Raw genomic sequence first — 143,257 nt, 5'->3', positions numbered from 1 at the left:
AAATTTGGTGCATGTCAGTATAAAAAATATAAGCAAGAAAGTTCTGGTCCTATTGAACTTTATTATATCTGATAAACCGATGGAGAAGACTGACTATCATCACACATTTGCAGGAGACATCTTTATAGTGAAATGGTCTTGTTGGAACCTTTCCTGTTTGTCACGATTCTGCCTCCTGAATGAAAGGACCATTTAAAAGTGCTTCAAGAAAAGTCAGTATCTAAGGAGAGAAAAAGAAGGACAAAAACTTAGCATTAGATGTCAGTTGAAATGTTTCCTGCTTAGGTAGTGACCTTGAGTCATCTCCACCGAGCATGGGAAACTGGCAGCAGCTCAAGAGCTGTAGATACCAGTGTAGCCAAGGGCACATGCTGGACTCCATGCCCAAGGGGTGATGAGCAAAGCCTTGCTGTTGCCTGACACACACCTTTTAGGAGAATGTAAAGAAGCATTTAGCCTCCCTTCATTGAATCCAAGTAGCTTAAGGTGTGAGATGGGTGAAACACGAAATTTGTGTTGTATTTTCTTAAACACGGGGACCAGATGATGGGAAACTCTGCTGGATACTAATGAAATCCTCTTGCTTTGCCCACCTTGCGGGGAACTGATGAGCAAGGGTGGGAGTGCAGGAACAGGCTGTGCGAAGCCTTCTCTCGCAGCTCATTAGGGTGCTGCCATCTATTGACTGCTTTGGGTAGAGCCTGGTTCAGTTCGCTGAAGTCCAAAGTGCCAAAGAACTTGAGCAAAAGAGCTCGACAAATGCATCAGATCGGGAAACCAGAATGATCTCTTGCTGTTAGCCTGCCCTGTGCCAGGAGCTCCTTCCAAACTGAGTGAATTAATTTAACGTGTAGCCTCAACATTTTTTCATGGACTGGAAAAGGCTTTGCCTTTCCTACAGAGCTGTGTCTGATTAAGCAGCTATCTGCTCTCTCTTACCTCAAAATGCTAGATAGAGTTCAGGACTTTTTCCAGGCCATTCATCCTCACCTCTAGTATCAATTATTTAGTTCCCAGGATCTCAGAAAACACTTCTTTCCTTCTGGTTGAAGCCACAATGGCTGCAAAAAAACCCCAACAAAACTAAACCAAAGCGCACTGCAGCTGTAAGCTACATGATCAGGCTGTCCATCCATGCAGTTTTGTCCATTGGAAGGGAAAGAACTCTCAGAGAAGCTTTAAAGACCAAGCTCAGTGGTATGAACACACTCCACAGCATCTCACTGTCAGGCATGAAGATGGCTATCATGTTTTCTCGTGTCCCTTCACCCTCTGCTTGGTGCCTGTTGTTCAGCACTTTGAGTGTGATGTCTTGGAGCAGGAGCTGTCTTTTCTGTTTCATTTGTCATTGTTCTGCCTTTTAGACTCTTTAATAACAAGGCACTTGTAGTTCCAGAGAAATAGAAAGTCTTTTTTAGGTTTCAGATCCTCTTCTGCTGTAACGTTAACTTGTTTCCAGCAGTTTGTCCGCCTCTTGGGGCTGGATACACAGCTGAATGTGTAGTGATAGATTAAAGTTGCTCTTATGGCATTCCTCAATCTATCCTGGTTTTAATCCTTGATAAATGAAGTATTAAATGCTAATGGCATCCCAGTAAATGGAAACTCCTGGAGAGATGAAAGTGAGTAACCCTTCTACCATTCCTCTTCACTGAACATAATCCTTAATAATGGGATCCAGGTTCAAGCTGCTGTGGGTGAGGTATTGAAGGATTCTCCCCAAGTTTTTGCCTGTGCACAGTATAACACCACTTCCCATTTTGGTTTAATTATTTTTTCCCCTCCCAAAAGCAGTGATGTAAATTATATTATAATGGTTTGACTTTGGAGAATTTATCTTCCTCTATTATGCAAAGAGCTGAATGGTGCTTCCCTCAACATGATCACCCTGTCTTTAATTGAAATGTAATTGTTTACTAAACCATTCCATCTAGAAGGGAAAATTACTATCATTTTGGTCTGTGGCTGCATATATTATAGTACCCCTTTTACAGGGACTGAATTTAAAGAGAATAGGAACATTATCACAGATGATATATAAACAGAAAGCTATTATCATTAAACTGTCAACTGCAATTGAATTTGGATAACCAGGGTTAGTGGCAGCAAGAAATATTCAAATTACTTTGAGAATGTATCTGTCAATTCAGTTGCTGCTTCTGGAACAGGACATGCTTGGAAGCTTTGGGTTTCTGAGCATTCTAGGGATTGAAAGAAAAACAAGGTTGTTTTGAGCATTTGCAGGTATTTCTAGTTTCACTGGTACTGTTTTGCAAAAATCTGAGGTGCTAACCTGGCTGCCAGATTATGTTTTGTCAGGTACAAGAGCATGCAGACTTTGTACTCTTAAAGCATCTTTTGTTGCTGGATATCCAGGTTCTCCTAGCACCCTCATTTTACAGCAGGGAAAACTGAGGTGGGAAAAAGTTAGCTGACTTAAATGTGATCATGCAGCAAAGCCAGGAAGTATGTCCTGAGCTGAGTTTCTTCACTTCTAATTCCCATTCCTGGTGTTAACCACTAGCTAAGATACTCCTAATTACTACTCTAAAATCCTCCTTTGGTTTCAAGAGAATTAAATACTCTTCTCAAACTTAATGCTGTCATGTGAAAATGAGTAAGCATTTTTCTGCTCTCCCAAATCATTGCTCCCAGGTCAGACATCTCTGGATTTCTTGCTTTCTCTGCCAGCACCCTAGGCTGGCAGATTTCCAATTGTTTGTTATTAAAATAAGAGCCCTCTGTCTTATTTTTCTAAGTCAGCTGTTAACATAAATCTCCAGATACTTTTGCTCTTCAGTTTCTGGGTGTACTTTATGAGACATGGGATAAATTCTAGGTAAGGCATGAAAGATTTTTGTTTTAAAAAGGTGGGTTTTTTCCTATGCTCAGTGCTACCTAGCACAGGAACTGGGAAATGAAGCTGATTGTAAATATAAGATGTTTAAGTATTCCCTTTCAATGGGCTAAGAGAGTTGGGATTGTTCAGCCTGGAGAAGAGAAGGCTCCAGGGTGACCTTATTGTGGTCTTTCAGTACTTAATGAGGCTTAGAAGAAAGATGGGGACAATCTTTTTAGCAGGGCCTGTTGTGACAGGACAAAGGGTGATGTTTTGAAGCTAAAAGAGGGAGATTTATACTAGAAGCAAGGAAGATTTTATTTTTACACTGGGGATGGTGACACACTGGTCCAGGTTGCCCAGAGAGGTGGTAGATGCCACATCCCAGACCAACCTGATCTAGTTGAAGATGATCCTTCTCATCTTCAGGGGGTTGGACTAGATGCCCTTTAAAAGTCCCTTCCAACCTTAAGTATTCTGTGATTTGTGTTTGACCTTGTATATCAAACATTTTCTAAGTAAAGTTGGAATTTTCAGCTGGGGAACTACTGGGAGGCAGCGCAGTTAAAGGTACGTGGGATTGTCAGATTTCAGCACAGAGCTGCAGTTCAAACCACTGTGGATTTATTATGTGCATCAACCAGGAGACAGGAATGACAGGGTAAAAGACATGGTGCTGCGACCTGCTTCACTGAAAAGGACTCAGCAAGGCAGAGTATGGATTTTTTTTCCTGTTTGAACTAAGTATGTTCCAGGGAGGTCTCTTTTTCAGAGCCTGCAGCTGTCTAAAGGACAATTTTACAGAAAGGAAGAGGCATGAGGTCTCATCAGCAGCTTAATTCACACCAAGGCCACTTTTCTTTAAAGTATTAGTAATCCTGTTTAGTCTTTGTGGGGTGGAGCATGGTTTTAGACTGCTTTTGATTGCTGTCAAACTGACATGGTCAGACAGCAAAGCCTCTGTTCCACAGGGTTTGTGTGGTCAGCAGCGAGGCTGGCTCTGGTGCGTGGCAGTAAGGAGAGAATGGAAGATGACCTGGTACTGTTAGCATCTGTTACATGCTTTGTGTGAGAAGGATTAATAGAGCTCCTAAAGAGTAAGCATCCACACAGTGCACAGTCAGACCCTTATTTAATCTGCAGTGATGGCAGCTTCTACCAAGAGGGAAACAGCCATGAGTGACTAAATTGCTGTCCCCAGCCACCGCTGAAATACATTCAGGACTAGGGGAGAAACTCACATTTTTGTTTCCTGTGTTAGGCCTGGACAGTGGATTAGGAGGGGAGCTAGGGAAAATAAAGTCAAGCACTGTGTAGTTCCCAGGTGGGAAAGAGGAAAACAAATATTTCAGCACCTTGTCTGGCTCTGCAGTGGGTGTAAATTAGCACAGTTCCATCAATTTCATTTAGCTATTCCCAAGGTTTACTGTTGCTTGCTCTCCAAGGACAGCAAGACTCACTCTGGGGTATGGCTTTCAGAGAACTGTTGTTCAGGAGCCAAAGGAGGCCAATGACAGAAAATCCTTGGGGCTGTGAGAAGATCACATCCTTCTGCCAGGAGGGAGATTGGAGACAGGGAAGGAGTGAGAATGAGGAAGCAGCTCCAAACTCTTCCCAGAAAGCCTGATCAAGCTTTTGTGGGAGAAACCAGTGTTGTTCTCATGATTTTTTGACTCTTCTCTTTAGATCCTTCCATTCCTCCACTCCTGTAGAAGCAGTGTTGTAGCCATAGGAGAAATACCAACAGTTCCTGTGTGTTTTCATGGAGAGAGCTCATGGGAGGAATATTTAAAATTTAGGCTGTAAGTAGGGCTAATAGGAAATGCTAATTCCCATTTCATTCTTTTGATCAGTGTATATTGAATGATAATTACAGTGATAGTACTTGGCACTTCTGTGGCACCTTTCATCTGAGGCTGTTAAAGTGTTCTGCCAATCTGCAGGAATTCAAGCTTGCAGTCACTGTGGGGTTGCAATTTATCATAACGCCTTAAAATAAATGGGGAAAGTAAGGCATGGAAAGATGGTACAACATTCTCCATCTTCTATAAACCTTAGAGAAGAGCTGGGACTGCAAGGTAGTGCTGCTGCTCATCTTATGAGGAACAAAACCATCTCAAGCCACTATTACAAATGATGAAAATTATTAAACCTGTCCAGATGAGTGGCCTTTACTCTCTAAAACTTGTTTGCTTCGCAATTTTCCTGGCAGTTTCACAATTTAATATATGCTCAGATGCTCTGTTGTGTTTTTTATCTGTTACAACTCGAATTCCCTCCACAAAGGCAGACAAACAATCTCAAATCTCACTGGAGTTTTCAGCAAAGTGGATTCCTATCATTTCTTTAGAGTCTTCCATTTCCAAAGGATGATTTGAACCAAAGAGGCCACTTCTTGCTCATTTCAGAACAACTGCAAGAAAAAAAATTGGTACTACTTCAGACTCTTTCCTGCCAGTCCAAATGCAAACAACCTGTACTAATTAGTAGGCTGTAGGGAGACAGAGGAATCTGACCAGTTTCATTCCTGTGAAATGACTGAAAGGAAAAAAAAATAAACAAAACAAAAGCTTTAATTTGTTTAAACCTCTAGGCACTAAAAAAAAGTCTCAGATTGCTGATAGCACAGAGAAAAGATGACCATTAAAATATACAACTTGACAGCGTCCCTTTAATTTGTTTCTGGGTCACAGATAAAGAATTGTACTGCAGATATAAAAGGTAGGATAATAAGCACATTCTGTTCTCCCATGTTCAATAGCACTGATATTGTGCTTTCAGAAAACAAGTCAAAGAGTGGAAGGTATTATTTGAATCTCTTCAAGAGCTCCAGTAGAACATGAGTGTCCATTTAATCAGGACCTTCATCTCTGAACTTTTTCCATTTGGGAGTTTGTATTTCTTTAGCTCCTGGATATTGGGTATTAACTTAGAAATTAAATTGATTGCAGGGGAATTAATAGAAATGTGTTTCATTGCCACAGTTAACACTGGGTGGTTATCAATAAAGTTCTTCTAATTTTTAACTTAATTTCTGAGACAGATTTATTTCTCACTTAGACTAAACACTTCTCTTTAATAGCCATGACTATGCCATATTTTGAGCTGTAATTTCTTGAGCCATAATTTCTTGGACTTTCATGGTGATGGATGGTTCATGTGTCATCTGCAGACGCTGGTCAGAATTTAGGGTGCTGTGACAGGAAATCATGTCAGAGATTCTCCATCCCATTTGGAAGTGATCTTGTCTGCGTTGTTGCCTCTTTGGAAGCACCTGACTTTGGCCTTTAACAAGCATGGAAGAGCTTATGACACTTTCTGTTGAGTAGGGCTGCTAAGTTAGGTCAGCTGAAAGTTATTTTGGAGGTTTCTTTTTCCTGCCCAAATGCCAGAGTGGTGCTGCCTCATGTGAGAATGTTTCTCCAGGTGGTGACACTGTTGTTCCAAACCAAGTGCAGCTCCTGGAAACAGCAGATCTGATTCAGATGGTCTCAGGATGATTACATGGTCTCATGACACTTGCAGCTGGAGAACTTCCCACTGCTGTGGGTCTGTATGTGACCATACCTGTTAGGATAACATTGATTCCTATATACTTTTCCCAATGTTTAGTTACCATGGAAACAGGATTCACTTTGTAAGGTCGCTTTTCCTCAGCACTGCACTCAGATAAGAAATAGATTGAGTTTGACCTCCCCACTCTCTTTTTTTTCCTAGTGAACAGTGCTAGCCATGGCTCAGGCATCACGGATCATTTGAGAGAGCAATGGTACCAGCTGTAATGCCTTTCCTGTGGTATTCAGGTGTTCCTGGGCATGGCACTGTGCCAGCAGCTTTCCTGTCTTTATCTTCCTCCGTAATTACCATGGATCATATCATAGCTGCAACAGTCTTCAAAGCACCAAGGAAATTAGCTCCAGAAGTAATCATGTCTTGATTTCCTGAGTCCCTCTGTGCTGTTATGGACACTGTTCCACACAGTGGGATTCACAGTGATCAGCATAACCTGCCTGCCCTTGGCCCCTCCTTTCGTTCTGCCACTTGCAAGGTTATATCCACATATTTCCCATGATGTGGCAGCCTGGCCTGATTACAGCAAATGATCAGGTTCCCCTGCCTCCTTTGCCACTGGTGGGAGAGCTGCCCAAGTGTGTGTTGCAGGCTGTGACGTGCAGAGCTGTGTTGATTCGTGTCATGTTCAGAGAGCAGCTGGGAGGCCTGAGGGGCTGCGCCATGCTTCTGCCTCCTTGCCATGACCAGGAGAATTTCTGCAGCCTGCTGTCCCGAGGTATGCAGGTAGCATGAGGAAAGGTGGAGTCCAGGTCTGTGTTCATCTCTTTTATGCAGAGGTTGCAGGAGTGGGTGGAACCTAGGATTGGTTTTCTTTCTGTACTGATCTTACTTAGCAGTTGATTATCCAATACTGAGAGTAGAGGTGACCATGTCTTTAGACACACTTGGGAAATAGGGATGTGGTATGGAGCAAGGTGGGAACTCAGCTGTCCCAGTGATGCTGCCCCATATCCCTATATCTATTAGCTTCTGACCTGTCAGAAGAACAGGGTCAAAAGGCATCCATATACCTTGCTTGGTGTTTTGTAGTTCCCTGTCAAGTCTAGATTTGAAAAAAGATTTACAAGCTTTGCTAATATGAGGAGGTAGAGGATGATACCTTCATGGGGAACAGGGACTCAGAAGGTTGCACAACTGATGTGGCAGCTGGCTAGAGCTGAGGGACAGCATGCAGGCCAGTCCTGCCTCCTGGCTTCAGACCTGCTCTGAATTATGCCTTCTTTGGTAATTAGCAAGTGAGTCAAAAACAGTTAAGGAATAAATGAATGAAACTTAAATCTTCCTGATAGAATTGAAATTTCCTGCTGGGTGAGAAAATTCTGCTTTAAAGATGGTAAATCCACTGCTAATAATTAGGCAAGAAATAATCACTGCTGAGACCCAGAAATGGGATCTGCCACTTACAATGTCTGTCTTATTATTTTGAGGGATAAACCAGCAATGAAAATTTTTTTGCCTCCAATTCTTGAAGGATGTTCTGTTGGGATTATTATCTTTGACAAACTTTCAATCTGAGTGTCCTAGGAAATGTAATTGTCAGCTGTGTAGTTTATTGCTGCCTCACATCACATTTTTCACCCCCTTAACCCAAGGTACGAGCTTAGGAGGAAAAGGAGAGGAGTAAAGGTGGAGAAAATTAGCAGGCAGTACTCTTGTCTTGTTTTTTATTTCAGTTTAAATTGGTGATTGAGTGATTTCATCTGAAAAGGAAAAGCTGTTGGGCCCTTTTTCAGTTTTCTTTTGCATAGAGGGGTCAGGTAGAGACCTCACTTTCAGCCTCTAAATAGAACTGTCTGCATTTCTAGCCTTCAGTTTCTGTTTTATGTAGGAGTGGACTTTGAGATTTTTGAGGACTGTTTTAGAGATCTATAAAACCACCTGAACTCTTGATTTTTCTGGTGGTGCAGTTTCAAATAGAAAGATTTCTCCTAGCCCATCCTAGGGATTATTGCCTGCTACAGTCCTAAGCTTTCTTAATCAAGAAAATGTCTGATCTGTGTCATGAAGGATGAAAAAACTGCTGAAAGCAAGGCTGCTCTACTCCTGTAAGTGTCATGTGTGTGTTATATTTATCCCTTCATTGTAATTTTTCTCCTTTTTTCCAAGCTGTCAGTAGAAAGTGAATCAAACTGAAACACTCATTTTCATAAATTTTGAAGTTAGGACGAATGAGCTTCATCTTGAGTATTTTCACAATTTCTGGAAGTTAAGGTGTCTAGAAGGGTAGGTAGGGAAATAGGCAAGACCAAGGGATTATCTGGATTACAGCAGGTATTCACTGTACCTTTACAAAAGTTAACATTTTTGTTTGATTTCAGATGTAATTATTGCTGAATACAAATGCTCCAATTTGAGCTTCAGAACTGTGGTGAAAGTCTTTGGAGCCAAGAGCATCTGCCTGAAACATGAGTTTCATATTGGAATGAGTAACTTTTACTGCAAAATTACACCATGAATCCCCACATTCAAAGGATAATAATATTTTTTTATTCTAAACATATCATCTACCAACTGCTTTGGAATATTTATTGGCCTGGCAGCTGCTTTTGTAGAAAATGTGTTATTAAAAGCACAGAAAATTTGTCAATGGAAGTGCAGCGACTTGATGTTGATAACTTCCTGTAGACTTAGAGTTGGTCATCAATATTGTGGGAAATGGGCTTATCTCTTTCAGTATTTGCTCTGCTCTGAAGATTTCAGATGGAAGTGAGTAGGAAGATGCCTGATGACTAGATACAACATGACATCCGTGTGCTGCTCCAAGGCCATAAATCAAAGTAGGGCAGGCATGTATAAAATACACCCTTGAAACAGTTCACTCTGCATCATATAGCAAAAGTGGACTTTAAAAGAGAACATTAACGTAAACAGATTTATGGAGATGCCTTTCTTATCTCCCCCATGTGTTTATTGCTCAGCTTGGAGAGCTTTGATACCTGTTTTAACACAGGGCAATGTATTTGGATGGTTAGACTGCTGACACAGGAATGAAGTGTTCTTGGGAAGTAATACTGGCTTTGCAGCTTCTCTGCTGCTTAGTCAGTGTAGCAAATCAATTAGACACTTCTACCTTCAAACTCATGGCCCCTGCAACCTGCCAAAAGAATCTATTTTGACAGTATTTCCTACCTGCTATCCCACTCCTACCTGTGCTGCCTCGTTTCTCCTCTTCTGAGACAGTTGAAGCATGGATCTTCCTATGGGCTGGCTTTCAAAAGGCATATTCTCATTTCTAATAGTGTAAAAGAATCAAGTTAATATTGTTTTATGTGAAAAAACACCACCTTTTTTTCCTGACCTCAAAGGGCATATTGGTTCATCCCCACTATTTGTTTGTGAGTGATGTACCTCATATAAATGTACTGAGCCCAATGGTCTTCTACGCACTGGAGCTGAAGTTCTGCCGCACAGTGACAGTCCCAAAGTGCAGCTCTGGAAAGCTCTTGGGCTTCTTAGACCATAGCAGAAACACCAAAGGGCTGTGGATCAGGAAGTCTATGGCCATCTGCCTTGCACTGAATAACTTATCACAGCAAGCAGGACACTTTATATAGCTCTGTGCCAGAACCTTGTGCACAGGCTTGAAGCCTGAAGAACCTGCAGGTGTTTTCACTTGGATGCCTTCTGTAAAAAGTCTGAGTGATAGAAACCATCGATCCTTGCAGAGTTTGGTTGGTTTTCATGCCTGAATGGGATCACCAAGCATCCAAATATACATTGCTACCATGTCCTATAAACACTTTATTTTATCCTCAGTTAGATCACAAGTACATTTTAAAAGCAGGATGAGGGCAATGATTCACAGCTGATATCAAGTGTTTAAGCCATTATCATGCTACCAAAAGCATGGTGGAAGTTTTGATTTATAGGAGTGTGGATAATTTTCTGTCAGATGGGGATTATCCCTTTTAATCTAAGAGGCACTCGTTGTCTCCATATCTGAGGCTTCAAAAATATTTGCCTGATTGGAATCTGTTGCTCTCCACTGTAAAATAAATCTCCTGCAGGTACAGTGCGTAGGAGACTGCAAATGCAAAACTTGTACTTACTTACTGCATTTATTGGAAGTCAAATACTTAAAACTATACCATAAACAACTGAAGTCCCTGACCTCACAGGATATATTTTCAAAGTGCTGAGAAATGTTTTTGCTGCATTTCGCCTGGATTTGGAGGTTTTGTTTCAAGTCTCTTGAACTCTCAGGAGTCTAGTCCCAGGAGGGTGGTTCTTTAACAGAAAAACAAAACCAACCAAAGAAAAAGGCACAGAAAAGTGTTATGGGATTTCTTAGGAGGCTAGGAATTGCTTTCCTACCTATGGCCTTCAATCTGGAATTAGGTGCTTGCAGAAAAGCTGGGTGTTTCCCCCCAGCATTACCAGGGATGGCAGACCTGTGGTAGCTGTGCTTTCTGAGAGGCTGTCTGCAATAACTGCAGGTGTGTCGTGTGCCTGCCATTCCACAGGTGAGAATGGGCACCTTTAGAATGCAAACAAGGTGTTGGCACAGCTCACACAAGCTCACACGTCAGGTCTTAGACATGCATACTGCCTGCAGGCTTCCTTTCAGAGGTCCATGATCTGCACCACACAAAGAAGAGTGTACAGCAGAACAAAGCCACTAAAATACTGTCTGGGAACTAACTTGTCTTGGAACTAACTTGAATAGAGCAAGGCACATACGTGACATCCATCCTGGCTGCCTTCCCAGGGTCCAGATTCAGATGGTTTAACATGCAGGCAATTATCTGCAGTAAAACAAATTGTAATAAGCATCTAAACTTTGATCTTTTAGGGAAAAAAAAAATCACTCTCTAAACCTAAACTGAGGGAGGGAGCATGTTTTAGTAGTGATCTTTGGAGCATGGACCATGATTTGGTAGCGATCTTTGGAGGATGGACAGTCTCTACCAAAAGGATTTGGGGCTTCCTTACATCACATGATAAAGTAAAGTGGAGTCTTACCAACCCCTGGCATATTCTTAAATGGTTTTGGTATTCCCCTCTCCTTCCTACCTGTATGAAACTCCATTTCCAAAGGTCCAAATAAGACCAATTTGCTTTATTCATTAAGGTTAAATGCCTTACTTTTCTCTTTTCTAGAGGAAACAGATGTTGAGAGAGTCTCTCAAATTTTTCCTGATCATCCTTCCTGTGGCTGGATTAGTTTGTTAAAACCTTACCTGCTTCTGTCATGAGGATTCTCACTAAAGACAAAGTTTTGTCCTCTGGGATGGTTGACTGCATTGTGCCAGCCAAATAAGAAAACTGTTTCACCCCATTGAAATTCTTTCTCAGGTGGCATGTTTGCTTGGTTTCATCTAGGCAGGGTTTTTCTAGTCATTCCTCTCTTTGGGTAAATAACTGTTTTTGTTCTTCAAGGTTACTTGCATTCTACCTGTATCTCTGTTTCTGCATCATTCATCCTTGATTGCTCAATTACCCTTCTCCTGCCTTCCTAAGGAATATTTATCTGTCTTGTTCGGATATGAAACGTTGACAGTATGATAATTACAGAACTGTGAACAAATAATCCAGAGTAGTGTGGTTTGGTTTTAATAGGAGCACAAAAGAATCCAAATTGAGGAATCAGGCAGTCCCTGAATAACAATGGCTGTTGTACTGCAGGTGGCTTCTAGATTCTTCCTGGCAGTTGCATTCCTTCATCTGGACTCTGTGAATGTCCTGCCCAGGCCATGTGCATGTTCCATGCAAGTCATGAGTGAGAGCTGGAGAGTGCAGACAAGCAGTTTCCAACTTTTCTGTTACTATTCTGGAAGACTTTGGCTTATGTCCTAGTACAGCCAGGACAGCTTGCCTGAAGTTTTTTGGTGGTTCTCGTGGTCAGGAACCAAGGGTATGTGCTGGCTGAGGGTGACTATTTCAGAGGCTGGGAGAGGAGGCTTTCCCTGGTGAAAAAGAGTAGAAAGAGAGAGTGAAATTCTGCAAAGAAACATTTAGCTGAATATCAGGAAAAATGTCCTGGAGATATGTGGCACTGAGAGCTGCCACTCTGTCATTCTTTCTGCAGGGCAGTGGACAAAGATCTTGTGACTGAGACATTTTCAACATGATAGGTAGAATCTTTATGAAAATAGAGCATAAGCAGCAGTCCTTTAATGGCCAAGGATGGAAAAGGATGAGAAGTTACGTGTTGAAGCTAATGCTTTCTCTATCTGTGATTTGCTGATAGTTGCATGTGTTAGATTTGCCACATTCACAATTAACCCTCGGCGCCTCTCATTTGATGTAATTCCAGTTTTCATGACCTGGACAGACCCACTCTGTCCCTTTGCTGACCTGTGGGACTTCTGTGAATCTTCATCTGATTTTTCAAATGGACTGAACTGAGTGTTTCCAATGACACTGCAAATTTGATTAATCTCTTGCCATAGAAGGGCAGTGTTGCTAAGCAGCACTTACCAACATGAGCTGTTTCTCACATTCCAGGACTGCTTTATGGCCTGGCTCACAGACAGAGCCACTCGTGTGCTGAAGTACTCTATCTCCCTGTTTATTCTCTCACTCTGGATGCCAGACTCTAAGTCTGACCACAGTGTGCAGAGTGGCAGGATTTGAGTTTTTATTGCCATCTATCACTGGACACACACTGTTTTTGCAGCTATTTATTCATTCTTTTGGGGTTTATCCTAATTCCAAGAGACTTGTGTCTCAGAGGGGCTTTCCTTACCCTACAGAATAATATTTTAAGGTAACATGATTCAGAGCAAGTTGATGGTTTGTGGATGGATGTTACTTGCTCTTCAGATGTTCCTTACCTGTTTCTTAAGGGGCTTACAGGACAACTGAGAAGGGCCCCATGATTTATGAGATAAAACTGAGAATGAGAAATGGAGACAGTGGTCACCCATGTGAACAAAGTCATGCATTCAGCCTCCTCTAAACAGGAGTAATACATGTCAATCTGTGTGTGCATTTCCAGGTCCAGAGACAGTAAAGTGTTAAGTTCACATCTCTTGTGCTCTGTGGCTATTGCTTTCCTTTGACCTTTCCCTGGACTTCCATATTAGGCAAGTCTTTATATTGGAGCAAGCTGGGCTTTGTCATGTAAACAGATCTCGGGTTTGTTGGTTGATAAAGTTGCAAGAATATAACTTCTCAAGGTTAATTCAGCAAAGATTCTCATAAACTTGAGGATGTCTTCAACTTCACATGGCACTCTGGATGACCGTCACCTGCCTAACATCTGCTCAAGTCCAAAACAGATCCTATGGAAGCACTGCACATGCCAGAAACACAGGGACTCCACAGGGGCTGTCCATTCAGCCATCTCATGAACAGATCCCTTCATCACATCTGACAGGAGGAGAACTAGATGATAGGAAAACAACTTACAAGTTCGAATCAAAAGAGCTGACAGTAATAAATTATATATGAAGTGTTTGAAAGGGTATATGTACACTTACAGACACCTGCCTCTGTTCACTGAACAAACAAAGTATTTGATCCATAAAGGCTATACATGAAATTCCATTCCTTTCTTGTGGCAATGCCTGGAAACCTCTCAGTGGATTGCTTCTGTTCTTTGGCTTCTGATGCCTAACTCACCTTCAGTGCCTGTGCACTTCTTGTAGCTTAATGCAGTCCTGATCTATAAGGAGAGTAGTAGAGATGTGCACTTAGGTGTCTTTACCTGGTAACAAACAGCAATAAGTACCGCACAAAAAAGGTTTCTATTTTATTTTGAAAGCTAAGGCTGACATAGGTAATTATAGAAATGGGTAGACTCTCTTGGTTTGGGTATGTTTATGGCTACAATAGAATCTTTAATGTTGGCGAGGCTCTACTTGGTTCACAAATACAAATGTTAATTATCCATTCAGTGGAGCCTCAGTAAAAGAGTATTTCCATGTGCTGTGGAAGAGCAGCATAGATGCTGTGCAAGAACAGAGAAAAAGCTGATTCCAGAATTAAAGAAGTTTAATATTAAAAAAAAAAAAACACACCACCAAACCAACTATAAGATTCTAAACCCCAGAATAAGGACAGGTCTGGTAGAAAAGATTTTTTCCCATTTTTATCCCTGATATACCTGAAAAACTGGACATCTGATATGCAATCACACAGAATCACAGAATCAACCAGGTTGGAAAAGATCTCAGAGATCATCAAGTGGAACCTATTACCAAATACCTAACACCTCCTGACAACTAAACCATGGCTCCAAGTGCCACATCCAATCTTTTCTTGAACCCCTCCAGGGACAGTGACTCCACCACCTCCCTGAATGCTGCATTACACATTTAAACTCATGGCAAGTATTTATTTATGGCAGTTCTGTTATTAGGGGTAGTGAAGAAATTTCTGACGTCCTCTCAAGTCCTCAGTTGCTTGGACTGAAACAAAAAGATATGGAAGAACTATAAAAATAACCCCATCGTTCTCCAGCTCCTGTGGTATGTGTTTATTCTGCATGGTCTTTGGATAAGAGCACAAAGCAGGACTTCAGCCTTCTGCAGCCTTCCTGTCAGACCAGTGCCCCCAGTTCCAACCCTCACACTTTGCCCAGCCCCTTACCCTGTTTTCCTTGCTCATTATGCTTGAAAAATACTGCAAGCTGCCAGCACTGTTCTGAAGAAAGCTTCTTGTGATGCATCCAGCTTGATTTATTGACATATTGTTTTAAAATTTTATATCTATTGTGTTTCCATGGTGCTGACTTTTTACCTTTAAAACTTGATCGTAGCGAATGAACGTTAACAGCGTGGGAGTCAGTTCCAGATACGAGATTTGCATCATTGCTTTATGTTTAATAAAACAGGAGCTCAAATTTTTGCTGGCTTTAATACTCTACCCAGTTTTGCAGCCCTCCCTCTTTCCAGTTTTCTTATTGTTGGCTGAGGGTGTATGGAAGTACACAGTTCCTGCCTCTTAAGGGCATATGGTTCTGATGGGTTTACACAAATGCTTTACAAGTGCTATAATATTACAGTGTTTTAGATATTCATATGTCATAATATATGGTAATTTCCAGGTCTAGAGTAATGTGAAATACCAAATTGAGAAGCAGGAAAAACTAAAATCAGAGCCCTACTTTCCTCCATCTGCAGCAAGATGATGGCATCAGATTTTGGGTTTGCCCAAATCTGTAAGCAAATTCAGCCCAAATCACAGCAGAGTTAATTGTCCTGTTTTGAGTTGTGCCCATTCTGGTTTAGCTTATGTAGCAGTGGTTGTGATTAAGCCATTCCTCAAAAGGATTTGTTTGGTTTTTTCTCTGCTTTAGTTCTTTGTGTCTTACTATAACTTCAGTCAGCTCTTCTGATTAGAGCAATTGTACTCCAGACTTGAGGATGACAGAGTCAAAACTGCAAAAACAAAACAAGCAAGGCGTTTGAGCTTAGGGAAAGTGAAATCAGTGCACAGTGTGAGCTCTGTATGTCTTTCCCTTGCTAGGCAAGGGCAGTTCTGTGCCACATTGCTGTAGGCTTTCATGGATGGCAAATTGCCATACAACTGTGTAGGTTTGCATTGTACTGTATTCTTGACCAGAGTGGGTGTCTCTACACCAGTGACCTTAAAATATCACCTCTTGCTCAGTAGAAGGTAGACTGTGTAATGGGTTAATTTATCTAATCAGTACCTCTGCTTACATTTGGGAAGGTTATTCTATGATTTGCTTTTTGTCCATTGCCTAAACTTAGCCCAAGTTTTCATAGAATCATGGAATTGTTTCAGTTGGAAAAGACCTCTGAGATCATTGAGTCCAACTGTGAACCCAACACCTGCATGGCCATTCAACCATGTCCCAGAGTATCATTTCTGAACACCTCCAGGGACAGTGACTCCACCACCTCCCTGGGCAGCCTGTTCCAATGTCAGACTAATCTTTCAGTAAAGACATTTTTCTTAATATCCAATCTAAACCTCCACTGGTGCAATTTGAGACCAAATTGGTACTACCACCACTTGATACTAGGGAGAAGAGACCAACTCCCACCTCACTACAACCTCCTTTCAGGAAGTTGTAGAGAGTAATAAGGTCTCCTCTCCTGACAAAATAATCTTATTTCCCTCAGCTGCTCCTCACAAGACTTTTCTCCAGACCTTCATTGCTCATTTTGCTTCATTGTTCTGCAGCAGAAAAACCATTTGGGTTAAACAAAGACAAATCTGTACTAAACGAAGCAGAAGTGTTGCTCTCATTTGTGCAAGTTTAGAACTAGTTCTGTGAATGAACTGAAGTGTCTACACCTCACAGTGGGGCACAGTAGAAGTGCATCACATTGTGGAGTTGATGCAGCCACCCTACAGCCTGGGTAAGAGCTCTGAGAGTGCCCCTACCCACACCTGGACAGGGAGGCTTTTTGTGGGCTGAGCTCAGGCACACACAAGGAGCCTCAGCACCACAGGTTGTGGCTCCTCATGGGTTTCTGTTGGAGCAGATTCTGAAGGGATTCTTTGGCTCTACAGATTTCTATTTATTGTTGTTTCATACAGTCTATTAACTTTTGAATGAAATCTTCCTTAGTAGTTCCATTTTTCCTGAGTTATTTTTGTTGGTGGTAAACACTGCCCACACACAGGAAGACACGATTCTGCCCTAGACAGCTCTCAATAATATAAACTTAAAAGCATATAAAGAATATGTAATATAAAGGGCGATACTTTAATTACCAGCACTCACAAGAATGCAGCTAGGCTAGAGGAGCAGGCAGTGTTCATAGGGTAGGATTAGCCTCATTTGTCTGGAGATCAGAACCAAATGTTGTTTAAAGTGATAAATGAAGAAGAAATGGATGGTGTTCTTATGATCTCACCGGGAAGGCATGGCAGTCACACCCCAGGTCAGAGCCTCTCTCTCTCATATTTGTGGAGACCATCTCCCCTCTTTTTTCCTTACCCCATCTAAAAATTACAGAAGGTAGTAATTCACACATTAGACTTTCTGATCTCTGGCACACACTATGGAGGTGCAAAGGATTGCTGTAGCAGCGTGATTTATCTGTGTTAAAATCTCTGGCATACCATTCTCCCGAGGAAGCTAGCAATGAAAACTGAAAATGGCACCGTGTCATCTCCTTCTGGTAACAATGAATGTAAAAACAATGGGAAACAGAAGGAAAGTAATGCCTTGCTGCAGCCCTACATCCTAATTTCCAAGTCCTGCACAAATCATTTCACAGTTGTTGAGAGGTGAAATATAAGGTGCTGAAAGAAAGCAGCGATCGTTTGCTGCAGGAAGTATTTTGGGGGTTCCTTATCAATCCCCTGCCCAGAGTTCAAAGCTATTACTGGATTTGAAGAAGTGGCTCGATAATGTGATGACATACTTGTGACTAGACTGGCAGTGATGATGGAAGTCCAGTTTCTTGCTTCTGGGCAAAACCTGCTCACCAGTGGTGTTTAGGGAGATACTGCATGATTGGACAGCTACGTGTTTGTGATCTTTTCCTTTAGAGCAAATATTGGCCAGTCTCCATAGCAGACAACCAGTGGCCTGATCTAGCCAAAGAATCAAGGCCATGAAGAGTTGATATCATGAGTATGAGGCTGATACCACACTGATACCATGAGTATGGGGCTGATACAAAGCTGATAACATAAGTATGGGTCTGGCTAAAGTCTGAATACTGAGGAAAGCATCTTAGCAATGTTCTAGATAATGCAAACTCTGAAATGTTCTATTTCATAGTCATGTTTCTGTATACTATCAAAATTCTCAAAAGGTATTTCTCATGGTCAAAACACTTTTTGACAAGACCTTTGTTACCTTCTGTGTTGGCTTTGTGTATAAGCTGGTGGCCTGTGTTACCTGCATGATGCTATTTCAATCACACAAATAGCTCCTGGAGAACCATTCAGTTCACATGAATGCATGTTACGTACCTTGTTTGTAAGTGAAGTGGCACTTAATAAATGTGAAACAGCTTTGGTTATCTGGATGTTTCAAATTCCTGATGCACTTACAAACAGGAAAGTCACTTCCATAACAAGTACAGCACACAGAGCCCCAGGAAATTTTGCAACCTGTAAAAACATAATGTGACCCATGAATATCCGAGGTGGGGAAGAAGTGTTTAAACAGCAGGGACAAATGACAGGCTAGATAGGGGTTAGGCTGTGATTATCTTCCTGCAAGACACATAAAGGATTTTCATTTATGAAAGGGATCTGCTGAAGGCTACATGACCTATATCCATTCCTTAAGGTTGACTGGAGTAGCTACTGAGGCTCATGCCTGGAGTGGAGACATGCTCTGTGGGTATGACTGGGATGCTGGTGTAGTACCCAGGAAGAGATACTCGTTCTTTTTACACTCCTTTCCTTATGCAAGTCAAACTCCGTGCTTGGATATGCAGTAGATATCTTACCCCCTTTCCTGGGAATGGGGAAAGGAAGCTGTGTGTGCAAAACCTCAGGCTGTGCAGGGATTTGCCAAGTTGTTTATATCCAGTTAACTGATTTCTTTGGTATGATGGTGCACAAAAGGAACACTTCTTTGGATTTCACCCTAAAATCCTGTTTTCTCTTCAAAATGCTATCCCACATCCTCCAGCTAGTGCTTGACCCACTAAGACTGTTCTCCTATGCTGTAAATGCTGGACACCACAGTAGTTTTATACTTTTATTACCTTATTTAGCCAAGAGATTAAATGTAATGTTCAGATTATGTAGAACATTAACTCCTAACAATAAGCAAATAACACATTAGAAGCTTTGCTATTAGAACGTTTAGTGCTGGCTTTACTGTGGAGCACTACAGGAGCCGTGACTTATGCTCCATGAGGGAGGAGGCTTGGCAGAGAAGAAGGCACCGTATGTTCAGAGCAAGGGTCTGTCCCTTCTGCAAAGGTAGTGCCTGTAGCTGCTGTGTTTATCCGTGCTCTGTGGGACATTTGAACATGTAGCTAAAACACCTGAGTCCAATTCTGCCAGCCATGGCTGAAAATCTGGGGGTTTTCAATCAGGTAATGAAGTTCTTGCCATCTCCTGGTCGCTGGTGAGTGGGTGGCAGCTCATACCTGTGCCTGTGAGATGGGGCAGCCAGCGTGGCCAGCCGGAGCCCCGCATCGCAGCCTCTCCTCCCGTCTAGGAGTTGCAATGTGCTAGTCTTGTCTTTCAGACAGTATTTTTATGTGAGCTGATGGTTGCCAGGGTAACGGAGGCTTCGGGGAGTCTCGCGCCGACGCAGCGCCCTGGCCTCGCTGGGAGCAGATGTTGGCTGCGAGCTGGGGAGCTGGGCTGGCGGCGAGGAGCAGAGCTGCCAGCAGCTGCACATGAAGGGAGCTGGAGAGGACAATTTGCCTGGCTGCACTCAGTGCAAGAGAGCAGGTTCAGGGCTCGCGTTCTTCTTCTCCCTTTTTTGTTGTAATTTAGTATTCTTGTCTCACCCCACAGGGGTTCCTCAGCCGTCGGCTTAAAGGCTCCATCAAAAGGACAAAGAGCCAACCGAAGCTTGATAGGAACAGCAGCTTCCGACACATTTTACCTGGCTTCAGGAGTGTGGACAATGAAAGGTAAGGGGATGCTTCTCGGAAGGTGGGGAGGAGGGTGTGTGTGAGAGGAGGATATTGATTTTTCCAGGTCTTGTTAATATCTTGCTTATCTTATTCAGAGCAAGAGGCACATCTGTGATAGAAGTAGACTTGCTTAATTGCAAGTGGAGTGATTTTAATTTGTTGGCTAGTATACAGAGCAAGCCCTCCCTTTTTAGGTTAAATAATGTGTCTGGAGAAGCCTGACTGCTCTGCTTTCTTTCCCCCAATAAACCCTAAGTTAATGCACCAGCACATAAATAGCACGTAGATGCAGCAGCCAAAAAGCAACTGATGCAGGTGAGGGAGGGAGGGAAGAGATGCTCACACACTGGACTACATTGAACATTAGTGGGTTACACACTGTATGAACAATAACACAGAACAATAATCTCCCCAAATCCCTCTCTCCCCCTTCCACACACACATCTTCAGCATAGCCACTGCCTGCCGTCATTACACTGAGATGGATTCTCGGCATGTGGCCGAAGCTGCTTTCTCTGTCTGAGCCATGACAGGATCTTTCAGTCCAGGAGGGATGCGGTGTAGAGGATGTGCAGATGGATCAGATGAAGCATTTGAGATGGGATGGCCAGTAGCAGAGCAAATTGCAAGATAAAGGAGAAATGAGACCTGAGGTTTATTCTTCAGTTCGGTTTGAAAGTGCTGCAGCTCTTGGTGGATGTGTGTGCATTTATCTGTGTATAGATTTCTGCCAGTGTGTGCATGAGACAGGCACGCATTCTAGGTAAATTTATGTGTAAATTCACGTGCAGATCAAGGTCATGGTTGGGTAAGACAGACTCCATTACCAACCACAGAAACAAACCAGAGGCTTGCTTCCAAAAGGAAGATCTTTTAACCTTATCTGAATCATTCTGGGGAATGACACAGAAATATTGAAGTGCCAAGAAAAGTCTGTGTCTGAGAAATACACCAAATCAGACATATGCTGATGTAACTGTTTTGTAGCAATGTCATTTTCCAATATCAAGACAGTACATTAGAATCCATTGAGTAAATTCTTCACTTTTAGAAGCAATGACAACTTTAACTTTGGTTTAGCTTTACTCACTCATTGGTGGGACTGTGAATTTCTGAAGCCTGCAAACAACGTTTATCAGTCTGGATTTTTCCTTACCTGACCTGTTACAGGTTTTTCCTTCTGCATTCTGCAGGTAAAAGGATTGTGCTGGTCAGTGCAGAGTAATATTTCAGGGGTTACTAGCTGGGAAAGCAGAGTTGATTTGATTCCTGTGCTGCAGTTTTCACAAATGCTCGAAGTAGGGCACTGTGTTCCGTCAGGAAGCCAGTGCAGCCAGGTGGCCAGGGATCTTTCTGCTTCCCTCAAAGAACAGGCAAGACGGACAATGTTTCCTTTCTACCTAGATGAGTTTTGTTCCTTTCTGTGAGGTAGCAGTACAAGACATGGGAATTAACTGTTTCAACCAGCCCTGCAGCTGAAATAGTTTTCCCAAATTAAGCCTTGTCATTTCCCTGCCCTCCCAGCACGAGAGCCCTGGACCTTGCTGGGCAGTGTCTTTTCAGGTAGAGCCGGATTACTGCAACTTTTCTTTGAAGAGACTCAGTGAATGGCTGCAGTGTATTTTCAGTGTAGAGCTTAAAGAGTGAGTGCGAGGAGAGGTAGCATTTGGCAGCCTTGAGTAAAACCCAAGGATTTGCTTATATGAGCATTTAGAAACTGCAAACGAAAGGCTTCCATTCGTCAGGTATCCCTCTCAGATACACTTCATCCATGATACACAGCCATGCCCTGGTCTGGGGGAAGCTGTCTGACACTAGGGAGCTTTTGACAGCAGGCTGTTAGTCCTCCAGCTTTCATTGTAGTGTCAGATCTGTAATGTAAGCAGGCTGGATGTGGCTCTGGGCAACCTGATCTAATTGTGAGGTATCCCTGCCCATGGCAGGGGGGTTGGAACCAGATGATCCTTGAGGTCCCTTCAAACCCTAACAATTCTATGATTCTATGATCCTTCTGCTGAAGATCTTGACCTTAGGTACTGTCGCTTTGAGAGAGGTGAAAGAAAAGCAGCACCTGGGCTTCTCAGTCATGTATGGAAGATAATTTTATCTTCCTGAACACTCCCATCCACGTCTGCTAAAATGCACAATGTTCTCACTTCTCTGTAGGAAAGGGCTTTAGACTACTCTTGTACATTTTCTGCTGTGCTTCCCTGCCTGTCTTGAAATCCAAGAACTGTTTCAAAGAAGCATCTGGTATTGGAATATTTGCCTCTTAAATATTTGATTCTTGACTCCATCTTGTATCCAAGCTGATTTTTCACCAACCACTCCTTTGCTCGTGGAGGCAACCATCCTAACAGCGTCTGCTCTGGAGCATTGTGGAATTTTTGCAGGGGATGCCATAGCAAAAACAAAGAGTACAATAAATACAGTCAAAACAGTGCAGGCTGAAATATTGACCTCCAGCAGATCATAAACGATTCTGTTACTTGGCTGCTGTGTGTATACATTGGTACTGTGTCATGCCTCTTAGTTTCTTTATTTTTCCTTTTTTTTGCATGTCATATTTCTCCTGCTGTGTACAGCAGATGTGTTTGAATATACGAAATGGGCACATACCTGTACAGACAGCTAACTAGGTGGAGGTGCTGTGTGTGTAGAGAATACAAACAAACATATCTATGCTTTTTATCCTGCTTTTGATTAACACATGCATTTAAATGCATCATGTACATTTTAAATGGAAAGTTATTACCTCTTGTGAGAGTGAGAAATTTGTGCAGTGTGAGTTTTATGACAAAGGGGGGGGAAGGAAATAACATTAACCATTGGAGAAGTCACAGAATGTCTCACTGGCATCAGTTCAGCATCACCTTGTTCCTCCTGTGTCAGCAGAGCCTGGGTTTCATAGCTTGTATTGGCACAAAGGGAACAGCCACGTTTCCAGTGGGGTCTTTACGAGCTGCTCTTACAGAGCCTGGTGGCTGCATCCTGGGGAGGAGTGACAGCTCTGAAATGTGTGTGGGGTTCTTTGTCAAGATGACATCCCATCTACCTGGCTCCCATGGCCATTGCCAGGCAGCTGTTGGCAGTTCTGCCATGCTCTGTCTGTGTATGTTCAGAACAACTATAGAAATGTAGAGAATTCTGGTTTAGTACAATCTTGGCTAACTGTTTTTAATCTATAAACAACATCTGAGGAATTGCTCTAAGGAGTGTGTTAGAAAAACACACTGATGACAGTCAAGCAGAGCTTATGTTTATAGGAAAAACATGGTTGTTTCTCATACTATTGGATTTTACCTTGACTGAGAAGAGACCTTTTGTTTGAAAACGGGTGAAATAAGTAAATTTCTGTGGGGTTCACAATGATGTAATTAGCCAAATTTTGCCAATCTTTTGCATACTAATTTTTTTCTAGGAGTCCTGTTACAGTAATAAAATTATTGTCTGTGATTAAGAGAAGCAAAATCAGACCAAGTATCTCCAGTAGTCTGTATGAGAAGTGCACTGATCTGGTACAATCAGTTTATATAAATGTGAGATTAAAAGAAGGATTGTGGAATGAGTGCTTCTCTCAGTTTGTTGGCTGGTCACATTGCTTGTTAGAGCTAAAAAGGGGTCTGTTAAAGTGCCTTTTTGCTAACAATGTCTCTTGCATCCTGATTTATTATGGCAGCTAACAAAGTTTTTATCATGGAGCGCTGAATGTTTCTCTTTGTAGCAGCCTGTCTAGAACCAGTCACAAATCAAGCATTTGGCAGATGGATTTTTCTTTTAATTGGACCCACATTTCTCCTACAAAAATTGTGATGGAGAAAGTTTCTGGGCTGGGGTTTGGGCACAGGGAACAGAGCTAGAGAACAGAGAGAAGGTTGTTCTGCTGCAGTTGTTAATTATTGTTAGTGCATTTCTGATTGTTTTCTTGTTGTGTGACCTTTTCTGTCACTGCCATCACGTCATCACAGTAATCTTTTAAAAATCACTTCTGACTGCGTGTCAGGAATTTAGAAAGTCAATTTATATGAGTGTTGTGTTTTAGAAATCTAACTACATGGACTACATTGGTCTAATCTCTTCTGAAACTGGCAGAGGCTGCTTTGATTTTACATGAGCAGTGAGAGGACAGGGATACAGTGTCACATTGTGGGACAGATACCTTCAGATGGTCTTGGTTTGCTGCAAAATGGGTGTTTTGTGTAAATCAGTATTCTGGTATAATCCCTGAACTGTCATTTCTAGGGACACTTTTCCTCAGTGCACCTAGAATTGATTTAATGCTGAGAGACTCTCAATTGCTAACATTTGTGATTATTTTGCAAGTTGTTTTTTTTTTCTTCCCCATAATTGCAGAAGATAACATTCTATTTAAGCTCTTTCTTGGCACTACAAAAGTCTGAGCATATGGTTGATTGTTAAATGAGCCTCAGCCTTGGAAGGGATACAGCCGTGCATTAGTAACACCAACGACTTGTACTACTGCTGCTTCCTCTTTAAACTACCTCTTTCTTTTCAATCCCATTAAATATTTTTGCTTATAACCCACAGAGGGAGGAGGAAGTGTACAAGTCATGTACTGCAGTGCATTTGATTCCTTATCTAGTGCTAATGCAGTCTGCTGTGTGGGTTTTCAAATGTTCATAAAGCTTATTTGGATGCGATAGGAGAGCATCAATAACTTATGAATGTCTGCACTCATACAGTAAACGTAGTTTGTGAGTTCTTTTTAGATCAAATTAACATTTGTTTATTCCCAACAAACTTGATATGCCACATATTTTTAGGCATGATGAAATTGGCTAAGTTTGATGAGACTATGGTGCGTGCTGCTTTACAAAGGCTGAAGAAGTCACTGTTGCCTTTGGAAAGAGCAATGACTCATCCAACAGAAGTAGGGCACTGGCAGACCCCAGAACGTGTGAAGGGCTTTCAGGCCTGTGTGAACAAGGGCTGGAGAGCTTGATTTCTCTCCTGCCTCCTTACTTAAATGACATCAGCCAGTGGAGCTTTCTAAATAGGAAGAGTTATAATAGTAGGTGCACAGTGAAGGGTGATACTGTGATACAGCATCTGAAGTACAGCATGGGGGCCTCTGGTTCTCATGATAATGACAATATTTTGAGGAAACATTCCTGAGTTTGTACAGGGACACTATTTGGCACTGTCAACACTAACTGAAATGCAAAATAAAACATCTTGCAAAGTCAGGGAGCATCCAGCAGGTCTCAGTGTCTGCTTTCTGGTGCAGGGTCAGCATCTGTTCCCACTCCCCCTACAGTCGGGGAATAAGTGGAGGTGGCTTAAAGATTCAAGGACAGTCTCAGGATTGAGACTGGCTTCCTGTACTACCTGCATTTATAGCAAGGATGCTTTGTCCTGGAATATGCAAATCAGACTTTTAATGGGGTTCCTTTGCAAAATATTTCTTGAACCAGAAAGTTAATTACTGATCTCTAATTAATGGCTGTGTTAGGAGGCTAGAGTAAAATCAGAGAGAACTGCTTTGAAGGAGAGATGCAAGAGGAAACTGTTATGTGCCTTGTCTTCTTCTCATGGTATTAGGAAGTTTAGAAACTGGTATTCAGATATTTTTAAATTATAATGCTCTTAGTGGAAAGAGGGGATTTTAGAGGGGGGCTTGGGGGAGACATTGAAACAACAAAAATAATCCTGTATAAGGAAGAAAGACTAATACTTTGTAAAAGCAACATCCAGTTCCCCGATACGTGTGGTTCGGATTCCATTGCATTAGGAGTGGCATTTAGTCCCCTTTGCAGTTCTGCTGCAGTTAATGGCTGATGATGGGGCAGTTAGAGCAGCAGAGTCTGTAAAGCTAGGGATGAAATCAGCAGTTTCTGCCCTCCAGAGCACAGCAGCCCCGGCAGTGACAGCAGAGGCTCGGCAAAGCTCCAGCCCTTCCCAGGTCTGTGCTCTTTGCATTGCATTTTCCTTATTAAGGGAAGTAGATCTCCTGGTAAATCTGGAAGGCTGCAGATTAATTGCACCAGCCTGTGCATATAGAAATATTTGTTCTAAAGCCCAGTTCAGCAATATGCTGCTACTCCTCATGCCTATAGCATTTCATAACCTCATGAGGGGCAGGGATGAACTGAAAATGTGGTGCCTTTCAGCTTCTCCCAAGGCATCAGCAAGGTCTCAGCACTCTCTACTATTAAACTGAGGTTTGTTACACACACACACACACACACACACACACATATATATAGAGAGAGAGAGATTTGCTCAGGCTGAGGCTACCTGAGGTAAGCATGTTCAATATTCTGAAAGCAATGCACAAACACGTCCCCTTATCCACCTAACATTCCACCTAACTTCCTAATAGAATGGGGAGGTGGTGTGCCTAATATCTTTCAGGAGAAGACTATATTAACTCCTAAACATTTTTCAAGCCACAGTAAGATGTCAAGGGAAGGGCTAAGAGGCTAGAATTATTTTAATAGCCTTCTTCACATTTCTCCCTTTCCTAGATTCTAACAGTCCAAACAAGCAGCACCGTGCCCCATGGGGTACAACTTGTGCATTGACTCGACTTGGAGTCATGTAGCAAAATTACAGAATCCTTCCTGCTTAGGCATATGCAGCGCTACCAGGATAATTGGCTTCATGCATCTTACAATTAGCTTGCAAAAATATGTTTTGCATTCCTGACCTTTTCTCTATAAGCAAGGCCATTGTTTCACTGTCCTGCTTAATTACAAAATATAGTGTTGTGTGAGGATAGAGATGACATCGTGGTAGCGTTGGCTCTAATTTGATGAGACATCATAATGGGGAGCTTTCATACCGAGGGCACTGAATTAGTGTAGCGTGAAGCCACATTTCTCTAAACCTACTAAATAAGGAGAAGTTAATTTTATGCTCTATCTTTTTGACGTTTGTAATCAAAGCTTTGTATTACAGCTGCAGATGGTTAGCCTTTGAAGAATGTCTGGTAAATGCTGACAGTCGGAAGGCATTGTCTCTGCAGCGGAAGATCAGGTTGATTAATGGATAGAAGGCTGCTTGCTTTCATTTGACTCTTCTCACAGTCTGAATAAGTATTATTGACTCATTTGGCCATCGCCTGGCAGACTTGATCTTGTGGTGCATCAGTGTACACCTCAGGGTAACAAGCAGATAGTTCTGTTTGTATCCTTCCAGCAAAGACTCTGAGCGAGGGTGACGGTTAAGTAGCATTGTGGCTGATGTTGTCTGGATACCCTTCAGACTGAGGGCTGCTACTCCACTGCATTAACGTTTTGTTTCCAAACAGACCATTTATTCTGGCTTCGCCCTGGTGAGACTTTCATGTGCATGAATTTCAGTGCAATTACATTAGCATTACTCTTCATGTCAATAGACTCAACGCACACAAAAAAAAAAAGAGAAAAATTGCCATCACTCCAGCTTCTATACCAGTTTTACCGTTCTAGACCCTTCTGTTTGCTTTTTTAATTCTTAATTGTTTACAATACAAGCCAAGATACTTCTATCCCAGGCTTAAACATCCTGCCACACAACGAAAACCACTCATGATGTAAACTTTACTTTCAAACAAAGAAGACCAATCTTGCTTTTCCCAGCCTGCTGTCTCCTGACCACACATTCTCCTTGCAGCAGATCCACTCATCACAGTCTTAGAGAGGTCAGCAAGTTGATTCAATTGGAAATTATTATTTAGGGTGGGGAGGTGATTTTTGATTTGGTTAAGGCACTGAACCAACTCCTGTAACTGCAGAGTAATGGGAAGATGGCAGAAAGGGACTTTTCCTTTCTCTGGCAGTGTGCAGTTGCATTTAATGAGATATAATGCCAATCTGTGCTCCTGATGCTGTGTACACAGCAGCGAGGGATTTCCACCTGGCACCTGCCTCAGTTTTCCATCTTTCACAATGGAATTTTCCATCTCCTCAGAGAGGTACATTGCTTGCTGGATCCAATTTTTCTGTCCCCTTCTCTGTCATTTCTATTGGCAATTAGCATTGACAATAAGCATCTTTCTCTCTTGGAAGGACAAAATGTTTAAACCCAAGTTTCTCTCAGTTCTTTATTGAAACTCTGCAAAATCTTGATTGGAAAATCTGTGTGAGGGACAAAGAGTTGGAAGTGAACATAGAATAGCTGAGGTGGGCAAGGTTTCTCAGCCTTTGTTCAGAGAGCTGGGAGACACAGATGTTTGACATGTAGATCTTGTTATCCATTTCGTATTGCAGTGGTTGTGCACAGAAATCCGTTGATTGTAGCTGGAGGCAGCCTGTGTGCTGAGCTCACTGCTGGCAGTTAGTTGTACAGAGCACGGGTATAATGATGTTCAGGACTTGTGAATATGAAATAACTATGTCAAGTTCATCCATCAGCTGGGAGGGAAGAGAAAAACAGACTGAGGAGAAATATGCTTCTCTGTCCTTCCTCCTTACCATGCTCTTTAATAATAGCTTATGATATGGAGCCTCTTCTGCAGTGATTCTTAGGGAGGTTTTGAGTAGGTTGTTCATGTATGAATGTCTTCTTATGATGCTGGTGTTACAATGTTTATCTGGTTGGCAGTGTTTATAATTCTCAGTACGACCACAGAATGGCTCACTTAGGTTCTCTTCAGCAAAATTCAGGTCAGGTGTGATGAAAAGAAGCAAGAACCAATTTTAATTGAATTAAACCAGTGCATTTTAGCTGGAATTAAAATATAATTTGTATAAAAATGCTTAACTGATTTGAATTAAAGCCAGAAATATGAATTTAGCTTTAATCCACATGTTATGTAAGTAATGATATGAGAAAGGGATGTGGCATGCATTGTACATGGTTGATAGTGTGCAGAAGGGTGGCATTCATTCCCCAGATGATCTAAATGTATTGGTAATTATAAAGCCATCGGTATTATATCAGACTGTGCCCTTTGCTCACATTTACTAATGTGCCTGGGATGATGCTGGGCCTGTTCAATAGCCCCCACACTCCATTGCTGGTCCATGAGAGATTGCCAGCATCTCCAGTCTGAACCATTCAATGCTCCTTCCCCACAGGAGTCCCTCTGCAGAGCAGTCCTGCAGTAGCTACCAAGTGATTTACATAACTCTGTTGTATGTACCTTGAATAATTAATATTTTGCTGTCCTTGCTGTGTGGGGAGATTTGTTCCATTATGGATGTGTTTACTGCTATATAGGAATGCTTAAGATGACATGTATGTATGCAGGCAGAGAAAGAGAGGAGGATTTATATATTCTTTGTGTGTGTGTGTGTGTGTGAGAGAGAGAGAGAGAGCGAGCAACATTTTTTACAAATGCATTGCTTCTGAGAATTAAACCCAAGAGCTGAGGGCTGCTATCAGCTCATCCTGGAGTATGTTGTTTACCCTCTGTCAAGGTGTAATCCTCCTGGGCTCTAAGGAGGGCCAAGTGCCATCCTGGCAGGATGTGAATCCAGGCTGCAGGGCAGGTTCTTGGTGAGCCAGGATGTGACATTTCCTTGACAAGGGGTAACATGCTCTGTGCTTCTCCCTGATCAGCCATCACCCTGTGTGCTGCACATCCCTCCAGGCACAGGAGGACCGCTGCTGCAAAGAGTGCAGGGTGAAACACAGGTGCTTTCCTCAGTTATCCAGTTGTCTTGAATCTGTAATTTGAAGAGTCTGGAGTGTGTGTGAGAGATGTTTGACATCTTCATAATAAAAAATCTTTACTGCTACCTTGTGACATATGAACAATTTTAGTCCTGGCTCTTGCTAAAAAACAATAAGATCATTTGAATTCTGGTTGTCAGTTGCTTGAATTCAGTGGTACTTGAATCAAGAGACTTGATTCTGGACTGTTGCAAAGGGAAGACACCTTTACAGTGTATCACAGCTCCTACATACATCACTGGAGGAGGCTGAGCTATAAAACATGGCTATTTATGAGCTCTTTTAACTTTTGTGCTTTCAGAGGATGAGGTTTTCATGGTTTTAAAACCGCATTACAGCATTTTTTATTTCATTCGATAGATGCTGAAATTGTTTGCTTTAATGCTGTACCTTCAGTGTTCATCATTAGCCTACACTGTGGCATTTTCACTCCACCTTTTACTAACTCTGTAAGGAAACATGGAAAAATGTGTTTTCTGTTGTGCAGGGTCTGTGTTGGTGATCACTGAGGGGTTGACCTGCAAAGTGTGATTAGCAGAGTGACACCAGTCTGCAGGTGTGGGCATGTCCTGGTGGGTTCTGGGTACCCTCAGGTACCATCAGGGAAGAGCTTGATGCATGCCATGTACCTCCTGAACTGGATAATGCATCTGCAGAGGCTCCCTGCAGGAAATCTCTCCAGCTCACCCAGAATTAATTATTCACTGATCATCACTCAGACCTTATGGATTAGGGAGCAGGGAGGCGGGTTGGCAGGGGTTGGAGGGAAGATGGAGCAATTTGGATTGCAATTAGTATTTAATTTCTTTCCTTACTCCCTGTTTGCTTAAATTGGAGATTGCAAGTTAGAACCAAGCAAGGGTTTATAACCCAGCAGTGGAAGTTCCCTGTGCACCAGAAACTAGCAAATCCACTACAATCTTTAAGCTTCCCAAAGAGATGAAACATTTCAGTCAGTTTAAGGAGTTGAAACATCAAGGGAGCAAGTTTTGCTTAGAAAATGCTCTAAGGGAACAGCAGTGCCCAGACTGCCCAAGCATGAGCACTTCACTAGCTGTGTCCTGCCTTTGTGATAACAGCATGAAGATGTTGTCTCTCTCCATCCATTATCTATCTTCTCCCCTTTCTAACTCCTTGAGCATGTTCCTTGCTGGGAGGCTTCTCTGGGAATTAGGGCTGTGGCTGATCCATACTGGATCCCAAAAGCTGTCCGGGTCCTGCAGCAGAGAGGGGTAAACCCCACACACTGGGTGCATTGCCCAGGCACAGAGAAGATAATTTTAAGTATAGTCATTACAAAAATGCTAGCCAGCAGTTGAAAGTCTGCTTCACTGGTGAGATTGTGTCTCCTGCTGAAACCTCAAGGGCTTTTCTTGATTATAGCAGTAACCACAGTCTGGGTCACACTTTGCAATAATTATCCTGATGTCTGAAAGGTTCTTAGAAAGTCCCTAGAGGAAGGGGCCCAGTTGCACTGCAGAAGAATTTAGAGGCTGGCAAACCTTCAGCACTTAGAGATTTATTTAAGTTAGTTCTTTTAATTGCTTTCTTGCATCCCTATTCTATTCTAAGCTCTGTGAGCCATCTAGGGAAGTAACTCTAGCTAATATTAATCTCCTCAATCCTTGCTCCTTTAACTAGATACTCCTGGCTTCATTCACACAGAGCCCTACAAAGTGGGTAATAATTCTGATTCTGTTTTAACATGTTCTAACACAAGATGTAACTTAGGAAAAATCATCAGCTGTCTGCTGCATTTGAGTTTTTTTTTTTCTCTCTTAAATCCAGCTTGTGGTCTTTGTATAACATTGCTGCTTCCCAAGACTGTTGGCAGCTTCTGTGATATGTATTCATAAAGCGATTCCAGGTCCTTGATTGAAACCTGCAAGAAAAGGGCAAGGAGTTATTTGTCTTCTTTTCATTATCATGGCCCTCTTGTACCCATTCTGACATGCACTTGAGAAAAGTTTTCCTACTTGATGCCTTTATATCTAAAGCTCTCTCTTTGTATAAAGCAAGGCAGGGTGTCTTGCCCTCCTTAGATAAAGTCACTCATGTTGAAGCTATCACTCCCTTTATTAGCCTTAGTTCCAGCCCTCTCACACACAGGCAGAGCCTCCATGTGCCTCTCAGTCACAGCAAATGAGTGAGGAAACGGAATGACAGGAGCACATCAGAGTGATGGCCCAAGGAGCCCAGTGCCTGGTGCCAGTTTGTGGTTGGTTTACTCCCTGACTCAAGAGCTTGGCCACCTCTTCTGCATGTTATAAAGGGCTGCATTGTCTTAAAAATTCACATTGCTGTTTGAGTCATGTGAAGTTTTTGTTCTCAATTACATCTGGTATTAATGAGTTCCACAGATACAGGGAAATGTTGATAGAGAATTTATATCACTAACATTTTTTAATCTACTGTTAGTTATCTTTCATCTTTATTATCTATTGCTTGGCCATTTGAGTAAAGACAGTAAACAGAAAGAGGCAGTTTATTTCTTATTTTGCCACACATTACTTGCTGAGGGGATATTTGTTGTGGTCTCTCCTTGTCTTTCCCAGCTTTCCTCTTAGGGTTTATATCACTTCTTGAGGCTTTCTCTAATAAATGTGTAGGCCAATGTACACTAGTGCACCATTGGAAGAAACACCCTTTCTACACCTTCTGTTCTTGAAAGCACCAGCATAGGTGCTCTGTGCATCTGCAAGAGGTGCCTTAGGGGAGCTGGGAGCTGCAGCTGCAAAAGGCTGAACCACAAGAAACATGAAGATGATTGTTTGGTAGCACCCAGGTTCTGCACAAAGAGCAATTCTGGGGTGAAGGAGGAGGGAGATGGCAGGGGCTGGCTGGTTACAGGAACGCTTTTCAGCAGGAACTGTTACTAAATAAGTGGGATGAGGATGCCTGGTCCAAGCAATGCGCAGCAGCACAAAGGCTGTGAACTGTCAGCACCTCTTCCCTCTCCAGGGTGGTCCAGTCCTTAGTATGAATGGTGCTGGTGGCTGAGAGCAAGAGTGTTGGGGACCTTAGTGCCATGACTAAGAGTCTGACAAGTGTCCCAGCTCTCTGGCATTTCAGACAGCTTGAAATAGTGTGGCCAAAGCAAACCCCACACCTCTGGCAGATGCACAGTGTGCTGCATCTCAGCACAGTGCTCCCAGTTAGCATCCAGGAGGGTGCAGGCTGCTGACCTCCTGCTTCCTTCTCACTTCCACTCCCTTGGGAGCACCTTTCCAGGACACAGCTCTCTAAGGGACCCTCCAGAGCAGCAAGAGCAGCAGCAGCAGTAGGGGCAGAGTTCCAGGGCTCCCATGGGGATAGAGGCTTCAGGGCTCCCATGGGACAGAAGCTCCAGGGCGTTCATGGAGGACAGAGGCCTCAGGGCTCCCATGGGACAGAGGCTCCAGGGCTCCTGCACTGCCAACACTTTCTCAGCCTGGGCACAACATGACCTGCTGCCTTTTCTCCACCCTCCTTTTCCATCTCAGAGGCTCCTCATCCCTTCTTGTCTCAGAGGAACCTATCCTTTTGTTCAAATGAAGTGATATGGAGTCAGCATTACACAGAGGAATGAGCTATAAAATAATGGGGCTAATAAGCATGTAAAATAACCTGACTGTTCAAGAGTGCAGTCTATGGAACAGCAGCTGCAGCAAATATATTCAGGTTATCAGTGTGTGGCTATTTTGTGCTGAGAGGGCTTAGGTGTAATGAGAGTTACTTCATCATGGGAACTCTTGGCAATGAATAGTGACATTTTCCAATAACAACTCTTAGAAATGAAAAAAAACCTCTGTATGAATGTAGCAGTGACTGACAGCCTGGGATCTCCTCTCTCTGCCCTCACGAGAGGTACAGCACACGTGCTGATGGCAGCTTGTCCTGCACCTCCCAGTCCATGCCTTGAACCCCTGCCATAGGGACTGCTGCAGTGGCAGTGGGGCTGTTTGTCCCCCCGCTGCTCATGCCCCAGGGACACCATCAGTCCCTGTGAGCTGGCCCAGTGGCTCTTTGAGGATTAGGCACCTGCTGCTGAGAGCTGGACTCAGGTCACCAGGCTGCTTTCAGGAAACCAAATGGTAGCTCTTAATTGCTTTAGCCCTACACCACTGCCTGTGGTTTGCAGACTCATCAATGATTTCCTGAGCTAACTGTCCCAGCCTGGGTGTTCTGAAACTCGGGTTAGATTGGTTTATTTTTATTTTAATTGAAATGCAAACCAGGACTTGACCTAAATAATTCCACCCACCCAATCATAATGCTGAAGGTTTTGGAAGCATCAAATTCCCTTAAACATTTCAGATAATCCCACAGTCCCTGATTTCACCCCGCCCATTATCCTACTTTGTTCCAGATCAGCACGTGGCATCCTGGCTTCTGACTTCAGTAAGTTACAGGCTAGAGCAACGTGCTGGTGCTTCCAAAACAGGATGAGTGCTGCATCACCTGCATTTCTCGTGTTGTTATTTTCTCCTGTATGATCTATTAAAATCACAGACCTTAGCACCAGTAAGATGAAAAAGCATCATTCAGGTCTTGAGTAGTTTTTCTGGACACTTTTCTTCCTCATATGTTTCTTTTTCTTGCAATATACATGAGTGCATAAAGACTGCAGGATTAAAGTTGATTTGGGCTGTTGGTGTTTGGTGCATAAAGAACAACATTGGTTGTTGCCAGTAAAATGTACTGGGAAAACTGACTCCTCCTAACTGTGTTTACCCTCATAATCAAGGTAAACATAAATAGATCCTCAAACCCTGTTGTATACCTCTGTGGGGATTAGGGCAACCAACTATTTGGAACAGTGATTAGTAAACTCTTAATAAATACTGTGAAGTGCAGCTATTCCTGTTACCCAGACCATCCTTTACAACTGTTTGTAAACCTCAAAAATTACACTTGTTTTGTCTCACCTGAAATGTCTACTGAGAATTATTCTGTTGTTGTTGTTGAAAAATTCAGTGACTATCCAGCTGACCAAAAAAGGAAGTCAGCTTTAGCAGCTTGTGAGGATTACTTAGGACAGACTATTTTGTCCAGTGGCTTTATCTATCATTTGTATCAAAAAGCACACTAGAAACTGTTTTCTCTCAGTCAGGTGTCCAGCTCAACTCTGTGTAGCTGGTTGTGCTGCTTCTGAGGTCACAGAGCTCCGATTTTTCTGTGTCATGGCATCCAATTCACAGCAGTCTCGTCACAGACCTATTTTAAAGGCTGTGTGTGTCACTCCCATGGTCAGCTTAGTTCTGCATTAACCAAGTACATTGCTGGGAATTTTTGTCAGCAGTGGTCCCTTTTTCTGGAGCCCATCATTGCCCTGCCCTGTTCCACGATACAAGAGGTCACATTATTCCATGCCACGTTACTCCCTGTTTGTTATGGTCATAAGCTGCTGTCTGCTGCTGAGCTGTAACAAGCTGAGAATCTGCTCAGTGGGAAATGGTGAGATTGCATAATTATGGCTTACACAACACACACACATGCAAACAAACCCGGGAACTAGTATGTAGGATGGATTAGGGCAGTCTGTGTTGGACAGCTTTCATCACCAGTATTCCCCACAAGAGGAAATTCTGCTACTTAATTTAGAAACACACAGATCTGATTGGCAGTTTTCTGGGGAAGGTGGGAAGGAACGTGGTTGCTTTTGCTCTGAGCTTAGGGAATTTTTGCTGTTGCCACTCTCTAATGACTCAGAAAGGTGGTGACTTTCCCTGAGTCCACAGTGCCTGACCATCCCTGTTTCCCTGCATGCAAGGGAGTGGTTTTCCACAACAACAGTTGGCAATTACAGCTCTTATTTTAAATAACATTGAAATAAACCAGAGTTCTTCCACCCCAGACTCCACAGATGGGCAGTGTTTTGAATCCTACTTGAATAATCACTGATACTAATTATAGAATTCGGGGAAGACAGTGGAGCTGTGGGGACTGGGAGCGTGTGAGGCTGTGCTGGGCGAGTGCTGGAGCCTTCCAGTACAAATTCAAATGCAGCAAATCAGAATGATTTCTCCATTGTGATTTCTGCTGTTTGCTTTGTCTCTGTTTTGCTTCCCCTTTGCTGTCCTTGCACTTCCAGTAAGGGAGCTTGTAACAGCAATGTAGTAAGGCTGGAAAATCCTTTCATAGCAAAGAAGATGTGATTGTTACTTATTTATTTTATTGTTGGTTAATACAACTGGAATACAAATGGGGCTTTGACGCCTAAGGGCCATGCATTCTCAAAGTAATTCCTTATGACATGTGTCAGGCTCTGTTTTATTCAGGTGGGTGGTATGATATTAAACAATAAAGCAAGCTTGCATTTCTCTGCAACTGTATTTATACCCACACTCTCTGGCACAGAGGTGCTTATTAGTAGAATGTCATATCCAGGCTGTAGCCAGCCTGAAACATTTTCACAAATGCCATGTGAGTCTTAAGAGAAATCATCTTAAATCAATCAGATAACCTCACACCAGAGTGTCCTTCCTGCCTTATCCTTTGTCCAGGCAAAGATGAGGCTGCAAGAGACATTCCTTAAGTAATGCTCTAGACAGAGTGTTCGTGTCTGAATGGAATATCGATTTTCTAATTGCTGTGCTGCTGTTAAATGAGTCGTTAGTGGGGAGCAGGGGCAAAGCAAACTCAAATGCATTGTGAGCTGGCTTTGGTTTGTCTCTGCTAAACACACCCAGGGTGTTAATGTGTGAAATTCAACAAATGGAGAAAGGTGGAATTTTCTGGGGGGTATGACACAGACATGGAGAGGGCAAAGGAGACTTACCAGTGGGACAGGCTTATTCTCTCACAAAGCCCAAAAGAGCCTTTTGGCTTGAGATAGTTGCACTGCAGAGAAGGAGGAAAACAAATTGCAAAGCAGTGGGAACTTACACAATAGTCCCCAGGAGGTGGGTCAGTCACTCTGAATCATCCCACATGGTCTGTCTGAGCTCCTTTGGGCTTGCAAGTGTAGAAGGAGGTTATCTGTTCCTCAGATACAGGCAGCAGAGAAGCATCTTTCTTTTCCTGGTATGTATTTGGTGCTGTATGAGAGTGACCAGATGGACAGTGCCTAGTACAGGCATGGAGAAACCTGGGGCAGCTGCAGCACAGGCTCACGAGAGCAGCTCTGCCAGGGTGCAGCCCCCATGCCTGGCCTCACTCGTAGCCCCCAGCCCTGCTGAGTGATGACCATGGGGCTAGTAACACCCAGTAATAAAAAGCAGGCCCCAGACCCTCTGATTGGGTTCTCACAGGCTGTGCAACAGCTGCTGGGTGCACGCAACAGCTGCTGGGTGCACTCACCACCCTCTCTGCTGCAGAGGTCTGATCCATGACCTTGTTCTCGTTCATTCCATCTCCTTGTAACAAGCCCTAAAAACAACCTACCTGAGAGAGACACCACAGACCAGTTTGGGTTGAAGGGATCTTTAAAGGCCCGTCTAGTCCAACCTCCCCTCAACTAGAGCAGGTTGCTCACAGCCCTGTCCAACCTGACCTGCAATGGTTCCATGAGTGGGGCACCTCCTGCCTTTCTGGACAACCTGGGCCAGTGCCTCACCACCCTCAGCATAACAAATGTCTTCCTTCTCTCTAGTCTAAATCTCCCTCTTTTGGTTTGACCCATCACCCCTTGTCCTGTCACAACAGCCCCTACTAAAAAGTCTATCCCCACCTTTTTTATCAGCCCCTTTAAGTACTTAAAGGCTGCAGTAAGGTTTCCCTGGAGACCTTTTCCTCTTCTCTCTTCTCTCTAGATGGAAATGGACTGTCTGGCCTTTTTAAAGCCTCTAGTCAGGCACTTTGGGAAGTAAAATGTAGTCTCTGAGGTGAAATCTTTATCACAAAGAATCTTCTGGAGACAATAGGAGGAATTATCAGCTATGCCACATCTAGCTGGTAAAGAGTATTTCTTAATATAGTTTCAGAAAATGCATCTTGTGTGCTCAAACACATCCTCTGAGCAGAAAAACAGCTTCTTTCTTTTTCTGCAGATTGAAATGCCAAATCAACTAATTACTTTTCTTTGAAAACCTCTGCCACGTAAAACACACACTCTCTCAGTGAGCAAAATTGATTTATATTCGGCCATTAATTCTTTATAGCCCATAATTTGCAGAACAAAGCTAGTTGGAAAATGTGCCCTATTAAGGGACAAACAGCTTTCTGAATAAGATGGAAATATGTTGGCATGGAGAGACATGCTGGGTGTAGCTGAGGCTAGGATGGCACAAAGGCTACGCTGGGGCACAGGATTCAAGGGGCAGCCCTAGGGAAATATCCTGAGCTGCTGTACAGATTTCCTGTCAACTAAACCAGGAATCATCCTTGCTAAGGTTGACAGAAGGAGATAGGTGTCCATGCAGCTGGGACAGTTGGTGTTACATGTGTGGCAGTAACCATATGCAGCTCTGTGTTTTATCCCAGGCTGTTGGATGCTCTCTGGAGTTCTCTGCAGTTCAATGTATGCAATTTCTTTAGGTGCCCTGACCTTTTCTTTTGGGAGGCTTTTCCTTTGGCTTAAGCATACTGAAATTTCTCCTAATGTCTCCCTTGTTCTCATTTGCATTATCCATGGAAGATTTATGGGGGTTTTATTAGGAGAGTTTAGAAAACTAATAAAATTACATTAGGGGTTTCTTCCAGTGTGTGCGTCATTGACTGGAACTGAGGTCTTGGTAATGAAATTGGAATCTGTCTACCTCTGTTGGGGGGTTGTAATAAGATGATGATAGAATAAGCCAGGCATTAGGTACAAAACTGCTGGGTTTTGGCGAATGAATGAGATGTTATAAACGATTGTGTCTGACAGCTTGGACTACGTGTGCAGATTGGAAGCAGAGTTGGAAGCTAAGAGGGTGCAAGAGGCCCAAGGAGAACTGAGGCTGAGAGAGCTGGAGGCCAAGAGCATGGGGGGTCCCACTGGTGTGGGATGCACAGAGAGGAGAGGCTGAGAGCATAGGAGGCCAGACTGGTGAAGGCTTCCCTTGGGCAGCCTTGTCTGAGACCTGTGTGCATGCCCTGAGGGTGCGATGGCACCTGGGGAAAGGCAGGACCTAGAGGTCCAAGGTGGCTGAGGATGGGCTTCCCACCATGACGTCTTTGTTATTCGTTCTCTGGAAGGCTCCACTCTGCCATAAGCTCAGTCTCACTGGCAAGGAGGGCTTTGAACATTCATGGACATGCTGTGAGTGGATGTCTCAGTGTTTGTCAGGAAGGTTTCTGTTCTTGCCCACAGCTGGTGCTCTCCACCATCCAGCACTGGGTGCTGTGCAGCTGAATCCCAAATGGGCACAGAGTTAGGACTTCCAGTAATAAACAGGAGCACTAAGTGTTTCCACTCAAGTGGTGTCTCTCTCTTACACAGGATTTTAGGTGAGATCACAGGCTCTGCCTGCAAGGCTTTGTTCAGTGTATGCCTTTATGGAAACCTGCTGTTTGTTCCCCAAAATGGGAGCCTGTCAGACGCTGAATAAATGCAGGCAGAGCTAGCAGGGAGGTGTTACAGCAGAGGAAACAGAAACATAGTCTTAAACAAATTAAAAGGATGGTAATTAACCAAATGAATTTCATCCTGGAGATAATCAGATGAATACATTTAGAAGGAAAATAATCCCAATTCTCAGAAAACAGTAATTAAAATATACTCATTTTTGGGGAATAGTTAACAAGCTAGATTGGAGGCAGCAAAGTAGAATAAAGCTGTGATGGATGCTCTTTAGGATGGCTCTGACGAGGCCCTGATGAGTGATCTAAACATAGCCCCTTGATAGGATCAAATTCAGAGTTTGGGAATCATTTCTGTCTGGATAACTTTTGGAGGAGCTGAACAGAGCACAGAGCAGAGTCAGTTCTGTTATCTAGGTCGGCTGAGAGATAACAGAGGATGAATTTCTTCACCATGTATTTAAGGGGCGTCAACAGTGGGGAGGTGGAAGAATTTAGGGTGGATAATTGACAGCTGAACGTGGGACAAGGTGGGAAGATCCAAGCATGCAGGCATCAGGGAATTACCTGTATACACCAATATGCCAGTCTGGAGCTGGCTGCCTGGAGAAGCAGTGAAAGCTCTCCCATTACTGACACGGTCCCTGAGGATGTGCTGGAGGAGTCAATCACCCAACAGGTCTCTTCTGCTTTCCATTAGCACCTGAGGATCCCAGGCAGGGTCTGAGAGCAGGGAGATTCATAGGGGAAAGGGAGATCTGGGGGAAAGAGTGGGAGAATGTATTGGGGGATACTGTTGGAAGTGCTGGGTGCAGTTCTTTGTTTTCTAGCAAGTGTTGGCTAGGTATGCTGGTCTTTGGTTTTTCCTTTGAGTTCTTTCATATAAGCCTCAGGTATTGTTTTTCATGGGCAAACCCACAGAGATGGGTCATGGCCACAAAATACTAACTTGTGCCAGTACATTGAAAGCTCTAAGTTTTGAGAAATTTTCAGGCTTGCTTACAATTGGATCTATTGAAGAGGAAGCAGTTGGATAGAGCACAGAACTAGGGGGGAAAACAAAAAGGTATTTGTTTCTCAGAGTTCTTTTCAGGATTTAGTTCACAGGACAGTTACAGTGTCCAAGCCTCATTGAAAGACTTATCTGGGTTCTGGGTGAGCAGATGCACCTTCTCTATCAAATCTAGACAAATGCTGTTTTTCTAGGAAACACCCATCAGATCATAGCATATCTGTCCACACACACAATAATTCATGTTTATCTAATTCATTATTGAGACTGCCAGTAGGTGAATCGATGGATTGATGAGAAGGATAATGTTTGAGGATTCATTTAATTTTCTTATCAAAATGCCTGCAGAGAGAACAGGTCATGCTGGAGTCTCTGGCCAGAGGATGGGGAATGCCCTTGAAAGGAGCTCTGTCCCCATAGGGTGCCTGGCATGGACACACCATAGCATGTCTCAGAAGTAAAGGCAGGATCTGCTGGACCCTGTCTTGCTCAGATGTACTCAGTCCCATGCAAATAAACTAGATTAAACAAGATGCTCTGAGGTTTATTAATGAACCTGAGATCCTTAAATTGCATATCAGGGGGTTTCTGTTGGATTAAGCCTTCTGCACATCACAATGCTCTTATCTAGAATTTATCTGCATGCAATAAAATTAATAAAAACTGAATTAGAAAGAAAACCTCAATAGAAATCACTTAAGTTAGCATGCAGATTTATAATCTCAAATAATTACTGCTTTTTCAAAGAGTTCAGATTTTTTTTTTGCCCTCACTCCAACTTCAAATGTTTCCTTTTAAAGTTACACTCCTAGTCTTGCACCATCTAAGTGTATGGCTTTGCCTAAGTGTTTGTCTGTTCTAGCACTTTACTGTAGCCCATGTTCTTGCCTAACAACAGGGAATTGTTGATTTTTTATTTTGTAAGAAGCAAATGGTTTTTTCCTTTGTGTGACATTTGCTTGTAGGCTTGACAAGAACACAGGTTTGGGCAGTGCCTGTACAGTGTGGAGAGCTGCTGGAGCTGGGGGAACAGCTTTGCACTGATCACAGCAGCACTGGGCTGTGTCGTACACCTTGGCTGCTGATTTTAACCTCTGAGCTTTGTGTGTGCTGGAGTCTCCTCATGGCCTGGATGTGCTAAAATAGGCCATTTTGTCTAGCAGGTCACCTCCTGCAATATTCAAAGCAGAGGTTTCCTCTGTTCGTTAAGGCTCTGAAGAGAAAAATCACTAGTAGAGTGTCTGGGTGGTGATCTGAAATGTGGTGCAGACACAGGAATTTGCTGGGGATTGAAGATGATGCTGGACATGGAAAATAAATTGTATGAGAGCTTGGAAAAGTAGGCTGGTAACTAACCCCACAGACACTGCTAAGTAACAAAGCCTCTGCTTCCCAGTCTTGATCCTTTCCTCCAAGCTATCAGTCAGTCAGAAGGCTGTGGAATACCAAACAGTTTAAAACATGTCAAGTAACACTTAATGAGTAAGAATTCTGTGCTCTTGAAATAAGTAAATAGCCCATTTTCCATCTATATCTGCAGCACATTGCTCCTTGCAACCTCTTGTGATAGAAATACTTTTTCAGCCTGGCATGTTTTCCCTTTCCCCTGCTAATTATGCTCAGTTTCAAGTAGGTGCTCTGGATTAACAAGTGACTATCACTTAGGGAGTCAGAGTCAGGAGGGATACAGAGCTTCATGAAACCTTTGGTGACCTTGGAATGTAGCAGACATTTTTCTTATTCTTTTTTTAAGTTTGACTTCTTCAAAGGGAGACCTTCAGCCCTTCTCAGGTTGAGCTGTCTCTACACTGCACTCATTAAAGATTCAGTAGTACCTTTTAAGTCCATGTTAGGAAATTCAAATTTTTCAATTTAGTAAAGTTGTGTCTCTTTTTCAAGTGTTATACTGTTCGTGTTTGAAGGTCTTCTAGGATTTCCAGTGGCTTCTTGCAGAGCAAGAGCCAGAATGTGTTCTTTTAATCTAAAATCTCAGTGCAACAGGACTGCATGTATTCTGTGGATCAACTGCCTACAAAGGTAAAAGTGTCACATAGGCTGGGAAGGAGCCTCTCAGGTGACCAATGTGTTTCTGCTGTGCTGCTGAAGTCCTTTTTCAGCATGACTTGGTTATTTATCTCTTATTTATTTATTTCTGTATTTGGGATGGGACCAAAAACACTCTTTTCTCTCCAAGGGCTCATAGCTTTTAAATGTTGAAGGTTGAACCTCCTCGTCATGCTGAGCTAAACCACATTGTACTTTGAAATCTGCTTCAGGATCTGAACTTTGTTAAATGACCCTTTCTCTGTTTAATGTTAGAGGAGGAAAAGTCTAAGCCTTTGAGTGGATTCATAGTCACACTTTAATTAATCATATTTTTGCAGCATGCTCCCAGCAACTGTCAGGAGGAAGGAGATGCCTCTAATCCAAATTCACAACAACAAAAACTAAATGCACTAAAATATCCACAGCCAATAAACAGACTCATCTCTAAAGAAAAAATACCCTTCCCACCAAGCAAACCCAGAAAAACTGATGTGAAGCAGTTTTCCTCCACTCTTAGCCCAATGACATGAGGTACATTCACTGAGCAGGAATGAGTGCCAGCAGCAGCCTGCTCCAGGGACCTCCTAAGAGCACAAGTGGAAGTGTAGGTGGTGAAAAGGAAAATACTTTGGCAAGGGAACAGATTTCAGTTTCAGCTTTTCCAAAGGATCACCCTGAAGAGCAAAGGGTGTGGTAGGGAGTGGGAGCAGGAACAGGATCTTGGATAGATCTGACATGTTTTGAAATCCCATCCCAGGCTGCAGTAACCTATTGACCATTATAGGTGTGGGGGTGAAAATAACCCTCTTGGTGCTGCATGTGGGGTTGGGCATTTCTCAGGAATAACACTTTCTTAAACAAGGAAAAATGGCCACAATGAAGCTCCCACAGATGGAGGTTCTTAGATAGAGGCAGAACAGAAGATGCTGAGAAATGGTTGAAGCCATGTTTGGGATGATGAATCAGAATTTTCCGTAGTCTGAAAAGCGCTCAGGAAATTAAAAGCAACTCAGTTTCCCTCCCTGTGCTTTAGCTGGCTTGGACACAGGGGCCAATATTAACTTGCTAAAGGATGATGAAGGTATTTTTGTCCACTCAACAGGGTGTGTTTGACTTGCCTGTATTGTGGGATTGGATATTTTTTCTTTTCTAGTTAAGCATCAAGCAGCTGTTTTGAGAATAGTTTATCACCTGTCTTTTAAAACAAAGAATTCTTGCTGTTTATTTTCCTTCTTTCTGATAGATGCAAGTCAGGGTGAGTATAAAGCAGCTGAGAAGGAGCAGGGGTCAGGAGACAATTCTGTGGAAACAACTGAATGCCTGGGTTTATTTACTCTGTAAGCTGTTGGTGGGGTTACCTGGGATGCAGGGCTTGCCTGCAGCCTAGGGTGGGGTAAGCTGACTCAAGAGCAGTGCAGGGTGGTGGTCAAAATGTGTCCTTCGAGCCCCATACTCATGGGAGGATGGTTTGATTGAGAGTTTGAGGAGAGCTGGAGTACAGGTCATGGCCCTTAGAGATGCAGAGGAGTGGAGGGGAGAGAATGAGATGTCTCTGGCCGGGTCAGGTCATGAATACCCACGAGGGAGGAGGGGGACAGGCAGATGCAGGCAGGTTCGTCAGGACCAGCAGCTTTCCTGTGCCACCAGTTGGTGACACCACCCGCCCGTTCCACCCGCCTGTTTCACCCGCTGTTAGCAATGCAAGAGGAGAGGAACTTCCGAAATGGACAATGCTGAGTACTGAACAAAAGAGAGAAAGAAAAGGGAGGACTAACTCCTGGATCTCACCAGGTCAGGCTGCAGAGAGGGGGGAGAGAATGGTTCACACATGGACTGCGACGAGGGACGTTACTGTTGTCAGTGCTCATAACTCTTCTGTGACTACGCACAAGTTATGTCCCTCCAGGGCTTTCACCAGTGCTAAAACCCAATTAAAGCACGTTAAAAGAAACCTCCTAGGAGCTGACAGCAAAAATATATTGATCCTCTCTGGCAAATGTTGGTGCTGCCACTGTAAGGCAGTGCTTTTCTGTCCGCTCTGTCGGGGTGCCTGCTGGCACTGCCCATGGGCAGCAGGACCTGAGATTTGCCTGCTCTGCCCACCCATGCAGAGCCAGCAGATGCTGTGTGTGCTCCCAGCCTCATCTGCTCTTCCCACCTGTCCCCATGACACTGCAAAGCTGATGTTCCTCAGAGTTTGTCCCATTAGATTTTTCCTTTCGTGCCTCTCACTGCTACTGGCTTTTCAACATGCTCCAAAAAAAATCTGAGCTCTGTTTTTCCTCCCTCTTTCTGAGTGGTTTCATTTATTATTTATTAATGACATCCAGAGGACACAGTAGTGATGGATTCTGTTATGATGACTGCAGTAAAACTCTGTGCTTGTCCTAACTTGCTGGGAAAATAATACACTCATTAGACAGGCTCTGGGTTTAACTCTGTGGGTTTGGTCTTCCTTACTGCATGGGAATATATTTCTCTATATATCCCTATATCAGGGTTTAAGTGGGCTTTGAGCCCTGCACAGGGCCTTGTGCTGGCTCTCCTCACAGGCATGGTTCTCATTCTCATCTCTTTCAAAGGATTTGCCTGTTTGTTTCCTTAGAGCTCTGGAGCACATTCCCCACTCTAGGTCAGGGTGTTCTTTATGAAAAAGTTGGACAGTTAGTAACAAAAGTTTGGCCAGAGTGCATTACATTACATGTTACTCAGGCAGCACTCTGCTGTATCTGCACTGCTTTCCTGCTTAATTCTTTTTTCAGTTTTCTACAAGCAAGTCATCTCCACTTCCAACCAGATGCAATTTTCCTTATGCTCTTACCTGGGGCCAGAAAATAAAAAATTCCCATTCTTCCTAGGGTAAGTGAAACTTTGCAGACCTGCACCATGGAAACCAAATTAGTTCATAGTGTTCAACTTCCCTCAAAGTCCAGATGCTCTGTTTGCACATGAATCTTTTGGAAAGCTACACTCTTATGTCTCTCTTTGTTGTGATCAAGGCAGAAAGGAAGCTGGTAGCTTGGAGAGTGGCCAAAGAGCCAGGAGTTCTGTGTGTTAGGGGTTACTGGATCGCAGTCAGCAGTGTGTGTCATGAAGTTATTGATCCTATTTCTGTGCAGACCAAGACGAGCTTATTGTGCCCTGAGTAAGATACACAGCAGGAAAATCCTCCCCCAGCACGCTTTGGATGTTGGGGCATCTTAGCTGAGCCAGTGGGTGAGACCACAAGCAATCAAACTGATACATCCTGTCAATTGCTCTTGTGGCCAGGACAGGTTGGCTGCTGCCTGTCTGCACACCCTGTGTTCTGAAGATAACCAAGAAGAGAGGGGCTGGGTGTGCACAGCACGGTGTGCTTCACCTCACTGCCTTCTGCCTGCTTAACAAATTGCACTAATTGTCCAGTTAAACACACTTGGGAATTGGGATACACCACGCACAAGGGAAAACTGCAGCAGCCATCTGTGTGTCTGTGTGCCCCTCTGCTTCCAGAAGCTGTCAGTGGAGTTTGCTTTGAATAATTCAGACTCTGAGCTGCAATTTGTAAGATAAAGAAAAACAAAAAATTGCCTGTAGCTGTCTGCAGTGGCAGTAACTCTTTCTACCAGCGTTCACTACCCAGGAATTGCTTTTAGGAGGGAGTCAAGAGTCCTCCAGCCAGTGCTGGTGGCTATGTGCTGAGTTCCTGTGGCACTGGCACTGTGAACACCCTGCACACAACACTTGTGCTGGAAGCTCAGTGCTGCTTCTGTGTTTGTCTGAGTTCAGGTTTTCCCCCATGGCTTCCCTCCAGTGGCCCATGTCACTCCACAGGTGAACTCCTGCTGGTAACAGCTCTGGGAATGTGACAGTGCAGCAGGTCTGAGCTAAGCTCATTTGTGGTTCCTTTCTGGGAAGGTTTTATACTAATGTAATTTTACAAACTTGCATGCAGTGCTCTGTAACCAAACCAGCATTACAGGAGAGCAGACAGAGAAGGAAGATCTGGTGACTTTTCTTCAAAGTCAGGACTGAGGGACTGCAGTGCAGAATCTACCCTGCCACTTCTTTTCCTTCATTTGAATCTGTGGATACCCATCACAATATTTCTCTCAGCAGTATTTCATCTCATTAGTTTCTATTGTTAACTGTGAAAGTCCTGTCAGTTTTTATCTATTGTTTCCTGCCAAGTGCTTTAAACAATCAGAGCTAAATTATACAGCTATTTCCTTAAGCAGCCAAGTGGCAGTCTGCTGATAGTCATTCAGCTGCACAAGATTAAAATAGATAAGTTACAAGATAAATATCAGGTTAAGGAGTTCCTCTCATAAATAGCAGGTTGAGGAGCTCCTCTCATGTGCATTAGCAAAAGAATTGTGACTCATTGCTTTATAGTTGCCCTCTCTGGAAGACCTCTTGACCTCTCACTCAACACTGTGCTGTTTCTTGGTGCCCTGTTCCTTTCCTCCATCTCACCGTGTCCCCACATCCCAAACCAGATTGCTGCAGAATGAGGAGCAGTTCTTCAGTGGTGTTGCTGTGCTTTGAAGAATGAAGCACTGTAAGATGCAATAGTATGTTCCTAGGGTAAAGTGATGAGGCAGGAACAGTTTTCAAGGCTGCTGAGCCATTCCCACCAGGATCAGAAATGTGCCATGGGGAGATGAAGATTCATTCCCCATCTCAAGCGAGGGGGTATGAGCAAGCTCTTAGCCTTGATTCACTGAAGTGCTTCTCTTCAGGAAGGCATTAAGCTTGTGCCTAAGTGTTCTGCTAAATAGAGGCAACCTTATTGCAAGAAACTTTAAAGGCACATTCTGCAGCTTAAATCTACCTCTCAAATGAGACTTGCTGGCAGAAAAGGGAATAACAGACTGATGTGTGCAGAGTTGTCTCATGATTTTTAAAACATAAGGTCACTGTTTACAAACTTGGCTCCTTCAAGTTAGGCTGGAAATGCTTATGTAGGTACATAAATAAGTGGCCTACTTTTCTGGGATGCTGAATCCATTAAAATCAATGGAAGTTCTGCATCTCTGAATAAAATGTCACTTTTTTTGGTAACTAATTTTAGGTACCCAAATACAGAAACTTTGATCTAAAAGAAAGAGATTTTTTTAAAACGCTGCTGAATTTTTGCCACGCTTCTGGAATAACAAACTCCTGGCCCTCAGGGGAATTCAAAGGGAAGCTGGACTGAGCCCTGCATGAAGAATTTGTCTGTGTGCCACACTAAACTGCCCGCTCTAAGTTCCCAGCCTAGGCTGAGGGCAAAACGAAAGTATCAAGCAAAACAGCAAGTCAAAGCCTGCTGTAGAAATCTCTCCACGGGATCAGTAATTCCTGTAAAGGCATTTGTGAAGCGGTCGTGTTGGTCAGGCCAGATACAATCTGTGCAGTGCCCCTCACGAAGGAGCTGCCAGGTCATGACTTGCTCGATCTGAACAGTGCTGGTAATGGCAATGTCATCTCAGTAAAAGATTTGCCACGTGCTTTAGTCTTTAGTTTTATAGCACGGAAGATAAAAAAAAGTTGGAGGGGCGAGTGTGTCCGTTTGTCCTGGAGGTCACTGGTTTTCACTGCCTCTGCTGCTCTGCGTGGTGGCTCTGGGGGCCTCTGGTTGGTTCTGCAAAACGCTAAGTCTGCAAGTCTATTGAGGACTTTTCCTCTAACACATTGTCTCTCCTGAAAGTGAGAGCTTTTCTGTTTAGCATTTATGTTTTGCACTTAATCCAAAGCTTTGTGCTGCTGTGATAGACACACCTGCTGATGGTTGGACTTGATATCTTGAAGGTCTTCTCCAACCTTAATGATTCTATGATTTTATGAAGTCTCTTAAGCTACCCAGCTTGGCCAGCATCACATTCAAGTCACCTTTCCCCTTTTTCTTCCAGCCCCAACTCACACAGTGTGTATCTTGAACTCTTAAGTAGAGCTCAGTCTTTTCCCTTACCATTTTCTGTATTTCCTTACCTGACTCAGGGGTTCTTGTCATCTTTGTGCCTTTTGGTCTGACATGCCTATATTTAGAAGCCGTGGCCTGCCCCTTTCACTCACAGCACTCTCAATTTCCCCATCATCAGTCATTCCCCTGCTCCAGGTCCTCCCCTCTAGTCTTTTAAGTCCTGATCTCCTTTCCATGCCCAGGTCTGTCCTGGGGGTGTGCCACTGCATTTCACATCACCTGATTTCCAGTTAGCCTCAGATCCAGTATTCTTGTCCTTTCCTGCCTGCAGAAACACCCACTGTGAAGAGTAAAGGCCATTACCACCATGTCACAATGTACTTGTGTACTCCTGCACAAAGCATATTCTACTGAATGCTTGGTGAAATACTCCACTGATGTCAGCAGTAAAAGTTTTCAGCAAAAAACTTCTAGATTAAGGAAGAACCTGCAAGGGCTTACATACACAAAATATTCAAAGGCCAGAGGGACCACACAAAATAAGGACTCATTTGAATACAATTATTTTCCAAGAGAACAAAACAACAAACCTCTTTTTTTTTCTTCTTTTTTTTCTTCTTTTTTATTATCTTTTTTTTTTAAGTGGGTCAACACTACATCTGCATCACTCAGCCATTTTGCACAGGACACAATCACCCACTCTGTTTATCTTTAGGCAATATGCTCCTTCAAACTGCCAATTAATTGCATATTTGGTGCCTGCTCTCTCCCAGCATCCTGGATAAACACAGTGAAGCCGATCAGAGGGAGCTGCTGGTGGCTTCGAGGGGAAGGAAATCTGTCATTGTCTCAGCCTTGTTATCTGCAACCAAGGCAGACTTTTAGCAGCATTCTGCTTGTAAACACCCTCTGTAGACACCTCCTGATTTACAGAGATGGCACATCAGCCGTTGACTGCGGCACTACCTGCAGGTTTTTAAATCATTGCTTTCCAAAATATGAGATGCAGATTGTCCTTGATAACAGGCAAGGGCTATCAACTCCAGTAAAATGTGGTAAGCAAAGTCCTTAAAACGAAAAGATAAAGCTCAGTCCAAACAAATACCAGAGAGAGAGAAAGGGAGAATGGGTTCTCAGGATTCAGTCTGTTAGCTCTGCTCAGAGAGTCTTCCATGTGGATTTTAACTGGACTGCTGTTTGGAAAGTTTGGGGGCAGGTCTGGTCATCACATGGCCTTTTTAGAAAGGTCCACTCTGTGGATTTTAGCCCAGGGACACCTCTTCCTCCAGTCCAAACTGGAAATATATTCTACTTGGCAAGAGTCAGATGTTATTTAAATCTATATTCGGGCAAAACAATAGGAATGTAGGAAATAATCCAAATCACATGCAGGGGTTTCTGACTGGCCATATTCTTCCTTTCTGTCTCTAATGTTTGTGACTACCAAAATCCCAAAAGAATGCACTGGAGAGATGATCCTTTGTTGGGCCTGAATGTGCACCAGCTACAGCCTACCAGGTCTTCTCTGTTTCTTTATTTCTGTCAAAAACTAAGTGACTTCAAAAGAGGCTCAGCTGAACCTACAGTGGCTACAAAGAGCTAGGACAAAATCTTCTCCCAGGGCAATCCTCAAGAGGATTTTAAACTGCCATCTTGACATTGAGTTATTGTAAATTAACTGTTGCTTCCAGGCAAGGAATGATGAATGGTCTGAAATGAAGAGATAAGCGTGCATATGGATACATTCTCCCAGGCTCTCGTGGACCTTCTGTGTTACTGGCAGATGGGAATGGTTCCTAAGACAGGGAATATTCAATGCTGGGTCAGTTCTTATTTTAACACACCCATGAATGTAGAGAATGAGTGGATTTAGTTCAAGCCAGTGTAATACAGAAGAAAAGCAAGGTCCTTGTGTCATGTCACACTACAGACACATGTATGTGTTGTTTGTTTGCTTAGCTGTTGTTTTTACCTGGCTTATCTTAGACTGTCCATGTTTTAACTATGTCATTTAATATTTACCTACTAGTAGTGCCCTAAGGCCATAAGTTAAGATGAGTTGTGATGTGCCAGACTGCCAGTCTGATAGCACAGCCAGCCCAGAATCAGTGTGAGCAAGGGTTGCAGATACCTCCAGTGGATAGCTGCTTCATAGTGGAATCTTGCTCCTGCTACGTCAGTGAGAACACAGCCACTGGACTCCAGTTAAGGTGGCATTGGTGTCTTCATCACAGGTATTGCAAAAAGAGTTTCATTCTTGACCCTCAGTTCTGGATATAGCATCCCTTCTGGTGCAGGAACATCTGAGTTCAGGGGAAAAGTGATTGATACAGAATGGGACAAGTGCCCATGTGTCCTAAGAGCCACCTGGGCAAATCCGTGAAGGTGAGAAAGATGCTTGTTTACATTGGAGAGGTTGTAAAATACTCATTGTGATTATTCACAAGTCACAGAAAAGCTGTTAGCCTAAGGTTGAGATGCTGAATGGAAAGGTAACAGAAAACATCCTTGCAGTTGTGCTCTTCCACTTGCTTCTCTCATTAAAACATGTCCAGAAGAACAGCAAGTCCTTGCTCAGGGCTCTCCTGTGGCACGATGAGCCCTGGTTCATAGCAGATGCTCTCAATGCCCTTTCTCATTAACTCAGGGCATGATACAAACAACTGAAACAGATAATCTGACTGTCCTCACTTTTTGTGGTCATCATCAGAGCAGCGAATCTAAACATTTGCTGTCAGAAATGAGTGCAAGTCACTGCCTCAAGGAGGATGTGTTTTGGGGAAGAGGGGAGGTGCAAGGAGTTGTGGGAACTCAAACAAAATAATCAGAGTTTTTTCCTTTTATTTCTATAACGTGTCAGAATTTTCTGATTGACAGTGTGAAGTAAAATCTGCTGGACTGAGGCTGCTGCTTACCAAGTCATTGTGGAGGGCAGTAGTACTGAAATACAGTGGAGATGAGATATAGATGTTGCTGCCAGGGACTAGGGTTATTATTGCACTGGGTATGGCTAATAATGAAAGTTTAGATTGGCCTTTAATTCCTCTCTGTCTGGATTGTGGACATATTCCTGTATGCCTGGATCTTTTTACAGTTTAAAATGTGAATTGTAAATACCAATAGAAGGAGGCTGCAAGCTAAGCTGACAGCATTTATAGTTTCAGCCTTAAAGATTAACTGCCTTCAGGAAGTAATAAAGATCAGAGCTGCATGATCTCGATGCAACTGCCTATGAAAGCATGTTGACATTGCAGTGACAGGCTTCAGGAGCAGTGTGTCCTGGGGAGGGCTGAGAAATGTGTGCACGACCAGCATCTGTCCAGCAGCAGCCAGTCCTTGATAGCTTCAACTGGCCAAGCACTCCAGTAGCAATGGTGAATACATAATATTTTGGAAGTGATAGGAGCCTGCTACTGAAGAAATGAAATCTTTAAATTAATCAGAGGTGCAGAGTGAGGAGCCTGTGCTTATGTGCAAACTCTCTCACTTCTCACCTGTGTGTTTGCTGTACTGCACTAATTATGTATAAGAAAACTGCTCGATGAAGTTTAATGAGGAATGAGCTGCTTTGCCATTGTAGCCGCTGAGTGCAGAGCAGTTTCTTCAGCTGGATCCCAGCCAGTACCTGTGTGAGCTCCCCGGCAGCAGGGAAGGGGCTGGGAGCAGATGCCTCTCCTCCAAAGCCGGGAGCCTCAAGGAAGGGTTTGAATTACAAAGGAAGGGAAGGGGCTGAGCTTCCCTCCCCCCCACCTCCCTTCACAAAGGGCAATAGTCAGTTTACTTTAATAACCCCACTATCAGCTGCAGAGGAAGTCTCCCAGTCCCAGAGTCTGTGAGTGGTTTAAGATCCAGCTCAATCACACAAACCAGCCAGAGCCGACTGACCCGGCCAAGGGAGAGGGCGCAGGAGATGGACTTGCACTGCTCTCCAAGGAGCTGACTTTTCTGGGGACATCATAATTGTTTTTCTATCCTGATCTCATTTCTCTGTCGTGTGGAGGCTTGGGTAAGTCTCTGGTAGTTTTCCACTTAGCTCTCTTTTCAGTAGTTCACTAGGATTTGCCAAATTACAATGGAAGTGCAACGACAAAGCATTTCCTGCACCTTTGTGAGCTTGCTCTGGAAGTGGATGATCCAGATTTGAAAAGCTGGGGCTCTTAAAATCTGAATTCATACACTGCTTTTTTTTTTTTTTTTTGGAAAGGGCCAGGGAGTAGATAAGGAAAGGAGAAAACAGACTTTCAAGTATGTTGCATCAGCTGGTGGGGACTGCTGGAGTTAGAGCATCTTGCAAGGTGTTGGATTTTTAAATGCTGGGTCGCTCTGAAGGGAGATCTGCCGAGCTCTGTCAGCCGGTTTGGTGGTGCAGATGTTTGTGCTTCTTCCTGTGAATTCAGCCTGGGGGAGTCGAGGCAGCTGCGCCTGTAGCCAACCTCTGGATTCAATCACCCGCCAAGAGAAGGAGCGTTCAGACCTTAGTGGGGAGAGCAAGAAAGATGCAGGAATCAACGGGTAAAGCAGTTTGCTTGGAAAGCGTCTGCTCTGGGCCCTAGTGCTCTTGCAGAAGGGATGAGGTGATCCCGAGCCCAGCGTACAGGCAAGCGGTTCCCTGCCGGCGTGGGGAGCGGAGCGTGCGGGGTGGCCACGGCGCAGTACGCAGAATTAAAGCCCTCTGCAAAGCGACTGCAAAAGATCTGTGTGATTGTAAAAAAAGAATTGGCCGTGCACTGGGCTAGGGTGTGTTTGCAAGCAGTCCCGGGTGTGTGTAGGCGGCCGCGTACGTGGTAAGAGTACAGCAGAGCTAACTTTAAAGGGAGATGTACTAAAACTTATGTAATGTAGGAAACTGAATGTCCTTTCCTGACGTCCCTGCTGTGAACCTGAAAAGACTAACCCTGAAATGATTTTTTAAAGCTGTCTTTGTTAGTCATCCTTTATGCAGTTTGTTTCTTTTCACATTTCATTTTGCACCAAAGGAGATAGGCTGGTTTCACTCCCCTCTCCACTCCTCCTCTATTGTTAGTCTCTCCCAGCTTCCCATACTATTGTCCAGCTCTGCTCTTTGCAGAGCCCAGCGGAAAAGGATATTGTTGAAAAGAAAGACAGCATTTCAAATTAAAATCTGGCAAGCATTTATGTCATTAGGCTTCAGACACACTTCCTCCCTCCCACTCTTCCCCCAAAGTAGAAGGGTGACCAGTATTAGTTCCAATATCTTAAGCAATGGCAGAAACCCTGTTAGCTGTTCGCTATTCAATCAATGCATCAAATAATAATCAGCATATTTATAATATTATATTATCATAGTATGGTTTGGCTTGGAAGGGACCTTTAAAGGTCATCTAATCCACTCCCAACATGTACAACAAAATTATGAGGGGTTGAGGCATCTGCAACCAACCCCCCAAATAATGTGTACAACTAGGAACACCTAAATTTAATGAAATCCATGATTTCTTATATCAAGACAAGGCTCACTCAGCCTTGTGAACTGGAGACAGCTGATGAGTTGCCCCAGCAGTAACACTGAGCGTCTGCCCCAGGCAGGGATGGGATAGTGGCTTGGAAGTAGGGTGTAAAGAAAGGAGTGTGGAGTGAGGAAGAAAAGGTCAAGGCTGCATCTCATATTTGTTTTCATTAAATCATAGCTTGATGTAGCCAGTGGTAATTAATAGTCATGTTAATGTTCAGAGGTAAACCAAAATGACTGTCCTTGCGTTCTTTTGATTCCTAGTCATCATTTCGGTTGTGTGTGGTTGAGCAGCACAGATGAAGCAGGGCTGGGTCTGGATGATCTTTGGAGATGCCCAGCTGGCAGAGCACATGGCCCTGTGGCACGTTTGCACTGCACGGCGCTGCAACGTGCTGCCTGGGCTCCTGGCACCATCCTCCTTCCCACTACGCAGCAATTAGCGGGAAGTGTCCCTGGGCACAGCTGCAGTGCCTGGGAGGAGAGGGCTGCCACGGGCTTGGTAAAGTTAACAGAGACTCTTGTGAGGCTAAGCTGCCTCCTGTGGCCTCGTTAGTGACAATATTAGAACGGAGACATGGACAGAGTGGGTGGAAAGGCAGCTGCAGCCAAAGGGGAGCCTCAGTTCCACAGAGACCTGGCTGCTTTCTCCAGTGAACCCCAGTGCATGGTGCTCCGCTCGCTCCCAGTCTAGGCTGCAGCCCTGTGCCTGTCTGGTGTTTGATCACAGCAGCTTTCAGGGCTGTTGTGGCCCTGGGGTGCATACTTGTTAAGCTGGGAAGATAGTGAGTGGGATGAGAAAGCACTCGGTAATTTTGTGCATTTCCTCCTGCTGAAAGTGACAGGAAGAACACCTTTTGGATTTAAAAGGCCCCCTCAATTCCCCTGGGTATTGTACAGCAACACTCCCCTTCCTTGCTTCTCTTTGACTTCCACCATTTCAGACACCTGCAATTTTATGACAGATTTAATAGAAGATTCAACTGTCATCTGTGTTGAGAAGAGCTGCTGAAAGACCTTGGGAGTTGTATCACCTGGGATAGCAAAATGTAAAGGCACTGATTTGTTCAGTCCCAATTTCAGGTACTTGAGACCAAATTTTCAAGACTTGTTGTGCACTGATGTCTGCTGGAGTTGTGCTAAATGCTGGGCCTAAGCTACCAGTTACTCCGGTGAGTGGCTATGTTAGGTGTACTGGCTTATTCCTTTTTTACACCTGAAGAGTTGTTCCAAGAGGTTCTCCCCTCCCACAGGGGTGGCTCCTTCTCCAGATAAGAATTCTCTGTTTGTTTGTTATTTAAACAGAGCCTTCCTCTCTTTTTCCTCATGCTGTGGTAATACTGCACTAATTATAGTAAGGGATAATGAACCCCAGTTGGGGACCATTTTGTTCACCGTGTCCCAGCATCAGTGAGTGGGGCTGAGGGTAGTCAGCAGTCTGGGTAGGATCTTGTTGGTGGCACTGGAGGTGCTCTGTTCGCTGTGACTTGCAGTGAGAGGTGGCAGGCTCTGCCCTGCTGTGATGGGAGGCTGTCATGCTCCATTTTCCAGTAAAGAGCAGGATGCAGACTGGGCTGCAGCCAGTAGATTTACAGCAAGGACAATAAAACCAAGAATTAGGCTGATAAAATGATACAAAGGCTTCAACAAAGCCTCTAAGCACTTTGTCACATCCTGCAAGGTGGTTGACTGGTGTACCGGACAGGAATGTTCTCAAAGAGGTTGCACAACATGGTGCATGTGCCTGTGCTGTCCCATGGGAGACAGCAGAAAGCTCCAGTACAGATTCCAATCAGTCTTTCCACTTGCAAGGCTGATCATCACAGCAAGGGACATTTCCAAGTGTTTATTGTCCCAACAGTGCATTTGTCCCAACATCTTGCAGTCCTCTGAGTGCTATTTGCTCTTAGATCACTCTTTCCTCCCTTGCAGCTCAGAGAATGGACAGCTGCACATTTCAACAAGCAGTCCTGCTGGGCTCTGGGAAACATGGTCAGCATGTAAGAAAAGTGATCAGAAGAGAACATATAGAATAGTGAGGTGAATCATCAGTGCCTGATGAGCCTGTGGTCATCGCTGGGTCTTGTCATGGTGGGCATGAGTACAACTGAGGGTGTTAAATGACAGGACCGTGGCAAGAGAGAACTGACAGAGATGTCTCCTGTGTGGGACCAGCCAAAGCACACAGCAGATGTTTAACTGTACTAACAGGAGTCATTGTTGCCTAATGTAGAGTGTCACAGACTTCTTGGCCTTGCTGAGCTCTTAAGGGTGTTGTCACTGAAATTGTAGGGGGTTTGGGGAGCCAGGTGACAGGGCTGAACAAAAAGTCCTCCAAATAATGCCTGTGGCAGCCCTTCCATGGTACCACAGCTTGCAGCCAGCTGCTGAGAGACAGCTGCTGGGCTGAGGGAACGGTGACATCTCTTCTCTGTGTGTCCATGTGTCTGTACACATGCTGTGCCTCTGTGCACGTGGAGATACAAGGGATACTGAGCTTGTGTCCTTAGTTGTCCCCAGTCAGGTGGCATCAGTGGTTCAAGCTGCTTGTGCTTCCCTGACCATCCCCAGGTTATTGCCCAGGACACCTGCAGCACAAGGCAGCTTTTTCCATGCCCCCTTGGCCAGGATAACATCAATAAAAATGAGAATTGATGAGCTCTGTCATGTCCAGCAAGCAAAGTGTCGTGCAACAAATTAATCACTGACTGCAATGCCTAGCTGACTGGGAGCTTTCTGTTCTCTCTTGGCATTGAGGCAAAGTTCTCAGTTAAAAAACAAGCTTCATAAAGAGGCACTTGACTTCTAGTACTTCTGCCTCCTCTGCTATCTGCTCACCAAACATGAAAGGTTAGCCCGAAAGGTGCTTTGTAGTGTTCAAGTTTCTCTAGCTTTTAGACATGAGAATGTGACAGCACCCACATGTGCCTGTTGGCTCCTCTCCAGTGATTTTGGGATCACATAATGTCTTCCAGTTTGGGCTGGGAGAAGCTGGGTACTGCTGCTGGTCTGCTGGAGGCTAAAGAACAAACTGAGCAGGAGCTTCTCTTTGGGCTTCAGCAAGAGGGACAAACAGGGCCTTTGCCTCAAACTCTGCTCTTCCTTTCCACCTTTACACAGCAGCAGAGTGTCTCAGATCTGTTGATTTAAAGGGGCTCACATCAAAGTGAGTTAAACATGGCTCTAAGCTCCTGTACGTGGGCTATAAAAACTGATGGCATTGTTGAGTCATCATTGTTGATGTCCTTTCCCTGAGCTCCAGATTGCACTCTCTGACCTTCTGCAGGAACTTGTGTTCACTTGTCTGGACGTGTAAAAAGACAGCTGTACAGATATGCATGAATCCTAAAGTACACTCAAGAGTCATGATGTAGCAGAAGCACAAAACCTTCCCTAACACTGGACAGAACTCTGCCATCACTGGTAGCAGTGTTTAGTGAGAGCTCTCAAACTGTTTGTCAAACCTGTACCCACAGCAGCGTACAGCTTCCTAGTCAACAGGAGAGGCAGAGCAGGGAGTAGGTGTCTGGACCCAGTGACTGGTTGCATGGCAGAGCTGTCCATCCCTGCAGTAGCCCTCATGCTGCTCCTGAGCTCAGCTTTGGAGTTGAACACCAGGGTCATGTGTTCCTGCTAAGCTGCTTCCCTTTCCTACCAGAGGGGTTGTGCTCATTGTTCTCTAATTTCAGCAGGCAGGAAGAATCCCACCTTTCAATTCTACTGCCTGCCCTGTCCCCACAGCTGGTGTGAGCGATTGTCCCAGTGTTCCTACCCTGAGCTGCTGCTTTGTTTTCCTATGGGTAGCTTGCTGAAGTTATTGTTTTTGTGGGAATTTTCTTTATCCTCGATGGAGACCAGACCATTGTTTCCTATTGACTCATGGCACCTGTCAGTGACCTCTTCCTGTCCCTCACATCAACGTGGTACAGGGGTGGGAGATGGAGATGGCTTGGCCTCAGACTTAATGAATGCTCCTGTGTTACAGCAACCCTGCAAGAAACTCTGCAAAGGAGGGAGCAGTAGAGCTGGAAAGCTGCTGACATACTCAGCAGGCATCTGGGGCACATGGAGACGTGCTAGGAAGAGAGAGAGATGCAGGAGACATGTTTGCCCCTTGTTGTGGCAGACTTGTATGAGCTGATCCAATCCAACCTAATTTGCTCATGGGTTCTGTACCCCAACACTCTCCTGCTACACCTATCACCGAGCACAGTGTGAGAGACCTGTCAGATTTTGAGGCACTGCCTCCATGGGTCTGTGGAACGAGTTGCCAGCAGGTCTGGTTTAGCTGCAGGTTCCATCTGATTCATCAGGCTTAGTTCTAACTTTTTCTTTTTTGCCCTTTCTGTTGTCTTTAAGAGTGCTTCTACATTAGAGCTGGGCAATGTTGCCCATCTTGGGTGTTGGAGGGTGACTACTCTCTGCATGGCATGGAGGCCTCTGCTCCCATTAGCGCTAATGGCAATTACCCAGGTGCTGGGGAGGGAGCAGGGAATTCTACATGGTAGATGTAACATCAACATGAAATTTCATCACCTTGGCTTCAAGAGAAATAAACTGTGGCTGGACTTAAAACACAGCAGTGAGGAGAAGTAAGGGAGAGAGCCTTTTATGAGCATTGAGAATATTTGTAGCTAAGCAACCAACATCAGCAGGAAGAATAAATCAAAAGTTTCAGGGCTCTGCCTGCCTGCCTTCAAGGGTCAGGAACTGTATTTTCCCTCTGTTAACAAGATTGCCTTCCTTTGAAACACCAGCTATTAGCTGCTGCTGGAGGCAGGGTACCGTATTAGATAGGCTAGAAGCTTGTTGTGGGATACTGGGCTAGAAACAGAAATGAAAGGCCAGAGCAGATAAGCATCTTGCCAAAGGCCATCGAGTGAGTCAGGCTGCCCAGCAGCTTACAGGAAAATGCTCTTGCAAAAGTAATGGCCAACACATCTCTCATATTTTCTAATTACTCCTGTGTAATTCCTGAGAGCCCTTCCAGGTAGCAGCCAGAGACTGTGTTCCTGTGTCACAGGTGGCAAAAGCTGAGTGACTGGGTGGCTGTAGTGGTTTGTCTTGGAAACAATGAGTCTCTGTGGCTTGGTTCATTTGCTCTGTTTGTGCAGTTCCCATGGCTTGGGGCACCCATCTCCATTGCTGCCTGTTGGGTAACTCAGCCTTATTTTCCACAAAGATATTCTGCAGTATTCTTCACTAGTTACACCAGAAAACCTAGAAGCAAGACATTTTACTTTAAAATATGTTTTATTTATAAAGAGGAAATTTCTCAGGAATGCCAATAGGAATGGCAGCAAATCAAATCCCAGCAGTAGGTTCTCAATGGAACTTCTTTTTTTAAATACCATCTTAGAACCTCAGGGTATTTTCCATCTCTGTTCCTTCCTCCTGCTTAGTCAAGAGCTGGTTAGAAACCATGCTCTAGTCTCTCCTCTGCTTTGGCAGCCTCGCTGGTTACCTGAGCAATGGGACCTGGTGCCTGTCCTCTGCACCAGGAGAAGATCCCATTAAAGCACTGTTGAACCAAGCTGTCAGAGCCCCAAGCCCCTGCTAAATACACAGCTCTGATACCCCATAAATGTAGGTCTTAAATAGATCTATTCCCTGATCAGGAACCCCAGAGACCTCTTAGCCTTCATAGGCACTGAAGTTGGTGTTAATTACAAAGCTGAGTGTATTAAGGCCAGATCTCATGGTATTTATATGGAACTGTACTCCTAAACCAGATTTACTATTTTAATGAGGGGAATGAACTGCTGTGGTCTTGGGCTACCAAGACCCATCCCAGTACCACTGGCATCTGGGCAGTGCTGGCCAGAACACCCTCCTCAGCAGAAGGGCTGTCCACTCTTTTAGAACTTTAAATGGCATTTTCTCCACTTTTCCACTTAGCTTCCGGATCATTGAGCATGTCAGTGGAGTTTTAGAAAGTGTCTCTGGTTCTATGTCTTTGTGCTCTCTTTATGCTGATCTCTCTTCAGAGCATAAAGATGATGATGAGCATGGAACTTGAGGGAGGTGAAGAGCTGGGATTTCTGTCTTATTTATGGATACAGCTGTAAGCCTGGCTGATGGTGACTGGAGTTACTCAGCTGTGAAAAGCACTCCAGGATCTGAAAGCAGAGGGTGTTTCTGTCCATGAACACCAGAGACTGCAGAAGCTCAGCTGAGTGGGCAGTCCATTTAGTCCCAGTCCCACAGCTGAGCTCTGAGAGGTGGCTTGAGCTGGCAGGTAGAGATTAAATAGCTGTTGGGTATATTTAGCAATACCACTATACCAGCATGACAGTAAATGATTTTGGGGCCATTACTAATGTTAACATTAATTCAGGATGGATTTTATTTTTCATATTAAAGAAACTCTCGCTTTTGGGAGTAATACAAACTTGGTTTGGAAGCAGCAGCAGCTATTTGAAAAGAAAAAAAAAAACAGCATTGGCAAGTGTGAGGGAGATGTTCTGGAAGGAAAAGGTCCAGCCTGGGTTAAGAGAAACTCGATGCATTCATACAGAGCTAAGCTTTTCTGTTTGATGTTTCTTTTCTCTTCCTCCCACCCACCTTGGGACTGAAGTGAGGTAGGATCTGATCTACTCCCACTCCTCTGCTTGTAGGAGCTGAACCGCTCCAGCTGGTTCCCCAGTTATTCCCAGCTCCCAGTCTCTTCAGACCACAAAACCACCCCCTGAGGCACTGATGGAGTTTCTGAAATGCTTCCACAACAAAGATAAGCACAAACTGTTGAAGAAAACAACACCCAAATTCCCTCCCAACCCTTCCTCTGTCTGCAGTGAGTGTGCTGGAGGGCAGAACTGGGGAGTCATGGGGAGAACCAGGACACACAGATGGTGAGGTGGGCAGCTCCTGCCTCCCAGCTGCCTCTAGTTTACCCTCCTGGGGAAGGAAATACACCCAGCTGATTGAGGACACTATAGTCAACTTAAAATTCATGTTCAAAGCAGCTGTTTCAGCCTCCTCACTCCATTTGATGAGTTTTCCCCCTTGTCTGCTCGACAGTATTTTATTGAGTCACCTTCTCCCTGTTTTGGCCAGTGTGACCAGTGTCTCTTACTGGGCAGCAGCATAACCCAACACCAGCAGCTGCCAGAACTCAAGCTGCTCTGTCTTGTGATTTTTTAGTACTTTTCATATTGGCAGTGCCCCCATGGTAACTAATGTTATTTATTAATTAATTCTTTGAATTACAGCCAAGCATGCAGAGCAGCCCCAGCGCCTTGCTGCTACGTGCTGAGCAAATCCGTACCTAAAAGGCAGCTGTTTGTGTGGGAAAGTCTCCAGAGGTAAAAAGAGGAAAGCAAAATGCAAAATAATGAGGGATTTTTGGTCATTTCAAACAAAAGTGACGCTGATTTGTTCAGAGCTGCTGAGGTGAGCCCAGCTTTCTTGAGATACCCCCAGCTTCTTGAAGTCTGAGCTCTTAAATGTCACTTTGGTTGTAGTTCCAGGGAGGAGAGGGCTGAGCTGCCTGGCAAGGGCTGGCAGGAGAGCATGAAATGGCATGGCACAGCATGGCACATGGGCACCAGTGTGGCCTCAGGATGGCCATGCAGAGGGTGGGCTGGGAGCCATGATGATTCATCTGCCCACAGGATGCCCTTGGGGGCTGGCAGTCCTGGGCTGGCAGGGGCAGGACTACCTGCACCCTGGGTGCTGGGACTGCACCGGGCAGGGAGTCCCAGGCAGGTTTCTTTCCCTGAATATGAGGAGAAATTGCTCTTCAGCCTTTTTTTTAGGGTGTTTACCTCCTTTCATATCCTGTAAAGGCCTCTTTTTCACTGTTCCCTTTTTCCCCCCAAAAATCTTTCATTTAATTTTTACGTTGAATGAAATTAAATGTTCTTACAAGTCCCTGGGCAGGGTATCTCATGACCACACCAAAAAAGAAGGCCTTCTGATTTTATTATTATTACTAATGCAAAGTAATAAAATGTTTGATTCCTTATCAACTATAATTGAGGGAGTTAACTGTTCAAGTTGAAAGAAAAAGTTAGCTCCAGTTTTTATGTTAAAGGGATCTGCTCAGTGTCCTGTTCTTTACTGTTTAGTTAGATCTTGAGAATCTGTTGTTCTGGCCTGGAACATACAATACATGTAGTTGCACATGTGTTAGTATGCTTCTATATGTTGTGGTGTTGGGTCAGTGGTTGGACTTGATGAGAGGTTTTTTCCAGCCAAAAAAGTTCTATGACTCTAGCCTGGTGGGCTTGAGCATGTTTGGCTTTCTGTGTGACTAAGCAAACAGCAATAAGCTAAACACAGGGAAAGCTTGAAACAGAGTAACAGACTTTTGATGTCTGTGATGTCTGGCTTGACAAACCTGCTAAGTACACCTCACCAAGAAAAGCAAAGTAAGCCCTTAAAAACATCCAAACCTGCTGAAGTGTCATTGAAAAATATTTTTGCATCTTTAGTTTGAACTACAAAAAAAAAGAAAAGGCAACTCTGTGAATCAGTCAGTCCCACATTTCCTCCTGAATTGGACTAAGCAGCAGTTCCTACGCTCTCCTTTGCCATCTCCTGCTCAGAGCTCTCTGTGTGTGAATGATTTGCAGACCCCAGATGAAGGCTGAGAAAGCAGCTGGGGCAGATGTTGGCCACCTGGGCTCTGAGAACAAGGCTGCCCAAAGCTAGGACAGGTTCAGCTTCCACAGCAATGATTTAGACATCGAACCATTGTCAAAACTAGGTCAGCTGGATATCCAAATCTGTGTTTGCTGGATATCCTGCTCTGGGGCATCTGAGCCTGGGCAAGCGCACGGCAACTGTGGGCTGTCAGGGGACAGCAGCACGACTGTGTGAGACGGAGCTCTCCTGTTGCTGTCAGTACTGTGCTGATTAAGATGGCAACAGCAAGAGTCCTTCGGGAAACCAGAAACCAATGTAAAGGTTAAAAGCAGTCATTGTTTGGTATTTAGAGGCTTTACAGATAAAATTGCACATCTCTGGCAAAGGACATCTGCAGCAGATAGCCAGGGAATGTGTTTAATACCTCAGTGAGCAGCAGTCTGTGGGACGGGAAGCAGAACCGCAGAACTGACAGTGCTGACTGCATCCGTGGAGCTGTGCATGCTGGAACTCCAGGAAAGAGCAAGGAGAGCAGCACTGCTGAAACAAAGCACAGATAGGTAAATCATTCCAAAGAAGGGCTTCGGAGGCCTGTGCCCTGGCTCGTGGCTGTGTCTGCACTGGATGTGAAGCTGCAGCAGGATACGTGTTGCCAGCACCCTTGCATCCCCCCAGCCCTCATGTGTCCTGCCCAGTCCTGCCTGGGTCTTGCACACCTACCTGAGCAGTAGTCCCTCCTGTAGCAGTAGCCCCAGCAGCTCTTCCTCAGGAAAACACTGTTCTGTTCTGCCCTCTCCTGTCTTCAACAGCCAAGCAATGGGGATTTCCCTGCTGCTGCGGTGCATCCAGTGCCAGAGGTGGGGTTCAGCTCCTTCAGTGTGGCTTCATGGCCTCTGAGGTTCTGCATGGCCTCTGTGCTGGTTCTCAGTTCTTCTAATTAAAATGCAAGGAGACCTGCCACACAAAGAGACAACCTCACATGGGGACAGGAGTTGTGCAGGAATGTTTGGGGTGGTTCTGAGTCAGTGGAAGAGTAAATTCAGATGTAAGGAGGAGATGTAAGTGGACGATTTGGACTTGTTAGTCTGCATGTGGCCAGCTGAGACCTTCCTTTCTTCTGGTCCTTTGCCTGTCTTTGATCTGAGCTCTGCTTTTTCCTGGAAGGCTTCCAACATTCTTGGTGTATCTATGAAGCTTCTTCCTTTTTTACTATACAGGACACATCCCTCAAATTTAAGAAAGATGCTGTGATGATGAAGCGAGACTGTTGTGTGTTAAGTCATTTCTGGATGAACATGTTTGACTTCTTCAGATGTTCTTGATCTCTCTTTGTTCTTAGAACAGGCACAGAACAGGCAACAGCAACACAGGCTCCCACATTCATCTCATAGTTTGACTTAGTGCAATGTGGAAAATCATCCCTGTAAAGGGTTCAAGCTGTGGTTTGGGTACAGATGTCCAATAAATTGAGAACTTTTGGTGACCTTCATTTCTAGACTGACATGTCAGACAGAATCACATGCCAGAAGCACAGTGGGAAGCAAAGACTGGGTTGGGAGGGATGCCAGGAACCAAGATGCATTTGTACAGCTTTGGAGCAGCAGCTTGGCCATCACTGGCCTAGGCAGCAGGATGATGGAGAGAACCCTGGGGGGCTCACTGAATAACTTTAAAAAGGACAACAACAAAAAGCATTGTGCCCTGCTCCTGCTTAGGAGAGTCAGAAGCAAAAGAGAAAAGGTTTCTTTCTCTAGGAGTGAACAGTCACTTCTTCCTACAGCAGTAGAATCCTGACACTAGATAAGTAGCTGTGATTCATAAAAAACTAATTTATAATTTGCCAGAATATAATCCTATTTGATCAGTGTTATTCAGTTCCTCTTTCTTTTAAAATTCAGTGCACTTAACTGTTCTACGAGGGTTTATGAATGTTTAAAAATTGCTTTGTGGTCCCTGAAGTAATTTGACAAGTCTGACAGCTATTGATTAAAAACCTGAAATTATTCAGACTGTAGGATGACTTGGGGGATTAGACAGAAAGTTTTTTCAAATGTGAAAGGAAATAAGATGTTGGAAAGTAAATATGTTCTTGAATATTTTTGAAAAATCCATTACAACTGTGAAATTAAATTGAAATGAGATACTTCATGTGGAGATGAAGGAACTAAATGCTGGCTTTACTATTTAGGCATGGGGTAGAACTCACCACCCCAGGTCCAGCACACGTTTTCCTGGAAGTCACTGGTGATGGGGCTCTGGCTCAGATCCCTCCACAGGACATGTGGGGACCCTGGGGGGCTCTGTGCACCTGCTCGTTCCTGGCTGGGTCCAAGCCAGCTCCTTCCATCCAGCTGTTCTGTATCATGGAGCTGGATGCTAAGCAAGGTCAGCAGACAGCTGTAGGGCTGGTGGGAATGTGACTTTCTCTGTCCCATCTGTATGTTCCTGTCTGACTCTGTGGGACAGACAGGAGCTAATCAAGCCTCAGACTAAATGACCACAGCCTCCCAAATTGTCCTAATTTGCACTCATGCCAGGGCTATTGCATTAGTTGGGAGCAGCTATTCTGCTGGATAGCTCTGTCTCAACTTGTCCTTCTTCACCAGACCTCCAGGAAAGATATTCAAGAACTGTCTTCACATCTCTGTACGTGCCAAAGAGACTCTCCTAGGAAATCATTAGACCAACTGGGCCATTTTCCATATGACCAGAAGGGACCTCTTCCTTCAGCAGACCCAGACTTGTTCTGCTACTGATGACCATATTTTAGAATATCCTTCGTAGACATATTTTCTCCATCTTAACATCTCTGAGCTTTTCTCTCCCATTCTGTTTCGTTCTGGAAGGCTAATTTCAAATTTCAGTTCTCTCATGGTTAAAAACCCTCTTCTAATCTTCAAGTCTGAAAGTATTCACAGCCAGTTCATAGCCACTTGTTTCACCAATGCTGCCCTGTAGCTTGACCAGCTCTTGTCTTTCTTGTGTACTTACTCTCAAGTACATCAAGTCCTCATGCCCCTCAGTCTTTTCTTGTAGACTGAACCAGCTGAGTGCCACAAGGCTCCAGCATCAAGGTGAATATGGCCCAGCAAGTGACATATCACAGAATTACAGAATCCACCCCTGAATCAAGACTTGGGTCAATCCCATGGGGCAGGGATGGGCACTTTCCCAACTTTGCTGCATTCAGCCCAGGGTAGCTCCGAGTGGATGAGGACTTGGACTCCCCCGGACTGAAGAGGGAGCTACCTCAGCCTGCTGGCAGCTGGCTGGGAATAAGGGCAAACCTCAGTGTAGCAACTGGGTTTCTGGGGCAAAAACAAGTTCATCTGCTGCATGAGTTGTGGTAGAACCTCCTTCCATGAGCCCAATGGCAAACATGGTGCTGGGCACAGAAACCCCCTCTGCACCTTTCTATGAACACAGAAACTGAGGCTTTCTCACCTGTACCCAAAAAAATGTCTGGATGCTGGTTGTCACACTGATGTCACAGGACATGTGGAAGCTGAGGTGGAAAAAATATGAGTCTGCAGGCTGGTACAAAGCATCTGGTCAGCTTTGTGGGGTGTCTGCCAAGCCAGGTAGTCCAAGTAGTCCACAAAGACCTGGTTCAGCTTTTGATGGCATTATCACTGCTGGTATTTAATCAGATAATTGATAGCTACTGCTATTGGTTAAATTCTTGAGTGATTCTATTCACACAGATAATAAAGCATTTGTTATGATGATTCAGTTCCCTGCACTGAACAGCAGATTTGTGGATGTGGAGATGTTAAATAAGCAGATCATAGTGGGCTTCCTTGGCCCGTTACCTCAGCAGGGTACCATGCAGCCCTTGCTCCTCTCCAGTAATTCTGTTTGACTGGGATCAGCATCAACCACGTGTTCAGAAGCCTTAGCTAGAGGAGTCTGCAGGGTATGACACAAGGCTTATACATAGTGTCACCAGCCTGTGCAGGGGATTCTAAACCCTAGTGCTATATATGGCCCTCAATTATATTACAGTGACAATATTAAGCTTTTAAAAGATGAGTGGAAAGAAGGAGACCTTCAAATTTACTTACTGCCAGAAAATACTGGGCACCACATAGTTGTCATTCTGCAGCAGACAGGGATTAGCCAGAAACCCTGTACCTCCAAAGTGAAGGGGAGTCATAAAGCTGACCTCAGGAGCACTTTGAACTTGGCTACTTCTGATTAATTAAGTTTTTCCTGCCTTGAGCCTGATTTAGGACTTAGGCTCAGAATGAAGGATTTAAGTTAAGAAACTGTTGAGAAATTGAAGGACAGCTCTCATCCCTTCTTTCTCATCTCATCCCCTTCCCTATCACACACACACACGTGCGTAGTGGAGGGCTTGGTGTGACTGCTGAAAAATCACTCTCCAAAGGCATTCCTGTCCCAGAATTCTTGTCATTCCTCCTGCAATTGCCCCACTTTCCCTGTGGATTTTTGTTCCTACCAAGCTTGAAATGTCAGTTGGGCATGGCAAACTCTTGGCTAATACTGGCCATAGGTCTCAGGGCAGTGTGGAAGGTGTAATTGTGATTCTGCATTTACATGGAAAGTAGGAAGGTTTCTGTGCAGCTGTGGAGTATCTTCATTCACTCCTGCGATGACTGAGCTTTCTGGAGTGTTTCAAATCATCAGTGGCAGGACTGAAGCTCAGCACAGCCATAGGGGACCCCAAACTCAGAGAACTTCCCCTCTGCTTCAGACATCAGGGCTGGGCCTGAGGATGAGGCTGGGGCTGGTTCTGCAGCTCCCCAGAGTGCAGACTTGCACAACAGCCCTGGAACTTCACAGCGCTCCCTGGTTAATGGCTGTAATGATGGTAATAGGAGTTCATTAATGTGCTGGTGTTTGCAGCCTGCTGCATGGGCAGGGAACTGCTGAATAAAACATAAGGAAACCTGTGCAGGTACAATGCAAACACTGGATTTAACATTTCTGCTTGTCCTTGGGTTGACTTGTCCAGTCTAGATGATGTGGTTTGAAGCAGGACTGTCTGGTGGAGGGCATGGCACCCTGCATGGCCAGCGCCTTGTGGAGCTGGAGCCCACTGCCAGGGACAAGGGGCTTGGGGCTCTCCTGCCCGCATGTGCCACTGTCTGTGTCACCAGCTGAATGACAGCACTCAGAAATGCCTGTCCTCACCGGGGGGTGTGAGAACACAGGCTGAGCACCAACCTGTGTCTGGGGTGTGGGCAGGTCCTGCAGCTGATGCCCGTCCACAGAAGACAGCCGTTGTGTGGACATGGCTTTTTATAGCTGTGTGACAACTTTGTGACTTCTGACTGACATTTGCAGGCTTATTTCCAGTCTGTAGTGAACAGGGCAGGAGTACAAATCCCTCTGCTAAGGTGGACAGACACTGGCTTTGAAAAGTCTGTTGCAGTATGATTAGTGATAAAGAGAAGTGCAAATATGAGGCAGAATGGCTCCATTTCTATTTTTCCTTCTGCTTCTTTGCTATTTGGTGATCATGACAGAATTGTTTTGTTTTAGAAGGAGTTCTCTAGAACGTAGTTGGGAATATGTTTACTCCTACCAGCCCACTGAATCTGTTCCTGTCCTGGAAAGTCACTGAATCACTGCTCTTCCTAATGTGATTGCTGCACCTGGCATGCTCTGGGCAGCACTGGTGCTGTATCCCAGTAAATGCTCCAGGATGCAGAGGGGAGAAGGTTTCACAGGTGTAGGTAAACCTGTAAAGAAAAATTGTCAGAAATTATTCTGCTAATCCCTTAATTAGAATTCTGTAACCCACTTTTTGGAGGAGGAACAATTGTTTAGAGTAATGAGAGAGTGTGTTTTGATTGAAGGATGCACAATTATCTGCCCTGCATCTGCTCTGCTGCATTGTACCAAATTAACTTATTTCTCTATATTTGTTCATATTCAAAGCATAAATAATTTAGCATTTTGTCTCTCTCTCTGAATGTGGGAAGCATGCGTGCTGATTTCAGATCAGATGGAGCTGTGATGTTTATTACTCTGTTGTTGGGGAATGATTGTTGCATATTTAATATCACCATAAATAAAATTCCTGTAGCTGTGTTCCCTCTTGTGGGATCGGTGTGTGGCTCTCTCCTAATGCCTCTGATCTACAGGACTCAAAGCATTTGTGTAATGAAAGCAGAGGCTTTGCTTGCCTGCAGTGATACAGGGCATGAGTGGCAACTGCATTTACCAGCATGTGCCCTACCTGGCTGGTGTCCACCAGCATTTTCCTGCAGCACTCTCAGCTCCAACCTGCTCCAGCAAAATCAAATTTATCTTACACAGAACTACTCAAGACTTACCCTGTGTGACAAAGCAAATACCAGAAGAAGTAAAACAAACCTCATTAAAATAAAGTGGCTGCATGATAAGGTGAATGTTTAACATACCTTTTAAAAGGAATAGTTCTTTTCTTCATTTTATCTCACAAATGCCTTTAAAAACCTGACTGAAAGTATTTTCTAGTGATCACTAAAGTAGCTGGAGGTTTTAGAGTTCTTACAGCAGGCACTGGGCATCTCTGATTTTAGTAGGGGTCTTTCAAAGTGTGGGGAAAATACCTACAGGGGATGAATAGAGGAGAGCTTATAAATGCATATAAATAGCTAAAGGGTGGTGGTCATGAGGATGGGGCTGGGATCTTTTCAGTAGTAGCCAGTGGTAGAACAAGGGGCAATAGGTACAAACTAGAACACAGGAGGTTTCACATGGACTTAAGGAAAAACTTTACCTTGAGGGTGCCAGAGCACTGGACCAGGCTGTCTGTAGAGGTTCATAGATTCATAGGATACCAAGTTGGAAGGGACCCCAAGGATCATCTAGTCCAAACTTCCAGGCTAAGAATATCGTTTAAACGAGATGGGCCAGCACGCTGTCAATCCAGGCCTTGAAACTGTCTAATGTAGAGGAATCTACCACCTCCCCTGGGAGTTTGTTCCAGTGTTTAACAGTTCGAATGGTGAAAAAAAATTTTCTGGCATCAGGTTGTGGAGTCTCCTTCTCTGGAGAGATTCCAAACCCACCTGGACATTGTGATCCTGGGCAGCCTGCTGTGGATGATCCTGCTTTAGCAGGGGGCGTTGGACTAGATGTTCTCCATATGTCCCTTCCAGCCCCTACCACTCTATGATTATTCCTATTTATAAATGAAAATTTCCCCAAAGTGTGACACAAGGATTCCAGCCCTCTGCAGCCATGGGTGCAGGTGCCCAGCTGCACAGTAGTTCACAGTGTTTGGGTCATTCTCTGCTCTGCATGTCTGCAGGATTGTGTTCGGGAGCCTTGCTAAACTCCAGCGCCGTTTTCCATTTTCTCTTCTAAAATTTGCTGGCATGGAGAGAATTCCTTGTACATTTTATCTAAGACACTTGCCAGAATAAAGGGAAGATAGGCACTGCTCAGCAATAGTGAAAAGCTAGGGAGAAAGAGCGAGCTTTGTCCATGAGCCATTTGCAAGCCAAGACAGTCCCGCTAGGTCACATTCTTCTTCTCTCCGCCTTGGCATGGATCGCCTCTTTTTAATGGAGTCCAGTGTTCCCAGTGTTTCCAAACTTGTTTTAGTGTTTGCAGCAAGCTGGGATGGTCTCTGAGAAACAGTTTGTCTGGATCTGATTTAGAGTGAGGCAGCGTGACTGTGTTGGAAGCAAGAGAGTCTCCACACAGCTCCCCAGCCCTGTGGACGCCAAGGGATCGATGTTGCTCCCACCAGTGCTTGGCTGAGGTCTTGGACAGGATCCATGTCAGTGTCTCAGGGTGGATTGGGTACGTGCTTCTCAGAGGACTCTCCCAGTTGTCCCCATGTACTGTGCTTGGGTCTGCACCATGGAGCAGTCCCAGGGCCTGGAGTGCTTTCAGCAGGAGCTGAACTTGCTGATGTGCTCCAGGAGTAGCGTGACCACTCCAGCCACCACCAGCCCCTGCTGGGGTACAGACAGGGCATTGTCCTCAGCACCAACTCTTCCTACTTAAAATTTGATGCTGTTGCATCATGCTACCTGCTAATGTTGTCATGGCACAAATACAGCATGGGGTAAGGAACAGTGCAGAGGAGGAAAACCCTCATGTCCAGCCCTGAGGAGAGCTCCACTGAAGCCAGCAATACTGAACAGTGTTAAACAGATGTGGATCAGGAACATTTCAACCCCCTTCCTTTACTGGAACACAGCCATTTGCTTGTTCAGTATTCTAAAAGCAGAGTTAATAACTATTTTTGCCTCTATTCTCATTTCTCACGTACATATAAAGTGGCTGTTGATGTTTGGCTTGACAAGTCAGGCTGCAGTTAGGGTGCCAAAAATCTCAAAACTGTCATGGAGTGAGACAAGGATAAAGGGAAAAAACAACTCAGATAAAAGGGCTGTGGACTCAGAAATGCTGCGTGTGGCAGACTTCCCAATCCTCAGAGAGACTTATTAATTTACATCATGAAAGTCTTTATGGTGCACAACTCCAGTGGCTTCCTGGCTCCACTTGGAATCTCATTGGATTTATGAAGAAGCTGCTTTTGCACTTCTACAGGCAAAGGCAGTTAAAAGCACTTTAAGTCTATATGGGAAGCCACATGTCAAAGGTGGGCCACAACTGTGCTCACAAATTGCACATCAACCTAATGCAGGGGGGCTTATTGCCTTCTTCTAAACAATAGTGTTCAGATTAGATTGAACAGTCAGTCCTTTGCTGCATCCTTGGAGCTTTCTGTCTGAGCAGGAGGACAGTCTGGGCTCAGCACTGTCCGACATTATGTCACAGGCAGGCATTGGAACAGGGGCTTGGGTTTCCTCCTCCAGCATCCTTCCAGCTCTGTTTTCCTTTAGTCAAGACAATTACATTGGTTGCTATTAAAATAAAAACAGAAGGGGAGTAAAATGATTCATCTTCCCAAGCAGCTTTGCTAAAGAGTGTCATGAATTCAACCCTGGCAGGAATGTGTCTGCTTTGGGAAATGCGCTTTGTCCAAGGGATGGGGCTGCTCAGAAGGTTGCATCCTGCTTCACTTGGGAGGGCTCAAATGTAACCCTGTGCTCATGACCAAAAAATTGGTGTTTGCCCTGGCACCATCCTGCCTTGGGGTCAGCCAAATCAGGGCAGACACAAGAGCAGGGTCAGGCTCTTGCTCTCCCTCCTGGAGCTGAACCCATCAGGGTCAGGGCTGCAGCCTGCTGCCAGTGAACCACTGTGGGAAGCACATGCTGCTTACCAATCTGAACTGAAACTATCTGTTGCCCAGGGACTGGGATAACACTTCCCACCAGATCAAATCTCTTTATAACAAATCTCTTTATGAACTAAACAAAAAACCACCCATGAACAAAAAAATCTGAGTTACTACCCCATCATTTGTAAACATGGATGTGTGCTCTGTGGGCACTTGAGAGAGAAGGTGCTTGGCAGCTTTTCCAAAGCTGTCTATGTGCAGCACAGCAGCTGCTGGTGCAGCTGGTTCTTGCAGAAGCATGTAGGTTGGAAAGCACAGAGCATTTAACCCATCCCTCTGCACCAGGGCAGACTGGCTTGTACTATCTTCACATCACCCTCCACAATCAGCCAGCCAGGTGTATTTCTCAAGTGTCCAAAGAAGTGGTAAAGGAATGGTGGAATTTTTTTCTCACTTGGCAATTATTTTAATTTCCCAGAAGTCAGCATGGTGTCACAGCCCTGTCCCACCCCTCTGATACCAAATGAGCCCAGCAGTTTGAACTGTCACCCTCGTGCTCTGTAAATGAGATATGACTGGAGGTTATGGAGTGACTAAGTCACAGAACGTGCTCAGTCACTCACCAACAGCCAAGGTCCGTTTGTGTAATTCCTGTTGACAGGCTGATGATTTCCTAATGGAGAGGCAGCCCTGACACCCCAGGCATGCGCAGAGCCTTCCAGCCAGGGCCTGGACTGAATCATGCTCCACGTGATCAACCCCAGTGAGACCATTCCCCAGAGTCTCTGTGTGTGTGTCTGGGTTTTGGAAGCCAGCAGCAACTGTGCTGGTCTGGAAGATGAAATCAGGGAGGGGGAACTACAAATACAGTGCAGGCTGAGAGGAGTAATATTGGGGGACTGGTAATAGGAAGTGGAGCTTTTTGTTTCACTCTTTGAAGCCAATATGGACTGAGATGGCCGGCTGCTGCTTTTGAGGAGCACTGGAGAAGTGGCACTGCATGGGGCCTCCCAGAGACCTGCAAGGAGAACCCTTGCAGCCCCACATGGGCTCTGCCACCCTGGCCGGCAGCCTGAGCAGGGGACTCCCATCCAGTGGTCAGTGGCTGGGCTCCTGTGTGGGGAGGTGACACAGCTTTTGCTGAAAAAAACCTCCCCTGTCACTGAACTGGTTTGGGAGCTTCAGCTGAATCACTAGAGTTTGATGGTGCCAGTGTGTCCCCTGGGTGATTCCTGCTGTGCCTCCAGCCCTGTAACAGACATCTGGAGATGGTCCTGTGCTGGAAAGGAGAGACAGTAGAGTCTAAGGCCACCCAGCACGTACTTTCTCAACAGGCCCAGTTTTTATGAAGCTGTTTTAGGTTTAAATGCTGGTAGTGTAGGACTGGTGACTGCAGTGGCTTACAGCTCATTTGTGATGGCAGGTGGGAAGCAGCTGGGACTGGTTGGGCTGGGATGGACTTTGCTTCACGGTGTTTACAGTGCTGCTGCTCATTTGGGGACTAACCTGTTGCTTTCAGTTTTGCTCCACTGAGATGGTATATAAAGAGATGCAGGCTCTCTCTTACAAGGCTAGCAGGGAGAAGAGGTGGCCCAGCTGCCAGCTGGCTCCTGCCACCAGAGCAAGGTGAGTCATCCTCAGCCACTGGCACTGGGCTGGGAGGTGCCAGGCACTGTCTGCTTGGTGTCCACTCAGGTGCACCAGCCACAATTCTCCTCTGTAGCTTCTTTCCTCCAGTGCTGGCCACCTCTTCTGGGGACTAAGGGCAGGCTCCAGTACCCAGTGTAAGCCTGTTACTTCTCTGCCCATCCCTGCACTGGAGATGCTGCAGGACCTCATTGCTGTCTACAACTACCTGAAGGGAGGTTGTAGCCAGGAGGGGGTTGGTCTCTTCTCCCAGGCAACCAGCACCAGAACAAGAGGACACAGTCTCAAGCTGTGCCAGGGGAGGTTTAGGCTGGAGGTGAGGAGAAAGTTGTTCACAGAGAGAGTGGTTGGCCATTGGAATGTGCTGCCCAGGGAGGTGGTGGAGTCACCATCCCTGGAGGTGTTCAAGAGGGGATTGGACGTGGCACTTGGTGCCATGGTTTAGATAGTCATGAGGTTTAGGGTGACAGGTTGGACTCGATGATCTTTGAGGTCTCTTCCAGCCTTCTTGATTCTATGATTCTGATTCTTCTTGGACAGCACTGGGTTTCCAGCAGCTAGGTTTTCTTTCAAGCTCTCTACTGGTGTTCCCATCTGATTGAGTGCTGAGTAGGAAAAGAGGAGAGGAGGCAGGCTGGGAACAGGGCAAAACAATGGATGTTGGGAGGGAATCTGAAGAGCTGGACCCCAGCCTGGTGCTGTGGGCCATGATGGCTGCACCCTGCCCTAGTTCAGACCTTGGCTGTCAGCTCTGTAGAAGCTGTCTGGGATCCATTGCATGCATACCTGATGTGATGGTGGGTGCTCAGCAGGCACAGTCAGTGCCAGGTGAGGGGAGCTGCCAGCACGGGTGGATGATGCAGCACTGTCAGCGGGCTCTGCTATAGGCAGCTCACCTCTCCATGCCGTGTTCACTCAAGTGGGCTGGTCTTTATAGTCACTTAAACCTACAAATCTGTCAGCTGCCTCCCCAAGTGGAGCAGGTTCTGATTTAGCGATTTACAGCCGGTGCTAACAGAGTCAATCACTCTGCTAACTGCCAGCCCATAGGAGCTGGCACCTTCACAACCCCCAGCTGGTGAATCCTCCCCGGCGTGCCAGAGACCTTACTCTGACTGGGGACTCTACAGCCCATACTACTCTAGCTTTTCTCTTTGCCTCATCTAATTTGTCAGCAGAGGAGGCACGGAGCCCTTCGCAGAGCCATTGGCTATGTGTGCCCAGGGACACAGACCCCTCCAGAACTGAGTCCAGGTTTAGCTGGGATGGTGTAAATCCAGGGCAGCCTCATCAGCTTAGGAGCAGATTGCAATTTTGTTAATGAGAACAGACACTGGCCCTGTGTATTCCCAGGGATTTGACCTAAGCTTAGCATCTGTCAGGATAAGAAAAAGTAGTTTAGTGGCACCAGCATGGTGGTAGTTCAAAGGATGGGGAGTAGGGCAGAGAGGGTTGCTGGTTCTTCCCTCTTGAGGGACAGTCTTCTATTCCAGCAGGGGAAGAAAAATATTTGTGGAGATCGTTGTTCTAAGATATTGAATACAAGAACAAAATCAAATTCCTAACTTTCCAGATCAAAACATTTTGGATTTTTCTCAGAAGAAAGTAAGCTAAGAAGTTTTGTTTTCTGCTGTGCAGATTTAACCCTTCAGAGCTGGGGAACTGCAAAGCAAAGTCAGTGACAGTGAGTGGCAAAGGCAAGAGTCAGGACTGCATGTAAGGAGTGGAACCCAGGCTAGGTCTGCAGAAAGAGATGTGTCCCTGCAACTGTGTTTAGTTTAACTCAGTCTGTTTACATCAACAAAGGCTCTTGGTGTAGTGCACATCTGAAAGGCTTTAACTCCTTGTCATCAGTGCAGGGTAATAGCCTAAAGTGTAGGTTTGCACATTAAGAATGAGTAAAATTGCAGGTGAGGCAGGCACACGTCTACCTCAACAGAGTTAACTGAGGCCGGGCCAGGTTGTAGGGAGCTGTGTGGTGACCCCAGATTCCTACTGCTAAAGGAAACCTTCCCAGATGCTCTGTTAAAATTGTGCATGACACAACTCCCTGTGAAATAAGCCATTTCTGCCATGAAGATGAGCTGGAGTTTAATTTTGTTAATAACTGAGGCAAGTTAGTCCTGTTAAGGCAAGGATCAAACCAGTTTCAATGCATTTGTGTCAGTGCTTTGCATCTGTCTAACTAGAGTGATTTAAAATAACTTGGTTACAGAAGGAAATATTTTCTTCTATAAAGCTTCTGATTCAGGGCTCAGACCTGTCCCTGTTCCTGCCTCAATGCCCTTCCTGGAGTGTGAAGCATTTGGTAAGTCCCCTCTAGTTCCTTGTGTGGTAGTTTGAGCATGGAGATGTTCTGTTATCAGACAGATCTGCTCACAGAGCTCCTTTAGGATTCTCTTCATGTCCCATCCAAAAGGTTGTAAAAGTGTTTCTAGTCAGAAAGATTGACTGGGTCTGATTTCTCAGAGAGAAATAAGTGATCAAATGTTAGAAAAACAAACATTGGCTGACCTCTCTGTTTGAAGCTTGTATGTTGGTAACGACAGGAAAGGGTTTCTAAACTTGTTATCTGTTGTTATCACAGACAACCCTTAAAAAAGAGGCGAGGCCAAATTTAGAGCTGAGCTTTCATCCCTCAGAGGGAAGATGTGTGTGAGATCCCAGCACCCTGTCTGCTCTCGAGGCTAGAGGGTGAATCGGAGCTGATCTGTGTCTCAGAGAATGCAGCCCAGGACTGTACTTGTGTTTGCAGTAGGAGCTCTGCAGCCCCTCCTCCTGCAGCCTGTCTCACAGTCGCCCTTCCCAGGACCTGTGCAGAGGTGAGGGCTGGATCCAAGGACAAGGGACTGCCCTTCAGTGAGGCAGGAGCAACAAAGCCCTGCAGCTCAGCAGCAACGCTGACAGGGCTCAAACCGAGCCAAGGTGGGGCTGTAGGTCTGCAGCTCCCCGACTGAACAGTCAACTGACATACTGCTCATCATCTCCTTTTAATGAATATGTTATTGAGCCAGGTTGAGAGACCTGATACTTCTGAGGTCTGATTTAGATGTGCACTGTGGGCAGCTTTGCTGCAGGTGCCGGAAGGTGCACTCTGTATGGGCACATCCCCCTTCACAGACACACCCAGAGTCCAAAACACTTAGCATGGCTTTGATAAGAGCCTGTCCCTCCCTTCCCTGGAGAGTGCCATCCTGACTGTGTTTTGAAATCACAAACCATGACTCTCATTTAAAGTAGAATAGGCAGTGTTTCCATCTTCAGGAAGCTACATCCTATCTTGACAGACCCCAGCATCTTTCCCAGATTCACTGATGGCACAGCCTGTACCCATGGCTGGGAAACTGAGGCACAGGATGGCAGAGTGACTGCACCAACCCTCTGTAAAAAAAACCCACAGAGCCCTATTTTTTCAGGCTGTACTGATTCTAGGTATCACTGTGACAGTTTATCAGTTCTTGCTATACAGAGATTTATATGAAATCATTACTATTCCATTGAATTAATTTTCAGGGATTAATTTTTTAGGGTATTAGCATTGATTCCTGAGTGCACATGCCCTCCTCCTCCTGCCAGCGGTCTATATCCAGGGAGAGCAGCATTGTCTGAGGTGGAGGAAAGCTCACTTGCCCTAATTTATTGAAAAAAAATTAATTTTCAGTTTAAAATGGGCCTGTCATTTATGAACCCAGTTCAATCTGTTCTTCACTCCTGAGACTTCACTCTGACCTTTTCCATATCTTAAATCCTCTGGGCTGTACACTGTGTTCATTAGTTAAACTTGCAGAAGGGAGCAGCAGGTGTGGGTTGTGGATAAGGGCTGCACGCAAGCTTGGCTCTGTGCTTATCCATGTACCTCTGGCAGACTGTGGCTGTAATTTAATTTAGGGCAGTGCCAGGATTTGGACTTTTAAAGAGTTTTTCACAGTTTTTAAGTTTTAATAACAATTTTTGCATCAGCTCTGGAAGTAGCTGCTCCTGACGTTGCATGAAGCGTGCAATAATGACACACTTTAAGAACTGAGCTGGAGAAGTGATGCAGGGTAGCCCAGTATTGCAAAGTTTAATTTCTGGTCAGGGAGTCTGGAAGGGTAAGAACCAGCCTGGCCAAAAGGGGGTGTGGGTCCCAGCAATGTCCCTAGGACCAACACAGGCTCAGTGCAGAACACACTGCTCCAGGAAAAACAGATCATTCCTGGAAATGGGCTGTTGGTCTGAGTCAGAAAAGAGATAGAGAGACCAGGAAAAAGCACTGAGATGATCTTTAAAAATACCTTTCCTTTTCCTACCTGTGTGTTGTGGAGGTAGATGTGGACTGCAGTCAGGATTTGCATGCCCTCCAGAGCTGATGGCTTTTCCTGAGGTCCCATTCTGCCAGGCATTGCTGAACAGATTCTGCAGTCAGACATGTCTTACTGCTTGGGGATCTGGGGATGTTTTCAGTGTGGATGTGGCTGTTTGTCGAGGTGCTAGGGCTCATGTGTCAGCATTACTGATTTCTGTTGGTAGCTGGCTGAGGAGAGCATCCTGGAAGGCAATGCCCCAGGCTGTCAGGAGAAAGGGGCTTGGAGGCACTTCCAGCATCTGTGCCTGCAAGACAAGCCTGAGGACAGTGCTGATGGGCTGGAAGCAGGCACTCAGCACTGGCTCTGCCTTCAGCATCCCTCAGTGCTTTCTGATTTCATCTTAACCTTGTCCATGTATGCTCAGGTGCTGTGTGCGAGTGCAAAATTATTGTCTTCCAAGGGCTTCTGTGTCCTGTTACATACCAGAGACAGAGGAGAGCAGGGGATAGACAGTGTGTATGCTCCCTGGGATGGATTGCCTCCAGTTACAGCTCTGAAAGCCATTAGAAAAATCACCAGCTTCATCAGTGTGAATCTCTCATTCCATCTGAAAAGAAGGTTCCCATGAGAAGGATGTGCTTTATATCCCTAAAAGACACTAAAATCTATCTGGCTAGAAGGCAGATAGCAATTGGAAGAAATTAGCTTTATATCTTGGTACTATCTCTGGATAAAACACACAGTCAAAACAAACTTTAAAATGCTTTGAGCTTTTCTTCTTCTCTCTCTCTCTTTTTTTTTTTAAGAGAGAATTCAGCAGCAGCAAAAGATCATTTCTCTGACTTTATTCTGATTATAAACTTTTCATTGCTTGGATGTTGGTTTTTAAGAACATCACTTTGTTTAAGAACATCATTCAGTCTCTGAAGTCAGCTATTACCTATTAAACTTGAAGCTCTTGTGTGTGCCAGTAGTGTTAGACGGAAGGACAAATCAAAATAAAATGTAGTTTAGATGCTAAAACATGGATTTATGTTTGTCAGGCTCAAAGTCCTATGCCATTAGTACCCCTGTGTAGTTTAGATTAGAAATTCAGAACTTGACTCCTGCAAATGCATCTTGGCTCCAGTTGTGGTTGAATGTTAAGTGATGTCTCTGAAGCGAGACTAATAGCACAGAATGATGCTGAATGTTTGCAGGAATGGGTCCTCACCAAAAGGTTTATAAAAGTCTGCTGCTCATGTTACATTTTAAATAAAACCTCCAGGAAGGAACAGTACCATCTCAGTACAGACAGGTTTCTAGGCATTGGGATTACATTCCTGGAGGAAAGTCTAATGCTTGCTCAGGACAGCAGGAAAGTGAAGAGCTAATTACAAGCACAAAGAGAAATTGGTGGATTCAGATCCACTGTCTAGCCACTATGAAACACAGTGTAGAAGGCTGCATCAGTCAGAGGTTAAATATTCTTTCAGTGCAAACACTATTTGATACGGTGCCTGATCTTTTGGAAGCACTAGAGATGTCAGTTCCACAGTGCTGCAGCTCAGCTTTTGCCAGCATCAAGCACATTTTGACAAAGCAGGTGAAGAACTCTTTGAATAATCTCTTGGTTTACTCTGGCTGTTGTTCCTGCAGGCTGCAAGGCCTGGCTGAATCTCCTGCCCTTCAGCCTCCCGTTACCGTTCTGCTGAAACGGAACTGAAGAACAAACTAAGCTCTGATGTAGCCAAGGTGCCGAGGGGCTGCTGAGCTGTGGTTCTCCAGCGCTGGGAGGCTGCTGTGTGAACATGCACTTTGATGGGGGAACAGTGGGAGTCCTGAGAATCAATTTAATAGTATCTGTAGTGAAATCTTTATGTTGCTTGATGGTGCCATAGGTTGATGTACACCCCTTGAGGTGTTTTTCAGAACAGCCCCACGATAATGACTATGCCCACCGCAGCTCTTGAGCAGTAGCCCAGTAACAGCCAGCCTGTGGTGCCATTACACAGCTTTAATGTTAATTATGCTGATTGGAACTTGTACAATAAGTGCATTTTAGGACATCAACAGGCATTTTGATTTTAACTGTAAATTTGGATTAAATCTGGGTAATCACAGTCCTCTCTGCTTTGAATTCTTAAGGGTTGTTGGGGAATTAATTTTTTCCCAGTGACAGACAAGGGTGGCCATAAAGCACTGGTTTCACAGTCAATAAAATGTGAGAGATACCCAGGTTTAACAGCTCAAAAAGTAAACACAGCAGGGGTTTGGAAAGGTCAGAGGGCCAGAGGCAAAGCTGTGTCTGACCATCCTCCCCTGGCCAGCTGGGGAAACAGAATAAGACAGACTTGGCAGGGACCAAAGGAGAAAAAGTGACCCAGGAAAAGAACAGTACAGAAAATACAAATAATCACAAACCATGAATGAAAAATTTCCTTTAATGACTTTAATGAAGGTACTATTTTACCTGACCTCTGACAAAGCACAGTGCCTTTGCTTTCACAAATGCTGTTTCTTCAACCAGGGGGTTGGGTGGGTGGATGCTGGGATCCCATCAGTAGCAGGAGGTACAGACATGAAGGAAGGAGTAGAGATCCCACACCACAGGGAGGATGCCAGTGTAATAATGGCTCTGACCATATTGTACACCTGCATATCACCTTCTGAACAGGCCACCTGTGGGGAGAACAACAGTCTGCAGGGAAACATCACCTTGTGCAGGTGAAGAATAAGTATAAGCTTGCTTTGAGGAAGCTGGGGAAAACCCCGGGTCAGAATAAAATTGGCTGAGACTTTGATGTACAGACTTTGTATTGGTGGCAGCAACACTCACTGCAGCAGTATTTAAACACTGAGTCAACCCAGTGAGATTTCTTCACTGCTGGCACTCCCTGGAGAGGGAGAAAGAGCCATCCCCAAGGCCCTGGTCTGCAAAGATTCCACTTCTGCACTTCCTGAGCTACACAAGGAGACTCAGTCCAGAGGCTGTGGGGAGGGGGTGGGTGAGAATAAATGACCTATGTGTTATAGACCTGTATCCCAAGAAGTTTGTGTATTTTAGACACCAACCCAAGTGCAGTGTGATCGATGAGGTAGTTTGTTGGAGAAGGAGCAGATATTACTTTTGGGAAACACACCTGTCACTTGTGGAGAATGAATGTGCACCAGGACAGTACCACAGAGCACCCAGGAGCTCCAAGTTCATACATTATGTCATCTCCTGAGGCCTGGCCTCTGTGCTAGACCTGCAAAGACCAACTATCTGAAATTTCAGGTTTGGGTCAAGGGAAATTGAACTGGGCAGTGCCCAGCAAGCAGAGCTCTTTCACTGGGTCTTGCTGGTCTTCTTCCTTGTCATCTGGTAGCAATAGTGGAGCTGTGCTGGGCCCTTATGTCAGCTGGAGCTGCCACAGTTTCCAGTGTTCCTGGCTTCCTGCTGCAATGAAGGCCAAAAGCACATGGGTTTGGTACTTCCTTCCAGATTGTCCTAGTAATGTATCTGCATGTGCAACAGAAAATACTCCAGTGCTGGGTTGCAGAGAGAATCTAGGTTCCCTCTTCTCCAGCTGCTTCTGGTCTTCTCTGCTCTCCACCCACTGTAAGTGCGAGGGCTTGTTCCAAAGTTCAGGTTCTGCGTTTTCGTGCCTTGCCAGAAAGATAAAAGGGTTGGTAAAACTGTAACTTGACCTTAACATTTGGTGGCAGGGAGGGAGATAAGGTGCAGAAGGAAACACGGAGAGCAAAGCACTGATGGCAGTGAGCAAGGGGACCTCACAAGGCAAGGGCTTCCCAAGCTGCTGGTGAACCCGGCTGGCGGGCAGGAATGGCCGTGGATTGCTGACCAGGATTTCACCCTGACGTGTGCTGTATTTTTGCTGTGCTGCACAAAGGACCCCTGTGCTGCTGCTGCTGCTGCTGCTGCAGATTTGAGAAGTAAAAGACTGACTGAAGCTGCCTGTTATTATTTTTGGCTACTCCAGCCATGTATCAAAAACCTGATGCTGGGCTGATGCTGGTGCCCTACTTTATAGAAGCCCTGAAAAGCAGATCGAGGACAGCGAGCTTGTCTCTCTGCATGGGATCTGCCAGCAAAGGGTGAGAAAACTTCAAACTGTTGGTGGGAGAAGTGGGGGGAGGCAAAACTGAGGCAAAATGTGTTAAATCCAGAGCACTGTTTGCAGACTGAGAGGGGAAAGGGTCTGCCTCTGCTTCACTAAGGAGGCAAGGTGGGAAATGCACTGACTGGGGTCTTCTGCTGCCAGCGTGGCTGGTGAGCTGATGTTGTTGTCCCCAGAGTGTGGTGGGGACCAGTTTATCCTGGAAGGAAGACAAGGACCCCCTTAAGTGCTTCTTATTATTCAAACCCAGCAATAATACTGCCTGTCATTCACATTTTCTGGATCCTTTGGAGGTGAGGAGGAAAGGCATGTGAGTGACAGTATGTGGGGAGTTAGCCTTGGGACTGGCCAGAGAAACTATAAATTTGGACTTGTTTGTCAGCGCTGCATGCAGTGGTGGTGGCTGGAGAGACAGTCTCTCTGGGAATCCACTCTGCAAGTCAGTGGAGGAGGCGAGACGCATGCCTGCTGTCGTGGGCAGGACCTGTCCGTCTCCCATTCTGGGACTTAATGCCTTCCCCTTTGGTGTGGGGAAACCCTGAGGATTCTATTCAATCGGGGACATTTACCTCTATTCTCGTTTACCCCATGCAGTGCTCACTGGTGTTTGCAGTCCAGGTACCTGCTTTCATCCCTGATTTGGAGCAGCCTGGCATGAGCTGGAGGATTTATGGTTTGCTGCAGACATGGACTGTAGACTTTGAGAAGTAGAAAAGGAAGCAGCTATAAATAACAGGCAGGGGACAGTGCCATGTGGTGGTTTCTCATTTACTAGATAGTCCTACTTTGTTCTTGATGAGTAATGGAGGCATTTGAATACGCCACGATGACAGCAGCAGCCTGGCTCTGGGAACGTGTCGGCGTGGGCTGGGTGAGGATGGTGGCAGTCAGGACAGTTGGACCATGCTGTGCAGCCTTTCCCTCCGTTCTCTGCGGTCTTGCATCCTCCTCTCGCTCTTACCTGCTGCTCTGGGCACCGTGTTTCGTGATTCTGCACTTACACAACCCGGAGCTGAACCGGGAGGACCGGGGCCCCGGGCCGTGAGCCTCGCCGGGTGCGCTTCGCTCCCATGCGGGATCGCTTGGCTCCGTGCGTGCGGGGAGCCGGCTGCGGGGCATGGCTCAGGCCGGAGCTGCTGGCTGCTGCTGCAGGCGCTACTCCTTACTGTGGATTGCGCTGCTGCAAAGGTCAGTGACTCGGCTTTCCAAACTGGGAAAGGAATGTGCGTGGCGCATCCTAGGGCGAAGAGAGCCGAGCGGGCGGGCGGCTGCTTTCCTCCTCTCCTCCCCTCCCCTCCCCGGTCTGCCGGCCTGCGGGACAGTCCCGAGTCTCCGGGGACGGAAGAAGTGCCCCTGGTGCAGGCTTTGCAAAAATAAAAAGCTCCCGAAGAATTGGCTTTTCCCCAGCTTCAGCACAACAAAATGAAGGCTGCGAACGGCCGCGGGACAAGCGGGCTTTGGGCGAGGGGTGAGCGGCTGGGCGACTGCCGACAGCGCGGAGGGGTGGGCGGCGGCCTCGCCGGGGACCGGGTATGCTGCTGGGCGGCGGGAAGGCGAGGCGGGGCCCCACCGGCCTTCTGGGGAGAGACATCTCCGCTCGCATCCCTCGGCAGCCCAGCCCGGGCTTCGTGCGGCTCTTTCGGTGCCGCGGCCGGGGAGCGGGAAGCGGGGGCGGCGGGCCCGGGGCGCTCTGCCCAGCTACAGCGCAGCCAATCCGGCAGCCCCGGCAGCGGCTGCCCGAGTGGGGCGGGGCGGCGGCAGCGGCGGCGGGGCCGGGGCCGGGGCCGGCCCGGGGCGGCGGGGAGCGGGGGGCGGCCCGCCTGCGGCCGGCGGGAGCGCGGCATGGCCGAGGTGAAGCGGGGCGGTGAGAAGAGCCGGGCCCTGCGGGTGAGTGCGGGGATGGGGTGCGGGTGTGTGCGTGTATGTATGGATGTGTGTATGCGGACGTGGATGTGTGGAGACCGGCGGCGGGTCCCCGCTCCACTGCACTGGGCACGGCCAGGAGGCCCGGAGCGGGTCCGGGACCAGGGCCGGCCCGGGGCCACTGCGGCTGCTGGCGACTCTCCGCTGCGTGATCCCATTCCCGCCGCCCGCCCCAGCCCGCTTCTCCGCTGGTTTATTTTTAGCCTGTCCATGATTCTGTGTGTTAAGAATTTTGTTTTCGTCATTATTTATTAAAACGTCGTCGCCGCCGCCTGAGGCAGCGGCCCGGAGCCGGGCTCTGAAGCCCAAGGCCGTGGTGTGGGAGGCAGGGCTTCAGGTTCCCCTCTTCTCATGGAGGAGACACCCTTCCTTGCTTTTCCTTCCTTGTCCCAGGTTCTGCCTCACTCACGTTAGGCAAAATTTCAGTGATAAAAATCAAACCCTTTATCCCCACCCTTCTCCCACTGGGGAGTCTGGCATCCAGCTGGGGAGTACCCTGTGCTTCAGGAGTTCCTGCTTGTGGCAGGTGGCAGGGATTCAGGGTCGTATGCCCTAGGTTCGCTTGTGCCTCTTTGGAGGTTCTTCAGGTGCTTCTTGGGTCTCTACAGTCCCTGCTCACTCTGAGACTGGTGCTGTGGGAATGTCTGACTCTCAGGGCTGTGCTGTGAACTCCAGGTTGGAGTGGTGAAGCTGTGACTGCTGTTTGCATCAGATGTGCACAGATACAACACTTTGCTGCTTCAGGTTGATGTGATAAGATAAATTTTTTCCATAAAGCATCAGTTTGTGTTTGAAAGTGAAACGGTAGTGCCATTCTGCTTGTGGGAAATAGGGAATAGTTGTTTCTGATCACCTCTTGCTTCTTGCTTGTGATGCATTTTGTTTGATTTTGCAGTTCCTCTGTGCCCTTGCTAGTTATACTGTGCTGGACTTTCAGGTTGTCACTGACAAGCTTTGCAGTGGCACGTTGTTGAACAAACAAATACCCATGCTCAGGTGAATGTCACGGGTTAAAATTATCCTTCAGGTTTGCTCTGGCAAAAACAACATTTGGAATCTGGTATGAGCTGACGGGAGTCCTTTGGAGTGTAATTAATTCTGCTGCTGGTTAAAACTGAGAAGAGTCTAAAAACAAGGGCAGGCATTAATGAGTTTAATTACATGTCCTTTGTGTTGCTCAGCAAAGGTGTTGCATTAGTGAGGCTAACATGTGACACCAGTTTCCCATCCTGAGTGGGCTGAGGGGTGTTTCCCAGCACCCTGCTGCCCAGAAAGCTCCAAATGCTGCAGAGGATCCACCTCTGCTTCAACCCAGGGCAGGGCAGGTATCAGCAGCCGGCGTCTGGAAAGCTGCAGGAGAAGGTTCAGGTTAGCAGAACGTGGAGAAGGATGTTGGCTGCATGCTGAGACTTCATCCATGTGTCCTGTCCTACAGGGAAAAAAAAATACGAATCTTCTGAAAGCATGCAGTTTCTCTTGTGCTCTTGTTCGTGGTTATTCCCATAACATCACTTTCATATTTATTTGTGAAATTGAAGCAGGATGAGGCACTGGGGAGGAATGGATGAGAACTCCCAGCAGTGGTCAGGAGGTTAGCTGGAAGTCAGCACTGGGCGGGGGGAGGGGAGGGTACTGCTAATGAGGCAATGAGAGGGCTTAGGGGAGAGCTGCTGTGTATGAGAGCAGGGTTTGCATCTACTGCATGAGAAATGTAGCCTTTGGACCAGTTCGGGCTCTGCAGAGAGCATAGTCCAAGCACAGTCCTTTGTGACCAGCAGCAGGAAGGCCCCAAGCCTCGGGTGGAGCAGGCTGCATAGAGCAGAGCTCCCAACATCCGATTTTGCTGCCCGTGTTGAAGCTGGCAGAGGTTGGCGTGTGATGTACTCCCCATCTGTGACTGCTAAAACCCTTCTCCCATCTGATGCTGCAAATCAGTTTGGTGGAGTTGTCCACTTTGTTCTCATTCATAAGAGAGCCTAATCCCCAGGCTGGAGACAGATTTACGTTCTGTCTGTGCTGCACGTGGCTCTCACACTCTGTTCTGCTGTGTTTGTGCATGTCGGACCCCCTGCAGCGGATGTGTGCTCATGAGAGGGTGAGGGCTGTCCTAAAGACCCTCTTCCCAGCTGGTCAGAGAGAAAAACTGTCAGCCCTTGAAAAGCCATTGCAGGGAATGTTCCCTGACCAGGAGACGTGTCACAGAGTCAAACCTGTAATTTGGGAGATCAGATCCTTCTAACAGTGGGGAGTCATTCACCCTGCAGAGGCCAACTCTGCAGGTGGTGTTAATGGGACATCTTCAGCTCAGCTTAGTGCCTGGACTTCTTCAGAATTCCCCAATCTGCTCATGCTCTCGGAGTGGAAGAGGAGAAGCAAGAAAGGTTCTTTGTTTTTTCCATGATGTTACAGTGGTGCATTCTGTGTCTGCTCCATCCCTCTGCAGCTACCCAGCCAGGTTCCCTCTTTGCTTCTATCTCTCAAAAATACTAGGAAAATGTTTCCCATAAACCCACAGGAGCAGCAGCTGGGTGGTTTCAGGCAGGTAAAGTTCTGAAATGAAAAATGATGGTGTTGCCCCTCTGAGGACTTCTCTTCACGAGAAGGCAGTTGTGGAATAAGAGTGTGTGAGTAGATAGGCCCTACATTTCCTTCCTCATAGCCTTAGCAGGGTTTCTTTGTTCCTGAGAGAACATCAAGCCTGGGCTCCTGGGCCATCCCTCCAGCCACTCCGTGGAGCTGCTGCTATAGCTGGACGATTGCTGCCTCCATTGCTCGAAATCCAGCCCTGAAGTTTGATGAGGAGAGAATGGACTGTCCTTCTACGCTTGTTTCCCTGTATCCTCAAAGCCTCGGCTGCAGCCCACAAGCTCCAGGTTAGATTAGTTGTGCTGTCACAGCCTGACCACACCTGACGTCCCTAATTCTGGCTGCCTGTGAAGGAAGCAGGCAGTGGGGGATAGCCTCCCTTCACATGGTAATGTTTTATGACTTTCATTATTTAGAACAACAATCCTTTCTCATTGCTCTTGGGCAGTAAACCTCTTTCTTTAATAACCAGAGACTGGCTGCCTCTCTATAGGACTCTGCAGGTCAGTGCCGGTAGCAGTAATGTTATTTCTCTTCAGAACTAATGTGGTCTTTTATGAGATTTTTCTCCCCCTTCATTTCAGCTGAACTTTAGGCGGGTAGAAAGGGATTAAAATAAGGCCCATGGCAAAAAGAACTGAACGTGATGTTTGGAAAGAGGGTTTCCTGCTGTGAGATGTCTCTGGGCAGCTGGCTGTTCCCACTGTATTAAAACAAAGGTGTAGGAGCTGAATTTGATCAGCTCATGTAAGCTAGGACAGGATCTGGAATACACAGCAAAAGATCTGGTGGCCCCACAGGCAGCCCTTTGAAAAGTGATGGTAGAGAAATGAATTTGAACAAAGTACCTTTGTCACCTTGGAAGTGCATGTTCACAGTAAGCAAATGATGTGCCTAGTGCCTTTGCCTGGTAGGATATTGGATGGCTAAGGAAGAGCATGAGTTTACAGGGACACTGCTATCTGTCATGGGTGCTGCTCTCTCTGCCCACACTGGGTGGAAGCAGGCAGAGCTAAGGAGTATGCAGCTCCTGCTTACATCACTGCTTCTGCCCCAGGGTGGTGTTTTGCTCCTTTGGGGACAGCACCTTGCTAGGGTCTCCTATTGGAAACATGCTTGCCTTCCCCTGAAGAAATCCTGGTTGCAGGTGATAAATCATGGGGCAGAGATGGAGAGAATCAAGATGGGTCTGCCCAGCAGCTGGAGCACACCAGCACAGTCACACTGGTGCCTGATGCCCCACTTCGGGCTGAGTCCATTGTGTGCTTCCATGTCTGCACTTCCTCATCAGCAAGTGGTTGGATGGGTTTTTTTAGCACTTGCCAGGCCTCACCCAGTGATTGTCTTTGGATGAAGCTCTCCAGGTCTGTCACAGCCTGATGCAGAAGAGCCAGGGACGCTCTCACTCGGAAGCTTTCACTGTAACGTGGCAGGTTTATGTGCTGCCTGCCCAAACCAGGGGAAGGCTGAGTGATCCTTTTGGTAAGAAGAATGCCCTCGCTCTCCCAGTCAGGGAAGCAGCTTATGGCCTTAGCAGGACCATTTCCTTACTGTTAATACAAAGGGAAGGCTGTGGGAGCTGTGATGGGGACTTGCAAACCTCTTCCAGTAAATGGACTCCTGCTGCAAATGTCATGTCACTTACCAAAGGGCTTGAGAAATGCTCTCTCCCCTGGAACAGGGTATTAAAATGAAAGGAACTAGTGTCCTTTGAAGACTGATGGTGTGTAGCTCTTCCTTCACCCTGGGGCATTTGCAGGCTCCCCAGACCATGCTGGGCTGCTGCGGGTTAAGTGCTGTAGGATCAGGGCAGCTTTGGGGTGCTGAGGAGGGGATGAGGACATTGCCCTTGGGAGGAGGCTCTGCACAGGCAGCGCTCTTCCTGCTCTGCTGGGGCTGCCTCTGGTAGAGAGAGCTCTCATCCCTTCTGCTGAGATTTCAGACAAGAGTCTCTAATTAATGACATCTCCCCACTTAGCTCGTGATACACAGACAGATGCTGGGCCTTTTAGGGCTGGTTTGAGACCTGCAGCGCTCCCTCCGTGCAGTGCAGCATCTGGTGAGAAATGTTTCTGTTACTGACCTGGGTTGGATCTGATCAGCCATTCAGGTGTAAAAGGTATCACAGGAGTGGATCCTGCTGAGGCAGGAATCTGACAAATAACCTCCTGCCTAAGAAAAGTCCCATTAATTTTAGGATTCCCAAAGGCATACAGCAGAGTATGGAGGGATATAAACACGCATTTGCTAAATTTGGTGAGAACGTAAGTCCTGAGAAACTCCCCCTTGATAGTTCTTAGTATTGCACATCTGCACTCCCTCCATGGCTTCACAGCTGCAGTAGTTTTAAATGAAAAATAGACTTGTTTTGGTTTAATTTTAAGAAAAAATTCTTGGGGCAGCATGAAGCAGCCCAGCTTGGTGATGTACATGTGTGGGATACAGCCTGCAGTTCCTGAGCTGCAGGTTTATATGATCAATATTTACATTTGTCCACACACCAATGCAGGTCTCAGCTCGGTTACTTACCTTTTCTAATTTCATCTGTAAAACATGGAAATAAGATTTACCATAAATGCCTTGATTCTAGCCTTATCAGGGCTTGGTGAGCAGTGGGTATTGTCAGTTCATGAGCTGCTGGATATTGGTTCTGCACTCAGCATCCAGAGGTAACTTGATCTGCCTGCCTCTATTAGAGTTAATTTGCAGTATCATTCAGAGGAAAAGGATATGGACCCTTTTCTGTGAAAATAGTGTAAAATTGCCACAAAGTACTGGGAAATGACTGTGCTCAGTTCCTAAAGATCAATTTACTCACTGTAGAGATATGGGGTGAGTGGGCAGTTTAGAGAATCACCAGTGGGATAGAGAGACTTTTGCTTCAAAGCCACCACTTCTGATCCAGCACAGGGCTCTGCTTACCCAGGGCTTTTAACATTGGAGGGCTAGTGGTTGTCCTCTGAGAAGAGCTTGCAGTGCTGTAATCTGCTTTTCTCCAGATGCCTAACAGGCACCACCACAGCTGGTCCTGGCTTCCAGCCTCAGTAGAAGCAGGGAGTGTCTGGAGGCTGTGCTGTCACTGAGGCCTGGGGCAGTGTGTCCCCAGGCTGGCTGTCCTGCAGTGCTGCTGGTGAGGAGGGCTGGCCTGCAGCTCTTGGAGCTGGCCATTTAGTGTGCTCAGCTGGAGAACCCAGCTGCGGGCTGATCCCTTATCACCCCGGGGCTCATCCATGGCTGAATCTTAATGGCAGATCTGGAGAAGCACCTGTTTATCTTCTGCTGCTGTTTATCTTAGAAGCTCCTTTGGCGGTTTTCTGGATTCAGCTCAGCGTGCCCTTCACTGGAAGCAATGAATTTTGCATGCACTATTGACATTTCTCTGTGTTCTGGTCAGCTTGATTCTAGAGAATGACACAACTCAACACACACAGACAAAGCAATCTGGGAGTATACTGAGAGCATTGTTGTTTCACTCATGAAAGGCCATGCTGAGAATATCTCAAACTCCCCATATTTCTGTCCTTCTGTGCCTCTGAGGAAGGCATTGTGCACCCTTTGTAGACAGAGGACACGTGGTCTCTTTGACAGACCCCAAAGTGCTTGCCAGAGGTTTTAAAGGTCGGAGTCACCAGGCTCAGAGCTTGGTGAGCTGGCTGGCGTAGGAACATTTTCCATGGTGCAGGCTGTAGAAAAATCAACTGCTCACTTTGCTCTCAAGTTATTTTTTCCCTTGCCACTTTCTGGGTTTGCTGTGTTTTCCCCAGGAGTACACAGCTATCTTTCTGGGGCTTTTTTCCCCCTTGAACTCGCTGGTTTTGCTTTAAGAGTTACAGCACCATTGATTGTATTGGCTGCCTCGAAAATGGTGTGCTGCTCGCTGTCTGTGGGCTCCCTGCTGCTAAATGCTGCCAGTGGGACTCCAGAGCATTTAGATCAATCGATAGGGCTATCATGGCTTTATTTTCCACACTGTCCCCATCCCAGGGATGTGTGTAACAATTGGAGAGAGCACACGAGCCCTCAGGATGTTGGTGACAGAGGGTGGACCCAGACACTGCCTGCATCCCTGATAGAGATGTGTACATTTTGGTGGGGAGAAGGGTGCCTGTGCACAGTGATGGCATCTGTCCTGGCAGTGCCAGCCTCACCCCAGGCATGCTCTCTGTGCAGTGAGTGAGCCCAGATCAGGGGTTTGGGAAGGATTTGTCATTAACTCCTCCCTCTTTGCAGGTAAAATCCTCCTATCAGTAGGGACTGGGTGCTGTGAAACAGTATGAAATGAAGTAGGGTGCTAATGGGATCTCCTGTCGGTGTGCAAACCCAGTCCTGTGCTGGGACCACCTGGCCTTTCTAATCCACTCATAATGCAGCACACCTGGAGGAGGTTGGGTGTGATGGGCACTTAAAGACATGCTCAGCTGTGCAGAGACCTCTGCCTCTGCAAACCTCTCGAAACATAGTCCTGACTGCCGTGGAGTTCAGAAAAGGCTTTTTTGTTGAACACGCAGCCTGTAGTAGAACCTGCTCACCAACTTACACATGGGACAACTTAGCAGTCCCTTCTATTCTGGGCTCTCAGTGATCTCATGGCAGAATATTCCCAGGAATATTCTGCAGTTGTTGCTAACAGATGGACTAAAATTTCTCTGGGAAGGAAAGCATCCACTGATCCTGTTACGTTTTTCCTCTAGATCCCATCTAATGCCGAGGCTGAAAGAATCACGCTCCCACGAGTCTTTGCTCAGTCCTAGTAGTGCTGTTGAGGCTCTGGATCTCAGTATGGAGGAAGAAGTGGTCATCAAGCCAGTCCACAGTAGCATCCTGGGACAAGACTACTGCTTTGAGGTAAGAAGCCTTCCTGTCCGTCCTGGGGCTGACTGGTGAGCCAGGTGCGCGCTCGCATCTTGGGCTTTGGCTGTTATAAAATGTTTATGCTCTGAATTGCTACACAGAGACCACTTCACAGGCAGAAAATTACTCCCATCTTTCTAAGGAGGATCATATCCACCAAATCAGAGCAGCAAGCCCTTTGCCTTGTAAGAATTGTCACAGCAGAGCTTGCTGCTGGCACAGGTGCTGAGCTGCTTAAGGCTGTATATTAGCAAGAGCATAAAACTCTGTTTCATGTTCATACAGTTATCAGAAAGTGCTAATCCCTGCTCAGTGTTCACAAAGACATCATAAGTGGTCACAAAGATAGCCCACTGTGGTTAGTGGGAGTGCTGAGGACTTTGTCTAGAAAACTGAAGCTTTGCTTGCTTGGGTAAATAGAAAAATCTGTGAGTATTTCAGGGGGGTTGTGTGTGTTAACATCTGTTGTGGCATGTGGTTAGGTTTGTACTAGCAGGAGGCAGTAGAACATGTACAAACCAGTCTGAAGTTGGATAATTCAATGTAGTCTGTCTTGGGAATCATTTGTCCTGCATCATGGATGGCAAAGTGTTATTGCTTATGACAGTGGCTGGACAGAGAACTGGGAAATGTTTTTCTTAGATAATAAGATGGTCAATACTTATGTTTCTGTGAAGAGAGGGTAACCTGCTTGTACTTGGACGTAATAGAGAGGATAAATGGTATATCCATGCTTGGATTGTACTTTAGGGGCAGTGGGACTGCAGGCTTCCCTTTGATGAGCCCTGCTACGTGAAAACAGCCTTGTGTGTGCCCAAGAGGAGTCATACTAGAGAGGTGGAGATTTTGTTTCTTTAGGAAAATTAGCACACTTTAAAGAAAGAAGGGAAAAGATCCCTTTCTTAAAATATAAGCAGGTAGCACAAAAACAGTCTTACATACAATAGCCCCAAACATAAACTCTGAAGTGGGCTGGTACAAATTTGCCAGTGCTGCTCATTCTCTGTAGAATTGAGCAAGTGCAGCAGGTCAGGAGGAGAACAGTTTTGTAAATTATGTGGCCTCTATTACATTCCACTCAAGAAAGATAAAATGAAGCTAGATGGAAAATAGATGTGACATCCATAATATGAGTTGTTTACCAATTCTGTTCAGCACACAAGAGCAGAGGAAGGGATATGAACAGTACTTGTAGAAAGTTGACTGAGAGGGAAATTACACAAGTCATGCACTTGTAGGGAGGAAGAAAGCTTTATTTTTAAGTGAATTGGATAAAGAAGAGTCATACAGAAAAAAAAAAAAAAGAACATGTTGATTGCTGTTCTGCAAATCCTGCCGAGGATAGGAAGAATGCCAGAAAACAGAAGGGACGTTGATTTGTAACTGACGTTACTCATCAGGAAGCTCCAGTGGGAAGGACTGAGGTGAGAGGTAAATGCCATTTTGTTGTGTTGGTCTTGTATCTCCAGAGAGCCCCCTTCACATGGGGAGTGCACTGTTCAGTACTGAAATGAGCTTGCAGATCTCCCAGGATCTCTGCTGGGCAGCACGGGGTGACCACAGTCCACCATGCACTTAGGTACAAATGATGGAAGCAGAGGGTTAGCATCCCCTTGGGGCAGCTCAGGGCCAGAGGGACAAGCCCAGGAGCAGTGTGTACTGGGATGAGCTGGGTGGCTGTGCCGGCCCCTCCGGACCCCTGCCTGCAGCACAGACAACTTGCCACATGGTTCTCCATGTCAGGTAATAGTGAAAACTGGGCAACAAAATACATACACATCATCTTCTCAGTGCTTGAACGTTGCCTTCAGGGCTTCAGAATGGTAGAGTTTGGAAGGAACCTCTGGAGATCGTGTGGTGCAACCTCCCTGCTAATGCAGGGTCACCCAGAGCAGGTTGCAAAGGTGTCTGTTAGTTTTCACCTGTGTGAGGTCCAGTGTGCCACAGGTCCTCCTCCAGCGAGCTGCAGCAGCCCCGTGGCTCAGAGAGCAGAGCAGCAGGGTTTGACATGGCTGCGGATGGAGTTATGCTGGAGAGGGCAGGTTCAGAGAGGGAACTGGCAGCACACCCAAACTGAGACAAAAGCGAGAGGTGCCAAAGCCATCTGCAGTGGAAAAACCCCAGGTGGCTGGTTTGGAGGCAGCTGGCTGTGTGAAGGTGCTGTGCAAGTGTTTGTCCCTTCTGGCTCGACCTGCGTTAGGACGTGTGGGAGCTGGGGCTCAGCTCCGCCGGGGCTTAGGACTCAGCAGTAATGCAGTGCTGTTTCACAGCCTGCATTGGACTTTTGCTGCTTATTTAGTTCTCTGAAACCTGCTTTCTTCCAACTTGCTGAGTACTTGGCAGCCAGTATTTACTGGGCTCCTTCATTGATCTCTTACAGAAGTTACTCAACATCATCTCCTTTCTCTTTAGAAGGCTTCCCTGTCAGCATAATGGTCTAGAGCTGCTGCACGTGCTGCGTGTGCTAAACATACAGTGAGCATCTTGGTCCAGTAAAGGCATACTGGGGGTCCAGCCTCCCTGAGGCAATAGGTTTGCTATCTCTGGGGGTCCTGGGTACTTGTGTCAGGCAGGGGAGTGAGGCCTGAGGCTCTGTCACTGTCATGGCAGACCGAAGTCTTGTCCTGTTGCACAGCTCATGGCTGGGCTGTTGCAGGATGTAGCTGAGGGCTGTGGAGCAGGAGGAAGAAAAACTGTAGTTGCTCCAGTACAGCTGAAACTGTCTCCCCATCCTGGCCTTGCCTGAGCAAGGGAGAATTCAGTGGAGTTAAATTTAGCTCCACTAAATTTAGTCCAGCTCTGCAAATGTTCAGCGTGGCTCACACTGCCCTTCATGCTCTGAGCAGCCATCACTGGTCTGTGGAGCTGGCCCAGGCAGCACTGGCTTCCCCTTCTGCACGTGCTCATGATGGGATTCACTGGCTTGAGCCCTAAACTTCCCAAATAAAATGATTTGAACACTGAGTGAAGCTGCTTCAGTAACTCAGCTCTCCTCTTCGGTTGTTAGTCCAGTGAGATTCCTTCAGGTGTACTTAGAGGAACCTGTGCTGTACCTAAGACATTCTTAAAATGAGAAGATCTTAGCAGACTTAAGAGACCACCCATGCGAGGACTGCAGTTAATGAAAGTGGAAAAGTAATGTTTCAGAAATTAGTAAGTTTTATTAATTGAGTTTGTCATGTACATTAATGGTATTCTAGCATATCCAAAACCTTGAGGAGACCAGGATACTCTATCAAGATAATTAATATCTCATGAAGGTCATTAATGCCATTTGATGTTTAAGCCAGAGTTCAAAGCTGGGATGTATTTGCAGATCTGGGGCAAGATACATTTTTGGTCAGACATGGTTAATACAGCCTTCAAATTCCATCAGATCAAGAGTGCTTCGTGTCTGACACAGGAGGATTTTACCCTCCTCTCACTGAAGTGTGACAGAGGTTTTTTAGGTGTTGAGTGATTAGTTAATCAGTACTTGGTTTGGAATTGAATCATAAATTTTACCATGATAACTCAATGATGATATGTTGACTTAAGTGTGGCAAGAAAATCTATTAGATACTCAACCTAACAAATAGCTGGTAAAAACCTGACATTAAATTAACAGATTCAGTGGAAGGACAGCTAAATTGCCTGCTTATTTATTTGGATATGAAACCTCTAGGTAGCTGTGGGATCCATGTGTGTCACCATGGAGAACTTGCCTTTAAGAGAGCATCTTTCAGTAGCAATCAAAGAAGTTGTAATTCTCTTTTATGGAAGAACGTCCAAGTTTCCTACAAATCCTCTAGGTCTGAGAACACTTTCCAAATGCATTCATAGACCAAGCTCCCATCAAAACAAAAGAGCTAACCAAGAAGTTAGGTAAGAAATGGCCTGTGAGGCAGTGGACTAGTGGTATAGTTGACTGGAAGGTGTGTTTGACCTGTTCTACCTTTATTAGCTGATTTCTAAGCAATCAGTGGAGACTGAATTCTCTGCACCTTTGCCAGAATGTCAGTGGGAGGTTACAGAAATCCAGGTATTGTATCTGCAGAGCAGGGTAGCTCTACAAGGAGTGTCAGGCAGATGATGTTTTGGACAGGAACATGGATGATCCTGAGTCTTTTACAGCTGCGTTAGATGGGCCAGAAAAGAGGGAGCTCAGGTGCTGAATTATTAGGTTCTTGTCTGAGGAATGTTGTGAGAACTATTGCTTTTCTTTAGGTGTCAGGAGCAGTCAGGTCAGGCTGTGCTCAGTTTGAATGCTGTTGCAGGAGCTGTTACTGAGAAAAGGATCAAGATGCAGAGCTGCCAGACCTTCTGGCAGAGCAAGGCTTGGGGATTGCATGCCACAGACACAGTCTGGCAAGTGATACATCTGTTGTGGCACCAGAAGTCTGTTTGTGAAGGTTCAGGGATGGAAGTTCACATGAGCATCTGCAGCAGCAAGCAGAAGATGGAGCAGGCCAGATTTGTAATGAGAGAATTTGAAGAAGCTGGGAATACACTGAAGCATGAAAGGATGCTGAAAAGATCTAACTGTGGTGCCTACTAATATGGACTCTTCTCCTGGCAATAGAAGCTAACTTGTGCTCAGTAGGATGTGTAGTTTTACAGGACAGAGGATAAAAGCTAGTGAGGACAGTCCATCTGAAGGAGAGTGTGTCTGGGATATCAAAGGTTGGAAGATTTCTTGCCTTTGCTGTGTGAAGACAGGACAGACCTCATTTTGTCCTGGTTAGATGTCTGCATTCAAAGGAAGCAATGTGTTTGGCCTCTTCTCATTTTGTCCTGGTTAGAAGATGTCTGTTCAAAGGAAAGGATGTGTTCAGCACATCACTGAGGTTAGCTAATGACAAAGCTTAGCAAGTGCTAGCTTTGCTGTAGGAACAGGTTAGGCTTCTGGGAGATACATGAAATTAAAGGAGATTGTGTCTCCCAGAAGCAGATAACCCAGTGTGCAGCATGTAAACACAAACACTGTGAGATGATAAAAGCACTTGGAAATAATTCTGCAGCTAGAGACTGGCGGAGATGAAGCTCAGAGGGGACTTATTTAAAGTATCAGCCAGGTCCATTTGGCCTGCAGGCAGAGATGCACATAAAGAATATTACTGCACATCACCAAAAGCAGCAATTGCAGAGAAGGGCAGAGCAGCTGTGAAGGGCTTTATGGGCAGGGCAGAGTTCTAGTAGCACGGCCATGAGCTGTCAGCTTGCCAGCAGGGCCTGGAGGAGATAGCAGCATGAGGAATATGTGTATGTGAGAAGGTGTAGAGAACTACTGGCCTTTCAGACCTTGGCTCAGTAATTGATTCCAGGGAGGCCTGGTGTGGTGAACAGGTTTGGTGCCTGTAATCAGTGTGTGAGTTTCCATGTGACAACAGGGATGTGGTGTGGAACATGGAGCGTTTGCACCACTGGAAATGTCATTTGTGAGCATGGTTCTTTGAGACCTGGCTATAAAATCCCAATAGTGAGAAGAAGTCACAAATACTGCAGAAAGATCCCTTGGAGTGATACTGAAAGCATGAGGGGAGGACTCAGCAGCACTTCACCAGCCATCTCCATGTCCAGGAGCCCCAGCCTGGTTCTCCTCAGCCAAGAACTAGGCACTGTGAGTGTGGGATAGGCACTGTAAGTGTGGGAGTGTCTCTGGTCAGGCTGTGAGCTACTGCTCATAATGCTTCTGGGAGTGGAGTGTGTGTACTTGTTCCAGGTTCTTCACAACATGGGCTTCAGAAGGAACAGGACATGAAGAGGGAAGGTAGGAAACCAGCCTTTCTGGGCTGAGTTGTTACTTACACAAGCTTTGGGCTGACTCTGGAGGAATGCCAAGTGGGTGCAATTTATCTTCAGTTCATCTGAGGATTTGCACTCTCTCAGTTGTGGAACTTGGTGGTTTAAAGCATTGCATGCATGGGGGCCCATTATCTAGTGTTTTCTGGTGTGGAAGAGGAGAGGTAATTGGAGTTTGCTTCCATGATTATTTCTGTAACATACAGAGTTGCCCTGTTTTCTGCTAGCCTTAGGGGCTGTTGCTTCATGCTTGGGTAAAGCTGTTTACTTTAAAAAAAACTATACACAATCCACTAGCATCTTTCCAACTCCCCCTCTCCCCCCAGATCAGAGTGTGCAGCATGCTGGTCAAGACATAATCCTGTTCCTTTCCCTGTAGGTGACAACTTCATCAGGAAGTAAGTGCTTCTCGTGTCGTTCCGCAGCAGAGCGAGATAAATGGATGGAGAACCTGCGGCGTGCCGTGCACCCAAATAAGGTACTGGTTTTGAGGGATTGCCTCTGGTAGAGTTCAGCTCCTCCTTATTACATTTTATAGCCCAGTGCATAGCAGCAGCAGGGGGTGTGCTGTCATTTCAGTGAGAGAGTGTAACGGTGGGTCAGTTGTTTCCATACTGCTTTCTCCCACAATTATATTTACAGACAAGTGCCAATTATTCCTTCCCCGTTTCTCAGCACATGCTGTTTCAGCTGATGCTAAGAATTGATCAGATCTGAAGAGTCTTCAGTCTTGCTCTCTTACTGATGATACATGCCACTTATGTAGGACTTTTCACCTCCCAAAAGCTCTGGGAGAGATGGCAGGTTGCTGCCAGCAAAGGTACAAGATTGAGTAGTCTCAAGGGTTCACATATCACACCCCCTGACTCTGGTAGTTCTTGAAGAGTGTTTTAGTGATGGAGAAACTCAGCTGCCCATCACAGGCAGTTCTCTGGGGCTTTCTCCAGTCAGTTGAGGGGGCAAAGTCAGTCCCTCTAGGATCTACAGAAACAAATCCTTCTCTCCACTAGAACAATCCCTCTGTTCTAGTGGAGAGAGACACTCAGTGTGCTGGTTTATGGCCCACTAAGTACATCCTAAAATAAAAGTCTACAGCTGCTTCTCCCTCTCTGCTCTGGGGTTACCTAACAAAGATTGATCAGGACTAATCAACTGCAGGAGCACACAACTGATGAGCTCAATCAACAAGCCTTTTTCTGCTGATGAGAGAAGACACAAATGATGGGCTCCTGAGAATTCATCCCTGGCATCAGAGCCATGTAACTGTGCACAGAAGTTAGGTCCAGGCCTGGTGGGTTGCTGAAGGAGCCCTCTGTGTCAGGGTTTATTGTTCCCAGCACAGTGCCAAATGTCAGTATAAAAGATTTTCTTCAATATAAGAACAAGAAGTTGAGGGGAGAAGTGGACTTCTGCCTCAAGCAGTGTGTGGAGTTTAGTGACTCTGGTGCTTTCCAAGTGCAGCAGCCTGGTAGTAATGATCTGAAAGAGCTTTGTAAAGGTTTGCATGGTCACACTTGCCATGAGAAAAGTCCCAGGAATGTGAGTTGGGGCTGGGCACATCAGTATGGCTTTGAGATGCAGTGGTCAATAGAAATTCATTTGGAAGTGTGCCCTCATCCCAAGCCCTGCCATTAACTGGTGGCTAACTTTCTGTCTTTGAGCTCTTAGACAATAAACTCTCAGTATCTGACTTGATATTTCTATCAGGAATTCAGTGTTCTTGTATAGTTCCTGTGTGTACTTCCTGAACCTACAGTACCCCATTGTGGACTTCCAGCACAAATGTTGCTGCCCAGACTTCAAGGCTGAGCAGAGTAAGCCATGATTGCTGTTTCAGTGAGGGGTTCCAAACAAAACAAGTTCCTGCACAACGCCTAGCAGTGCTTCATCTTTCAAGTCATTCCTGCACCAAGTGCCCCTGGATGTTCTTCCAGGATGAGGTTAGCATCTCTGGGGAGCTCTTAAAGATCCACAGCATCCTCTTCTCTGTTGTTGTTTTAAAAATATCCAAGCCAGATTTCTATTTCTGAATTGTATTGATTCTGCTGTGGGACTTACTTTGTCTCCCATAATTCCTCTCGACGTTTCATTTGGGTGCTCTGGACTTCTGCCCTAAAATACCATGAAGTTTTGCAAATGCTACTTTCCCTGCCAGAAGTGGTTGTGTTCCAGCCATGGATGAGGTGACAGCTGGGTGTGCATTCAGATCCCTTTGTTGTTGATCTGTTGCAGTAAAGAAAATATACTCCAGTGCTGCTGTAAGGCAGCTGTACTGAGAAGGGAGGTGGCTGTGAGATTCTGGTACCATAGCTCTTGTTTTGTGAAAGCCATTAATGATTGGTGAGGCTCTTTTGGTTTCTTCTGAGGCCCTCACAGCAGTGAATGGGGAAATGATGTATTTATGATTTGGAGGGGTTTGTCTTCCTTGTTCCTCATATTAATTGGCACCAACAGACATGGAGAGCACGGTGATATTTTGAAAATTAACATAAGTAGTGCTATTATGCAAATTCCTGAGAGCCAGTATTTCCTTAAAATAAAATGTAATTAAGCCTCTGCTCATTTAGCACATCCGAAATAATTAACTCATCTCTCCAGTTTTGTTTTGCTTGGCTTTGTGTAGTTTTTTTTTATTGACCTTTTTTGTTACTGTTCTGTTTCTTTTTTTGTTTGGGTTTTTTTTTTTTTTTTTTTTTGCTTTCTCTCCAGGACAACAGCAGAAGGGTAGAGAATATGTTAAAGTTATGGATTATTGAAGCCAAGGACCTGCCAGCCAAGAAAAAGTACTTGTGTGAATTATGCCTGGACGACGTTCTTTATGCACGAACTACCTGTAAATTGAAAACTGATAATGTGTTTTGGGGGGAGCACTTTGAATTTAATAACCTCCCATCACTCAAAAACATTACAGTGCACTTATACAAAGAGACTGACAAGAAGAAAAAGAAGGACAAGACCAATTTCATTGGACAAGTGAACATCCCAGTCAGCTCCGTCACGGGGCGGCAGTTTGTAGAGAAATGGTACCCAGTGGTCAGCCCCAACCCCGGGAAGGGCAAGTCCCCAGGGCCCATGATCCGCATCAAGTCACGCTACCAGAGCATGAGCATCCTTCCCATGGAGATGTACAAAGAGTTTGCTGAGTACATCACTAACAATTACATGGTGCTGTGCTCGGTGCTGGAGCCCTCGCTGAGCGTGAAGAACAAAGAGGAGATGGCGTCCGCGCTGGTGCACATCCTGCAGAGCACGGGCAAGGCCAAGGTAAGACCTTTCATCATCCATTCCATCCCACCAGAGACCAGCAGGAGCAGACTCCCGTGTTGCATTTTGGAAATCACCACATCAGCTGGGCTTCAGGCCTAGCCGTCGTTAGTGCGCTCTAATTTTGCTTTTAATTACTAACAAGTTGGTAGCATGTGCAGTGCGAATTGCTTAATTAGCATAGGGGTCAGTGGGACCATGAGATGCCAAGTGAGTCATTTTCCTCTCCTTCTGGAAGCTCCAGGGCCAGGCTCATACTTCATCCACAGGCACAAATGTGAAAGTAAGTGAGGAGGCAGTTCCCAGGGATGAAATGTGAGTGATGCTGGCTAAAGCTAAGCAGCCTCTGTGTGCTGGGGATTCCAATGCTGCTCCACTCCCTCCCTGTCACTGTGCTGCTGCACTGAGCACCCAGCATGGCAGGAGCCAAACAGAAGCAAATGACCTCCTGAGAAGTCCAGAGCAAAGTCCACCTGCAGGCATGTGTGCATCTCACAGTCTTCAAGGTCTGGTCTGGCACTTCACGATGGGAAGTATGAGGGGAGGCAGCAGTGCAGGAAAGCTCAGTGGTCCTGGGCTACTCCCAGGGCAGTGCTTTTGGGGTGTGGATATTGGCTAACTTGAGAGTGGTTGAAATTCAGACTTTGTGGCCCAATTTGAACATCTTTCAAGGCTGGGAATCCCCTGCCAGGTCAGGAAGAAGCAGGTCACAAAGAGGCAGAGAGTGGGATTTACTCCTGGTTGTGATATGTGAGGGTACAGGAGAGTGGGCAGAGCTGGAAACTCCCTTACAGGCAAGTGCTGAGGTCCCTGGCACATGGGGTGTGGAGTTGCATGGCCCATCTGCTGCAGAGCATCCTTAACCCCAGGTGGCATGGCACAGCCATGGTGGGCAGTGCCAGTGTCAGGCCTGCAGGAGTTAGAGCATCAGCATTTTTCTCTATTAACATCTCACTGAATTCTGCAGGGGGGAGCTGGGGAAGAGCAATATTTCCAAAGCTTTTGTAGTGCTGAGGATACATGAGCTTCTCACCTGAGAGGCAGTCACAAGGCTGTGCTTCCTCCACAGCTGCTACTGCTGCCCAGGACCATGGCAGGGGTTGTGGATTAGATTTAGTTACCATCTGTTGGGCAGAGAAGTGGCTTGGCCTCCTGATCTAATTCAAGGCAGGCAAAGCTTACTGAGAGGATTCTGAGGCCATGAGCCTGCCATGGCAGAGGCAGAGAAAACAGCTCAGTTAAAGCCTCCCTGATCCCAGGCAGTGGTGTCAGACCCCAGAAGCACAGGGAAGGACCACAGTCCTGGTCCTCTTGGCTGTGTTGTCGTTGGTGGGGACAGAAGTGGATTTGGGTTCATGGTGTGTGAAATGCTGCTCTGTGGTCACACAAGGAGAACTTTCATAGATCAGTCCTTGTGCCAGGGCACAAGGCACAGCCCTGCCTTCTGCTGGTTCTGATGGTCCTTGTGCCAGGGCTTTTGTTGGAATGATACTGCCATGGAAGAGCCTGTCCATGACTTACATGGTTGTGCTGCAAAAGGCTTCAAGTGTCCCCCCAATGTCAGTCACTGTGGATCATGTGTGGGCATGGCTGAAAGCTGCTGTCACTGCTCCTGCCTTTTCCCTCTTCGATACTGGAGAGGCTCCAGAGAGAGCAAGTGTGTTTCTAGACATGTGTCTGCATCAGTGCTCCAGATCCCAGAGGCTCTGCACGAGGGAACAGCAAACAGTAAACAGGCTTGATGAATTTCTCCCTAAAATGGAGCTTCTGCTTTCCCTGCCTGTCATCTGCTATCAGCATTAGCACAGGGTTTAGGGAGCTGTCAGAGCAACAGGAGTTATTGGAGCATGGGACTGGGCAGTGTGGAGAGGAGTTGCGCAAGCAGAGAAAGGGAAGAGCAGAGTAGTAAGGTAAAAATACAATGAATGGGAGAGGAAGCACCTCCTCACCCCTGCTTGTGTGACATGGGTGCACCACCACAGCTTAGGGAAGCTGTGCTGTAGCTGAGCACCACAGCCCACCAAGGGGACACAGCCATGGAGACCAACAGGCTGGTGCCCAATGGGCCAGGAGATCAGTGGATAGAGATGGGGCCAGGGGAGCCAGGGAGAGGCTTGAGGCTGTAGAAAGCAGGTCTGGATCCCAGTGTCCACTGGGTGAGAACCTCAGCCCGATGCAGTGGTGAGGACCCTGCTCCCTGGCACTGGTGTGCAGGGACAGTGGGACAGTGCCCCCTCCTTCAGGCTTTTGTCCTCCTGTGAACCTCTGAAGCTTGTGTGGGCTGAAGGTGGCTTCCTCATCCTTGTGCCTTGCCAAGAGCCTTTCCAATGACCTCTTCAGAGCTCTCCCCTCCTCTAAAAAGTGCAGACATGGCAATCAGCAACCATTAATTTGTCTTGCTGATAAAGGGGGGTTTGTGCATCTTGGCTGCTGTAGCTGAGCTAAAGCAGCAATTACAATTGGGCTGAGAATCGAGTGCCCAGTAGATTATCTGTGAAGACTCGTTAGCAGCTAATTGTTCTCGCACTGTTTCATCCCTGTTGTCCTGTAGTGATGTGCTGTAACTAAGGTGTAATCCCTTAAAGATGCAGGGCCCCTTGGGTTCAGGAGTCCACCCAGAGCCATGCCACAGGAGCTGTGTGCAGGAGAGGTGTGAAGTGGTGCTGTGCAGGTGGTGCTCAGTGTGCCAGCCTCAGCCACCAGTGTCCCCATACAGCCCCACAGACAGCAGAAGGGTCACAATACTGAGTGTCCCCCACCAGTCAGGTGTGAGCTGAAGCTGCTAAAAGCACTCCTTGAGCCTCTTTTTCTCCAGGCTAAACTACTTCAGTTCCCTCAGTCACTCCTCAGAGAAGGCTCAGGACCCTTCACCAGCTTTCTTGCCCTTCTCTGGGCCTCCTGCAGCACCTCAATGCCCTTCTTGTAGTGTAGGCCCCAAAACTGAACCCAATATTTGAGGCAGTGCCTCACCGGTCTCAAGTGCCGGAGAATGATCACTGCCCTGGTCCTGCTGGCCACACAACTGCTGACACAAGCCCAGATGTCCCTCTTGCTTGAGAAGAAGAACACACAGAGCTGCAGGCATAAAAGGGGGCAAGGACTGTAGCTGAATTTTCACCCTCAATATCTGCTCCTTCTTGGACTTCATCATATCACAATAGATTGGAGGGTGGAGAATGAAAACAGAGAGTCAAAGTCCATGCTTCCTTTTATCTCTGTTTGGGAAAGGGAAAAGCTTCATCTCTGCAGTGCTGCACAAGGGATTGGTGTGCACCAGGCCATGCCTGGAAACTCCAGGTCAGCCACCAAGGCAAACAGGTGGAGAGCAGGGGAAAAGTGTTTTGATAAAGCTGAGAGTGTAGACAGCCTGGCTGAAGGAGCTGCCCCAGCCCATGGAGAGTCTTGACAGACATCCAGCCCTGCATCAGCTGTGCTGGTGTGAGTGGTTGTTCACTTTCTCTTTTGATGGTGGGTAGGGGCTGGAAGAGAGACATTGTTTGTGGCTAAACACAGGGATGCAGGCTCTCTGCATCTGCCCTTGACTTGTTACATGCTTCAGCTTCCCAGCGAGAGCACTGATGAAATGTTACCTGTGAGGGTGTGGAGAGATGCCCACCCATTTTCATGCGTTTTGCAACCCACAGACAAAAGACACCAAATCTTAATTAAAACTATCTCTGTTGCCATCCGTGGTGTTCCAGGGAGTGCTCACCCCTGCCATTAGCATGGCTTGATGTGGCCTCTGTGATGTGGGTGTGGACAGGCAGGCTGCATCCTTCCCAAAGAGACCAATCATGACTTTCGATGCTTCTAGAATCTTTCCCATGCTTAGATGTGTTCTGGGGCTGTCTTACAGCTTTTGGAGCTCATTTCATGACCATAAAAATGTAAAAAAACCCTCTCATGTCCGAACGCTTGGTAGATGAAACCCAGCATTGCAAAAAGCTCTAACTAACCAGCTGCTCATTTGAAATAAATATTTACCATGTTGTGAAAGGAGTGGAGAATAAACATGTGTCCATGTTTGTTTCTGCTGCAAGCATTTGCTTCAGCTAAGCAGATGTATTTACTCCTCCTGTGCGAGCCTGCTGGAAGCTCCCCACGTTCCCTTCTGTGCAGGGTGGTCAGAGCCATGCTGGCAGCACTGGCTGAAGTGCAGGACCTGAGAATATTGTGCAGGGTGACCTCAAAGTGACTGCTCAGTTCGGGGAGGAGACTACAGCTACAGCCCAGGAAGCTGCTGGGTTTGGTTGGTGCCTTCAGGGAGCACTGCTCCCGTATCTACACTGGGAAGGCTGCAGACACAGGGCAGGGCAGCAAGAATGCTGCCCATGTTCAGCTGTAGACAGGAACTGAAAGCAGTCTTATCATTGCCCCACAAAGAGTTTATCTCCCTGATAATATTTTATAGCAGCCATAGCTGAGTTAATAAGGCTTTTAATCAGTTTTATAAGCACCTCCACCGTTTTTCCTCCCCTCCCTAAACACAGGTCAGGCTGGTTGAAGGGATGGAGCAAGCTGGTGAGTGGCAGCTGCAGAGGTCAGAGTTCTGGCTGTTGGTGGTGAGCAGTTTCTAAGCCTCCAGTGTGGGATCCAGCCCCTCTGCCCTCAGGAAGAGATGGAGATTCCTTAGTGTGTTATATCCCTCACTGAAGTTTTCTTACTGCCTCCAGCAAGGTGTCTGCAAGGTGATGGACACAGACTCCTGTGCATTAACCCTCACATTGCTGTTTCACCTCCTTTTCCCAAGGAAAAATAGAAAGTGACAGAGGCATCGAGGATGAGCTCCAGGACTCAAAGGGGAGAACATCACTGCCTTTCTGTCAAAGTGGTGTCCAGCACAGATCCTCAGAGGAACTGTGTGATCATAAAAAGTCGAGGACTCAGATGAGGTCCTTGGTTTCACGCTGTCAGCCCAGGACCCAGTTGCTGCCCCCTCAATGCTCCCCTTGCACAGCTCAGCACCATCAAGTGCCACGTTTGCTGCTTCAACACTGGCACGTAGGTGTGTCCTGGCACTCATCCATCTGCAGCCCTATGAACCCCTGGTGTTTATTACCTTTGCATAAAAGCCCAGCTGGACTCTGGGGTAGTCTTTGAAATAAGCAGTAATCTTATTACCTTTATCAATTCAATCCTCTTAAGGTTAAGTCAATCCTATTAATCAGGCTTGTGATGTGGAGAACCTTATTATTTCCAAGTCAATCTGCCCATCAGTCAGTTATGCCATTGGGAGCAGTTGGCTCCAGCCCAGATGGGTGCAGGACCCAAGCAGCTTGTGTGGGCCCATGGGTCTCATCAGGCCTGGGACACCTCACATGCTTCAGCTGTGGACACATCCTGAAGGGGTTGTAAAGACCTTCCCAGGAGGGTGAGTTGCAGAATCCTTTGTAGGGGTGGACAGGATACATCCTGCAAGATGTCCCTTTGCCTGGGAAACACTTCTGCTCTCACCATGGCCATGCCAGGCACCTGCTGGCTCCATCTTTCTGCCTTCTGGCTCAGGAACTGGAGGGGCTAGCTACTGCCCAGTGACACCTCTGAGCACAGAGGCTGGCATCTTGAACCCCTTCAGGAGTGCAATATTTGATGTAGACAGACCCTTCACCAAGGGTGGAGTGAGCTTTCTTGGCACTGGAAGTTTAAAGCACTGCGGGGTGCTCAGCCCGCCCAGCCTGCTGGGGTGTGTGTGGCCAAGGGGTGCCAGGGCAGGCGGGGCTGGCAGCTATTGATGGGACACACGACTGAATTAGTTGGCTTCTCTGCTCTGGCTTTGTCCCCTGGGAAAAAGCTTTTTCTTCTCATTTTTTTGTGTTTAAGCAATGCAATTAGTTCGCTTCCGTGGCCCTATTGACAGGGGCATTGAAGGATTGTTTCCTTGAGCAGATGTTGGTTTTTTCTCTTGGTGGAGTTCACTTTTCAATGAGCCATTTGGAATTCAGGCCACCCCCTGGGGCAGCTGGGCCCTGGACCGGCACTGATGGGGATGCTGGCTGACAGGGGACAGCGGCTTCAGAGGGCCTCCTGCAGGGACCTCGTGTGGAGCAGCATAGGGCAGCAGCCTTCTCGTTTCCAGGGCATCACCCCCATTTCCATGTTCTTCTTCCACATTCTCCAGGCAAGGGTCCTGGGGATCCTTCAGGGAAGTGTGAAGCAGTCCTGTCTTGAGTTGACTGACTTAGTCATAGATCCTGAACTGCCATGTGTTGGGGCACAGGGCAGGGGTAAGGAGACATTCCCTCACCCACAAGAAGATGCTGTTTGGTAGTGGTTTGAGACAGGAGAGTGAATTTACCCGGGTGGGGCAGGGGAAGTAGCAGCTGAAGCTCCACGGGTGAAAACCCAGGGGAACTGAACATGGTTTTTGGCTACACTGCAGGCAAATCAGGATGGAGATACTTGAGGACAGACTTTGAGGCACATGAAACAAACCCAAGCGCAGGCCAGCATTGCCAGCTGCCCTTTGTGGGTGGCACACAGTCCATGAGCTTCCAGCTCCCAGGGCTACTGTCCAGAGGATGATGTTGGTGAGGATGTGAGAAGATGAGCTGCAGAGCAGCAGGGGCATACTGGGCAGAGGCGAAGCTGCAGCACAGGAACGACTTTGTGGCAATGTGGTTGAGCACTGAGGTCATGCTGAGGACTCTGCCTGCTGCAGGGACCTGGTTGCTACTCCAGCAGCAAAACCCCTGTGTGCATTTCTAGGGGACTGGAGTTGCTGCCTTAGAGCAGCAGTGGTGGGCTAGAACACTGCTGTGGGCTCATGCTTGATTGGTTTGAGAAGAGCTGGGAAGCTGTGCAGCCTTGAGTTGTCATGCTCTGAGTTTATTTATTTATGAATCCCTCTTCCTTATCAGCAGATGTGCAGTGACTGAAGTTGCACAGGTTCAGCTTTGTCCAGTCTGAAGCAGATATCCTGAAAATAAACACAAGAGCAAGCCTGAAGAGCACTGCCACAGCCCTTAATTTTTACTGGAGACCTTTTACTTCCCCTCTCAACTCCGATGTAATGAAATAAAGCATCTTATTTTCTTCCATTGCCAGGGGCCCTAACTGAAAACAACCCCCTGCTGATCTCTGCTGCTCAGAAAGAGGGAATGTTATTGGCTTTAGTTATTGCATTTTATTCAGAGCCTTGTATGTGGGTGAGTGAGGCCCCCGGAGGGATTTGACAAGTATTTGCATTCCATTTGTGTCTTCTGAGTGCTGGCTGCTGGCGTACTTAAGGCAGAGAAACCAGACGTGTGATCCAGAGCCGATGTGGCTTTTTTGTGTGGAGGGAAGGCAAGATCTGGGAGATGGCCCTGGGACAGGAATTGCAGGATGGCATGGGAGCTGACCCGCTGAGGCTGACAGAGCTCCGAGAGCGGTTCTGCAGAGGAACTTGCTGGAGGGTGCTGCCTGGGGGTATTTTGATCCCTGGTGCATCTTGGGGACAGTTCATGCAGTCCAGCTCCTGCAGCCAGGGGGCTGCATGGGCTGGGGAAGGTGAGAAGCCCCTGGTCAGTGGGATGCTATTGGGTGTCCTGGCTCTTGCCTCTATCCTCTGGTCACTTATAAGACCAGATTCTGCCACCTTACACTCTGGCTTTGGATTCTGCATTGTGTTGGGGCTCTTTGGGATTTCAGCAGCTTTCCACTTTGGATTCAAGGGGTTGTTTTCTCAGCTGTGGAATTGCCAGTGCTCTGTAGGGGATAGTGATTGCAGCAGAGGTTTCAGAGGGATCTTTTCTGGCTTTTTGTTGAGTCCCACAGTGGAACTTTGCCTTATTTTAAATTCTAGTGAATTCTGTAGTACAGATCAGCTAAAATCATCCAGATTCAGGTTATTACAGGCTAAAACTTGGCCTCTGGGTTTCAAGGACTCAACAGCCCCAACTCACAGTTGGGTTGTGCTTCACAGCTTGGCCCCGTATCCTGCAGTAGCCAGTTCTCTGCTGACAAGAGGGGGGAAGAAGCAGACACTTAGCTAAGAGAAGCTGTGAAACTTGGTGTTCCTGAGATAATTAGTATGTTGGGAAAGTGACAGGAAAGAGAATCAAGCAAAGCCAAGGTCAGCGGCTGCTAATTAAGAATCAGCACCTTGTGTCAGCCTGAGCTGTGGCTTGGAATTGAAACGTACCCTGGGAGAGACCTGGGAAGATAAAGGTGATCAAGTTACCCAGATAGTAGCTAGCAGGATCTGATCTGGGGTTTAAAGTTTCCTTCCAACTTGGCTGTTAAAAAGGGCATAATGGGAGAAAATAGTGGGAGGAGGCACTTGCTTTGCTTCCAGGAGGGATTTTTGCCTCTGCAGCTGCCACAGCATTGCAGATGTGGGATCTGGAGAGGGGGCTAAAGAACTAATGGAGTTTTCCAAAACTCCTTCTCTGGCTCTTTCAGAGGCTCTTCTGAGAAGGTTATGGCAGTGTGTTGGTCACAGTCACAGTGTTGTGGGAAGGTGGGAGAGGTAGGGCTGTTGGGTGCTGCAGAGATGCCAGCCTTCCTCCCCTGGTCTGAGATGGGAGATAAGCCTGCCTGCAGCCTGGATTTTCCTTTGTCTGGGACAGAAGCACAGTAATGAAGGGCAGGTGGATGAAATTATTTGAGTCCATTGGGTTCAGATGGAGCTGTTCATTGAACCTTGATTAAACTTCCAGTGCAGAGACATCCCTGTGAAAAATGACATGGAGCAAAGTGCCTCTCTTGCAAATCTCCCAGGCAGCCGTTGGCAGGGCATGGGACCTGAGTGACCCCTCTCCCGATTTGGGGTTGGAGCAGGCTGGGTCATGGACACTGTGCTCTGGGGGGCTCTGGGAGCTGCATTTTGCTTGGGGACAGGAAGGACAGGACCTGGATCTCTGCACAGCCGCTCAGGGCCATGCCTGCTGTGCCTGCCAGGAACTGGTTAGATCTGCTACGAGCATGACAAATGAAGAAGAATTTCTTAGTGAAAGGTTATTACTGAGCAGATTATTTCGTTTTAAAGGAAGGCAGTTTTAAAAAGGTTCCCTTGGTTGTAGAAGCGAATTTGTATGTCAACATCGCTGTCTGCTGCATGGGGAAACAGTAAGAGGTTTAATGCATTGGGTGCACAGGGTGCCAGCAGCCTCTTTCCATGTGTCATGTCCAGGTGAGTGGTGCTGGGTGGAAGGAGGTCAACCCTTCCAGTACCCAGCACAGCAAGGAGCTGAGCAGGAGCCCAGAGCTGGTTTTCCTTTTAGCAGAGCAGAGGACAGGAGCTGAATATGTATTAGCATTAAATGCTGCATGGCATTTCTCCTGCATTGACGCTGGCTACAGCACACCAAGTAACACACCACGGAGTGGATTTTCAGCAGAATGCAAGGGCAGCAGTGTGACCCTCTCTGGTCAGCGACAGCTTTTGAGGCAGTCGTGGAGCTGGGTCTGAAGTGCTGGTTTGCTCTTAGAATTTACAGCTCAGTAGCCTGGACTGATGCACGGGGCAGCTGTCAGCGCGAGGTCTGCTTCTGCTCACCCCTTCTATCACTCTGCAGCACAGAGGGTTGTAAAAGTGCTTGATGTTGGGTTGTGTGCACATCAGCCTGAATACATGCCCAAAATGTGTGCTGGAGCAGTGTTCTTTATTTCCCTGAGTACTTAGGAAATGGGACATTTCAGCATCCTGAGGCGTTTTACAGGCTTGCCTCTCAGCTGTTAACTGTGAGGCATCTCAGTATGCTCCTGTTTTGCAGCCAGAGCAGTTGCACACCAAATGCAGACACATTTAACAGTGAAGAAAATGGTTCACCCACAAAATGCAAGGCTGGTGCCAAGACCCAGCCAAAAACCAGCACTGGTGGAGAGGCAAATGTGGAATCATTTCTGGGGTGCAAAAGGTGTGACTCCTCAGAGAGTGACTTCTCCTCTTGTCTCTGAGCTGGGTGAAACAGGAGACAGCTCAGGCTGGTAGTAAGGCAGTGTGCGCACACAGGTTCACCCACAGCACCTCCACTCCCTCTTGTGCCTTAGAAAGCTGAGACCCTCTCTGGGTTGTTCAGCCTGGAGAAGCTCTGGGGAGACCTTACTGTGTCCTTTCAGTACTTAAAGGGGCCCATAAGAAGGATGGGGACAGATGTTTTAGTGACAGCACAAGGTGGGATGACTTTAAACTGAAAGAGAGTCAGACTGGATATAAGGAAGAATTTTTTTACACTGAGGGTGGTGAAACACTACCCCAGGTTGCCCAGAATGGTAGTGGATGCCCCGTCCCTGGAACCATTCCAGGTCAGGTTGCATGGGGCTCTGAGCAACCTGATCTGGCTGACGATGATCCTGCTCACTGCATGGTGGTTGGACCAGTTGATCTTCAAAGGCCCTTCCAGCCTAAACCATTCTGTGAGAAGGGGAGACTGCCTGCTCTGCTGAACAAAGTGTCTGTCACTGCATGGTGACCCACCATGGGCTTTGCTTTCCAGGATTTCTTGACTGACCTGATGATGTCTGAAGTTGATCGCTGTGGTGAGAATGAGCATCTCATTTTCAGGGAGAACACGCTGGCCACCAAAGCCATCGAAGAATACCTGAAGTTGGTGGGGCAGAAATACTTGCAAGATGCCTTAGGTATGTACAAAGTCTTAGGTATGTACAAGTCTTGCCCAGAGAGGTCCTGCTCTAAGGTGCAGGGTGTTCTGTGGGTTGAAGACCATCATCTGAGTCCTGATGGCCATAGGAGACACAACATTTGCTGGAGGGTTTCCTCTGGCAGTGAGGTCTGAGCCGAGGGCACAGCCATAGCTGCAGCAGGCAGCTCTCTGCTCCTAGGTGAAGGTCACTGCTGAGCTGGCACTTTGATCTGCTTTCAGAAGAGATAGCAAATTGATGTTTGAAGGCATTATGCTGCCTGCCAAGTCTTCTGTCTCAGCACTGGCAGTGTCAGGGCAGCTGATTGAATCCTTCCCCTGACTGCACACCCCTGCCGGAGACGCTCCCTGGCTCCTCGCAGCACTCCTGAGTCAGATGAAATCTCCCAAGTTACAGTGATGAGAGTTGCCTCTCGGATCACGCTGGGAACCCTCCTGGTGGTTTTTTTAAGTGCTGGCTATGTTTATAGCTCCAAAAATATTTCTCTTGATGCAAATGAAAATAATTAGAGCTTCTGCTTCTGGGCAGGTCAGGAAGGAATTGCTGTGTGCTGTGTGCAGTCAGCACAGCATGAGAATGGGGAGAAGCTGCCTTTGAAGCGTGTCTCTGAACCTCAGCTAGATTGGATCCACATCCTTAGCAGTAGGATGAGCAGGGTTTCTGTTGAGGTGTTAATTTTCCAGTATGTTGGATTCCTACTAGTGGATTTGTGTGGTTTTAGTGGGGAACAGAGAGGTATAAATACTTTATTAAGATAATAATAATAATAATGACAGCATTGAAGAAGGGGAGATCGTTGGGCAAATTCAATCAAGCCAACAGATAGCCCACAAGAAAGGGAAAGGAACATGATTTATTTCTGCCTCGTAATGCATTTTGGTTGAAGGCAAGTCTATAAGTAGATTACCTCATAAAATTTCTAAAAAGCGAGGAGATTAATGAAGGCAGAGAATTTTGAAACCTTCCCCTTTCAGGGCTCAATGCAAATGCTGCCAAGCCAGCTCCATCTAGTACAGGAGGAGCCTGCAGTTGTTGCGAGCTCTTCAGGGCACTGATTCTGTGCAGGCCTTTTCTCAGTGAACTGATTCCTCTGTGTGTCACAAGGTAACACAGTGCAGCACAACATAGTGCAGCACAGCACTTCCTCTGAAACCATGAAGCATGAGCAAGGAATGAGGTCAGATGGTAACAGGAGGCATCACCTGCAGGCAAGCAGAGCTGGCTGGCAGAGCTGAAAATGCATTGGAGAGGCTCTCCAGTACATAATTAAAATCTGTTTTGGCAATAGGATAGGAATGCAGGCTAGAGTGGGCAAAAAACAGGAGGATAGGAAAACCTAAGACAGTCAGGAATTAAGAGATGAGCAAACCAACTGGAAATCGAGGCAAGGCAATGCAAACCTTTCTCCCAGAATGCCACCTAGGCCTGCAGATCCATAGCTGAACGCTGCCTCTTGATCCCATTATCCTGTACCCAGGTTTTCCCAGCCACTGCTGTGTGCTGACTGGGACAGAGGACTGCCTTCCCACCTAGCTAGATGTGTGGGAGTGGTGGGAAGCACCCTCAGCCCAGGTAGCCAGGGTCTATGCCCATGCCCCCCAAGGTGGAAGGTGGCACAAGAGCAAGGAGCTGGCAAATCAAATCCACAGTCTGAGTCTCTGCAAGGGTGAGGAGTAGCCAGGCACCAAACAAGAGTGCAGGGAAATGCAGGAAAATGTTTTAATTTAATTCTGTATGACGTTCATCTCAAAATAAACCAAGTAAATTGTCTCTTTCCTTTAATTACCTATTTCTCCTGTGAATCACACTGGCTTGGCAGTGCCAGGACACAGTCTGCAGTAGCAGGCCATCCTACAAATAATTACAGAACTTGCCAGCATACTTTCTACTAGATTAGCCTGAGGGAGCATCTCTGGAAATGGTGTGATGTGGGTCGGGGCAGGCTGAGGAAGTGAGTGTTTTGGCAGCAGAGTGCAGATGCAATAGCCCACAGCCACAGAGGCAGATCTGCCAAGTGGGGAAGAGGGATGAAATGTGCTGCTTGGGAGTCCAGGTGCCTTTCTGCAGGGTGTGCTGTACTGTTTTGTGAGCTCCCCAAGCAGCGCTGGCTGCTTCTGGGTCTGCTCAGAGATCGTGAGAGCTGGCTGAAGCACAGCCTGCCCCGGGAGCCACTGCCACCTGCTCTCATACCCAGCCTCTGTTCAGCCAGTTGTGGGGTGTAGAGTAACTGCTCAGGCCCTGGGTCTCCCATTTCTCCAAAACCCTTCACCAACTGTCTGTTTTCCAGGGGAATTTATCAAGGCACTGTACGAGTCAGATGAAAATTGTGAGGTGGATCCCAGTAAGTGCTCATCTTCAGACCTTCCTGAACATCAGAGCAACCTGAAAATGTGCTGTGAGCTGGCCTTCTGCAAAATCATCAACTCCTACTGGTGGGTATCCCCTGAGCATCTCTCCCTTCTGCATGCCCTCGGTCAGCACAGGGACAGGACAGCCACAGGGGACAAGGGTGGCAACAGTCCATAGAATCATAGAATAGAATCATAGAATCAAGAAGGCTGGAAGAGACCTCAAAGATCGAGTCCAACCTGTCACCCTACACCTCATGACTATCTAAACCATGGCACCAAGTGCCACGTCCAGTCCCCTCTTGAACACCTCCAGGGATGGTGACTCCACCACCTCCCTGGGCAGCACATTCCAATGGCCAACCACTCTCTCTGTGAAGAACTTTCTCCTCACCTCCAGCCTAAACCTCCCCTGGCGCAGCTTGAGACTGTGTCCTCTTGTTCTGGTGCTGGTTGCCTGGGAGAAGAGACCAACCCCCTCCTGGCTACAACCTCCCTTCAGGTAGTTGTAGACAGCAATGAGGTCACCCCTGAGCCTCCTCTTCTCCAGGCTAAACACCCCCAGCTCCCTCAGCCTCTCCTCATAGGGCTTGTGCTCAAGGCCTCTCCCCAGCCTCGTTGCCCTTCTCTGGACATGCTCCAGCAATTCAACATCTTTCCTAAACTGAGGGGCCCAGAACTGGACACAGTACTCAAGGTGTGGCCTAACCAGTGCTGTGTACAGGGGTACAATGACCTCCCTGCTCCTGCTGGCCACACTATTCCTGATGCAGGCCAGGATGCCATTGGCTCTCTTGGCCACCTGGGCACACTGCTGGCTCATGTTCAGGCAGCTGTCAACCAGTACCCCCAGGTCCCTTTCTGCCTGGCTGCTCTCCAGCCACTCTGACCCCAGCCTGTAGCTCTGCATGGGGTTGTTGTGGCCAAAGTGCAGCACCCGGCACTTGGATTTGTTGAGACTGTTCAGACCTGTCCCTTAGACACATTCATAGGCTGCTTTTCAGAGAGCTGTGAAAGGAGGGCTCTGTCCACATCCTGCAGTACACAGGGGAATCCTGTGGTCCAGAAGCAAGGGTGAGGATGGCCAGGGGTGAGAGAGCAGCTCCCTGTCAGCCAGGGTTTGGAGACTCTGGTCTGGAGGTGCAACAGCCTCACTGATTCCTTGTCACACTTGTTGTCAGTGGGTGCTGGAGGGTTACTGTCACAGACAGACAGGGACAGGGCAGTGGAGTGACACATTCAGAGAGGGGCTTGATGCCAACTGCATATGAAAGTCTAGGACCAAGGGCAGAAATGCATGTCTTGGGTCTCCTACCCATGTAACAATTCCATCCAGATGGGACTGACAGACTCTGCCTCTCCTGAGCATGAGATGAAGATTTGGAATTTTTTGGTACTCCTCCTGCCTTCAAGGAAGCTGCACCAGCACAGGGAGCTTAGGTTCAGGCAGATGTTCTGCTGCTGCAGAATGCTGGAGCTGGGAGGATGCTGTTCTTCCTCCTGGGTTGCTGTTTGGCTCAGCACCTTGCATTCCTCTGGGTTCACCCCTCTCTTTCCCAGCCCCAGGGGGCTGCTGAGGTGGAGATGGGGTGCGCTTCACCTCCTTGGCCCAAGGACTGGTATGCAGTTTGAAGCACTTCCTAGTTGCTTGTTCTCAGGCTGAATGTTTCTGCAACTTGTTGGGACAGGCCCCAATATGCAAAACGGATTGGAGTAGGGTGGTATCTTGTGGAGGTGGCTGTTGGGCATGGTTGTGCTCATGGCATTACCAGCTGCTCAGCCCTGGGCACTGGGAGAGCAGGGACTCTGTGGGGCTGTTACAGATGATGCCTGCAACAAAAATGTCCTGAAAGGGCTAAAAAACTGGCTTATAACTCATTTCTTGGAGAGAGAAAAATATTTTCTCTCTGCTTCTTGCTGACATTCCCAGAGACTCTTGTCCGGGTCATATGAGAATGATCATTTTTGCCTTACTGCTGGATTTGCAGTCTTCCTGTTGAAGCCTGGGCTTAGTTTTTATTAGTGTAGCAACACTGTTGTTGCAGAAGATCAACTAAGGATATTATTGGAGGGAGGAAGTCTCTGATAATAAGGATTTCTCATTTTCTCTCATTTCCCAGCTGTTGTGTTGAGGTCTGAAAACTCATTAGATGTAATCTCCCAGGATACAGAGGGTCCCCTCCTGTGAGCCCAGGAAGGGAATGGCTTTTCCTGATACTGCTCGGGGAGAAAACAAGCAGTGGGAGACTCACTCAGACTTCCTTTATCTACCATAAATAAGCAAAGGGCAGATTTCTGTGCAGGTATCATCTGCCTAATCCTGGGCCAATTGATAACTCTCTGACTCAGGAATGCTGTTTACCTGCTCTCCCAGGGGGGATTCACTGCTTTTAGTTAGATTATAATTGTTTGAATTTATGTCTTCCTAAAAATACCCAAAGCAGCACTAAAAGGTCGCTCTAAAAACAGGCTTCAAAATGACCTAAGGAAAGTCAGGAATGCAGGGGAAGTGTGTTCCCCCAGCACAGCCTTTCCAAGGAAGGCTGGAATGGCTGAGCTGCTGCTCTGAGCGGTTCCCCCTTGGTCGTTTGTGCTCAGCAGTTCTTGGGGATTAATTGGGCTGATGAGCACTCAGGATTGGCCCAAGGTATCCTGACAGCTAACGATCTTGCTTTAAATAGAGTGCCAGAGTGTGCCTGCTCATCTGCTGGAGAGAGTCAGCAAGAGGAAAGAGGTTTACAATAACCGAAAATTGTTATAATTATGACATAATTTGGACATCTGGAAAGTTTCAGTGTAAGCAGAAATGCAGCATGTGGAAGCTCGTTACTGGAAAGTTGGGTAATGAGTAAGGAGCCTGTTTGTCACATCCAGCCAGCTAACTGAGTTCCACCAGCTCGTGCACAATTAAACTTTAATGGTCTCCCAGGCTGTGCTGGTGAGCAGCACTCAGGGGCTGCGTGCAGCCGGTGCCTGTGTTTTGAAGGGTTTACTTTCCAGTAACTGTACAACCTGTCCTGATCAGTCAAGCCTTAAATTGCTTAAAGGATTCTCCTGTTTCTGTGCAAGTACCGTGAAGTAAAAGGGCTTTGTCCAATTGCGTGGATCAAGCGCGAGACAGAGGAGAATTTATCCAGCAGAAGGCATTGGCTAATGTTATTTATAAAGCAGGGGGTAAAAGCTGGTGAGTGTGAAGGCACAAAGCCAACATGGAGCACAAGCTGAATGCAGTGGCAGTGCCTGCTGAGCACTTCCATGGAGTGGCACCACCTGTGTTAGAAGGACAGAGAAAGTTTTCCTCCTGGAAGGCTGGAGTCTAGCAGCACACACCTCAGCAGCAGTGCTGAGCCGGATGCTCAGGGTGGGCAGCATATGTGTGGGGTGTCTGCTGGCTAGACCCCCAGACCCAGGGTGTGTGGCTGAGCAGTGTGGTCTGCAGCTGGCAGATAACAAAATGAGGGGTGAGGGCTCTGCCTGCTGAGCTCAGAGAATAGCCATGGAGCTAGAGGCCATGGCCCTCTGGCCTCAGGGTACTTGCCACTCTGATGGACCACAAACCCCCCAGATCCTGAACTTGGCAATTGTGGCAAGGAGCAGACTGTCAGGCTTGATGAGGTGAGTGTCTGGGAAGCAGAGGCTGGAGGATGGAAGGTGCTGGCAGCAGGAGGGACACCTTGTCCTCATCTGGGGATCTGGCAGTGCTGCTGCAGGGGTAGCACCCACGAGTGTGTGCTTCACTCCTCCATTTCAGAGCCTCCCACCTGATCTTGCTACTGCTGGCCAGTGGATGGTGTCTATGGCTGTGCAGCTCATGTGGTTTTCTCCCTGAGCTGTGTGAGGCTTAGCCCAGACACCGGGACTGGCCAGTGGGACATTGCTTTGCTTCTCCCACATAGTTCCTGCAGGAAACTGGGAAACCGTCCTCTGAGATGGCTGCTTTTTAGGGAGATTGGTGACCTAAAATGGAGTCTGACCCCTTTTCAGTCTGCTTTTGGACCATCCAGCTCTGCTGGTAAACAGCTCTGATCTTGAAACAGGGACAGTGGTTGCTGGCAAGGGAAAGCTCCGGGATGGGTGAGGAGCTGTGTGCCAGGGACCTACAAGCCCAGCAGCAGCATGGTGGGACCCATTGCCAGCCTGTTCCCTTCGTGGGAGTATCCAGCTGAATAAATAACACATGCTGGGAACAGGATAAGGTGGGAGCAGGGAGCTGGGGAGGGCTGAGCAGAAACAGGCAGCAAGTTCTGTGGTGATAAGGGCTGCTGCAGTCTGCTGGCCCCAGGGGAGTTCTGGTATCCAGGAAAGCCAGGCTGAGGTCTGTGCAGTTACAAGGCTGGACTAACTCCAGTGGGGCTCTCTGTAGCAGTCAGAGAGGGGTTTGATCCAGGTGCTTGAACAGGAGTATTACAATTTGTACAGCCCTCGTGCTGGTGACCCCAGTACTGCTGGTATTCTGCTGAGGGGGTCCCACCATGCTGTGTTTCTTCAGGAGACATTCCCCATCTGGGTGGCTGAGCTGCCTCTGGCTTCAAAGTGCCAGTTGAGGTGCAATGAGCTGCTTTGCACAGTTTGTTTCATCTCTCTGTCTTTCCACTTGTCTGGGGTTTTGGCACCCAGCACAACCAGGAACATCAGTCTGATGGAAGCTGCTTCTCTGACAGCTTCAAGGAGTGACTTTGCTTTTTTCCATGAGGTTTGAGGCTCCTAACAGACACGCTGCACAAAAAAGACAAGAGCCTATGACTGGTGTCAACAGCCACGCTGCTGTGAGTCAGCAGGGTGAGAGGGCTCTGCCATGGTGCAGGTCTGGGTGTTGTGTCCTGCAGCTGATACGCACCATGTTTAGTTACTGCTGTGTGGCAGCTCGAACACCCTGGCCTTGAACTTGCTATCCCTGCATGTCCTTCTGTCATTGCAGTGTCTTCCCAAGGGAGCTTAAAGAAGTTTTTGCTTCATGGAGGCAAGAATGCAGCAACCGAGGCCGCCCAGACATCAGCGAGCGACTGATCAGTGCCTCCCTGTTCCTGCGGTTCCTCTGCCCGGCCATCATGTCCCCGTCCCTCTTCAGCCTCCTGCAGGAGTACCCAGATGACCGCACTGCACGCACTTTGACCCTCATTGCCAAGGTCACCCAGAACCTCGCCAACTTCGCCAAGTAAGCCGGGCTGCAGGAGTGGGAAGGGGTCTGGAGAAGGGAAAGGAAGCTCCGGGTGCATGGGCAGAGCCATGGCTCCAACATCAGGAGTCCCACGCTGGCTGGTCCTTTCCTCCCTGGAGGGCTCCTGTTTGTTTCCTCTTGGCTTTTTCCCGCACGTCTCTCTGGGACTCATTCCCTCGCTGTTGGGTCAGGCGGATCATTTTAAAGTTTCCAAAACAGGACATGTTTTATGAGCAGGGAAACAGGCTGTGTGACCACATGGACGAGCAGGCGGGGTGGCAGCAGGAACACCCTGGCACAGCCTGGTGATGGTGTGCAGGGCTTGGCCTCCTGTCAGAGACACCGACAGCACCAGAACCCAGGCAGCAGCACTGGTGTGCACAGCTCAGGAGCTGCTCTTTCCTTTCTGTGAGCTCTGGGGCCTTCCCTTCTATTAACAATTGCTGTTGTCTGAGCTGGGAAGGTATGAAAAGAGAATGGGTGTACTATCAGTTTCTGACTAAGCCCATTGGTTTGATGGAAACAAAGCCCCAGATTTCTGAAAATCTTTCCACTGCCTGCAGCTCTGAGCTACTTACCCTGAGCTCTGATAACAAAATGATGAGCTTTCCAAAACATGAATGGACAGTTCCTGTCTAAAGCTTCCTAGCTTTGGAAACTAGCTCAGTTCACACACTGGCAGTCAGGAACGCACATAGGTGCACACAGGCACAGACAGAAGACATGCAAGTGTGTTATACCAGATGACAAATTCTCTCTATTCCTGACCAATCCCTAACTAAAGAGGTTTCAGATTTTCAGCATGTTGCAAGAAAGACTCCTTGAACTAAGCCAAGGTGATCAGCTGAGCTGCCCTGCAGATGGCATACAGCCAAGCTTGTCCTCACCAAATCGCTGGCACTGGCACAGCACCAATTACTGCTGGTACAGTTGAACCGTGAGGCCCTCCCTGTTGTGCTCTAAATAAGACATGTAACTGAGACAGAAGTCTGGGTGGAGTTCTTGGAGGGCAGGAGGAGGTTGCAGGAAACCCAGGGGAGCAACCCAGCTGCAGGTATAGTTCTCCAGGGTGATCCCTGGAGCAGTTTGTGCTGGGGCAGCAGCAGCTGGCATGAATGGAGTCAGCCTCAGTGCCCATGGAAGAGTGCAAGATTCCTACCATCATCATTCACTGGGCTTCAGTCCATGGATGGTGTTTGGCATTACAGTTTCTTTATTTCCAGTGACAGGTCCTATTTCTGGAGGCTGTGCACTGACCCAGCAGTAAGATTCAGTCCGTTACCAAGAATGGTTTTGTTTCTCTAGCTTTCACCTTCATTTCTACTGCAGAGATCCCATGCTGACGAGGACTTAGCTGAATTAGGCTGAAATTCATTTTGATTCTATGATCAGTGAGGTGTACGAGGTACCTGCTAGCAACCCAGGGATCCCAAAGGCTTTGAGGGGTTCAGATGCCAAAGGAAAGCTTTGGCTTTCTTACTTGCATATGTCCCTACCCACTCTGTTTACAAGGATTTAGCTGAAATTTATGTTTCTGTCTTGATAGGTTTGGCAGCAAAGAGGAGTACATGTCCTTTATGAATCAGTTCCTGGAGCATGAATGGACTAATATGCAGAGATTTCTACTGGAGATTTCCAATCCCGAAACCATCTCCAATACAGCTGGCTTTGAAGGATACATTGACCTGGGCCGGGAACTGTCCACTTTGCACTCACTGCTCTGGGAAGTCATTTCTCAACTGGAGCAGGTATCCAGGAGGATCGCAAGGACAGGCTTTGGGGTGGGGGGACCACAGTTGGCCAGTACCACACCACACCACACCCCTCCCCATGTCCAGCAATTAGCTGGATCAATGCACAGTGCAGCCGTTGGTCACCTTAGTGCTTCCCCAGCCTTTGCACGTGCTGCAGAAGTAGGTTGTTCTTTACATCCTTCTTTGAGGCAGGTAAGTGTATCCCTTTCCCTCCTCTGCTGTTTATCTTTGAGGGGTGAGGATGAAGGGGCAGGTGGAATGAGAAGGCAGAGCAGCCAAACACCAGGATTTTGTTTGAATCTGTCTGCAGATTCTAAAGGTTTCTTTTTAATTAAAAGGGTTATTGTCAAGACAGCTGGACAAGGCCTGGATATAACTGTCTTCTGTATCTGAACTTTCTCAGTTGCTTCCCCTGCCCTACAGCAGCAAATGGCACTGCCTAAGCAGTGGGGGAAACGATGGAGAAAATTACAGTTAATGTATTCATTGAAGAGACTGTCCTGCAGCCAGCAAAGCCCTTAGTTCTCTACTAGAAATACAGGATGTTGGTAGCAATTCTGCTCTCTTTCCTGCCCAGAGCACTGCAACAAAACTTGGGCCTCTGCCTCGGATCCTGAGGGATGTCAACTCGGCGCTCAGCAACCCAGCCTGTGTGCAGGTCTCGGTCACGGCCGAGCACGCCGCATCCACACCCAGTGCTGGCAACAGCATCTCCATGGGGCTGCAGAAAATGGTGATAGAGAATGACCTGTCTGGGTAAGAGCGCGGGAGGTGGCCAGGGAAATACTGACAAAATCTGAGCACCTGCAGGGACAAGGAGGACAGGGTGTGATGTGCAGATCCATTGATCAGGCTTTCCAGTCACAGAACTGCTGCTGGGTGCAGTTCAGCTCTGAATCTAGACAAAGCTGTGGGTGGTAGCGCAAGCACATGGCTCCATCCCGGGTCCTTTGAGAGGCCAAAACTGAGGATGTTGTCTGGGAAATCAAGAACTTGGCTGTTCTGGTCTCAGCTGTTGAAATGTGGCTGCAGAAGCAAAATGTTCATCCTTTGAGGACTTGAGGGCTGTTTGTCCTAACCTCAGAGCGATGGGCATTGCCAGGAAGTTCATCAGGTCTCTAAGTACGTAAGAGTTTTAGGGTTGACCGTGTCCATCTTTGTAAGACAGAGTATGTGCTGAACTCACTGAGATGCAGATCTGGACATTTCTCTAATAGCTGCTGAGCTGTAGAGGTCTAGAGTGAGTTCCAGTCTACTCTGTCCATTCTTTTTAACTGTGTGTTTAGTGCTGAGCAGTGATTTGCAGGCACAGTCACCTGACATACTTTTTGGCCTGATTATGTAAGAAGTTTCATTCATGGGGAAGATGACTTTGTTGCAGACCTGTAATGTTTCTATTTGTGGTAAATTAAATGAAGCCCACACAGACTGAAAGACTGCTAGTAAAAAAGTCTGTAAGTGGAAACTACAGAATATTTAACAGTCCAATTAGAACTCAAAAGTAGCAATGGTGCTGGACTTGCTGTAATCAGAGCTTTCATCTCTAATGCTTCCCAGCATGAGGTAAAATTACTTAAATCTAATGCTATGGAGGATCTCTGACAACTTGCTTTCACCCAAATACTTGCTTACAATGCACCATCTTTGATCAGCAGTATATTCACATTAAGCTACTGCAAAGCTCTTTCTTCCTATCCTCAAGAAATCAATATTGCATGGATGTGTGTTACAGCAGGAGGAATAGGTGGATAACCTTCAATGGCAAGACTTAGCTCTGTTGTTGGAGCTGTCTGACCTGTGGATCAGGCCCCCATGGTGCTCCATGCTGCACAGATACTGGCCAGTGTGCCTTGAGGAGCTTACTGCCCAGGTACACAGCAGGGGCACAGGAGTGGCATGGGTACAGCTAACTGGAAGCAGAAAGGGTGATATACTGTTGGTGTGATGAGCCCCCAGGAGTGTGTCTGTGATGCCTTCTGCATCTCTCACCACACACCCCTCACTCACCTGCCTGCCCCTGCAGGGCTGTCCCAGGGCTCCTCCATACCCCTCCATCCTCCCTTGCTCCCCTTGCACTGTCCCTCCCCATGGGCAGACCTGGCCAGGCCAGGGGCTGGGTGATGTCCCCATCCCGCACAGCTGCGCCACGCTGATTTCTTCTGAGTGATTTCGTTTTCCTGCTCTGGTGCAGCATTCACAACTCTTCTCTTTTGTTTTGTTTTCCTCTCCTCTTCCTTATGCACTGACTTTACCGCAGTCTGATAGATTTCACACGGTTACCATCTCCAACCCCTGAAAACAAGGACTTGTTTTTTGTCACAAGGTCTGCTGGGGCCCAGCCCTCGCCTGCCCGAAGCTCCAGTTACTCAGAGGCCAATGAGCCCGACGTGCAGATGTCTAATGGCAGCAAGAGTTTGTCCATGGTGGACTTGCAGGACAATCGGCTCTTGGACAGTGGGGCCAATGCACCTGGCACGGCTGACTCCCTCAATGACAGTCAGTCCTCCCTCGGGCAGTTGCAGGGCATATGGACCACACGGACTCAGCAGAACAGCGTGACGGCTATGGCCACCGTGCGCCGGGTGGGCCAGACCCCCACCACGCCGAGCGGCGAGAGTGCGCCCGGCCGGCCCCAGCTCCTGGCTCCCCTCTCCTTCCAGAATCCTGTCTACCAGATGGCCGCCGGGCTCCCGCTGTCCCCCCGCGGCCTGGGCGACTCCGGTTCCGAGTGCCACAGCTCGCTCAGCTCCCACAGCAACAGCGAGGAGCTGACGGCCAACAAGCACGGCTTTGCCGCCCCCGCCACCAGCGAGGACTTCTCCCGCCGGCCGGGGGAGCTGGCCCGCCGGCAGCTCTCGCTGACGGAGAAGGGCGGCCAGCCCACCATGCCGCGGCAGAACAGCGCGGGACCGCAGAGGCGGATCGACCAGCCGCCCCCGCCGCCTCCGCCTGTCACCCGCGGCCGGACGCCGCCCTCCTTGCTGAACACGGTGCAGTACCAGCGACCCTCCAGCGGCACCATGATGTCCTCCTCCCCAGACTGGCCGGGCAGTGGAGCCCGCCTCCGGCAGCAGTCCTCCTCCTCCAAGGGCGACAGCCCTGAGATGAAGCAGCGCACGATGCACAAACAGGTAAGTTTGGGACCTCTACCAGCTCTGGGTGTTGAAGGGGCCAGGCAGGGTCAGCCCATGGACCTTGAAGAAGAAATTGGCCGACAGGGATTGCTGCACTAGAAGGGGGTGTCACTGTGGCTCTTACCCCATCAGTGCCAACCCTGTGGTGGCATTGCATGTGGGCTTGTACTTGGCTCTTGCACCCAGCTTGGCCTGAGGCAGAGGCCCTGCAGGGCCGGGAACACAAACCAGTGCTCGTTCTCCCTGTTCCTCCGTTGCGTGGCATGTTGGTGTGTGGCTGCCGCAAGGCAGTGGGTGGCAGAGACACGAAGGTGATGGCAGCCATGCCTCTGTCCTGCACTACCATCTTGTCACTGCTTTGCCTCTCCATGCCCAGGCTCTCATCCCATGCCATAGTCAACCTTGCACCATCTCCCAGACTCGAACCAGGCCCTAATCTTCTCTTATAACCAAGAATCTCCTTCCTGTGGCTCTTGTCCCAGCGGAGCCACGGCACTCCAGGACACTCCTTGTTTGCCCTTTGAGTGCATCTGGGGAGGTGGTAGCAGTAAGGCAGCAGTGTGCTCCCCTCCAAGGGGGAAGCCCCTGCTGTGCAGAGCTCTGCGCTGGTTCCGGTCCCAGACCGCTGCTGGTCTGCACAGAAATAGATACCACTATTCGAGGTGCTAAAGCTGAAAGCAGTAGGTCACAGACCCAGTACTCTCTGGCTTTGCTGGCATGGATAAATTAGTTTTCTAGTGCTCATTATTCATTCTACATTTCAGAAGGAACCCTATAGAAAATGAACACAGCAGGGCCTCTCAGTGCCTAAAGGAAGAGGTTTAGAAGTAAGCCAAACCCAGAGAATACAGACAGCTGGCAAGAGCTCACCTCATCTCAGCCCAGGCTCAGGGTTAAGGCACCTTTCTAGCACTATGTTGTTGAAAGAGCCACAAAGTTGGTGTCACTACCTCTCCTTTACAAGGCAGCCTTGGAGACCTTTGTCAGGGCTGCCCATTGAAGGCATTGTTTTATCAGCCCTGTCTGGAGCTGCTCTGTGCACACAGCATTGACTCATAAGTGCTGACATTAGCAGGCATGCCATGCAGCAGCATTTGTGTAATGCAGATCAATACTCATTAAGTACAGAGGGCACAGCTCTGCCAGCAGCAGCAGCCTGTTTCTTCCAGAAAGAAGACAGCAAACTCCATGTGACCTTGGGAAAGCCCTGGACAAGTTGTGTTTGCAGATCCTTCCTCCACCTACCCCTACTGGCTTCTCAAAATTTCTCTCAAGACCTGAAGTCCTCAGAATGTCTCTCCTATCCCTGTCTGCACATTTTACTTGTCTGTTGGCAGCATCTCTAGACCATAATGAAACTGCTCACTCCTCCTTAATGGTATTTAACGTTGTTTGAGAACACAGAAATCACATTTGGTGGTCACTTTAGTAGAAGCCCATGAACCTCGTTCCTGCCAGCTGCAAGCCCTTCTACTTTTTTTAAGTCCATCTGCTCTGAACTGACTTCCAGACTGTCCTAGGTCAGATCAGATGATGTTCTTTTTTACCAAAGGGAAGGAAGAAAAAGACAGAAGGACCCATGCACAGTGAGCTGGGCTCTGTTCATTGATATCCCTTACCAGTGATTTTTATGTGACAGAAATGAGTGGCCACCACTTCTTGGAGCCAGAAATTCTGAGCAGCAGTGCCCGAGCTGGAGATAGAAGTAGAAAGCCACAAGCCAGGTGAGGATTTATAGCAAGTAATGTTCATCAGCTGAGTCTGAAACCTGATGTAAAATTCCAGAAGCAGAAGACCAGGCTAGAAGACAGCATGGGAAATCCTACAGCCCCAGTGAGGTGATTAAACCTGACCCCACTCCTAAGTACAGCATCTCCCATTCTGCTGTTTGCCAGTGTCTAGATTTCTCCACTCTCCAGTGGTTTGAATGAAGGATAAAGTCCACAACATTACTGCGTTTTTAACTTGAATTCCCTTGACCAAGTCATCCAGATCCCGTGTGTTCACCCAAGAAACTGGTTATTGCAGTGTATAGTGACCCAGAATGGAGGAGAAATAGCTGGAGATGCACTTCCTCAGCCTTCTAATCTGCTTGGAAAGTATTGAAGCAATGCCATTGGTCTCTGCCCAGGATGGGACTGAAGAGCAGCAAGCCCTGCCTTTAGCTCACTGACCATAGAACAGCTCTTGGAGCTCCCATAGCTACATGAACAAACCTAGAGATGAACTACTAAGATGTTGATCTTTTAGACTTCTCCAGCATTGTAAGTGTAGCCTAGCCAAAAAGAAACCTGTATTTTCCAAGAAGGCACCTGCACCACCAAAAGGAGCATTTAATTTTGCAGTTCTGCTTTTATCTGTACAAAATCTCCACAGCAAACAAAGAGACAGCTCACTGAAAGAGGCTGAAGAGTTGAGTGCACTCTCTGCTTGAAGAGTGAATATATCACATCGAGCCATCCTGTTTGCCTGCAGCTTGGCATCTCCTAAGGTCACATCCTTTGAAGATGACAGGACCTGCTCAGAGTCCTGGGTCCATTACTTTCAGCAGGACCCCACTGCAGTCTGTTCTGTGCAGGTGACACAGGGAAGAATTGAGCCTGTCAGAGGTTGTTTGCCCTAAAAGAATGTGTAGATGCAGAACAGGAGTTGTTCCTGCCCTCAGCCCCAGCTGCTCTGGTATCTCAGACCTGTTTGTTGCTGTAGGATCATCATGGGAGAGGGCTTGCTTGGAAGGAAATTCTCTCTCTCCAGCTTCATGACCATTTCTGTTACAGGTTTTTCTTTTGTTATGGTTGTATGTTTCATTGTAGGCCCCTTCTCCTGTGAACCCCAATGCCCTGGACCGCACTGCTGCTTGGCTTTTGAATATGAACATGCAGTTTTTAGAAGATGAAAGCATTGACCCAGATTCCAAGCACAGGGATAAGCTCAGGAATAAGGACGAGCTCAGCCAAGCAGAAAAGGTAAAACCTGACTGGATTGAAACAAGTTTCTAAATAGAGAGAGAACTTCCTTGACTGTCATTCATCTGAGCACCCTGGGGACAAGGTGGGCTGTGGCGTCATCACTGCCCAAGAGAGAAGGGTGACAGGTGGCTCTCTGCCTGGCTGCTCAGCCTCACAGGGCACTTCTGGGGAAGGTTTGGGGGGTTTTCACACACTCAGTGACTGGAATTACCAGTCATGGTAAGAAAAACAGGAGCAAGGAATCAAGTGCTGATGTTGCTCTGCAACAGACTTTGAAGCCAGACAGTGCCTGTTGCTTCCCCCATTCCTACGCCCTCCAGCTGCAGGGAGAGAGCTTAAAAAGTGCACCTATAAAAGAGATGAGAGTAAGGTGTAGGAAGCCTCATGCCTCACAACAGGGACCATGTAGCAAGAAGCAGCTTCCATGTCAAAAGCTTATAAAAAGACCTAAAAATTTAGTCCACATTCTGGTCTCAGAGACATCTCACTGTCCCAGAGAGACCCTGTGCTGTTGCTGAAGGAATAGGTGCCGCTCACATCCCCTCCTTCCCAGATGAGCCTAGGGCAGGAGAAGCAGGGAAGAGATAGGGTTGGCAAAGTAGGTTTAGAAATAAGGATGCAGCAGTCAAGAGCTGAGAAGAGCCTGTATTTGCTGATTGCTGCTTCTGCAAGGTGCTTTCTCAGCAGCCTGCCTCTGCCAATACCACTGCAGTTGGGCACAGTCAGCATTTGGGATGTTTCCTCAGTGTGCTTCTCTTCTCTCACATCAGCCATGTGTTACCACTTGATCACGTTGAACTGCAAACCTTACCCTCCCAAGCCTCCTTCCTGTTTTTCCAGCACAGCCATGTTTCTGATTTTGTTACTATAGCCTTTCTTGTTCTCATGTTGCTGTGCTTTATCCTTTTGGAACTGTCACCTGCTAAATTCAAGTGAAGTGCCAAAGGCAGGTATTGTAGGTACTGGGAGATACAGGGTGACTCCTAGCTGCCCCAGGAAGAGTGTAGCCTGTGGTAGTTCAGCCTAGTTCTTCCTGGCCTTCTGCTCCTTGGGTACTCCAGTAAATACACAGGCACTGGTCGGGCAACAGCTGATAGAGTACACCCCTAGCAGGCTGTTTGCAGAGGTATAGAAACCTTGCCTGCCACCTAAGCAGAGACAGCAGTAGGCAGCAAATTAAAGAGGAGGTGGTGTCAGACTGGTGTGTTGTGCACTGGCTTACTGCTGCATTTAGTCACTGAAGGGCTTCTGAAAGAGTTCAGTGCTTATTTGAGTCCTCAGTGAGATTCAGTGGCCAGCAGTGCTGTTGACAGTGGAACTGGAGTGAGGTGAAATGCTGAAGGGCCACACACCACGAACCATGTGCTGGCCTTCTCCAGCTCCTGTGGGCAGGCAGATGGCCTCTGGTGTGGACAGGGTGCATGCCAAGCATTGCCACTAATCCCCTTCATGGCAGCCTTTCCTGTGACATAGGCTCAACTTTCACCAGGTGGGCACTCCCAGGCACTGGTCTACTTCCATGCCAGCCCAAGAGGCCCCATCCTGTGCAGGTCCTCCTTGAGGTAGAATGTTGGGATTACAAACTGACAGCATTGCAGCAAACTGCTCCCTGTCCCAAGCTCAGAGGGACCTCCCCATGAGCCTGCTCATTCCCATGCAGCATCTTCTGCTACTTTGCTGTCACATCAGTCACTGACATTAAAGATCACCATTAGCATAATCTCTCTCCCCATTACTGTAAGATATGAGTGGTAACCAAGAATGAGACAAGTGTTCTAGAGACAGGAGCGACTCCTTCGGGCTCTGAGGCCTCTGCTGGTATCACTTGAGCTCACTTGCCTGCTCCTATTTTAAGGCTAGGGTAGGTATTTAATCTTTCCTGTTCACGCAACTCCCTTCTGTCTGACTCTAGTGCTTCTGTGCCACTGTTTGGGCTGTTCCCTCATTGCTCCAGGTTACATGTGCAAGCTGTGTTGTTCTAGTGCTGCAGTAAAAGCTTTGCTAAAGGAAAAAATAGAGTGGTCTGTTGTGCCTGTCCCTGCCCAGGCAGAAGGAGCTCAGGGAACCTGCCCCTCTGCCAGCCATGGCTTAAATCCTTTGGCAATGCAGGAAGACCATCAGCATCATATATTTGAAATGCTTGGGAGCTACAGTTATTTTTGCTGTCAGTTAGAAGAGCGATACCAGGAAAGCAATGTGGATTTCCATGGATCGAGAATCCAGCAGAACTGCCTTCCCCTCTCACCAAGAGCTGATCTGCTGGGCAGACCCCTCTGCAAGACTCAAAGCTGGGGAACAACCAAGTCCAGTGTTTGACTGCTTTCACAGGGGTATGGATGGCCAAAGGGAAGGCCATGTTTTTCAGCTAGCCAAGTCAAGACATAATTAAATCCATTTTTGTCCATGGGTAACACTTTCAGCTTTGTAACAGGCTTCATGACTCGTGGAAATCTTTTTCCCATATCTGACTCTTTAAAAGCAGCTTGTCAGATTATCAACTGCATGTTAAATGTGCTGAGGTTATTCCAGCTGAGATAATTTTCACAGATTCTTTCCGAAGATAATTTTTTGAAGCTGAAAGGAGTTTTTTTTCATACAGATATACACTGGATTTTCCTTTAGCAAAGCAAGATGTACTGAATGCTGTGCTTCTGCAATAGCCGAACCCAGTTTTACTGAGTTAGAAAACTTTTTTTTTCAATTGCTTTCTATGATTGTTCTGCTGATTAGTGTCATCTGAATAAGAAGTACAACTGTGGGATCTTGGCTTCATGCAGCAGCTCTTCTCAGATTGAACCCGGGTTTGACATCTGATGGCATTGTTTAAAATGCTGGGCCCCAAAAGGCAGTAGTGCTCACTGCCCTGCTCAAATCAGCGAGTTGCCCTCACCATGATGCAGGGTAACCACTCTGTGATGAGACAGCCGTGACCTATGTCTGTCACTGCTGCAGAGCTGGTGCTTGGCTTGCAGCACATCCAAAGCGCTCAGGTTTAAAGCTGCAGACTGAAGAGCTCACGTGTAAACCCAAAATCCCACCTGTACAGCTTCTCCTGCCTGCGTTTAGCTCTGCACTGCTAGTGTGAGGAAGGTGCCAGATGCATTTGCCATTCACTGCCTCTAACCTTCATTCCCCATGTGAAATGCCAGACTCTGCTAACAACCCATTCTCTGAACCTGCCAGTGACCTGCCCGCCCAGCGGAACACAGCATCACTCCTAGCACAGTGTGGAGAAGACTGAAGAGGAGGTGTCGGCAAGCAGGGTTATCTGAGACGGGTTTGCAGCTAGTCTCATGCGAGGAGAGGGGCCACGGTCAGGTTATGGGGAGACCCTGGCAAGGGCAAAGCCCTGCTGGGTAACATGCCACTTGTGTTTTCTCCTCCTGTGTCTGTCCCTGCATGCTGTAGTACCAGCAGGACATAGTGGTGCTGCAGGACAAGCTTCGCATCTCCAACAAGAAGCTGGAGGAGTATGAGACTCGCTTCAAGTGCCAGGAGGAGACAACACAGAAGCTAATGCTGGAGTACCAGGCCAGGCTGGAGGAGAGTGAGGAGCGGCTCCGGAGACAGCAGGAGGATAAAGAGATCCAAATGAAGGGCATCATCAGCAGGTACAGGGGAGGGAGGTGGAACTGCTGGAGGTGACAGTAAGGCCTGCAGGCAGCTTGGCTGGAACTGACCTCTCTTCAGGAGAATTAGGTTTCTGTGGAGGTGCAGACAGATGTGGGGTTTTGAGCATTTGTTCACTTTCTGTCCTTCTGGGTTTACAGTTCCTGGAAAGGGACTTAAAGCCCTGACTCTTTTGGTACCACCACCACCAATGTTACCTGGGACAAGAAAAACCCCCAGTGTTTTCCTGACTGACAAAGGCAAAACTCAGGAGGGAAGAGCTGGCAGCCTGCCCCAGTTGTCAAGAGAGTTTGTCTGGCTTTCTCTTCTGTTCATATGAGCAATAGATGTAATGATCAAAATAGGCTTTCTTTTCATGACGTTTGGTTAATGATCTTCTCACCATCCCATGACTCCCTAGCTAGGGAGAAACCGACCCAGTGGGATGCAGTATTTAAATTTGGGGCATAGACTGTTCCAGTCCAACAAGCTTCATCTTTACCTGAGCCAAGCCAACTTGGTGATTTTAACCAGCCCTCAAATGGGCCAGCCTTCACTGTTCTGTGTCACTTAAGCTTTGGGACAGTCTGCTTTAGTGATCTCTAGTGAAGAGCAAGAGACAAAACAAAAGGCTGATTTAGTTGTGTATGAGACTAATACCTGGGGGCTTGGCAGAGCCCAACAAATGCAGTTTTTTTTTCTTGTTTGTTTGGCTACCAGACTGATGTCAGTTGAGGAGGAGTTAAAGAAGGACCATGCAGAAATGCAGGCTGCTGTGGATTCCAAGCAGAAGATTATTGATGCACAGGTGAGACCCAAATACCCAGGGCTGCGCACTTCCAGGGTGAGTCTGCCAACATGCAGTAATGCCAGCTCAAGCACAGCAGAAGTGTGTGCATGGGTGAGGTGGCAGAGCTAGCCAGGCTCCAGCACGATGCAATTTATTGTCACAACATTCACATTTACGTGACTGTTTCCAGAAAGCCTTGGAACTTGGCAGGTGACACAGAGGATATGGGGGGTAGCAGCTTGTGGAGCAACCATGCCCACAGTCCAGTCTGAGGTCCCCAGAGCTTTGCTTGGTGTTCATGTTCCAGTAATGCTTGTGAGACCTGGACCCAAGGAACACAGCCTGGCCAGAGCAAAGCCAACATGTTTTTTCAGCCTTTGGGTTGTAGCTTTGGAAGCTCAGTTATTGCCGTAGATCACAATGACAGAGAAGCATCAAGTGCTGGGTGCAAAACACTGTAAATGGAAAAGAGAATCTGAAACTAGGGCCCATATGCTTTTAATTTGTGTAAGCAGAGAGCAGCATCTCAGCAGCCAGGCCTGTCTACAGGTTGTGGCTAGGTGATAGTGTGTTCTAGGCTTACTCTTAATAACCCTATTAATCACTTGTGAGTCACTATTCATGACTAATTGACTGTATAGCTAATTAAAAAGGAGATGAGACAGTAGTAACTTTGCAGAAAGAATCACTGTTTTTCTGCGGATTAATTTGTCCAAAGCCTGTAAATCATCGTGTTCCTTTCTGCACTCTGGCAAAGCTGAGCAGCTCCAGGGTTATCTGTAAGGTGTGAACAGTGCAGCCTGCCAGCAGCTCTCAGGGGGCTGTCCTGTCTCCTATAGCCATGTGTGTTACATGTGGGGGGTCCTCTACATTGTTCTCTGTTCTCTCAAGCTGTACAGTAGCGCTGGACACGTTCATACATGGACCTTCAAAGTTACACACGGGCAAACTGCTGTGCCTCTCTGAGTTGTTTCTGTTCCCACCTGCTAATGGCAGACAGAGAAGGATGGGGACTTGTTTAATGTCGCAAAGAACGGGAGTGGCAGAAGCAGGCTGCAACACAGAAGCTTTGCTCCCATCCTTATGATAGTGTAACCAGTAAGAGTTGCCATCTAAGGCATCCTGGGAGGCCACAAGTCATTTAAACTATTAATTTACACTAACAAAATCAATTAAACACTGACAGGAATAACTACCTTGGGAGAACCCAAGGTTTTAGAAGAAGACTCTTACTGCCTTTGTAATGGCTGAGTTAGAGCAAACACTACAATGAATTTCTGTATAAGTGAAGAATCAAACTGTGTTCCATTTTCGTCAGGCTGCTGAAATGAGTTTAGCTCACGTTGTGCAGGCAAAGCACATTTGTGGTCCCACTAATAGCAGTGCATTTTAAAAAGTGCTGTGTAGCACTTGAAACCCCCACACCCAGGAATGCCAAAGAGGTCAGAACTGGACAATCTCTATGGTTCCTTCCACCCCAACTTGTGAAAGGTCCTAGTGCAAGAGACCTTTGGGTCACTGCCTCAGGATGAGCCCTGGCATCACAGAGGTCTCCATGGTTTTGCCCTGACTCTTCCCATCTGCCCGTTGGTTTGCAGGAGAAACGCATTGCTTCCTTGGATGCTGCCAACGCACGGTTAATGAGTGCCCTTACTCAGCTGAAAGAGAGGTACAGCATGCAGACACGTAACGGGATCTCCCCCACAAACCCAACTAAATTGCAGATTACAGAGAATGGAGAATTCAGAAACAGCAGTAATTGTTAACGCGTGGAGGGCGCTGCCGCAGGAGAGGAGGCCTGGCCAGAGAGACCGTGCAGCAGCAGGTGTGAGCCGCGGCTTCAGAGAACAGCTGCTCTGTCCCCCCGAGATCCCAGCTCCTTTCTGCGGACGGCGCGCTTGACTGAGCCTTGGTGGGAGATGCTAATGCCAGCACCTTGAGGGGACGGAGAGAAGGAGTGTGAGATGAATGGCATAAGGAAATAACACAGATTTGAGAATCACTGTCACTGTTGGATTTAAATCAGTGTTTAATGTTTAAACAAAAGCAACCTTTTCCTCCTAAACTGCCCAAAGGATATGCCTCACTCCTCCCAGCAAGGAATAACATCCTTGTGGTTGCAGTAAGTGAAAGAAAGGGAGCTGGGCAGAGCCTGCAGCAGGCAGTGGCCCAGTAAGTTAAAGCGTGCTGCTAGATGTGGCCATACGAGGGATGGCAGCAGAGCCTGGCCCACTCCTCCTGAACCTCGCTCCCCCCACCCCAGAGCACAGCCCTCTCCCAAAGCAAGCCCCAAGCCAAGCCCAGCATCTTTCCTTAGGTGGCTTTTGTAAGGCCACTTTTATAGCAGGTCACCATCCACAGGGCATTTAAGCAGCTAATTAGCAGTTAATTAACTCCACCCACATAGGGAGCACAGTCCAGACAGGTCAGGGTGCGCTTTGTGTGATGTGGTAGCCAAAGGGGTACTGCGAGGGGAACCATGGTGACAGGGCAGTAAAGAAGGACATGACTGGTACTGCTGGGGTTCCTGGGGGTCCCTGGGCAGCTCAGGGAGCAGAGCAAGCCCAAGGCTCTGCATGAAATTAAAGGGAGCAGCTGGCACCTGGTGAGCAGCAACTCGACTTCCTCTCTACTGATCCAGCTCTCTCGGAAGTAATGAGGAAGAGTCTTTGTAAGCAATAGCCCCAGGGCACTGACCCAGACACACACTTCAAGCCACAGAATAAAAAATAAATGTTGCCTGAGCTTGGTCCCTGAGCTGTGAATGAGGGACAGGGGCTGGATTTCCTGGTGCCCAGTGTGGTAAGGGGCAGTAAGTGGCTACATGATGTGGCCACTTTGACAAAGGGTTCTTTATGGGGATGTAATGCTCTGTGCAGAGAATTTTTTGCTATTTCTGGGGAGAAAAACAAACAAGAAAAATACCCTGAAGAACCATGAAGATCGGTAATTGTATTTCTTTTCTTTCACAGTATGCATTAGAAAAAAAAAGATCCCATTTTCTGGAATACTATCCTCTTTAAATTGGGAATGAGCACTGCATGGAAATTAACCGGCTCGAAGAATGTAAAACATGGTCATAAGGGAGTAACCAACAAGAACAGCAGCCACCACCGAAAGCCCCCTTGTCAGGAGCACTGTGCAGGCATAAGCCAGGAGTAGACTTTCCTAACTGCTGACATGCAGATTCGGCACACTCAGACACGTTGTGCTCAGCGGAGGGGTCGCCTCCTTAACGGGGGCTTGTGCCGCTGACCTGCCGCCACGGTGTGTTTGTTGGTTTGTGGTTCGGGTTTTTTTTGTTTTTTTTTTCTAAAGTTAGTTCTTCATGACTCCCACTCTCAGAGCAGGTCCCTCGTACCACGAGCCAGAGAGAGTTCTCTGAGATACGGATGACAGTGTACAGTGTACAGGACATCTGCCTATTCCTCCCACTAAAGTTAATACACTGCTCAACGCCTGTCCTAGCTCCTCCTGCCATCTGTAAATGTACAGTCAAAGGGACTAGGATGTTCACTGAGCTCTGCACAGCTTAGGTACCGTCTCCAGCCTCACACTACCCAGGCTGCCTGAGCAGGACACTTTGCCAGTAAGCTCTGCATTGCCATGCTGCCCCACAGCCATAAGGCTCATTAACAGCATTCTTCCACATGCAATTGCTTTCAAAATTAAAGATGCCTTTTTTTTAACCCTCCTAAACGTTTTTCTGTTCTGTGGAAGCCCTGGGCCAAGCCTGGTGCAATTGGGCCCATGGAGGACTGGAGGTGTTGCACTGAGGTCTCCACACCACGCCAACGCCTGCAGAGTGGTATAGTCACACAGCAGACCCCAAACGGAGCTCCTCAGAGAACAGTAATCATTAAATTTTTATGGCAAGTAACAGTCACCTTTGAATTTTGGAGACTAGCACAGATGGCTTTGAAGAACCTCACAAAACTGACAAGGTTACAACTGGAGAAAGACCCAGACAGGTTAGGAATACACAGGGTACTGTGAACCGTTGGGTGTGTACACTCATGTCTGCCCTTGTCTCAGAGTCAAATCCATGATAAGAACCCTGCAAAAAGACTATTTTAAACCACTGTTGCCCTGAGATGTTATGTTTAGAGCTGATGGTTTTTGAGTTCCAAAATATTTGTGTTGCAAGAGATGAAAGTTTTTCAAGAGAGAAGTAACATAGAGGAACGGAAAGAGGGCATGGGGGTGGGCACCCCACCAGCAATGTTTCCACTCATACACCGAAGTAATTGTGGGTTGCAATCAGTGCTCTGTGAAAGAGCTGGAAAAAGGAACACCCACAAAACAATTGTTCAGTACTGAAGCTAAGCACAGTACATCTTAATCTTCTCAACCACAAGCCAAGGCCCTGCTCCCCCCGCCCCAATCTGTCAGAAACTCCTGGTTAATCTCAAACTCCCAAATTACCAAACACGTTCTGCTGAAATAGCAGAAACACTTACATCCTTCCACAGCAAGCTATTTAAACCTTTAAGGTTCCAGTGCTAACACCTTCTGGAGCTGTTGCTTAGGTTCCTGAGCCAGTATAAAAAGAATTCAAATCAGGATGAAGTCTCGTTACAGTAGAGATCCCCCACCCCCACCCCCTCTCTTTTTCCTTCCCCTGTAAACTGCAACAACTGGACCTAAAAGTGACCATCCCCCAAGGAGGTTTGGGGGTAGGTCTTAAGATCCAGGCTCAGTTCAGTTCTGTTACTTCAGTTTGTGTTTCTGTTATTTATAAACTGTACATTCGTGTGTGTGTGCGCGCATGTGTGTGAGCGAGCGTGAGGGAGCCAGCAAGAGTCCTATGTGTCCAGGTCACCCCAGATGGCCTCGGGGCCGGTACCGGGCATAGCAATACCAGAGGCAATCCCAAGAGGTGCGTGCAGCACCAGAGCAAAGCAACCACTACCCCTAACCTTTTGTGATGGGCTCCATCTCTTTTTTGTTCTTGCGCTTCCTACAGTAAGAGCCTGTTCTAGTGCAAACTTGTCAAGGTATAAACAAAGCAAAAACACACTCAGATTTTTAATCTTAATACAAGTCTTAGGGGGTTTTGTTTGGGTTTTGGTTTTTTTTTGTAAATGTTTTCAGTGTTTACTGTAATGTATCTATCTCACTAACAGTTGTATATAGTAACTTCTGGTGCTGCTTATTCGGTCAGGATTTGGCTGTATCTCACTGCTGTTTTGGAGAGGTGGACGGACTCAAGTGAGCAAATTTGGATCCAGACACAGGTTACAATTTCAGCTTCCTCTCTTTAGGTATTCTGAGGGAAGGGGGAGGGAGAAAAGCCAGGGATCCAGATGTGGGGTTGGTCCACCTCAAAGATTCTGTTTTAAGAGTTTTTGATTTGGGGTTTTGTTAAACTGTAGTCAACACTTCTGAAAAACTAGCGAAGTTTTGTATAAAGGGGGATGAAATTAACTGCAGTATTCCCAAGATTTCTGCAAGTATCATACTGGACAGGGACTATGGCTTCAGTGCCAAAAGATTAGAGGGACTCAAGTCCTTCCCCATGCCAACTAATAAATACTACAGTGTAGTCACCAGCCCCTTTTGCACCAGTTTAGGCAAATCCTGCCACCATCCAAAGAGTCCTATGTCACTCTGCATTGTTGTTTGAGTCTGGTTGGTTTTGTTTCCTGCTTTCGCAGTTGTAAAGCACTGATTGCACTGTGAGAACACGCTGAATCCTCTCGCCTGGCAGCCAGCCCTGTAGGTTGCTGCAGGGTGCAGGACATGTTCTGCTACTACAGATATTCCTAAACAGAGAAGGGACTTGGTGGACCTGAGCAAGGCAGCACAGGCTCTCCTAGGGAAAGCAGTCAGCATGTAGTCAATCATTTCCAAAGTTCAGAGTACTCACCGGCTTTGCCTGGGTACTAATGTCCATTCCCAGATGCAACAGAAAAGATACTGGGGTCCATTCTGTGGTGAACAAGAGGAGATGGAGAAAACTGGTGCCACAAGGTACAGCTCAGAGATTTGATTTGCAAGGGACTCATTTTCCCCAGTGATGCTGGGGCAGGGGTAGCAGCCCCAGGGAGATGCTGTTGTGACAGCAGTGCCTCTGACCAGCAATTCCTCCAAGGTCACTGCCCTGTCCCTAACACGTAGCTTTGCCTGGAGAGCACAGAGCAGAAAGGCCAAAGGCACTCTGACACTATCCCTAGGCTGGGCTCCTCTGCAGCACTCCATCCTCACCTGCAGCAGCTCTTGGCTCAGCAGCCTCTAAAAGGTTTGTGTTCAGAGCAATCCAGGCCTCCAGCTTGGCCAGTGTGAGACCTTATGTGGATCAGAGTGCATTGCCTCATGGCAAGCAGGAGATGCCTTCACTGGGCACTGCCCATCTCCAAGTATCTCTTTAGGGGAATTTCAGAGGAGGCTGCTGAGCCATAAGACTTGCACGTGTGAAACCTGCCCTACTCTGAGAACCACCAAGCCCTTCTCAAACCCTGCACATAAAACTGTTGCCTTTTCCCTTGAGGAAAATTACATACAGAGGGGAGAGGGAGGACAATGGCCACATGCTGACATGCAGCTGATGGGCTTTACAAACCAAATCTAACCTGGAGGGTGTTGCACAACATTTAGAAACAACCACACTTTAGGAAAGAGTGTCACGTCCAAGCATTGACTTTCACAGATCACCCAAGCTGTGACATTGCTGTAAATGCCATGTGGTTCTGCATCAGCTCCCAGTACCCCCAGAGTGCAGTCTCCATGTCCACATATTCCTTTATCATACATCACTGTGTCTTAAGATATACCTCTCTCTGTATATCTGCTTAGGCTGATACTTGTTCCTGATAAGCAGTTGCTATGTTTTATATCCTCTTATTAAAAAAAAAAAAAAAAAAAAGAAAAAATCTTTTTTTGTAAGTATGTTTAAAAAAACAAAGCAAAGTGGAAGTGTTCGCTGAATCTCCTTCAGCTCCTTTTAAACTATGTAATAATGTACAGAGAAAGTTGTTGGTGTTCAAAGAAATGATGTGGCTGTGCAATTTATGTACATTTGCAATTAGAAATATTAAAGATTTATTTAGATATTTTACAGAAGTGCTCCAGCACCACTCCTTGGCCATTTCCAAGTTTCTAGAGCATCCTGGCACATGCTGGCCACATGCACACACAAATCATCTGAATTGCTGCTCCCAAGAGCATTTCAGCCATGGCCTGGCTGACCACCCTGTTCCCCTCCAGCACCCATCACCTAGCTGTGGGGGAGGGCTGGGCACTGCAGGAGTCCAAGGACAGGCAGCTTCAAGGATCCACAGCTCCTGAGACTTGGCCAGGAGCCACATCCCTGACTGGGGCATTTGCAGCAGTGGTAGAGGCCAGAAGACAACACTGGGGGAGGTAGCAAGTGCTCACTGCTGCTCCTCTCATCTCTGACACCAGCCTTGTGCTGAAGGCCAGGGCCTGGCTTTGACTGGGCTCACACCCTACCCACTGCCCAGCTCTCCTTCCAAACCACCTTTCCTATGTCTAGTAAACATAGCAGGAAAGTTGGAGAAGAGTTGTTAAAACCCTGGACAGCAGAAGTACGTCTGTCTCATTAACATCCCTGTAATTGGCTCCTCTGGGAGAGAAGGAAGACAGCCTGACTGCATCAAAATGACACGGGATGTGGAGAGCACCTGTGGCTGTTCCGTGCTCAGGCAGCAGCTGTGGGCCCAGGCTGGCCACTGGAATCTGCTGGCTTACAGCAGCATTAACAAGCCAGACGAGAACCCTCTGACCTTCTGCCACTGTTCCTGCTAGGAACCAGCACCTGCCCAAGAAGGGAAGTCAAAAGCCACCCACACTAAAATCCCCCCTCTGGGCCTTGTGTTTCCCCTTCAGACCCTGGTCACCCTGCAGTGGTTCACCCCATCACCTGCACTTAACTGCATCAGGCCCTTTGAGCAGGCACAGGGCTGCACAAAGGCAGCATTCCCATGATCCAAGTACAAAGTCTGTCCCGCTCTTGCACTGCCTCATGCTGAGGGTCCCTTGGCAGCAGTCCTTCCAGCAGCTCCCCAGCACCCAGTTTGCAGCCACTGCTCCTGCTGCCCCTTCGCACCATGGCTACAAAAGTATCCTCCACACCCCACAGAGCTGAGTGCCAATGCCTGGCCCCTGCTGCTGACACCCTGGGCACTGAAACTCTGCTTTCATGCAGGTTTAAATGTTTGGTCCTTGCTGCAGATCACCAGACCTTGGCCACCCGCTTGCCACTGGGCACCACTGCAAGACCCTCACCCTGAACCACACCCTGTGCCCACTCCATCACCCCAGCAAAGCCAACAGCAGCAATTTGCACCTTTCACTCACAGCTTTCCAAGCCCTTTCCAAGCAGCCAGCGGCCACCCTCTACCCCTGTGAGTGAATATCAGCATCCTTCTTTCTACAACTGGGCACACACAGGAGCACAACTTTCCCAAGGCATCTCACAAGCTACAGGAGCCAAGCAGCTGACTTCTCTCCCCTTCTGCATGCAGCCATCCCACCCACGTCAGCCCAAGCTCCAGAGCAAACATCCTCTGGAGAAGTAATTCAAAGCCAGCCAGTAAACAAACCTCCAAAGCCTTGGCCCCAGAGACAGGGGAGCATAGCTGCTCCCTGCCAGAGAAGTCAATAATGACAGGCGAGCAGAAAGGAAGGGGCTGGAAGAACAAGAGTCATTAGTGGAAACTTGTTGTTTGTGCTAATTAGATCATTATCTGGAAACTGCTATTGATGTTGCTACTTCAGCTCCTGCTGCTGTTCACAACTTTATTTTGCCCATGTCTATCAACTGCCCACAGTCTCCCACATCCTGCAGAAAGTGCCTGTGGTTGTTGGCTACAGCCAAGCCAGGATGGAGATGGTCAGAAGCTCTGACCAGAGCCCACTGTGGTGTGCACCAGCCCAACACCATGTGGGCACAGCAAAACAAGGTGAACACAGGCACATGCTGGAGAAGACCACAACCAGCCATCCCAGGGAGGTCAGTTGCAGCATTCAGGGGACAACAGCTGCAGCTCTTCCCAGAAAAAAAGTCCCCAGGCTTTTAACTTCCCAGGGCCCTGAGCAGCCTGCTCTAGTTGCAGATGTCTCTGCTCAGTGCAGGGGAGGGGTTGGACTAGATGACTTTGAAAGGTTCCTTCCAACCCAAACCAGTCTGTGATTCTCTGATTCTGTCTTCCTTTGCTCTTTGAGTACCTGAGGGAGTGGAAGTGGCACAGAACAGGCAGTGGCGTAGTTTGTAGTAGGTGTAATTAACATTACTTTGCAAAGAAGTGTGAAATATTTTGCATAACATTCCCTAACCCTTCTCTTCTCTCCCACACACTGACAGCCAGCAGACTGGTACCAGGCAGATAATTATTGCAGAGTCTGCATTTGATGCTGATGGGGCTTCCCAAAGCTTCTTCCAGTGTTGCCTCCACCCTGTGCCACCAGGTCCCTATCTGCTTTTGCTGCTGAAATCACCACCCAAGAAGCCCACTTCTCAGCATCTGGTATATAGTATCATAGAGTCATAGAATGGCTTGAGTTGGAAAGAACCCTGAAGATCATCTACTTCTAATGTCCCTGCCATGGGCAGGGACACCTCCCATGGCAGGCTTGCTCAAAGCCTCATCCATCCTGGTCTTAAACACTTTCAGGGATGAAGCATTGCATCCACAACTTCTCTAGGTAGCCTGTTCCAGTGTTCCAATCACTCTGACAGTAAAGAACTTCTTCCTAATGTCCAATCTAAATCTAAGCTGCTCTGGTTTAAAATCATTGCCCCTTGCTCTGACCCACACTCCAGCATGCAGATAACTAGGTGCTGAGTGCCCGAGCAGCCAGGCTGATCACTGAGACCATCCCAGTGCTGGATGCCAAGACTATGCTTGCCAACTCATGGTCCAGAGCTGCCAGCAGCAGAGCAGCAGGCAGCACTTCCTCGCCACCATCACCTCAGCCACTGCAGAGGCTCTCACACAGCCTGGTTGACTTCTCCTTGCATCTTAAGGAGGAAACAAGAAGAATCTTCAAAGTTAATTCTGCCCAAGGGCTGGGAAGTGAAGCTGCAGGCTCCAGCCAGCACTGCCTGCCTGCAACCTGCACAGAGGGCAGTGCCCCCTGACCTGTGAAGCACAAGGAGGAGCACACAGGCTGCTGAACAGGAGCCAGCTCCCACACACCACCCTGAAAAACCGATTAAGAACATCAACAGAGAAAGAGCAGATCAAAGTGCTTGGGCTAGCAAGGTGGGTGCAGCAGGAGCAGCCTGCACGCAGCTTCATTTTCTACACCACGCCTGCCTGGCTGTATCAGCACCAGAGCTGCTCACAGGATCTGTTTTGAGACACTGTTCCTTCAGTCAGGGGAAGGCGTTTTGCAGTTTGTCATTATGTGTCCTGCACTGTTTTTGACCCTAGAGAGACATCAGATTAGGTTATTCAGTTATTAAAAAATGAGGTGAGGAGAAGACAGGAAAACTTGGACACCTGTAGGTTTTCTGCTGCTTTCACCTGACAGCAATCCCAGCTCCTCTGCACATAAATGATATTGATGCAGCCCCATTACATTATCAGATCTCTCCATTGCTGAGATGAGTGATAATCGAATCATCTCAACCATTTGATTTTTGTGCCACATCTTCAAGGAATGAAACCTGAATAACAGAGGTCACAAGATGATTGACTTTGATTTATTGCAGTCACTATTTTTCTGCTTGGAAGTCATGGTCCTCCCTCTTCCCCACATAAAGAAAGTGGTGCTGGGAGCACCTGGGCTGATGAGAAGACAAATATGAGACCCAAGTCTTGGTCTGGGAGCTGGGTTTGTGTCCCTAACTCACTTTCCCACTTTCTCCTGGGGTGCCTGCAAAGCCCTCAGCCCCACAAGCAGGCAGATGTGACTGAACACAACTGTGGCACGTCCTCCTGCCACAATATTGCTGGCACTGGGGAGCTGAGAGACAGGAAGATGAAGATCTCCTCATCCCACTGCTTAGCTAGTAATGGGCAACAGACCTGCACACATGTGCAGTGCTGCTGGCATCTTACCTGCTACCAGGCCAACCTCACAAGTTCAGCAAGGGATTAATGGGTTGATTTTTAACACTAAACTCTCCAAACTGACACCAAATCAGCCTGGATTTTTGCAGAGCCACAGCCCTCATTCCTTCTTTCACACAACCACAACACCTGGCCCTGCTCTTGGTCCCTTGGGCTATCTGGCCCACAGCAGCCAGAGCACACACAGCTGGCTAGGTGTCACAGGCATGCTGCAGGGACCTTCTGCAGCATGATGGGAACCATCCAGTTACCAAAAGCCCCAGCTGCTGTTCCTGAACTGCTACTGTAGCTTCCCAGTGTTCAGATCCTTTGTGTCCCCAGTATGGCTGCTCACACCCCAGAGCCCAGTTACATTGAGGTGCAGCTCACTGCTTGGCCGTTAGCACATCTGACCCTCACTTGCAGAAGGCTTTTATATTTCCACTGATATGGAGGATGACAAGGGGAGAAAAATTCATCACATCACTGTAATAGGCTTTTGATTTTTTCCTTTACAGCAATTTCATCCTAGTGCTGCCCTACACCTGCAGCAAATCGTCAAAAATCAGCAATGAACTTGCTGCTGCCATCAGAACCACACAAAATCATCATCTCCCATAGAAGCAGCAGGCTTCTAGGGAGTGGAGTGTGGGGGCAGCCTGGGGCACATTGCCTCCTTCTCAGGGAATCCCTGACCTGCAGGTGAGACACACACTGCCCAGCACGCAGGGGTGGTGACAACACTGTGCCCTCCTGGATCTCTGCAGAAGCAGCCACTCCCAGTTACTAATGCTTGCTTTATCTGGGCCACTGGGGAGGAATGGGAACACTTGGAAGTCAGCACCAGCACTGCCCGACGTGGGGAGGTGTGAAACCAGCCTGCCACCAGCTGCTTCCCCAGGAGCCCATTGGCATTCCCTCACTGAGCTCTGCTTAAACCACCAAGGCACAACCCCTGCTGCTCCACGGAACAGGAAGTGCCTTCAAATAAATCAGCTCCAACTTAAAAGATGCCATCAGCTATTAGCAAACACCACAGGCCTGTGGGTGAAGGTAATTCAATATGATATGCTCGGGCATGCAAGGTAATAGGTTTCAGCTGAGTACCATGTGATACAATCTCCTCAATGGGAGGTTAAATGAGGCTGAGACAGAGACCAGATGGATTTATCCAGGTAGTGCTGCTGAATTTTTTTGTTGTTGTTGTTGTGTGCTTAAGGTGAAGTGAAGGTAAGTAAGGCAGAAATAACATGAGAGAAAGGCACAAGCTTGGCTGTGTGCAGCTGGGGCAGGTTAGCAGAAGGCTCTGGACCTCATCCTGCTAGAACAAACCAAATGAGCAGGAGGATGCTCACAAGGCAGAACTGAGAGAAACAGTCAGACAACAATTAATACTTTATCAATTTTACCTTATGGAGGAATAACCAGGGGGCAGAGCCAGACAAGTCAAGCCTAGCTGGCAGATGGAGGCACCTAACTTCTGAGATTCTAGCAGGACTTAGGAGCCCAAATGCCATTTCTCACCCACCCAGGACCTCTGCAGCACATGAAGAAACTAAATCATGCCCATACCCAGGCACAGAGATGCTCTCCCTCTCTGTGGCGAAAGCTTCATAACCCTCACCAAGGCAAAGATGTTTCTCCCACTGCATTGAGGCTGGTGAAACACTGGCACAGGTTTCCCAGAGAGGTGTTAGATGCCCCATCCCTGAAACCATTCCAGGTCAGTCAGGAAGGGGCTCTGAGCAACCTGCTCTAGTTGCAAATGTTCCTGATGACTGCAGGTGGTTGGACCAGGTGACCTTTAAATGACCCGTACTACTGAAATCAGTCTGTGATTTTAAATTGCACAGGAGTTGCTGAAACATCACCCCATGAAACCAAATGCACCCCACAGCCAGCCAGGTCCTCCAGTTGTAGAGCAAGTCCCAAGGCAGCACTGCCTACACAATTCATATGGCTTGGGGTGAAGCACCCCAGCACACAGCCCATACAGAGTTCTCCAACAGTGAGGCAGGGAGCCTGGCCTACAGCCACCACATCTGGCCAGCCCGTCTCTTCTGACAGTTTTTGCTGCCCAGAGTGCTCTGTCCGTGTAGACACTGTCCATATGGATCACAGCACTTACCTCCAAGCTAAGAGAGTCATCAGGAAAAAAAGGATTTAGAACATCTAATAAAATCCACAATCACATCCCCCCCAGGTTTCAACTTGCCATTATTTCAGCTGGTCATATGAATATTGAATAAAAATATGCTTTTTGCTTACTTTGCTAAAATTTTGTCTTAGAGATGCTGAAAACCAGACTATCAGTCCTTGGATTTGTGGCTCTTCGGTTGAAAACTGCAAGCAGTGTC

The 143,257-nt window shown here is 46.9% G+C and overlaps 1 protein-coding gene across 1 annotated transcript; it reads left to right on the top strand.

Moving 5' to 3' along the window:
• Nucleotides 1–90,331: 90,331 nt before the first annotated feature.
• DAB2IP (DAB2 interacting protein) lies at nucleotides 90,332–131,672 on the top strand. The gene is made up of 13 exons (XM_054393603.1): nucleotides 90,332–90,485; nucleotides 96,652–96,750; nucleotides 98,982–99,536; nucleotides 109,955–110,099; nucleotides 112,408–112,552; nucleotides 117,387–117,623; nucleotides 119,173–119,374; nucleotides 119,958–120,136; nucleotides 121,638–122,511; nucleotides 125,328–125,480; nucleotides 128,901–129,094; nucleotides 129,813–129,900; nucleotides 131,481–131,672. The coding sequence occupies exons 1-13, from the start codon at nucleotides 90,342–90,344 to the stop codon at nucleotides 131,646–131,648; spliced, it is 3,183 nt and encodes a 1,060-aa protein (XP_054249578.1). The 5' UTR covers nucleotides 90,332–90,341; the 3' UTR covers nucleotides 131,649–131,672.
• Nucleotides 131,673–143,257: the final 11,585 nt, after the last annotated feature.

This window comes from Indicator indicator, chromosome 28, assembly GCF_027791375.1.
Source record: "Indicator indicator isolate 239-I01 chromosome 28, UM_Iind_1.1, whole genome shotgun sequence".
In the NCBI taxonomy this organism is placed as follows: Eukaryota; Metazoa; Chordata; class Aves; order Piciformes; family Indicatoridae; genus Indicator; species Indicator indicator.
The sequence above is the reverse complement of the archived record's forward strand: the minus strand, read 5'-3'. Positions and strand labels throughout refer to the sequence as shown.

Bases quoted from the DNA above. Each gene is read 5' to 3' on its own strand.
- DAB2IP (XM_054393603.1), top strand. From the start codon at position 90,342: ATGCCGAGGCTGAAAGAATCACGCTCCCACGAGTCTTTGCTCAGTCCT. The intron at 110,100-112,407 runs GTATGTACAAAG...TCTGTTTTCCAG, and splicing joins ATACTTGCAAGATGCCTTAG to GGGAATTTATCAAGGCACTG. The intron at 129,095-129,812 runs GTACAGGGGAGG...TTTGGCTACCAG, and splicing joins ATGAAGGGCATCATCAGCAG to ACTGATGTCAGTTGAGGAGG.